This window comes from Cinclus cinclus, chromosome 2 (assembly GCF_963662255.1).
Source record: "Cinclus cinclus chromosome 2, bCinCin1.1, whole genome shotgun sequence".
Classification (NCBI taxonomy): Eukaryota; Metazoa; Chordata; class Aves; order Passeriformes; family Cinclidae; genus Cinclus; species Cinclus cinclus.
In genome coordinates this window covers 98,185,996-98,330,174 of record NC_085047.1, presented here as the reverse complement: position 1 = coordinate 98,330,174, position 144,179 = coordinate 98,185,996, and the positions used below count along the sequence as shown (strand labels likewise).

Genomic DNA, 144,179 nt, shown 5'->3' with positions numbered 1-144,179 from the left:
TGGTATTTAGTCAAGGTGAGCCAAGTGAGAGCACAAACTAACAGTTTAATTTCAAAAATGTTGACTTCAGAAGCATTTCTCCCATCCAGAATGTAATTATGGTCAAGACCTGTATTACACCCTGGAAGAATCTTAGTGGGTACCTTACATGTGGAAGTAAATGTTGCCTACTTTATACCACACATTTTTATCTTCATAAACCAGGATTGCAGTCATTAATATCTCTTGTCTTTTCCCACTCATTCCCATTATTTCATGTTTTCCCATATATTCTATTTCTGAAACTCCACATTTGAATTTTTGGTCAGATTTTCCTGAATGTGGGAAGCTTTTGGCATATTCAGTGCCTGTATCCACATTAACAAGTCATGCTGGACCAGTTAACAGCACATCAGGAGAATGAAATGATTGATGCAGAGAACCCAATACCCATATTATACACAAGTTTTACCCATACTGTACAGCCAGGGCCCAAAGACTTCATTAGCAGCAGAAGGTCATTATTAAGTGCTCATCTACAGCTCATCATCCATGCTATTATGTCTGAGAGGATGGGACTTCATGGACTCCAGCATTAGTCAGAGATGTGACTCCAAGCCTGATTAATGGAGGGGATTGGAAGGTTGCTTAAAAATGTTCCCATGACCTGGACTAAAGCACTACCGGGAAAATACACAGCGAGCACAGCTTCTGCTTTGCAAGGGCACAGATATCCTTGAATTAGTATTTGTACTGCTCATTTCCCTAATGCAGCTTTGCAAGCCAGGCTCATCCTTGAGTGATGGTGCTAACAATGCAGGTACAGCTAATGAGCAAGCCAGCTCAGGGGCTCTTAGGGCACAATGGTGTGATTGTTCCTCAAGTGGGGAGGTTAAGTTATACACCAGTGAATTTAGGTATTCCAAGCACCATAAAAATGATGAAGGACAGGCTTAGGAGGAGGAAGATGGGTTTGGGTCAGGCTGGGAGAGAGGAGTACTAATGCTAAACAGTGTTATAGTGCTAATCCTTTTAACTTCCTCTCTGGGCTTTGTCGTCAGACCCCTGTTGGGGCCTGATTATTCGGACTTTACTCTGTCTTCCCAGGCACCCCTTGTGAGGAGAGCTGTCTATTTCCATACTTAACAGGGAGCTAATCTGCAAAAGGCAGCTAGCGTTTCTTGGAGGTGGGAAACAAGTTTTTACTGTTAAAACATTGCAACTCAACCAAAGTTGCAGAATATCTGCTGACCAAGCATATGAATGTGTTTAGGATGTTATGCTGCTCAGAATTATGAGAGTATTCTATCTGCATTGCATTATTTCTTACCTCAGCTAACCATGGAAAGATCTCTTCTATAGAAAAGCTCAGGAATACATAAAGGCACTGTTGTTTCTTGGAGTTAGTGAAGCTATGAAACACATGAACTTTACCCCTTGTCTCAACAAAAGATTTGCCAGTTCTATGAATTTTAAATCCATGGGAAATTCTTGTTGCCCTCAGCTGCTGGGTTTTGATGGCTAAAACTCTTTGAAGTTATGCTTGAATGCTGCTTTCTTTATTGCCTCCAAAATGACATCTTATGTTTTTTTCTGCATTCATAACACTGAGAAAAAGATGAGTAAGTGTTCCCTGTTCAACCAACCATCATGTATCATCTGATCTGTTTGGCTGCTTGAATGTAGTGATTAAATGCCCATAATTCCAAGAAATACTAAAATGTGTTTAGCAGTTTGATGTTTTAAATCTAGGAATAAAAGGTAGATATTATGATCCATTAATGAATAGTACATATAAACTGGGGGTAGGGTGCAAGAAAGCTAGAAGTGTTTCCTGTGTAATGAGCCATGTATGGCAAAGACTCTAAGGAATGCCCAGCAGCAAGGGGCTACCTACAGCAATGTAATCATTTTATGTTCCATTAAGGCCTCATTATTTTAGAATTTATAAAAATTCATGCTGCAGTAAAATATGAATCCTATTGTACAGCTCTGGTAAGGAAGAAAATCAAACTTCAAAGAACTCAGCTATCACTTAGAAGAACTGCATCCATCCAATTCTGATTTTTAACTGATTATTTTGGAGATGAACAGGAGAGAACTTTTGATTCAGGAAGGATATGGTAGCATACTGAGCACTGGAAAAGTCATGGCATGCATGGGCACTTGCAAACGGAAGGTTTTGATTATGTGACCGTAGCTTCATTTCTGCTTACTCAAGATGATGGGCAGAAAGAACATCCTGTATTTTCAAGGTCACTAGAAACATATTTAATGGATCTGTATTTTAAACATTATGGAGAATTTACTTCTCAAAAAAATTGGACATAAACTGATTATATAAAAAACATATATTGTCATATGCCTTTTTTGAAAATAAAAGCTATAACAGTAAGAAAGGGAAAAAATTAATTTGCCTTCAGTTTTCCCATCTGTATTATAAACCAATATCATAGCCAAAACCATTCCAAAATACATTCTATCTACTGAGTCAGAAAAAAATCCTGAAGATCCCAATTTGAGAGCTCAGATAGGTCTCTGTATCTATATTTTGTTCTCTAAGGAAAACTGTGTCTTGTGTCAGAAAACTTATCTGCCACCACCTCCCTGGAAATCCAACCTTATTATAAGTTTAACTGTCATACATGGTCCTAAATTAAAATACATCAAGTAAAACCCACCAATAAGCCTTATGTCCAGATTTCTGTCTGTAGTGGTGTGTACAGCTTGACAGATACAGAAATAGCTTCAAAGAGGGTGATGAGAGAACAGTGTTGTCAGACACCAGATTGGCAAAAGTGCGATTTTGTTGATTATTGGAGCCATTCTGCCTAAGAGCATTCTGCTAAACTATTCACTAACCAGGTGTCCTGCAAGAGTTGGCCTGTTTCAGATGCTGTACCATCACAGAACTCCTTTCCACTCCCCAAGCATCTGAGAAAGGCAGTCAGTAAACCCAAGGGAGGGTTAATAACACTGACCATAAAAAGACACCACTTTCCCTTATATCTTAACTACGTATTTATACAAAGGCATTTTTCTGATATAGCTACTTGCTTCTGAAATATTTAAGTTTAAAGCAGGCCCTCATTCTTTAATATATGAAGCAGTAGAATAAAAATATATTTGAGAGAATGCTTTAAAAGATTGTGTTCAAAATGTTTTGTCCAAAGAACAAGCACCAGTCAATGTACTGGGGATCTGTACCAAACAAGAAACTGGTCCTGAGAACTAACTTCATCTACTACGATAGGCAGCTATTCATCTGCTTCATCTGCTATCTTCAAACTAGACAGAATACATCTTTTCAAGCCCTTGTGTACAGGTCTGACTCAAAGTAAAGAAAGATATTTATCAGAGACTCTTAAGTGGATGGTGAAGTATTATGCTCTGAATTCTTTATATTCTCCTCTCTCTGAATTATTTCAAACCTTGTTTTGCTCGACGTCTGAAATAGGATATCCATGTTCCTGATGCAATATGAACATATGTAGCATGGAGTTTTTCTTGTCTAAATTTTTAGGGGAGGGGTGCTACACAAATATAGCTGAAATATTTGCATCACTCAGTGATGGAGGGCTCAGGTTTCATATGTCTGATTTACACTATACAGACCATTAGTGGCGGCACAGACATGAATAATTCTGTTCATAAGACTGCCAGACACTTTCCCCTGTTACTTTTGTATAAGACCTGAATAATGTAATTTACCTTATTGATTTTTGGTAAGAGAAAATAATTCTGGGTGTTGTGGTCAGTCACTTATTTTGCAGTTTTTCACTGCAGTTCTCATTTCAAGGCTCTCTCACACAGCAATTGTTGGGGGGTTTTGTTGCTTTTTTCTCATATGCAAAGAATATGATTTTTTCACACAAGTGAAAGAGATAACATTTAAAGAAAGGCAGATAATGCCATACGGTTATTTGTGTTTCATAATTGTAAACCATTTTGATCATGTACAAATGGTCCAGACCACCTTCCACCTAGAGACTATTGTGAAGCCCAGTTTGACTTCATAATAAAGCACTCAAGAGGACAAGGACTGTGTTTTTCAGAATCACATTTCTGTGTCTTCATTTCCAGGAAATTCTCCAGGAAATGCTAATTCTTATTACTTCATCACTCAAGCACAAATTTAATACAAAGCCATAGATCTGAAAAATACATGGGGCTTTTTAAGTATTAGCCCTTCAATATTTCAAAATAATATACAACAATATAAGTGCTAGAAGGAATAGAGGTTTTTTTGCTGAAGATACTCTGCGCTGGGTGTGTGATAAAATTCCAGCATGACTGCACAGCAAAATGAAGTATTAACTTTCTTTGCTTCTTAAGGAGTTCAAAATGTCTTGCTCCTGTGGTATTTAATGTAAGTGATGCTAGATATTTAGTCTACAGCATTCTATTCACCTTTGAGAAGCCTAGATTATAATCTGATTTAGATGACAATTGAAGGAGCTCAGCGGTCTCAGTTTAGTTCCTTTTTTATTAAATCACCATCAGACACTTAACAGTGCTGATCGTGGCAATAAGATTCATTTTGAGGCACACTGGCACTACTGGAGTGGGAGAGGCATGGAGTATAAAGTTGGATATTTAAAAAAAGTAAAATCCAGCAAATTCCTTCCTTTTAAAAAGCACAAACATTTATGGAATTTTTGCAAATATGAACCCTACCTACTGCATAGGATACCTTAATTCTCAGAGATGATGGACTATTCTGTATTTAAAATGGCAAAGATATTGATACTGCTGGGGAAAAAAAAAAGTCTCAGTAGGAGGAACATCATTATGGTAACAGTGATTTGTACTGGCTTATTAAAGTTATCAGGGTAGTAGAATCTGGCCAGATGACTATATTGCTAGGTGTGGCCATCAAGTCAGAGTGATGCTAATAATGCTAAATTAAAAAGATGCTTTGATCAACATCTTCAATCATCTATTTACATCTGATCCCTTCCAAAGCTGTGATGGAGATGATAAGGTAATATGAAGATCTGCAACAATAAAATAAATAATTACTATCTGTTGATCTAGGAATAAGCAAAAATGTTGCCTTAAGTAATAAAGGCAAAAACATTGCCTTAAGTATTAAAGGCAAAAACAAAGGCTTTCTTTTTTAGAAGGAAGTTTCTCAATGTGCATTATTACATTCTGAACAGAACAGTCAGTTATAGGTTTTGTTTTTTTAAATGGCATGCCAGTTAATTCCATTTCTGTAATGATTTGTGGATCAAACACTACATATTGCACCCATCAGCACAGGTTTTTGCAAGATACAGGCTAGACATAACAGAATAAAAGGTTTAGCCTCTCTGAAGTGCTAGACTCTAATGTGTGTTAAAGCTACTACTCAAATGGACCATAGCTTAATCCCTGTGCTGCCAGTCAAGATAGTGATTAAAAAATCATCTATTCAGGCAATTGCTTCTGGGTTTTGATGTGCCAGGTTGTGGGCGTGGAGTTAAGGGGGTGGAGAAGAGGAGGGTTTGTGAATGTATGGCTGATGTTTGATGAGCTGAATTTCAAAAAGAAGGAGGGGAAAAGAGGAAAAAATTCAGCTTGCCCCAGGAGGGAGGAAGAAGAGAGAACAAAGCTTCCTTCAGTAAACTCAGCCAATGTTAAAATCATAATTTCTGAGTTACTCACAAGAGAGCTCCCCCTGTCACTACTCTAAAGAGCAAACAAGATTTTGAAATCAAAAGTCAGCCCTGGGGGAGGTGGGGGAGGAGAAGGGGAAGGAAGCTTGTAAACGAGACAGGATTTATCCTGAAATAATAACCTTAGCAGTAATAGCAGGGCTCCTGGTGAACACTTAGTGGACTTTTTAATCTGTCTCCTTAGATGCAGAGTGTCGTTTTTAAAGCAGGTTCTTTATGTCAAAGGAGATTAGCACTGGTGACAGAATAACATATTCTTGAATGTGAATATGGAGAAAAAAGTACTTTTCTCCATCTCCCCTGCTGGTAATTCTGATATATTTTGCTAATTCTGATATATATTGCTATATTATTTCCTTGTTTATTGTGTAGATTTGTTTGTATGTAATTACTCCCAAATTACTCTAAAAAATCAATGTGCAGAAAAAACATTTATTCTCTTGTTACCTAAAAAGAGAGTCACTTGAGGATACCATTAAATCTTCTTTCAACATTAAACATTTAAGTAACTGATGGCTTTGCTGCTGCCTTTTGAATCCATAGATGGCTGCTAAATTATTTCATCTCTCAGAGCTTCTTACACATCCCATCCAGAAAAATGTGAGGAAAATGTTTTGGTTTCTCATGTTTTACACAGAGTATCTCGTTGAATGCCTAGTACACTCAGCTCCCTGAGCAAAGAGGGTAATGCCAGTGTGTCCTTGGTGCCAGTGAAGTGCCAAGTGGAGCAGATCATCTTAAGTGGCATGTACAGGACAACTGGGGTATCTGGCCCAGCCAGCGTGTTTTTAGGAAAGGCAGATCCTGCTTGACCTACCTGATTTCCCTGTATGACAAGGTGACCTGCCTTGTGGATGAGGGAAAGGCTTTGGTGTTGTTTTCCTGGACTTCAGTAGAGCTTTGACAGTTTCCCACAGCATCCTCCTGGAGAGCCTGGCTGCCCATGGCATGGACAGGTGCAGTCTCCTTTGGGTGACAAAAGTGCCTGGATGACCAGCCCAGAGAGTGGTGGTGAATGGAGCTCATCCACCTGGGGGACAATCACCACTGACATTTCCTAGGGCTCAGTACTGGGGACAGTTTTGATACACGTATCAGTGACCTGGATGAAGGGATTGAGGCCACCATCAGACAGTTTGCAGATGAGACCTGGTTGGGCAAGGGTATTGAGGTGGAAAAGCAGGGTGCTGGAGGATGGAAAAGCTCTACAGAGAGATCAGACAGACTGGATTAGTGGGCTGAGACCAATGGTCTGAGGTTCAATAAGACAAAATGCTGGGTCCTGCACTTGAGTCACAACAGTCTTTAGCCATGCTTGGGGAGGTTTAGGTTGGACCTTAGGGAGAAAGTTTTCACAGAAAGGGTGATTGGGCATTGGAATAGGCTGCCCACGGAGGGGTGGAGTCACCTTTCCTGGAGGTGTTTAAGGAAAGACTCAGATCCCTAGTCTAGTGGACAAGGCAGTTTTGGGTTGTAGGTTAGACTCAATGATCTCAGAGGTGTTTTCCAACCTAATTGATTGTGTGATTCTGTGTCCTACATATCTAGGACTACAAAAGTTGCTTTTTACAGTCTTTCTCAGAATAATACTTCTGAATTTGGCTTTCCCCCTGGTTTAGGAATCATGTTATTTCATTGAATTATAGACACCCCAATATGAGTTGGAAGTTTGGCAGGCTCTGTTGCAACCACCTCATTTTCCATTTCTTGCTTATATCTTTTTTACAGGACCTCTGTCATGCTTCTTATCAGGGATTTATACTCATCTTTATTTTCTAGAGATGCACATAGTTTAGGAAAGAAAAGCGCTCCAGAAAATACTATAAAGGAGGTGTACGTATGTGACCCTTTCACATATACAATGTAAAAAAATAGAGGTAAAATTTTATGAGGCCTTTTTTTTAAGGCTTGGTTCTTATGAGCTGGAAACAAGAGCAACTTTAAGTGCTGTGTAATTTAAAATTGGGTAAAGAAAGATAGTGAAAACAGACTTAATTTCTTGTCCTGGCTTGTGGGGCTATTTTTATGTCACTGAGATGGAATTTCCCATCACCACTGCACTGGAAGTCTTCCAAGTGCATTTGCAAGATTAGCAGAAAGCGGAAATGTACATTGGAACAAGCTCTGTCCATTTCTGCTTGGCTTCAGTAGGTCTGACCTTTGTGAAAGTCTTGAAGAAATGCTGGATCATCCTTTCCCAGTGGTAATCCAGGAACCCTGAGCAGGGTTTAAAGGAGGTGATATAAACTGAACATGAGCTGTATGTTCACTGCCATTACACACTCCCATCTCTTCCAGAAGGGGTTGGTTTAGCTGCCTGATGGTCAGGAACCCAGAACATCCTGGCTGTACTGTTTTCCTCTGAGTTATTAGTGGAACAGGTAGTTACCAACAAAGACATATTAATGCTACCTATTTTGGAGAATTATCCCCTGAGGAAGATTTGACCCATCCCAGTCTGTAGTGCCCGTTTCACTCAATTTTCTAGATAGAACCTTAAACAGGTGGTTAAAATTTTATCTAGCATTTTAATGGCTAAAAATAAGCTTTTGTTCTGTCATGTCTAGAGGAACTTGTCTATATCGTCTTTGACATAGGTCACCTGCCTGCCCCATTTGGCCAGCCCCTTGTCGCATTTGCCATTGCTCAGTCTGGTTTCTTGACAATATAGTCATCCCATGCTAATCTGGCTCACCCTGTTCATGGCATTAGGCATGACTGAAGTTTTCTTTTCCTAACTGAAAGTGGAAAAAGAAGCTGCAAGAAATGTAATCATGGAGAGAATGGATCAAATGATGGATTTCTATTCCTGGTGTGATTCCATGGCAGATGATGATTCTGACACCATTTTGGGTGTGGATCTCTGTGCTGCTGAAGAACTTGGAAGAGGTAGAAAACAAGTGCAAAATTCAGTGCAGGAGAAGAGCCCTTAACACATCAGTCTCATGGGATACAACTGCCCCGCTCTAACTTCCAGTGGCAGCAAACTGTTTTTCTGGCATATTGTAGCTACTTCTTTTCTTCAGCATCTCAAGTAATACCATACCTTTTCATCATTTCTTGTTGCTGGAATGGAAGTGATGAGTGTTCATGTTCTGCTAGGGGAGTTTATTCATTTAGGAAAAATGCAGGCAGAAGATACTATTTGGTTGACCCAGCAGGAAACAAAGGCAGTTAGAAATGTGACATTTATGTCCTTACATCCACCTATAAGAGTATGTCGTTTTCAGGCTAATACAGTAATTCTCCTGTCAGGGAGAGTTAGCTGCCAGCCAAACTGGTTTCCCAGAAAATAATTCTCTGTAGGCTGACTGCTCTTTTATAAGTGCACTGTGTCCATTATTCAAGCTTTTGAGCAGGTTCTTTTTGCTTGTTATAGAAAAAACTGCATTATTCTCTCTTTGTTAAACAAATATCATATTGTTGAATTTATAACAGATTCATAGACATCAGTGCAAAATAATCCAAAGGTGGGTTGTTTTGCATGTTTTGTTTGTGTTTTTTTCCCCCAAGTCATGCTCAAATGTCAGATGTTGCTGAACATGTTTGGTGGCTTTGTGAAATCTGGAGGGGCACAAACTGCCCCCTGGAGCTGCTACCTAGAGCAGCCACTACTACATCGGACTAGTTCACAAAGACACATTTATTCTAGTTGGCCTTAATTAGATGAAGAAGGTAGGAAAGGAAAAGAGAAGAAAAGTTATTGCATTCCTGAGCTGATAATATATACAGGACAGAGAAGTGGAGAGGAAAATTGCAGAGCATAGTGGCCATCTCTACTGGCAACAGAAAACATCCAGTAACTTTGGTTTCAAGGGACTTGTGCTTTGTCAATTTGCTCTAAAGAGAGCTAGGTAGGATAAATTGAGATAGCTGTGGCAAACAAATGTTACCCAGAATGGAAAATTGAATTTGCAATACATATTAAGAGCATAGAATCAAGATCCTAACTCTTTGGGTCTTCACTATGCAAAACACTAATATCAATGGGTTTTTTGGAGGGAAGGTTTTTTGGGGGTTTTTGTTTGGAGTGGGTTGTGAAATTATTGCTCAGCAAGTCCAAACTTAAAATTGACAGTGGATCTCACTGCTGTGGCGTGTTATAAAGGGCTAAAGTATAAAAAGGCTTCCGAAGGAGTTACTAATGGAAGATGGGCACATGGATGGCTGTTCCACCACGTCAGAGTGGGTATTCCTGGGAGGGGATCAGTCAGTAGTAGGCTTGTTCCTCAGTTTTCTTTTACCTCACCTATCTTCTATGGGGCATAGCCTTTCCATGGCAACTGTGAAGAAAGCATTTTGTTAATCTAGTGTGACTGCTCCCTATGAAATTATGTATCTATTAAAAATCTCAGGTTCAAAGAGATTAAAATTAATGGCTGCAATTATATATTATTCTCAGCTGGTATTCTGTGATATGTTGCTAACAGTATGACCTTTAGCTTTTGAAACATATTGCCTGTGTGATGACCTGTTCATTAACAGAAACTTGAAGTATAACACCCCTACCAGTTAGAGGACTATATCATTCCTTTTATGCTGAAAAATGTCGTGCTTGAGACCTGGAAGTTTCTAAAAAATTCCTTCCTAAAGATATTGCTACTGCTTAATAGCCATCTGGTTTGGGTTTCTTTCTTGAGTGACTATGGAGGCTTTTGTTCTTTGGTTTACCTGTTAGACTGTTTTTATTTAAGCTTTTTCCTTTCTCTTGCTTGAGTACAAAACCAGTGTTTCTTGTCATGCTTTAAGTTGTAGTTAACATTGTATTTTATGATAGATTACAGTAGCAGGAGGTTCTTTTGAAGAAGAGAAAGAAATACTGTAGAGTTTCCTTTCTTGTCTGTTTGCCAGCATTACTTTTGGGGAAAGCTCCATGACATGGACTATAGTGGTACTGAGAACTGCAGGAGCTCTGGAGAGCCTACAGCTTGAGTGACAGACTCTTCTTTCAGGGTGATGGGAAAGAATACTTGCATGAGTCCTTAATCTGAAATTTGACAGCGAGTTGTGTTTATTTTTGTCTAGAAACAGGTGCATCTAGAAGACACTGAGAAGAAAATAAGGAGTAGAGTGTGACACAAGGGGAAAGTTGCCAGATAATTAGAGATTTAATAACAAATAGGAAAAATGATGGTTATGTTGTCCAGGACTTATTTAATTTCTTGCAGATCATGAATACTTAGAGGGAGAGTGATTGATAGGATTAATTAGAGATATTTGTTTAACAAGTGTTACTGGCTCTTGTGGCTCATTAATTAAAACTTGAACTTTGTAAGAATGGTCTTTGTAATCCATATTTGTTTATGAATTCAAGTCATTTTGGTTTTGAATGGAGGAGAAATCAGATGAACAGGTAAGTAGTGCAACAAAAATAATACATAATAGGTTACACTGATTTATGTTTCACTGGAGAATCAAAAAAACCTCTGGATCTACCCAAAGGTCAAGCACAATTGCCAACGCCTGCCTTTGCTGAGATGTTTTCTTTAGCAGTCTCTGGCAGTCTGTTTTTAAATTAATCTTATGTGACATTATAAGAATTAGTCTTTGAACTGACTGTAGACTAAGTATATAATTTTCATGGTTTAAACATTTTTTTTCCCGTTGAAATCGTTGAATATCCAGAATGTTTTTCTTTTACACACTTGTTCGTATATAGTTACGTCTCATCACTTGACAAACTGTTAGAAAAATAACAAAAGGGTATATATGTTTCTCTGCACATCAAGGGTATTTATTCTAAAGTTTTTGGAAATCTAAAAGGCAATTAATTCACTTAACAGGCCCTGTGCTGGTAAGTAAGGAGTTGAGTACTTTGATGCTTTGCTTTGTTTTTCACAAGTTAGTGTTCTTTATTAAAAGGCACAGCTTTCTTTTACTATTACTTTTCAAGGCTATTCATTCTAATTTGCTAATGATCCTAATTTCTTTTAAAATATCCTGGTACAGTTAATGTATGAATATTTCTGGAAGACAATATACAATACCCTCAGGACCAAAGATTACTTCGTTAGAATAAATTTGTTTGGTTCTAATCCTCTAAGTATTTGTCTATGTACTTAACTTAATTTAGCATTCCCAAGAAATCCTTGTATCTGATGCTATCTCTTAGTGTCTGCAGAGCAGCTGCCACTACTGTTTTCAGTGAGAAGATGCTCCCTTCAAAAGAAAGCTGTTGAACTATGGCTTTATCTGGAAACAGAACTGAAGTTCCAGCAAAACTGGGAGCTGAGTGTGACACAAAAATACACTTATGATTACTGAAACTGTAGATTCATACTACTGCTCATGAATACCACATAATTTTCCCATAATACTAAGGGCTATATATCAATGCTTAAAAAACCAAATTTAAATTTCTTATCTAATACAGTTCCTTGTGGCCATGGTATAAAAACATGAACAGATTCAGGCACTGGTTGTCAAGTTTAAGTGAAATCTTTATCCCAGTTTTCAGAATCGTATCACATGGAGGTAAATCATAATCAGATATCCTCTTTGTAAAGTATCTCCACCAAAGAGACTAATCTACCCGTCATGCTAAATCCCCCATAATTTTTAAAATATTAAACAGTGGAGGATTTAGATGCAGCCAAGAGCCTCAAAATTAAGACTGATCTCTAAACCTTCCAAAGTTTTGGAGCTGTCTAGATTTTTAGATCCCAGTATCCTCTCCACTGTTTAGGATTAATTGTCTTTTCAAATACTGTGGAAGACACTTAGACTTCAGAAGATGTGTTTAAAAACTCCAGGCTTCACATTTAGTGTCACCTCAAGCTTGTTTTAGCATCATACTGCTAAAAAGCACTTAACAACAAAGGAAAGGAAAACAATTTTCTTATCTTTTCAATACAAAACCTTTTCCCTGTGATGAGATTGAAATGGTAAACAATCCTTTTGGATATGCTGCAGGAGAAAACAAAAAGGATCAAGTTCCTGTGTTTTTGCCTGGGTTAGTTCCACACAGCCCCCACCCCCCATTTTTAAACTTGCACACCGATATTCTTCAAACCTTATTTTGATAGTCAGGTTCAACTGATATTTTCATACTCCTACTCTGATTATTCCCTCCATGTCCTTCAGGGGGGTCAGATTAAAATTCATTGCTGTGTTGTTAATCAAACAATTTAGAAAAGAGCAATTAATCTTCTTTCTGTCTCCAAAACCCAAAATGTGACACTGAGCAAAAGGCTTCATTGATCACATGGAATTGTTAAAAGCAAGTTCTGTGTAGCAGTGGGAGGTAGCTTTTCTTTTTCCCTTTCTCTCTCCCTCACCTACCCCCAAATTTACAAGAAGCTATTGCATATTCTAAACAAGGGGATTTTTTGTTTATTACTTTGAAGTATAAAAGATAGGCTTTTGTTCAAAATGAGGAAATATGATAATTGATAGAGAAATTTATAATCTATTGAAATATTAATCAAGTGCTATACATTTCTACTTCAGCAAGGGATAAAGTATTTCAGAATCACGTGCTGCTGTTGAAATTATAGTTTTGCCTTTCTCCAAAATGCCTTAGTGGTCGTTTATAGTATGGCTTATTGGGTCGAATGCAAATGATATTTAAATACAAATGAAACAGTAGGGGGGAAATGGCATACCTGCATAGAGTGACCATCAATGTCTTAAGAGTTCCATCAATGAGACCAGAGGAGGTTTATAGCTCAAAGAGCAATTAGTATTAAACAACTCTTTGAGGAAGAATTAGCACTTAACATTCATATGAAACAATTTAATACTAAGAAATTGCTCAAATTGTATCACATGAATCACTCTTAGTGACATGATATTTCTTAATTTTTCCAAAAAGCTGGACTGCTTTTTTTTTTCCTTTTATGTCCTTGCTGTTCAAAGAGAATTGCAAGGTGCAGATGCTGACAGTAGGGGAGAGGCATCTGTATTTTCTCCACTTCTTTTACTTGGGGTGAGCAGAGGATGTAGCTAGTCAGGTATGTACTGAAGATATTTGCCTTGAGCAGGAAAACCCTACGTCTCAGACATGCTGCTAAGAACAGCAATGAGGCTGCTCTCACTCTGGCCCTGTTCAGAAAAGTATGAGTTGCTAATGTCATTTGGATCAGCCCCTCTGTGCTGACTGACCATATGGCAAGAGAAGAAAGACTGGGGGAGATACTGTATTTAACCAATCCACTGTTGGTTTTCTTCATCATAGAATTCTATGATTAGATGTACAGAACTAGTAATTTATGTGATTGTGCTTGTCTGTGGAAAAGTTACAAACTTCAGATATTAATATATTTGTTCCATTTGTCAATATTACAGTTTCAATATGATCCATTATACTACACTATAGCACCTGCTTTCTGAAGACAGTGGACTGATTGTTTGGAATAAGTGCCCAGCAGCAGCACCTATCAATCTAAAAATATATGTTCCCTGTCCATGAAAATAAGATAAAAAACAGTGGCTGCACAGCAAATAGACACAGTTTGGAGACTCTGGCATTGGAAATGCATAATTTTAGAACTCACGCATGATGAAAGAATAATTTTACCGAGGGTCAATAGATGGATTTCATTAAGTCTGAGCCTTAAGCTATATTAAATTCAGATACAGTAACTTATCTCTCCAGCAATATATTAGCTCAGAGTCATAGACTGATTTTTTTTCACATCCTGTTTGATGCTTCCAGTTGATATCTAGTGAATCTTTTGTCATAGTTTAAGAAATTACTGTCACAAGCTACTCACTTCTTTTTGCTGCTGTAACTTACTGCAACCATACACACCTTAAGCAATCATTTTTTGTAGTTTGTACCATGCAAAGAAACACATGAGCTGTGGTTCAGCACTTAAATCCACTGATTCTGTGATCAAAGTGGTAAGTTTCAGCAGAAAGGAGCTATTGGTGGCTGAAATATGTTTTGTTTCCTTTGTAAAATTTACCAAAGCTCTTGGTGGGTATCATAAGAATGTAAATGCACAGCTGTGTTGGCTCTGAGCATCAGAGATGATATCTTAAGATGTGGTAATTTGATTATATTCAGTAACGTAACTCAGTCCTCCTGCTATATGAGAATCCAGCTTCATGTCTAAAGACACCTCCCTTGAGGTTTTAATGAATTTCAATAGGTATTGAAGAGGATGAAGGTTGCAAGACATCTATTTTATAGTTCACACTTGAGTTCAAAAGTGGAAGAAAGGAGATTGGTGTGGCAGAGGGTATTTGTTAGATGACTTTGGTATCTTAAGGTTCTTGAATGATAACTCAAACAAGCTGGCATCACAAGTGATACAAATACGTTATAAGGTCAGGGGTTTAAAGTCGTAATTACTCACTTGCATATATGTGTATGTGTATATGTGCATACACGTACATAAGTACTTGTGAAAAGTATTCTGATGCCTTTGCTGACAAAACATCACATAGAGATATTCTGCTCTAATTTTGAAATCTCCCTCAGTGTTGCCTGTTGTAGCACATGCAGTGTTACCCTCAAACTGAAGTAAAAGTCATTCAGGAATTAAGGCAGATGTATCAGCAAAATTAATATTACTGGAAGTGGTATCGCTTTTATGATTAAGAATAAGGTTTAAGTATTAAAAATGTTTGTTCATTGAAAATGCTTCAGATTGTGGCTTGTTGTCTGCAAGCAAAGGGCATGAAAAGACAGAGTAACTATAATGTGGACAAAGAGAGCAGCAGGACAGCATCTGATAATCATGGAATCAAGAATCATTTGGGCTGGTTGATCACAAATGCATCTGGATGAGTATAAGCCAGCATGGCTGGACAGAAAGTCCAAAGAAACTACATGATGCTGTTTAATGAAAGATCAAGGACAGGATATGTATTGAGGAATCTAAAATTTTTCTGTCTAGGACAGAAGACAGGGTTGTGGCTTCTACTGGGCTGCTTACAACTTGACTTTGCTGTAGGTTGTCCCTGGACATTTAATATCATGGAAAATTCTCATAATCCCTCTGCATGTCTGTCTTGCTTTCTGCACGCTCAGTTCGCCTGATAGAAGCTGCTATTCCAGATGTGACACTGCCAGTAAAAAGCTTTAAAATCCTTATGAAGAACTGTTCAATTGTATGAGATCTCTGGTCTATTGTTTTCAAGGAAATGAATAGGAAATTAAATAATCACAACAGTTGTTTATTACTCAAAAGAACAAAGTACAGGCTCTTCATGGAAGAAAAATCTAGGACAAGTGTGGGTTTGCAATCTTATGCTCAGATGTCTGAGGTATGTTTTGTTTCCCTTTGTTGTGTTACCATTGTATGAAGAGGGCATTGCAACATGAAGAACAGAGAACACAAGGAAGCAATTCTTTCCTGCTGTTTCCACTTTGTGTGACTTTTTAACACCTTTGTTGGAGACCAAATGTCTGGTGTGACTCAGTCAGGATTCCTCCCGGGCACTTTGGTAAAGCATTCGATGTTTCCTGTTGCAGTTTGCTGCTTACATACAAGTAAAGGTAAAATTTAAAAAAATTAAAATGAAGCAACTGCTATCATCTTGTATTTCACCTGGTGAATCTCAGACAGTAGGGTCTCTGTACTGTTTTTAGGAAGGAGAAGTCTTTCACACAGGCGCTGTACTCTCAAATTGTCCCCACTTTTGGCAAACTCCTGCTAGACTTTGCGCTGTTACGTTTTTGAACAGCATTTGGATAAAACAGTCAAAAATAAGTGATGATTTGCCTCAAGTAGTGCAGAGTTGTGCCATTCTAGAGAGCAGCAAATGTGAAACTGTTCCTTTTGAGCATGGCAGGTTTGGCCAGTCCAAGCCACCTTCCTGTTACAGGGCTGAGTGCTGCCAGCCCCCACTTTGGGCTATCTAGCCCAGAGCTGAGCTCTCCCTAACCCAAGCCATGAGTCAGTTTTGTCCCACCACAGCCCTTGGTGGCTCGCTGGGATGCTCTGCAGGAAGCTCCATTTCTTCCTGCCTTCATCCCATCAGGACTGGCCCTTGGGAGGGAGAGGAGGTGTTTTGCTGTGGGTGCAGCACGAAGGGCTGGCTTCAGGAGCACGGATCCTGGCGGAGGCGGTTAGGTGGAGCGGGTTTTCCTGCAATTGTAGGGGAGATTTTCCTGTTGTGTTTCAGCCATGACTGTCTTGCAGTTGCAGACGCAGTCAGTGCTGCCATAGGATTACTGGGACAGTGGTGGGGGCTCCTGCCTGTCCCAGCTGGGCTGCTGGTGGTTTCTGAAGGGTCAGCGAGCTCCCTGTCTCCGCAGCAATGTTTCCCACAGAAGATGTAGGGCGGGATCCAGCGGTGGGTATGTGGCTGGGTGGCTTTGTGGGAATGGAGCAGAGGCATTTGTGTATGTTTGCAATTGCAAGTCATTTAGGAAGTATTTTATAATGTGTTTAGCAGTTGTGGGGAGGAGCTGAGGTTTGCTCTGTTGCTGTGATGAATTATCTTTTTGGGAAAGTCTGGAAAAAATGGAACGTTTTTCATCTTGTGTTTTCAAACAAGGGCTTATTGTCTTGTTAGTTGTCATAAAACCAGTTACAGAGATAAAGGGGCATTAGCATCTGCATAGTGTTAACAACATCTGGTACATTATAATTCTGTTTTTAAAATAACAGATGAAGGCTGAGATACATGTTTATATTAGAAAAAATTAAAAACTATAATCATTCCCTGAAGCCAGTTTCATTCCTTGTGCAAAGTCTTTCAAATTCCATTTACTTGTTTGTAAATGATGAAATTATATAACCTAAAGCAGTGACATGCTTCAAGTATGATGGCTGAGAGGTGATGTTTTTGCAAAGGATGTGTGTTATGCTCAGACTGATGGTCTGGTCACTATGGTTATTTTGTATGCAAATTCTATATCCACAAAAGCCCACAAAATGCAACATACATTAAGGAGAATCCACAGCATGTACAGCTCATAGGTACAGAATCATCGTGTGATTTTTCCCAGTAAAATATTTCAGACAAAGCAGTCGTCTGAGGATAAGATAACATTCAGTGATGTTTGAAAGTAGGTATTTATGAAGCTGCTGGAAGGAAAAGCTGGAAGCTGTGCAGATACATACCAGTAACTCTTTCTCAAGTGCTACTCTAGTTATTACAGTAACACTGACCTTCTTGCCAGCTGACAGGAAATGTACAATTTTGTTCTCTTTTTTTTGAGATAAACTGTGAGGCTTTTTTCTGTCATTGATGAAGAGCATCTAAAGGGGTATAATTAAGCAATTTTCTTTTTCCATTATCTCTACTAAATGTTCCTTAGCTATTTTGTGAGTGATATTCAGAACCTTTTGAGAGGCCTATTGGTGGAAATGATACAATAATTCAGAAGCTGAACTGTCCAAATCCAGAAAAATCTGCACTCAGTGGTGTCAGCTGGAAAGAGGTTGCTCTGAGGTAATTTTCCTGAGTTTTCTGTCTCCTCTTGGATTTTTAATTAGAGAACAATAGAAATTAAGGATATTCTAAGATATTTATTGGAAGCAAATTTGGCTAAACAAGTGATAATTGAGCACAGAAGAATAAAAAATAATAGATGTTAGAATCTTTTTTTCTCTTTTCAAAGCTCAAGAACACTGGAAAGAGTTACTTTTTAGTTCATGTAGTCTTAGTTTCTTAGATTCTAAAGTTCCTTTCATACCTGGAATAACATAAACATATCTAGACAGCACTGATCACTTAATACTGAAGACAATCCCAAATAGTTTAAATCAGATGGCTTTAGAGATGGCCATTTCTTTCCATTGATTTCCAAGGAAAAATCTGAGAGACGCATTCAGATGAAAGCCTCCACTTGCATTTATAAACCTCTATGCAGCAAGAGAGGATGACTGCATTCTCAAATTGTTTCTCTTAGTGGTTTGCTACCAGGTACTTGCAGATTTATGTTCTGGTCTACTGAGCTGAAGAATGCTCCTAAAAATCATTCTGCTAATGGTGAACCAGCCTGGTACCCCAAGCTGTGGTGGCAGAAATGTTCCCATGGTGGACCCAGTGACACCAATAAGACAAAAAATATCCCCACTCCTCTCAGAGCAGGACTCAGGTTCTGGCCAGAGCCTGTGTGAAAATCCTCCTTCCTAATGGAGTGGTTCTCCTGCTGCTGATCATTATTATTATTATTATTATTATTATTCTTATTATTCTCAGGCCCAGGAAGCCTGAGCTCAGTGTTTCTTCCACCAGTGACAAGTTTCTATCAGGGGTCTAAAACAGATAACCTTCAGAGCACAGATATAATTTGTTCCTTATCTTCCATCTTCCCACAATTCACAGCTAATTTCCCCTTCTAATGACTTGATTAAAAATCTTTTTTTTTAAATACATCATTGATCTTAGGGAATTCAGTGTACTGAGAGTACAGCAGGCATAAACTAGAAGGAGCTCTTCAGTGTTAGACACTAGTATTAGGGTTGGGAGTTTTTGCAATGGCCAGAATCTCTTTATATTCTTTGTAAATCTGCAGAGTAGAACTCTGAGAAAATGTGTTCTTTCCTTTAAAAAAAATCTTCTATAGGCTTTTTTGAGGATAGCATATGGGGACCAGGGAACAGGACAGTGAGTGGTTTAACACTGTATTTTGTAATGTGGTTATAAATATATGGAGCTTTAGTTCATCAAGCATACATCTTGCAGGTAGTTAAAGTTCAGAGCCCTCTGTGTTGGGGTGAGGTCATACCTTCATACCTGTAAGAGTTCCTGGGACATTTATTGCTGTTATTTTAAATGTTCTTTCTGGTAAGAAACCAGACCCTACTATTCTTCTGCGGGAAATTAAAATGTCATTATCTAGGTGAAGACAATGATTGCAAACTTTAGTACCCATGATTCCCTTTATTTAGCTGCAGGGGAGGAATTCATAGAACAACTTGATTTTGAGCAATCATTTCTTTCTGCCACCCTAAGACCTCCTCTGCAGTAGCCGTAGCTTAACAGCTCCAGAGTTTCCAAGCTGCACCAACACATCTGAGTGTGACCCTTTGTGACTAGAAAGAATGTGTTGGAACACGTAGTGCCTGAGTATTTCTGTTGCTGTATCATCTGTGTTACAAATCAGGGTGTACTGTGTCACCTAAGGCATTCCACAAGCTGAGGAAATGTGGGAGATTTCCAGCTCTGCCCTGCAACCAAAGCTTTATGAAAACTGGTGGGTTTGGGTGGGTAAAGTTATTTTACCTTCCTTTCATTGTGGAGTGGCATCTATATCAAGGAAGCTCTTAGCTTGAAATGAGTGAGGAAAAAAAGGAATTGTGTGGTGCACAGCAATTTGTCCCCTTTGGTAAGTATTTGAGGTTGCTCCAGTTGCTGTTTTCCAAGCTGGCAGTATCAGACCAAGATAACTTGAACTTGATATTTGTTCCTACATAGCTATTATATAACCCATAATAAATACCATGTTCTCAAATGAAGAGTGCAAATTTAGTTGAGGAGGTTTTTTGGAACATACCCTCAATTATAAATGTAATTGGAGGTCAGTGCTGATTCTTATGTGCTAAAGATTAAGCAATTCATTGCTTTCCTTCCCCTGAAGAATTTTGAGGAAATATTAAATCTTGTATCTAAAGAATATAAAGATACAGGAATTGCAAAAACATGAAAAACAAAGACCAAAAAGCATTCCAAGTGTATAGTTGTATAGGTTTATGTGCATGTGTAATATTGTATCTAATATATTACTGTATATAATATTAAATCAGCAATTGATTGCTTTGGGATTTACAGAACTAGATTTTTTTTTTCCTAGTCTTAGTTTCTGAGCTTTAGTTATTGTTTTATCTCCCTTGAGAAGGAATGTGTGATGTTGTGCCAAAAACCTTAATTCTGTGAGATGCTCTTGTCTCATTGAATAATACAACAGGATTCATCTTTTCAAAAATATATTCTCCTACTAGCATGTGTTTCAACCAGAAAGGGATGTTGTCTAAGCTTTATAAAACTACAAACAGCATGTCAGGTGTGCGTTTGCTGTATTGATATAATTTAAATGTTGCAAACTACTATCTCAATGTTACAGAAGCACTGCATGGAACTTCTAGACAAGGCAGATGATCGTTCTTCTGTCAATGAAAATGTATGAATAGGATGAACTAGTAATTTTCTTTCATGCTGCTCATTTGTTTTTGCAGATCAGGAGCTGTTGAACAGACATTATCCATTGAATATTTATTAATTCTCACTGCTTTAATAAAAACCAGTGGGAAAACAAGTATTTGCTTGCTTCAGGGTGTGTGCAGCTTGCTTGCTTTACTGCTATAGAAGTTTCCATTAAACATTCCTAAAAAAAAATCTGATGTTGGATTATTAGTTCTTCTTGCACTACTCACACAAACTACTCTGTTTACATTAATACCTCCCTAGCTGTGCTGTTGGCAATTGTTAACATCATGAATACTCACAGGCTTCAGTATCTGTGCTGCTGAAGGTAAAATCTGCAATGGACTAGGGACCACCTGGGCTATGCAGGAATTCATTGGTTTGACTGCATCTGAAATGTTGATTGAATGCACTGTGGAACAATCATATTCACTTGTTGGAAAGAAAAGTTGTTCCCCAGACAATTTTGCATATATCCTAGAAAATGATAGAAAATGGCAAAAAACAATAATAGTATTTATTTTTTTTAATCACTGTTAACAGAAGAAATTGGAAAAAAAATTGTATCTAAAGAATATAAAGCTACAGTACATTATTATTATACATTACACAGTATATTATGACTTTAAAAACTACAGCTCTGTATTATGATGGTAACCTGCACAAGCATTCCATAGATTATTTAGGAATAATGCAATTCCCCTTGTACTATAAACCTAGGATACATACATGTATGGACACACTTGTGCATGCATAACTAATTCATTGCATTTCATACTTACATACTTATATTTTGTATTACATTTCTTTTCATATTTGTATAATGGCAGTTTAATACATTTCATTTTCTATCTGAAAACGTTGCCAAGTGTTTTCAACAAAAATACTTAATCTTCAGGCGTTCAATCTTCAAATTAGCTAGTGGCCTTGAATCCATCCTGCATATGAGTTTGAAGGAGCAGGATTGAAATGGCCTTACTATTTCAGTGGTCAGGCAGCTGTTCCACAGTAGTCTTAAGCCAGTAAATTATTAGAAAACAGGGCTAGGAAAAATGCTGTTCAAGCCTGCTTAGGTGTATTTTGGCTGTAATTCACCAAATCACTGCAAACTGTGATTTTTACCAGAGAGGATTCTCAAGGAATTCTGGAGCATGTCACAAGTTCAACTTTTTTGCCCCAAGCTACTTGTTAGCAAGATGCTTAAAATTATGAAATGGCCTATAGCTGCTTCCTCCTACAACGAGCCTGAATTGACTGCAATTGAATTGAAAGAGCTTTATTTGTGCCATGACCTCCACCTTTACAAAAGTAGAAAGTGAAATTTTGCAGGACATGATTTCTCACTGCTTTTCCACTCTTGATAGATTCTGTTCTCACCTGTCCTGAAGGTTGTGGGACCAGCTGGAATAGAAGAAGAGCAGGAGACACTGTGTGGCATGCTAAAACATTGCCTGCTAACTTTATTGTAGTAGCTAGGGATTTATTCAATGTGGGGAGAATTCTGTAGTGTTTTACTGACCAAAAGTTATCTCAATATACTAGAATTTTTGACACAATCATTTATAAGTGTAGTTTTCTACTTGTGCTGAGTTGACCCTAGCTGAATGCCAAGTGCTTACCAACGTTGCTCTGTTACTCCCCCCCTCAGCTGAGCAAAGGAGAATAAATGTAATGAAAGGCTGATGGGTCAAGGTAAGGACACAGAGATCACTCACCATTTACTGTCATAGGCAAAACAGACCCAACTTGGGAAAATTAATTTAACTTTTTACCAATCAAATCAAAATCAGGTAATGAGAAATAAAATACCTTCTCCTCCACCCCTTCTTCCCAGGCTTAATTTCACTTCTGATCTTTCTGCCTTGTTCTCCCTAGCAGCAGTGGGAGATGGGGAATGGGGGTTGCAGTCAGTACATCACACTTTTTTCTGCCATTCCTTCCTCCTCAGCTGGAGGACCCTTCACACCCATTTTTTGCTCTGGTGTAGGTTCCATCTCAGAGGAGACAGCAGTTTCTGCAAGAAGTTTTGCAACATGAATCTTTCCCATAGAGTGCAGTTCTTCAAAAATTCTCCAGTGTGGGTTCCTTCCACAATGTTGAGTCCTTCAGGAACAGGCTGTTCCAAAACAGGTCCCTCACAGGGTCACAAGTCTGCCAGGAATCTGCTCCAGCGTGGGCTTCCCACAGGGTCACGGACTCCCTTTGGCATTCACCTGTTCTGGTGTGAAGTCTTTAAAGGGATGCAGGTGGATCTCTGCTCCACCACAAACCTCTGAGGACTGCAGGAGTATAGCCTGCCTCATCATGGTCCTCACCATGGGTTTGTGGGGAAAAAATCATGTTGCCAGAGATTTATATCTTGAAATAATACAGAAGCGTTCTGTAACTTTATTAATTAACAAAGGGAGAGGCCAAAGGGAATTTCTCCATGGGGTCTCTCAAATTGTTGGAGGACACATCCTCCTTTTCATCCCAATTTTCCTGGCTACATTACCCTTTCCCCATTAGCTAAGGCACTAGAAGGGTACAGACTTCCCAATTCACATATTATATATTCCCCTTAGCATGCACACACCCCCTTTGTATAACATAGCTCTATTAAGTCTTTGTTCTTCTGGAAGGTCAGAAATTAAGATGACCTTGGCTGAGCAGCTTTCCTTGTTAATTAGTAACATTTTCTGAAACTCATGGTTTCTCTTATTACTTCCCTGCCTACGAGTCCCTGGGCCCTCCCTACACGCAGATTCCCACCATCTGTTTGTAAATACACATTCATCTTATTCCTTTCAGGTTGCAGGGAAACCTGGAGCACCTCCTCCCTCTCCTTATTCACTGTCCTTGTTGTCAGCAGAGCTGTTTCTCTCACATATTCTCACTCCCTTCTTCTCTGGCTGCAATTACTTCTCTGCAATAGCGTTTTTTCCCCTTCCTAAATCTGTTATCTCAGAAGTTATCCCATTGTTGCTACTGGGCTATGTCTTGGCAAATGAAGGTGTAATGCCACCTAAAATAGATTACATGTTTGCAAGCAGAGGTACAGAGATGATAATTCCACTAGTGTTAGTAGAATCTTGCAACTAACTAGATTGATATTGGGATTTTATTTAGTACATGTTTATAATATACTGCATAACTAATCAGGATGTGCCTGGGGAGATATCACAAATTCAAAGGTACTTAAGTATATTTTTTTTGTTAATATGTAAATAACATTTATTTTGACAATCTTTTTTTCTGATATCTGCTCTTAAAAGTACCTCCTATGGGTAGAAAAAATAATATTTGCAATTTCAATGACATTTTGGTAATATTATTTCCTGCCAGTTATTCCATATTTTTGCAAATAGGAAATTGTGTACTTGAAATTCCTTCATTCTTTTCTGTGTCTGGAGGCTATGTGACTTTCAAGTTTTGAGCTAGGTTGACTATGGAATACAACCATATGCATATATGAACAATGCATATTGTGTTTCTGCCTAATCTTCCAGTTTTCTGTAGCTATGGATTCTCTACCATTCTCAAGGAAGAAAGAAAACCCAAATTCAATATGAAACCTTAAGGCAAGGGTCAGTGAGTTTGAAAGATTTTGTAGCTGGATCGTCAGCACACTGATCTGCACTTTAGGCACCTACTTAAAAGTGAAAGCAGAATTGCAGTGGATTAGAGTAATCATTTGATTGTCCAGAAAATGCAGGCTGTCTTTGGTGAGTGGCTCTCAAAGGATTCATTATTGAGTCATAGATGTGGTGTGTTTTGACTTATTTATAACTGCAAAAGAAAACAGAAAAATGTAATTTTTTTTGGTTTCTATCAGTGTGCTCCACTTTGTTTACCTTGGAAGATAGATTCTTATTCCAAGACGTTTACAGTCTGAGATCAGATTTTGGCACCCTTGCTCATACTGAATAGCATTAGTTAGGGCTCAGCTGCTGCTCATTCAGGTCAGATAGATTAGTCATCAATTGAGATAGTGGTATTTGTGTACAGCCCTGATGGTGATTCAAACATCTTTCTATGAGGCAGTGATGCAAATGTTTAACTGCTGCTTCTAGCTGTTTATCTATACCTCTCTTTTATATGAGTACCATAAAAAAAACCTTTGCTTTAAAAAAGTGTTTTAAGAAACAAACATAATGAATGAAACTATTTGGGACATGGAGGAGCAGAAGTAACTTTTTATAGAAAGATTAACATAGAAGAAAGCCCCGTACTCTCAACGTGGTCCTAAGAAACAAGCCTTAAGGGCTGGCAGGTTTTCACAGGGCTGCCAATAGATGAGCAATGATTAGTTTGTTTTTTTAAACGTTGTCTCCTGCCAAACCCAAATCCCCTTCTCCCTTTTCCAGTGCAGCATAAGGATAAGGGGATGATGAGGTAGACAGTTGTGGTGTGGAAGGGATTCAAACAACATGAATGAGATTTTGATCTTCTGGGACTTCTGTGAGACAGAGAGTGAAGAGGAGGAAAGACAAACTGGTCTTCATTTACAGAAAAGGCTTTAATCTCTTCTGTGCTGTATGGCTATGGCTGAGAGGGGAGTTGTCTTCCTGCTTATATTAAATTTCCAGACATTTAATTTTGACCAGATGCTACATGCAATTATGGCGGCTGATGGAGCGCTAGAAATGAATTAGTCTTTGGCAAAGTGAACTTTATTTCAAAAAATATCAGCATCATGGAAGACACAGGAAAGCAAATTTTGTGATGGGGTCAGTGCATTTTTTAAATGCTCAGATTTCTTGGCAGAATAAAAGAATGTATTAGTGCAAAGAGGCAAAGTATCCTCATTTCTTGGCATACCTCTGGAACAGATGCCTTGCTGCTCTTCCCACACAGCAAAGAGGACTAAATATCAATGGTGAAGTCTGAACCTTGCCTCTGTTTGCTCAACTTTCCTTTTTGCTTTGGTTCGTGTTGGGGTTATAGGTAGCATTCCTGTCACTGCCACCATGCTCCCCACACTAATTGTCATGAATTACAGAAGATTCAAGCACGCTGGGTTCCCAAGGCTGCTAATGAGCCCTGAGCTTTCTCACCCTTAATGAATCAAGGTTTGTTTGTGGGGGATTCTTATCCTCCTGTCTTTTTCCCTGGCCAAGGGAGGAGTCAAGAGTTCACACAACTGAACAATGACTTTACAGTGTAAAGACGATGCAGCTGTGCCATCTGAAGCCGTCCTCAGTTATGAGCAACAAAGCTTAAATAGATTGTACTGTGAAGAGGTATAGTGCTGTGAGTGTGAAGCATAGCTCTTGCTTCTGCTTCACTGACCTGTCTGCTTGCTGCAGTGACGGGCCCTTGACAGGAGCTTAGGCAGGGAGAGTCGCGTAGGGCGACTCTTTCAAAACCATTCTCTGTAACACTGAGTGCAGGAAAAAAAGCAAAATGAAGTTTCAGTTGATCTCTGATGTGGGTGTACTGCTTCCTTCCCCAGAAAATCCCATGCCCTCCATTCAAAAAACATTGATTCTAGTCCAAATCCACTTTGGGGTTTCAATAAGGTCACTAAAACAAACTATTTTTTTATGTTTTAGCAGTCGAGAGTACTCGTACAAAAATGGATGTTTACATGAACTCCTCCTAGGCAGATGACACATTTCACTGTCTCATTACATTTTACTATCTTACTGTCTAGAGGCTTTTCTTGTATTAGAGGTTGGGATCATCACTAATTTGGGCTAAACTCTTTGGTATCTACCTTATCCATCTTCATTTAGGCATTTCAGTTACAACACTGTGTGCTCCCATGGTTATATTAATCTTAGTACAAACATGCATGTGACATATTTTGGCATATGTATACAGGTATGTATGCACAAAAATATAGGTGCACATAAATACAACTGCATGTGTTCTTGAAATACATAGAAGTATATAAGTATATGAGATATATATCATACATATATGTAGGATCTCACATGCTATAAACATTATTCCTTATGTTTATATCTATATATATATATATTTACACAAATAAACACAGACACATACTCTAAATGCCGTGCTATTGCTATAGTAGCAAGTGCAAATTTCAATCTGATAAAATAAGTCTTGCTAACGCTAATAGATATTTTAAGTTTATCAGTTATAATACTCTGGGCCAATCCTTGAACAATGCCAGACAAAGTTGAAGGATTCTTTTAAGTTTTACTAATAGATGAGTGAAGTCAAAAGCAGCCTCTGCAAAAGAAATCTAATTTTACTGTAATAGACTGTTTGAAGTTCATCATTTTGGGTTTTAATAATGCACAGAAACATCTGCTGTTTTCCTTAATTGTGTGAAAGAGAAAAAAATGAACATAGGAATTTTTTCATTCTGAAGTGAACAGAGAGGAGGAAAATAAAACAGTTTAAATACCTTGACGTGTGTATGTGCAGGTTCAAAACTTTTGATTGCTCTCTCGCCCAGCGTGGTGGGTTGATAGACCAGGGAGCAGTGGCGAAAGTTGACAACCCCCTGTGGCTGACCCCTCATGTTTTCTCTTGCCTAATCGAATTTTACATGTGTTTCCAGATAGCTGATCAGCTTCCCTGGATTTCGCTGACACCACAGGAAAGCTTTGCCTGAAGATGGAAACACTGGAGTCAGAACTGACCTGCCCTATCTGTCTGGAGCTGTTTGAAGACCCGCTGCTGCTGCCTTGCGCTCACAGCCTCTGCTTCAACTGCGCGCACCGCATCCTGGTCTCCCACTGCGCCACCAACGAGCCAGTGGAGTCTATCACCGCCTTCCAGTGCCCGACCTGCCGCTATGTCATCACCCTCAGCCAGCGCGGTCTAGACGGGCTCAAGCGCAACGTCACCCTGCAGAACATCATCGACAGGTTTCAGAAAGCCTCGGTCAGTGGGCCCAATTCCCCCAGCGAGACCCGCCGGGAGCGGGCGTTCGATAACAACAGCATGTCGTCCTGCGAGAAGGTGCTCTGCCAGTTCTGTGACCAGGACCCTGCCCAGGAGGCGGTGAAAACCTGCGTTACCTGCGAGGTGTCCTACTGCGAGGAATGCCTGAAAGCCACTCACCCCAATAAGAAGCCGTTCACCGGCCACCGTCTCATCGAGCCTATCCCGGACTCTCACATCAGGGGATTAATGTGCTTGGAGCATGAGGACGAGAAAGTTAACATGTACTGTGTGACTGATGACCAGTTAATCTGTGCCTTGTGTAAACTGGTCGGGCGACACCGTGACCATCAGGTGGCAGCTTTAAGTGACCGCTATGACAAGCTAAAGGTCAGTGTTACCTATCAGTTTTTTTAGCCAAGCAGTGTGTGGTTGGGAAGCAATATAACATTTGGTTGCATGCTAAACTCCTCATTCTGGCAGTGGTTGGGAAAGGCAGATGTGGGATATGAGATCATATGAGAGACGCAGATCTGTGTGCGCGCTTGCTCACTGTGTAAAAGGTGCCAGATTTTACTTAAGAAAAAAAATTCCTCACTTGTGTTGGGTTTCTCTAAAGGTATCATAAGGAATATGCAGCATAAAGTACTGTTTAGCTGAATTTTATCTACCTGCAGCTGGCAAGGTTTAGTGATGACTACACATACACAGATGCTGATTGAAATGTCATGCACTCTTTGCATACGCTTTGCTGTTGATTATTTTTCATTAGGTTGCTTTCCTTGTGAAAAGCCCTTCACATCACCAATGACAGGAGATGCATTTACCTGTCCTGGCTTCAGGGATGCCAGCTGCCCATCCAGCCAGGGAAGCCGAACGCAGGTTCTGCTCTTCCCGCACTGCCTCCCACCAGGCTCACAGGCAGTGCAATCCTAGAATTAAAGCCATAATTGTTTCTGATCTTATAGCATTCCATGTTTCAGCAAACTTCTGGCACATCTCCTACCAGGTAGCTCAAAGGCTCCTAAAGCCTGGCTCTCTGCAGGACACCCTGGACGAGGTGGCAGTGGGCAGCCAGGTCACAGGGTGCTCTGGAGGCTCTCCAGGCTGCCAGCAGAGGCAGAGCTCCTGCTGAGCATTGAGGCCAAGGCAGGTGACCTCACATCCACCTGGGTGTACATTTTTCTCATGCTGATTCCTCTGCTGCTGCAGAGCCAAGGAGGAATTAGGCACCCCACATTTTCCTCCACCCACTCCTTCCAGATGGTCTGCAAGTCTGTGTGCAGCTGTGGGGGCAGTTTTGAAACATGGACTGCAATCCAGAAATCACAAGCATGGAGACCAAAGTTTACCTGCAAGCCTTCCCACACAGAATTTTGAACATGGAAAAGAAACTGAATTATAGGTTTAACCAATTTAAATACTTTGAGATTAAAGTGTGGGGATGCGCTTGTGTCTATAATAACTCTGGTGCCTGCTGCTGAAATTTCCACACACATTCTGTGCGGTTTTGCATCTCTGTGCTATGCAAACATGCACATCATATTCTATGATTATATTAATTTAAGACACTTCTTTGCCTGGACCTGATAACTTTCTTTCAACTCATACAGATTTTTTTTTAATTTAGCAAAGACTTGTTATTTTTCCTTTTTTTTTGGTTTTTGTTTTGTTTTTCTGAACTAATTTGTTATTTTAATAGTTTTGTCATTGATAACATTAACATGAGCCATAAATTGAATAGATGCCTGGATTTACTGTGCTTTTTATTAATCCAGTGGGTTTACATCCTTAACAGGTGCTACTATTTAGTGGCATAACAATGTATTGATTGTCAACTTTATTCCAATATGAACATACTACTTAACATGAAAAATTTTTGACATTAAATATTGGATTAACATATTTTTGATGCTGTAAGAAAAAGTAGTAACTATTTCTTGGTGTTGATGTATATAGATAATGCAAGTTTTGAAAGACTTTAAAAGGCCTGTCTTCTCCCTTGTGATCTTTGACTCAACACTCTTGATAAGAAAATGAGTGATTTTTTTTTTTTCCGTGATCTGTGTCTTTTCTGTGCAGTGATGACTAAGCAAGCTCTGAAGGTCTCTAAAAGACAAATAACATTCACATTGGATTTCACCCAGTTTAACTAACCTAAAAGTAAGGCAACTAAAATTCTAAGCCTACTAAAGTTCTTGACACCAGCTACCTTGAAGACTAATTAAAGTACTAATTTAATGGTTAGTGTGGACTTGATCCAAATAACTCTTGTCTCAGATTGACAACTCCTAGCATTATTTATATTATTTGTATGTTTTTTTGAGATGTATAATTTCTTTGTACCCAAACTGTACAAAAGACCTTTACACACACAATTATTCCATGTGAAATGCTGTTCCTATCATCTTAGTCACAAAGCAGCCAGCAGTCATGTTGCTAATGCTAGTGATGACATCAGTCATGCCAATTATGCCACATATGACACATTTATGCTCTGGTCCAGGAACATTAGCCCAGGTGGTTTCCATGCAGATCCAGCATCTGTTCTCTGTTCACAAGAAGATAATCTGAAATCTTTCCTCATTACCACTGCCATCACAGCAATTAGGTCTGGTGTACAAATCAATCTTAGAAAATGAGATTTTCAGTTCTGTAGATTAACATTTATCCCTCAGAAGTAAAGGAACGATACCAGTTCCACCGACATTTGCTAGCTGATGGTCAAAAATTTCAAGTCCATTTTCACATTCATATCTCTTCCTCCTCCTTCCTTAAAGTTGATATGACCTCCTGAATCACTGGTGCTTCTATAAAATAATAATAGGTATGAGATTGCAGATGGTCTTTATTAACTTACAGGTTATATGAGCACACCACTGGCAAATTAAATGCTGACAGGGATTAGAAAATCTCCACAAGAGGAAATGGGTTGTTGCTTGCTATACTGCTGCTGCGGTTTTTTAGTATACATGGGGTATGATATATAGGCTACTCCAATCTTTTGAAAAAAATCTAAAAGAATGAGATACCCAATAGTATAGTGGATCAGTTAAAAAGATGTGGTTAACATCTTTCAAAAAGAAAAGCTAAACCACTTAATGTGATTCTTCTGATTTTTCTCTTTAAATCGACACACAATTGATGCTAACAGCAACCAGTGCTGTTCTGGGTGTTAAGCTATGCTAGTTACATACATTTTCTTGCAGTGGTATTGCTAATGGTTTAAACAATATCTCACTCCTCATCAAGCATAAGACAAAAGATGGAATTACAATCTAGCTCCTTTTGTAGCAAAAATTAAACTCCTTAATTAAGAGTTCTGTACACTTGTTCAGCAGAGACATCTACACTAAAGTGTGTTTAACAGTGAGTGTAACAACAACTGTGGACATCTCAAAATGAGAAAGTGCTTTCCTTTGGCCCCTATATCTCCATCCCTGAGAGGTGCTTCTATTTCTCAACTTGTACTGGGGCAGAGGGGATTGAGGGCATTTGTGTTTCTTCAGGGGCAATCCGTTCTTGCTTAACTGCCCAACCACGATACCACCTTCATGCTCACTGTTGGATTAGTGTTTATGGATGTGCTTTGGTTTTTGTTTTTCTTTTAAAGTTGATGATAGACAGATGCATATTGGTAATGGAAAAAGCAGTAAACCATGACCAGAACAGAGAATAGAAAATATACTGGTAATACACTTGATTTATGATGTGGTGATCAAAATTGTGATAAAAATAATTTTTAGCAGCAAAAACAATCAAGGTTGTAAATGTAGAAAGAATAAATGCCTATGCTTACTACACCATATTACTTCAAAGAAAATATTTATGGCTAATTACATATTGTCTTGTTGCAATAAAAAGAAAATTACAATATAAACATATTTTATTTTTTTCCAGAAAAAATAATAAAAATGCAATTGTTTGAGAGATATATTTAAACTCATGAACATGAGGAAAAACCCAGTAAATAAGATTTATTTTGAACAATAGAGAATATTTGAGGAGGAACAAACTTTTAAGGTGTGTATGAAAATATATCACTCATTTAATATTAACAAAGAGCCATGAAGAGGTATAACAAAAGAGAAAGAGAGGTGGTAAAATGTATTTTGAAATGGTGTAAAGTCAGCATAACACCATTGAATGTATTTTTTTTTTTTTACTTGTCTTCATATTTACTTAGAATTTAGCTTCTAACACATATCTTCTTGCCAAAAAATAGTTTGGGCACAATTTTTCTAATGCTTGGTCAAGAAAGATCTTTTGCTAAATCAGACTGTTGTACCTTAGCTTTCATTCAGCATATTTTTGTTCTAAATTTATTAAGGTTGAGTTCTTTTGGACATGTTTATGAAGCAGGGCAGCTCTCTGAATAGCACTCAGCAATTCCAGAAACAAAAGGAACTTCGTTTGTCTGCTTTCCAGCTAATTTTAGTGATTGAATCCATACACATCTATTTTTCCTACTCTGTTAATTCAAGATGCAAGGATTACTTTTTCTACTGTGTGTCAATTCAACTACTCACGAATATTAAAGGAACAGGAATTGCTTCCACATAGGGAGGAATGAATTCATCTTTTCCAAACTTTTGACCATATAAAGGTAGGAGACTTTGTCAAGTCCACACTTGCTACAAATAGAATCCAAAAATTAATCTGCTTCCCTACTAAACACACATTATCGATTAAAAACTTTGCATATTTAAGTAACTTTGAAATGATTCTGGAAAAATATGTGTTGAAGCTTCCCAACTATTTTTATATGGCATTTGTTTTAATGCCAGTTTGATAGTTAATTGATATATCGTGATATTATAACAATCCATAATTTAAAAAATATGTGTTCCTACAAACAGTGGTCTTGACAATCCAGGAACATTGTTTTCTGGACTTTCATATAAATGTAGTATGCACATATATGTTAATACATATATAATCTGTATGCATCCTGTACCTGTTTTTGCAGTGCTTATGTCAGTATATAAAACCAATACTAATATTGCATTATAGAATATGTTGGTATTTATGTCTACATAGAGTTGTCTAGCATAGAAATATGGGTAATTTTCAGCAATGTCTAACTTAAGGAATATCTAGAATCTTGAATTAGAAGGAACACACATATGCCTATGCTTTAAGTAAAGTTGCACAGTTTCATGTATAGGTGTAGTAAAAGTATAGTCAAAAGTTTAATTATAGATATATATATATATAAACTATATATCAATAATTTAATTGTTATCTATTTTTACAATTCTGTGCATAGATCATTTTTAGTGGCTGAATATTTTAATATCTAAGTTTATATTTTCTCTGCATACCCTTAACTTTGCTAACTTTCTATTTAATGCAAGCTATTTTAATGAAATCCAGCTGATATTGATGCCTTTTTGCTTGTTCTAAAATCACAACCAGACAGTTAAGTGATAAAAAGGGGGTATCTTTTTAAGGATCTGTAGATCCTTAGGTGCACAACTTGCTAGGTGGAAAGCACTGAAGATGCACACATGACGTAGAGTGCGTACAATTTTTATGTGTTTAGCAAATTAGCATAACTGACAAAAATCCCCAATTAGAGACATAAGCGATGAGGTAATTCTTCCCTGGTTCTACCCTTTTCTGAATTCCCCCCCACATCAGATAAGAACTAAACTTTGTTCATGGAAATGTGTCTCGGAGAGCTGGTTTCAACCTTGGCTTCCCAGAGAATCTAACCTTAGACCTCCAGAGCCTGGAGTAATTGGGGAATTTTTTTTGTCTTTCTGTCTAATAGTGTAGGTAACGTGCTAGCTATGAATACAATAATTTGCTACAGAGCTACAAAAATATATGTAAAGAATATAGAGAATATATAAAAGCAAAAAAGCAAAATTCAATTCAGCATGAATACACAAAGATATAGTATGTCAGTGTAATAATGATGTGTTATTAAACATTTAGATAAGTGGCATCTTCCTTTACGTTGCTCTTAACAGATTGAGAGTAGTGCCAGTTCTGCAAGTTTAACATATAGTTAGAACATCATATCCAACCTGTCAAAGTGTAGAGCTCATGGACTTTCATTATTATTGCATTAGATGCAGCTTGATATTATCATATTATTATTAGATTAGGTACTGCTTGATAGCTAGTTCAGTTTATAATTTTATGAAATTAAAATGATGAATGGTCACAGTGATTATTTTGGAATATTATTTGATATTACTGAATTATTTAATCCAGAAACAGATGCAAAAATATAACCAACTTGCTATGCTATCAGTATTTGCAAAGATCCAGACATACAAAGTTGTTGCAAGGAAGAGGATTGATGTGGTAATAAGCTCTTTTACTACAATGGTTTTCCATCTGTACTTATTTTATTACACCGAAATGTAATTATTAAGGCAGACTCTAGAAAATTCTCTCTTTAGTTCAGTGTTATCTGCACTGTCTGTTTCCTCCATTTGGTATTTCTTTTCAGACTTTAGAAGGATAACAGAAAGTATATATCCGGAATACCAAAATTACTCTTTCATAGGGGGAGAGTGGGTGGGTGTGTTTATTTTAGACACATTTTTAAGTTCTTCATGCGTATGACTGTGGATAATGAACTGATTTTACAATAGTTCTAAGTACTATGAGAATAGGGAGATTTATGTGCCCAAGATCCCTTAAATAATGTAAGCCATAGTTTTTTAAAGCTTAATTTCACAAATATAACAATTGGCAACTCTTTCACATACTACTTATTTCCTTCAATTTTAGTGGAAATGATGGTGTTGAAGGTCTAATCTGTCCAGGAAGAACAAAAGAATTTAAAAAAAGTTTGAATAGTGCAGCATTATCTTTGTTCTCATGACCCTGGTTTCCAGGGAAGACAGACTAGAAGTTAAATAAAATATACTGTCATACTTTTCCATGGTTCTGGTCCAAATTGTTCAGACAACAAACTTTAAGTCCATGTTCAAGCTCTAAACTAGTGTATTGTGACTCTTGCCTGACCCTTCATTGCTTGTGTGTTTTCAGATAGTACAATGCTTGAATGTTTTTGGTGTAATATAATCCACGACATCCTTGGAATGAGGATTTGTGTAGAAACAATAAATAATAAAGTAATAAATGTGGATGTTGAACAAGCAGATGAGTATAAAGACAAGCCAACAAACTCTTTTAGAACACTGGGCACAGGTTTAGGAAATGTAGACTGCCTACCAGAGTAACAAAGAAGGTGTTGGTAACAGGAAAAGTAACAAAGAGTTGTCTTCAAAAGCAGAATATTTATGGGTTCTAGCATAACAGTGCATTTGTTATAACTGATAAATAGAATAAGTCAGTAAATTTAGTGTTTTACCAGGGAATGATAAGATAGTTGGGGGTGTAAGGTTAAAACCATTCAACGTGGACAGTGTGCTAAAGGACACAGTCTTCAGTGGCACTGGAAGGTGTATGAAGGGTAAAAATGTGTATGTCTGTACCTAAGTATGTCTATTCTGAAATCATTTTAAAGCACAACCTCATTTGAATGAAATTGTTTTAAATAATATGGCAGCAAATACATTTTCAGACAAATATGAAGGTTGCTAATAGATTTTAAATGTGAAAAAAACCCACTGCAAAATCTAGATGTAAATGTCCCCCAAAGAAGCACTGCAGAACACTCTTTATTCAGATATTTTTTCCAAGATTTAATTTATTACATTAAATTGGTCCATAAAAGGCAACCCAAATTATTTTACCTCTGACCAGTAATGACACACAATTATAGGAGCATGAGACAGAGATGGAGAACTATCTTATGTTGAATAATTTTCTTTACCTCTTTTTTTAAATTATTTTTTTACTTTTTTCTGATCTTAAACCACACAATGATCCCATTACCCAGTATACTCCTTCCAATTTTGGGCTTTACAACTGTACATCAGTTATGCTTTCCTTTCACCCTCTTTCTTCAGTAAAATGTACACTTCCTACCAAAACAACAATACTTGTATATGTCATTAGCACTGGGAACCTTACATAGGCTTTATAACAAACAGAAATGGTGCCTAATATGTAGAGCCTGAATAGTCCATGGCAAAGAAAACTCCTGCAGAAAGTCATGAATTGGAAAGCCATGAACTGGAAAGCCATGTTGGATTGCTAAAGCATACTTTGGACTCAAAGCCTGATTTGGGTGATAAGATTGTGTGCTCCCTTTCTCTCCCATCTGTATTTACCCATCCCCAAAAGCAGTCATCCAGACTCCTATCTCTGTGGGCATCCCTTGACTGTCCAAGCAAGAAGTTTTCTTTTCCTCGGGGGACATTTTTGCCCTTGAGAACCAACTCCCACACCACGAACTTGAAGCAGGGGGATTCCTCTGCCCTTCACATCTTTCACATCCCATTTATAATGTTGCTCTCACAAATCTGTTTTCCAGTTGTCTCAAGAGAGTGACAATTGAAGTAGGAACAAAGAAAAAGTTAGTGTGACTATACTGAGTTATTCTCACATTTTCTGGAAACTTATATTTAAGTAATCCTTACCCTTTTACAGATTAAATGCTTAGTTGAAAATGCATTGTTTTCACCAGTAGAATGCATAGAATATCTTGGCTAGCTAATTAACAAGTAATATATCACTGACTTTCTTGATGATGAGCCTTGATAGTGCCAGCAGGATTGATTTTTATAATAGCCTTTTCTCTTTTTTTAATTTCTACAGTCTGGAGTGGAAGTATTACTTTTTTACATATTTCTCTGTTGTGTGGCATGTTGGTCCTATGCAACATCTCAGTTTACAAGAGTGGAAGGGGTGCATCTACAGGGTTATTTCAGTGTCTCAGACAAATGTGCTGGTAAGATTGGGCCTTTGGGTTCTGTACCTTACAGATCCCCTCCATTAAAGATGACTAATCCATTTTCAGCTGTTTCCGGTTGCCAAGATGTGATTCCTTTTAGTAGCTAGAACTAAACGTCAAAATTTAGAAAATTCTGTGCCCCCTACTAGCACCTGTGTTTGCACATGCACTGTAACTTCTCCATAAGAACTTCTGAGATTCTGACCACTGAAAATTGGAGAGGGTCAGAAAAAGACAAAAGCAAGGCGTCCATAGACAGGCATATGTTTATGTAGAAATGTTTTCCCTTCTTCATCTCAGTTATGACTATCGCATTTCCAGAATTTTTGGGCTATTTATATTTTCATATTTATTACATGAACAAAGCTCTGTCAGTTTGACTGAAACCAAGAGAGTATAGAGGTTTGGGTTTTTTCCACGCTCACAAACTTTGCATTTCTTGAGAAATGAAAACTTTCTGTCTAAATGTAGTCTTAATCTTATTTTTTTGGAACCTTGCAATTTTAGCTTCTTTACAGTATATTTGCCATATTAACATAAGGTAGCAGTATGATCCTGTAATTATATTTTACATCATGAGAGAGATCAAATTCAGCACAGATGAGAAAAGTAGCTAGAGTGCATGTGGCTAGCATTTTCCTTTGTTATTTATCTGTTCAATTAGTTGTGATATTCAGAATGGTCTTCTAAACTACCCCAGACCCCTTGTCCATAGCCTTTTAGTAACCCAAAGAAGAGTGGCTGCAGAAATTAAATGCTGAAAATTTGAAAGTCAAAGATAATTTGATGGAATAATATACTGTATAAAGTTTCAGATTTACATGAAAGTTGAGGGGGGTTTTAAGAAAATGGGGAAAGAAAATCTCAGTGGGTATTTGTGATTTTTAGACAGTTCCCCTATACTATCATCTCTGCCAACCACATCTGTCAAGTATAGGAATTAATTTACTTATTTTTACTATGGTAATTCCCAAAGGATCAATTAAAACAATAAGAAGTCCTATAATGTAAGGTCTTGTACAAGTACTTGTAATGTAATCCTAGCATCAAGGAATATTCATTCAGCTGTTCTTAGAACTAAGTACAGCAGCAACCATGACAGGTACATTGACATTTTATAAGGTCACAGTAATATTCAAGTGATCTGTTTGCATCATATAATGGCCAAGATTGAAAGAATGTTTGAAATTAATATTGGCTAGTTTCACTAGTCAGTGGAAGCACTACCATATGATTTCATATAATTATTTTGGCTTGAAATACAATAGCCTCACCTCCCCTTGTCCTTATGTTGAAAAGTCTGTATTCTTGTGCTCTTCATCTAAGAGGTACTACTGCAGTTTCTGGCTCTGCATGTCCTGCCTTATGTGCCAGTCTAATAAATTACTTCTGATGTTGAAACTGATGTTAATTACTGCCATAACAGTTCTCTCTATTGACTGAAATCTACGCACCCTAAATTTGAAAAAAAAAAAAAAATCCAAAATATGAGAAGATCTCTTATATCCTATGAGAAAAAGACTCTCTTCTATCTTATAAGTATTCCAGCTTTAATTTCTTGATGAAATTATGGTTGTGATATCAAATTTTTCTTTGAAGGTTTATTCCAAATAAAAGGAAAATAAAATCATTGTATCAATGAGAAGAGATCGTTAATGTAAAGTATGTATCAGCTCATTATAATAAATAGCAAAATGTATAGCCTTTTTGATGTAATTACTTCCTAATGCCATACTGCATTAATCATTTCTCCCATCATTGTTTACCATAGGCTCACCAGTTGTGGGTGATAAATCATTGCTAATACCAGAAGAGATGAAGAAGGGAGCATCAATCTGCTCTTAGGCTGAGGGAAGGGATGGGAGTGAGGGGCTGGGAGGTAGAGCTCTTTCATCCCAGGACTTATATCAGGATGGGATTGTTAATATATTTTTTGTTCAGGGGTATGCCTAAAGCACTAAGCACTACTCCTTTTTTTTTTAATATTGTTTACTGTCATTCTACCACTAATTCATGCACATTTTGAAATACTTACTTTGTAGGTATTAAACTTCTGTTTCTGCCTCAAGAGATAAACATTAAACTGTTTGACTACAAATTAACTGGTACATGTCTGAAGGCAGATAGCACTGAAAGATTTCTTAACACACTCAGAGTATCAGAGTTGGGCAAGACAATGGCTGATTTGAAGCAGATGAGGGAAAACAAGTGCTATCCTGGTCAAAATGATCCAGCTTTTCTCTTTTCTTTTGAGATACACACACACACACCAAAAGATAAGACTGGTCAAACCCTCCTGTTTACCCCATGCAGGTCATGGTGATTGAGATGGCATGTTGTCTATGAATAATAATGTCCATTCAAGTTTGTAATGTGTTTGAGATGTCAGAGAAATTTTCTGCATGTAGATCTGGTTGACAGATAAAATTAGCAAAAGTAAAATAGAAAACACATTATCTTTGATTAACAACCAGAGAAATAAAAACATCCTGTGAGGAATCAAAAGAGAAGAAGCTATGTTGCTGTGTTGGTTACACAGGTTAACATTCCCTTGGTAAGCACCCAGTGCTTAGCTCTCAGACCAACTGGAACTTCCATAGGTTCCCACACTTCAGTAGCCTTCCCCCCAAAACTCACCTCTGCATTTCTGGAGACTATTTTGAAATATGAGACTATAAACCCGATTTTTGTTATTTGTTGGGATACTGTCAAGCTTTGAAAGAGATTAAAGATGAGCAACTGTTCACAACATGTGTGTCTTGCAGTAGAAGCATTAGCAGACTCGTTAAGCTATAGCTAATGACAGCATATGCAAAATTTATTTCAAATTAAAACAGCAACATATGGAGATTATAACTCATTCAAACTGAATTTAAGCAATATCTATCCTAATAATAATTCACTAAAGAGAAGATATAATTCTGATCAGTACATGAATGAAGGTTCATCTGAATAGGTATTTAAAATATTTTATTTCTTGTCCAAAAGCTTGGAACATATGCGTGCAAGAAATTCCTTTAAATGAATAATTCCAATAACTATTAAAATACTGCAAGTAATACCTGAATGTAGTTAAAAACAAAAAAAACAACTTCAAAATTCTCAATCCAAAAATAAGTGTTTTCAATGCCTTTCCCAATCTGACAAATAGGACTATATTCTGTAAACTATAAAAGAGGAAAAATATATGTACAGATAAGTAAGTGATGCATGGAAGTGAATGCTTGGTAGTGAAAGCTCCTGTGTTTTTCCAGTAGTCGTGGATCTCCTGGTGAGGGTGTGATCATTGCTGCTTCCCCTGTTTAGATGGCTGCTGGGGCAGTGGGTCACTCCAGTGGGGCCCTACAAGTGCTGGGGCTCTCCCATTGCACAGGGGGCTCTTCAGCTTGGCAGGGATGAGCTGCATTTGCTTTGTGAGTGTTTGTTGTTGGAAGGCTGACACTGAGGATTACCAGTCATCTCATTTCAAAATAAAACTCATTTCAACTACATGGAAAAATCTGTCATGTGAGAGAGCTCCTGCATTGAGGCCCTTCTTCAGCCCAAGGGTCAATAAGGTGCCCACTTACCAAAAGGACCCATGAAATGCCTGCTGAGGTCATGCAAATTTTGGGTGAATTTATACGATTGTTCAGTCTTTTCTTGCTGTGCCCCTTAAGTATGGGCAAGTATTGTTCTTTCCCCTGCCTTTGATTACAACTTTCAACTTCAAAAATAAGTTGAAGCTTGCAGGGAAAAGGGCATTGTATTAGCCATACAAAAAATGTTTGCACCCTCTTTTGAGCATTTCTTATGATCACTCTTGAGGAAAAACTGACCTTTCCAATCAAGTCCACCAAATAGAGTGGAACTATGAAGCCTTTTTGTGGTTTTACACTTTTTTTTCCTCTGCTGAAATAGCTTTCTTTTCAGACTTGGTAGACACACACTTCTGAAATCTTTATACACTGAATTTTTTATGCAGGCAGAATACAATTCATTACTGCAGTTCTTTTGTGGTAAGAATACTATCAGAGGAACCTTTTTTACCCCATTAATTTACTTGATTACTTCCAGCTTTGTTCATATTTGTACTAGTTGAAAACCTTTGTATGAACATGCAGTGAATTACTCTGAGTAAAACTACCTCTTTAGGTTAACAATTTTCTGGTAATGTCTTTTGTTAGAAGAGGTTAGGTAAAGAGAATGATAAAATACTAAAGCATTTTTCTGAAAAAATGGAAAACAGTTAAAGTCTGAATTTTGAGTAGTTTTAAATGGGTTCTTGCTCTGCCTAAATCATTTAGCATACTCTCACTTGAAAGCAATGTAATTTTTTTGTGAAATAAGTCACTACTATACTTTAGGAAAAGTAAAAAAACAAAAAAAAACAGCAAATAAACACAATTAGGAGTTCTACTATTAAATATTATAATGCTTGATTTCAACAGTGAAGCCTTCAGATTTTAATGTGCACAATATCAAAACAATTTTAAATAAATTAGTATAGTTTTTGCATCTATTGTGCGTAGAGTTGAGTGTTTGCAGGATAGGGGTAGAAGTAAATTGTTGTGTTACAGGAAAATTATTGTCATAAGTTACAAATTCAGATGTGGGAGAGCTTATTTTGTAATGACACTGATTATCGTTTGCAATGAAACTGTCACTCCAAGGAGGAAAACAACAGAGGGTAAGGAGGGGAATGCTTGTTTGTTCATGTAGTTTGGTTTGGGGTTTTTTCTGACATGTTTTCAGCATGGTAGGAGCCCTGGCTCACCCTGAGGTTCAAGACTGGAATGCCTCATTGAATGACTCCTGCTTGAAGAGCAGACTGATTCTGCTGTCACGTGTTTTCCTTGGAGGAACTCATTTCCTTCCCGAGGAGGTCTCCAAGGTCAGGCAAATAAATATCTGATCTTGGAAGCTGCGTGTCTCAAGGCTGCTCTCTCTGAGTCATTATTTGTATAGAAAAATCCATAGGGAAAGTTTGTCATAAAACCCAGAGAAGCTAAGTACTTCCATAATGGGAGGCTGTTTTAAACTGGGAGTGGCAGGTACAAGAAAAGTGTTTTGAAGCTTTGGTGTTTTGTTTTGTAACACATTACACACATAATTTCAGTATTCTTGTTTACAAGTCAGAATTCATGTAATTCTTTTCTAGTGGTGTGAAGCAATATCACTTTGGTAGTGGGAGTAAAAGGTGTCCTGTTCAGTCTTAAAAATTTGGTTCTATTGCTATTTTTGCCTTATGTTTATAATAGGTATCAAATTCTGGTCTCAAGCAGACCACCAAAATCCCGCATTGCTTCAATAAATGTTACTGGATTGTAAAATTATTATTTATTGTTCATTTGATTGTTTATTACCTATCATTGGCAATTTGGGATTTTTGTTACTAATACTCTCAGCACTGAAGGTATATTATGGGATAACTGAACTAATTTGACAAGCCTGCTGCCACCAAAAATAGTTCTTTCTGATTATGTTGCTCTCCGTGTCTTTTCTGCATGCTGCTGTCATCCCACTGGAGCAGCTTCAGTAGTTGTGGACCCTTTGGTGAACTGATTCCCCGCATTTTCTGCTGGCCATCAGCAGCCCCAGCAGTGCAGAAACACCTGAGGTGTGAGCCCTGGGTCTGGTCCATTTTCTCCCTCTTCAGGCACCCAGCAGTCTCCATGGACTGCACAAGTGTACTCTAGGAAGACTGCTGCCCTAGATGCTGATAGTAGCTGCACAAATTAGGTGCCTTAAATACAATTTCCTAGCAGCTATAACAATTTAATATCTGGTTTCTGTGCATCCACTATCTCCCCCTTCCTGTAACAGTTCATCCCTACCTCCTCCCATGCCCTGCCTGTTCAATCCCACCCTAGCTATGCCAGCTCTCAAGAGCAATAAAAAATCAACTCTGTATAATAAGTAAATAATTTCCTGGATGTCTGGCAAGTTGAAATTATGCAATGATGAGTCCAATTTAGTCTGGTTCTGGCACAAAGTAAAGACAAGGATCTGACAGATTAGAACAGGAAGGAAAGTGATTGAATGAACCTTAAGTATTATCCTGAGGAAGGAGAAGCAATTCCAGCTACAGCCCTTAAGAGAGTATAACAAAAGAGGGTACAGCAACTCCTCTATGTCCAGCTTTGTTAGGGGTTGTGCTCTTTATCAGCATGGACTGGTTAAGGTGTACAAATGTGACAGAATTTTAAGAAAGCTGAAAACAGAAACTCTTTTTCCTTGTGTTTTTAAGTGGCCAAAAATTATTTTTGCCATTAAGATCACCAGAATCGATAAACAAATAAAAATAAACTAGATATACAAAAGTGGTACTATATCTACAGAAAGGCTCCTTTCAGTACATAAATTCCCTGCAGAAATTATGCCCCTCGCATGATGTTGGCATTCTGGCAAAAGCTTCTAGTATGGATCTGTGGCTTTTATTTAGAATAGTGGTAGGAGAACAAATTTGATCTTAGGAGGTTTTTACACCCTAAATGTGTATTTTTCCCTCTGATTAGGCTTCATGTCACCCCCTAACTTACTATAAATCCCCCAGAAAGTTTAAAAAAAATGTTAAATATTTCACAAAGCTGGTTTAAGTTTGAGCTTGGAAGTAGTTGTAGAAGTCATTTGGTTTTGATTTCCTTGAGAACCCATACTAGATTTCTGGTAGGGATATAATACTTTTCTGCAGAAAAGATTCATCAATGAAAAATAGGGGCAAGACTGGAGCTTTTTATTTATGTTTTTATTTTGATTTATACACATGACTGTAAATAGTCCTGTAATATTCTTTGAAATATAGTAGAATGGATCTGTCTAGTAAATCCCTTTTAACCACAAACCAGCAGGAGTTTAACAGCTGAGCTGCAACAGGTGTAGATATATCTGATTTTTAAAAACTTTTGTCAGAGCTTTCCCACTTTCTCACAGACTGCAGGATCAAATGGGCTTGGGAGTCATGCTCGCTAAAACAGGGCTATTCTAAACTAAATAAAGACCAAATTCCAAAACACACCAGAGCTAATTTTCCATTGTTTTCACCATAAACTATAATGAATCCTCATCAAATTAATGCAGCTGCTATGTTGCTGTATCCAAAATAATGTAATTAAATTGCTGCTTGGGGAATTTTAGAGTATAAATTTGGCAGAGACTCATTACTGGCAATTCAACAGCGAAGCGTTTATAATCTTATCCAAAGTGATGATCCTGTGTTCTGTCATTCTAAGACCAGAGAGAGGAGAAACAGACCCAGGATGACAAATGGCCAGATCAAAATCTGAAACAAGAAACTACAAGAATTTAAGGCTAATCCAAGCCATGCTGGAGAGACTGTTGGGATGGCAAGGGGAGGACAGGATGAGAAAACTTGAATATGTTACATGAGAAACATTCCCCACCACTCTCCACGATGACAAGGTCAACAGAGAAGGAGGGCTCACGACAGGGAGCCTGCAGGAGCCACAGCTTTGCCCCCGTCAGGGTCAGAAGAGTCACAGCCCCTGATCAGGCAAGGGGGACTCCAGGACTTCATGCCCAGAGCTGACTCGTCCTCCCTGCCTGCTCCCTTACAAAAACATTGAAACGTTGCCCCCCTTTTCTGTCAGGGCATGTTTGGATGCCTGGCTGTAGCTGCAGCAACCTCCTCCGTCTGGGGGAAAGCAGCAATGCTGGCTTCCTGCGTGATGAATTTCCCAGAGCTGTCAGGACCCAGGCTGGCACAAGGAGATTCAACATGCAACTCAAATGACTATAAAAACTGTGATGAGCACACCACTCTCTTTACTAAAGCTGTTCAAGAACAAACAAACTGCCATTAAAGTGCTGAGAGTTGTGATGAAGTGACCACTGCAACCATTTGTGTGATTATAAAACTAAAACCAGGGTCACCAAGTCTCATAAAAAAGCAGGCTGTGATTCTGATTTGTTTTAAAAGTGAGTGCAAATTAAATTCTAATTTCAGAAGAGATAAATTTGCATTTTGGCCACATCTGAGCCTTTAGAAGTTTAGGTTAATAAACCTTAGTATGCCTATTCTAATTAAACTTACATAAAATATTGCAGCTTAGAGCATACTTTAGTTTAACAGCAATGTTTGTGTACCTTTATATGCTAAGCAGATCTCCTGGGTTTGTGTTTCCAATATGAATATTCACTATTATGGCTTCATAATTGGACATCCATCAATATTTAACATCACATGTCCCTAAAGGATTTACCTAACACCTCAGCTCAGGGGCAGCTGGTCAGATGGAGCCAACAGAGTTCAGAGTCTTCACATTACCTTTTTTTTTCCTTTCTTTTTTTTTGGGTGTGGGGGGGTTCTTTTATTTTTTTCCTTTTTAATTCCTTAGTGCATAGCAGTTACCAGCAAATTTGCAGAAGCAACAAATAATCTGACCAAAGTAATTGGAAAAGGGGCCTGGGGGAAGGTACAAACAGAGAAATTTCAGTGTTTTGATGGAAACCAAAATAAATAATTTGCTAAAGATAGAAAGAAAATGTTGAGATTAAAGATCAACCCATTCAATAGTAAAGGTTCCAGAAAAACTTAACAACTTTGATGTGGAAAGAACATTAAAAATACTAAGAGGAAAGAGTTTAGAGTTAGGTGGGAATTCCTATTATATGTATATAGTTGGAGAAAAACTGTATTTTGAGACTTGAAAAAATGAGCCTGCTGTATCCTTCTGTTGCTCAGTATTGACCAATGAACATGCTTTTGTATGGAAATAGAAAATAGTTATTAAAGCTAACATCTGACCTCAGATGAGTGTTCCAGAAACATAAATCTACTCTAGCAGCAGGCTGGTGTCTCCTGAGTTCGAACTGCCATAAAAGGAAGTTAAAGAGAAATAGGCAGGGTGGGATTTGTAGATTTGTCATGGATTTCATGAGTGTAATTTGTTTATGTAGCTTTGCAAACCCAAAGTTGTATGAGAACTAGAGAAACAAACGTTCATGTCTTCTTAGAGGTTTGTCAAATGACATCGTGCTGGCAATCTTAGTGAGAGACTGAAATATTTTGTTGCCAATTTGTTTCAGCTCACAATAAGCTTTGTAGTCATCCTGGATTTCATGTGCAATACTTTCATACCTGGAGACAATTAAGTGCCTCTATCCTGTGCCATACCCCCAAAAATGTTGTAGAAGTTGCTTAACAACTTCACTGTGATTTTTTTCACATTACTTGTTGGTTACTTCAGCTTTGGCCTCTTTGGTCAGATTATTTGGCTGCTGTAAAGCTCTGTAAAGTCACCAAGAAAATGCTGGCAAAATCTCAAACTTAATGGAAGGATCAGACTGGCCTTATCCTGCAATTTAGTTAATAGAGTTGGGTAACATTTTTAGTGACTGCAAATTCATCACAAACGGAGTTTTGATCCTAAAGCTGTTTCCACTTTTTTAGTAGAATGTCAGAATTTGTTTGAGGTTAGGAAAAAGCAGCCTGGAGATAAACTCTAATCATTTTACCCCTCTTTTACCCACTAACTCAGGGATTATGGTATTTGGCTTTTAATCTCATTGTGATGGTCTTGGAAACAGCACCTCCCTCTACAAGAAGACAGTGTCACTGAGGAGAAAGCTGGAAGAAATTTGGAGCCAGCTCTTCTTTTTTCTGGCCCCATCTCTTGGGCCCAGCCAGCCAGAGGTGATGGGCTCAGGGGCTCCCAGGCAGCTGGCTGGGCTGCTCTGGCCCATGAAGTCCCCAGCAGCTCACAGCCTTGTCCCTCGTACCGCTGCTGACACAGCTTCAGCAGGACAGGAGGCAGCGCTGTCCATCCTGTCCCTCCTGGCCTGGCTGTGCACAGAGCCTGGATGTTCATTCTCTCCCAGAGAAACGGGAACCCCAGGTCAGGTTTGTTCTCTTCCCAGTCCAGAGCAGGGACCAAAGAAACAGCCACATTTTTTCCCCCAGTATTTCAGTTTCCCTGCTGACCCAGACAATCAATTGCAGCCACAGCCCTTATATAGTGCAGAATCAGGTAATATCCAGTACGACAATAAGAATGACTGGCCCATGTGGGTTTAGACACCTGCAGAAGCTGCTTTCTCTCTACTGCCTTATTCAGCTCTTTATAGTCCTTTACATTCTCCAAATGAATCTGGTTTTCTATGCAGGTTTATTTAAAACAGAGATGTAATGAGTTAAGAGAATAATTTTTTTTTTTCCTTTTTGGCACAGTAGTTCTACAAACTGGTCTTAGATGAAGTTCAACTAATTTATATAGTAACAATAGTGAGCTGATATTTCCTCTGATACTGAGATTTGGCAGAGAGGACCAGAAGGAAGTGTTTCAATCCAATATATAAGACAACAGTAAAAGGGAAAAAAGAGATTTCCTCTTTATTATGTGAGGAGAATAATATATTACAAATAATTTCCACCCATTAAAATGCTCTTTTGTTCTTGCAGCCTGGTTTGGGATTTGAAGTCAGTCCAGTTTTGATCACTGTAATATTGTTGCAACATTCCATCTTTGTTTCTTCATATCCATAGGTCGCTTTTGCTTGTGTTCCATCTGATCCCAGCTGTTGAAATTCAAAGATCAATAGCCAGGACACTTATTACTAAAAAACAATGGTCAAAGTTTGGCCTATTCCAGCCCAGCTGCTGTGGCTGGATTTTTGTGGTCCTCAAATCCAGTAATTTCTGGATAACTCTGTCTTTAATCAACTGACCAAGTGTAACTTAGTCACAAAACTGGTGGGCCAGCTTCCTGAAACAGAGCTATTTAAATATTTTTTTGTGTAATTTTGCAGATCCTAAGGTTAAATCTCAGGTTTAGAAGCTTCCCACAGAGTTTGCAGAAAATAACTTTGTGCTGTTCCATCAGCTTTTTTAGTGTTTGCTTGAATTATCACTCTGATCACTGGATTCTACATGTTGGCACTACAAATTAACAGTAACTGGAAAAAGAAGAAGGAAATATTTAATTGTTCTTGTTTTGCACACCACCAGCAACACAGCAATGTTACATAAGTTCACGTAAGGCAGGATTTCTTTCCAGAAGCACATGGCTGCTTTTGCCTGGTTTGTACTACAGGCATTGGGAAACTATCAGCAACTCATCCCTGTGAGCATTATTTCAGCCTCAGAACTCTGAAGGGCTTCTGTGGTTTATGAACCACACACTAATGAAGATCTGAATTGCTCCAAGGCTACACCCCTGGAAGCGTGCCATGAAGCCTGATGTGTGTCTGATTCGGACACCGCAGGGCAGCATGCAGTTAAACAGCAGAAGGGACCAGGAGAGATGCTGCCAAGTCCTGTGCAACACAATACCAGGTCCCTCAACATGGTAGAGGAGAGGGAGATTTTTGGATGCCAAGGTTTTCAGAACAATCAAGAAATGGCATTAAGCACTGTGATGCCTTGGGAAAGGGCTGATTTCCAACCACTGACTTTTGATAGCTTTAGAACATGCCAAATGCCAATAGAGTGCTTCTCTCCTCTGTGTTTTCGCATTCATTGTAGCTAAAATCAAGATGCCTAGAGGTCTGAACACCAGACCATAAAGTCCTGGGAATTAAAATTATCCAAATAATAAGCAATATGAAAAAAGTTGTGTTTCTGATTAGCTCAAATTTTTGGTTGATTTATCTTCATTTAAACTAACTGCTATCATAATAAACCTCTCTTTCTGAGAAGCAATGAGGTTTAATTTTTATAAGAGCTCCTGTCTAAAATGTTATTTTCTGATTTTTTTTTCTTTAACTAGAAATTTACAGTGGCAAAATTTCAATCACAGAATAAAGTTAGAATGGACAATTTGAAATTTTGTATTCAATAGTTATTGTGTGTGAGCCAGGGGTCCATTCCCAATGAGGGATCTTCTATTGTAAGTTAAAACTTCTCATGAGATGCTGATACTCTAGTAGATAGTGGGTGGCATTTATCAATTTCTGCATAACACCTTACTACTCTAAGTGGAATTTCTTCCTGATAAGCAAGCTACAGTACTAGTTTTTACTCAGCTTTTCATGTGAATTTAGCTTGTATACTAATAATTCACTTTTTCCATGTAAACTCTGCATCAGATCATAGGAATGTTTTCTCTTAGCCCTGTTCATTCTGCTCAAGTGGATTTCATGGATGAGAAGGGCTCAAGGAACCTGCTGTGGTTCCCTGATTCTGGCTAATTGAAGTTCATCAGTATTCAGGATTATGTTGTCTTTTTCACATTCTAAGCCCTGACAAGTTTTAATAAAAAGCTCCCATATACTCACATTTTCTGAATTGAGTCCTCTCCTGGATTGTGCAAATTTTTAAGGCCAGAATTTCCAGATGATAACTCAAATGGCTCACATGCTTTAATGTAGACACTAACTTTATTGTGTCTCTTATCACTAAGTGACCACACATAATGTCATTCCAGAAATCCAAATTCCTACTGAAATAGTGTTGCATGAATACGGCTGCTCTTCATCTGGAAACCTAAACATCTTTGGGATTTCCAGCAATCACTACCCAGGCATGTGCATGCTGCTCTTCACCGGAGCATGGGAATTCTGATGCTCTCAGGACATCCCAGTCTTCCTGAACCTGAACTGTATTATGTAATCAGTTTCTACTGTGTAATAAACCTTCAGAAAGTCTCTGGCAAGGGTCACACCATGCTCACATGGCCTTTGCAGCCCCAGAAATTCTATATATCTTCAATATTTCAGATTTATTGAAAATATAGCCAGTGTTCAGGACTATTACTTTAGGAAACTTTGCCTGGCAACAACTCTTCTATGTAACCCAAGCTCCGGAGCCCCTGGATTGTCCATGTTACAATAGACATAGGTGGAAACAAAATCACCAACAACTTTGTAACTGCAATGAGGTTTTTGCATAGTAAAGGTGGTCCATTTTACTTTTGCTGACTGACTTAACATTGTGCTTCACTGGAAAACCTGGCCCTGTTGAGAAAATAATTGTAGTGAATATTTAAAGCTTACATAAATGCTCTGCAAGCATATCGATGTGTGGTGCAAGGAATTCTGTCACTAGGATATTGTACATTTGACCTTTATTTCATTCTTTATTTCTCCATTTTATTTTTTTTATTTCTTTCGTAAACTAGTAACCTACCAAGCTATGGTGAAAATAGCTGAAAAATATATCCCGACTTCCTGCTATTGTTTCCAATTCATGCAATACTATGTCAGTAGGAATTTGAATTTCTGGCATGACTTATTATATCTGAGTCACTGAGTTATAAGAGACACAATATAGTTAGTGTCTACACTAAAGAACAAGGATGAACATCTCTTTAATATTTTTTTCCTTCTGAGACAGTATTCTTTCCTCCTGAGTTAAGATAAAGCTACTCAACTACTTTAAGATTTACAGTATGTAATTACATTTCCTTTGAGCATCCTGATGCAGTGTTTTGCTTTCAAATTTTGTGTGAAAAAACAATAATTGCTATGATTCAGAAATTCTTGGTTCTAATACAGATACTTAAAAATAAGCTGTATTAGGTTATAATAATAAGATGCTTCTGAGACAGATATATGGTGGGTCTATTAGTTATTCATTGACCTTTTATCTGGAAAACATCAGGTTTCATGGTCCTGCTGTTGATCTCTGAGCATTATAACTTGCTATTTGTCTGAAGTCAAGGGCTGTTTATTTTTATGGCATATAATAATATAATTTATTACTAAATAGTAAATAGTCTTGTTTTACTGTAATTTTAAAGTATTTCAGGACTTATATTTTGCTCAGTTAATTTGTAAAAGAATATAAAAGAGAGATAGAGAGGAAAGAATGAAGATTAGACTACAAAATATGTAAGAAAAGAAAAGATAGATAAAAGCTGTGCAAAGGCCCCGGTCTTGTTCATGGAAATTGTGCTGTTAACTTAAATGGGAGCAGGAACTTGCCCTTGAGCAGAATGCCCTTTTGCTTACAAGACATGGGACTGTCATTATGCAAAATAGTTTTGTGTATTTGCCATATTTTTTTCCATATCATTCAAGAGCTAAAGACCCCCAGGCTAGCATTAATGTCTAATAGAAGATTTGTAAACCTTTTATTTTCTGTGACAATCTGCAGTCTGTTGCAGCTCTCATTCTGCTGTCAAAAAGGGGTCTTAAACATGAAAGTTAAAGGAAGTTAGACATGAGCTGTTCATGTCTGAGAACTTGGCAGAGGATGAACAAAGTTCAGTGACTGATGTACAATAGGTGATTTCACAAAGCACCTTTGCAATCTGACAGCTTTTTTGCAAGAGACCTCAGGATTCAATGAGCCTATTGCTCATTGTTTAACACTACCACATGGAAACCTGCCTCTGTAGGTCAAATCCAAATTTAATTCACTGACACTGCCATGCTTTCTGAGCTGTTTTGGCCCAAAGAGTACAGTAGGAGACACCTATCTCAATTCAATACACATTTCAGTCTGCAAAGTGTCTCTAGGTGTACAATGTGTTTACATCTCTGAAATCTGCTAAAGAACTCAGGGACTATAGACATGACGTTTAATAAGAAACTTTCAAATTACTTTTGATAATCTTAAAAAAATATCCAAAATTGTCAAATTAAATCTTACTCTAAATACTGTGGGTTATGTTTAGGGAATCAGAATTAATACCGCTCTGGGTTTTTCTACTCTGGCTCTAACCTCATAAAGTAGCATCTGGTTTTTGTCACCAATTTTTACTGGAGATTGCAGTACCTGTACCCTAGGCTTTTGAGGCTGGTGACTGAGCTGCAGAAAATGGAATGAAAGCTGCACAATGTTGGGAACCCTGAGGAGCTAGGCAGCTGCTTCCAAGCACAGTCAGCAGGGCACCCCCAGCCCATGGCCAAACAGGCAGCAGCTCCCCTACCAGCACACACAGAGAGGGGGGCAGTAATGCAGAAGAATGGAAGTTTGAACAGGCAAGGACCTGCAGGAGGAAGAGACTTCACCTAGAGGCTGAGGTGCTGTCACAGAACCACTTCACCACTCTGGAGAATAAACACCTGTCAGGATTGTCTCTGGAACTGAGTAAGGCAGCTCCATCTGCTCCTGTGTGTAGCAACCTGTGCAGCTGAGGAAAGGGGTGATAGCAGTGGGTGACTCTTCTGCCAGGTACAGAGGGAGGCACCCATGTGCTCAAGAGAGAGGTGCTGCTTGCTGGGGTTTGTGTCACAGGTGTCACTGACAGCCTGTCAGCCCTCTTACAGCCCACTGACTAATACCTGCTGCTGCTGCTGTTTCACACTGGTACCAGCCAGGAGCAGCTGGGGTGGGTCCAGAGGGGATCACAAGAATGGTTAGAGCACCTCAGCAATGCAGGCAGGCTGAGAGAACTGGGGCTGTTCAGCCTGGAGAAGAGAAAGCTCTGGGTAGAGCAGCTTTGCAGTACCTAACAGGAGCCTACAGGAAAGCTGGAGAGCGACTTTTTACCAGGATGTGTAGTGATAGGGCAAAGGGAAATGGTGTTAAACTGAGAGTAGGTTTAGCTTAGATATTAGGAAAAAATTCTTTTGTGTGAGGCTGGTGAGACACTGGAAGTTGTTGCCCGCAGAAATTTTGGATGCTGCTTTGCTGGAAATGTTCTAAGCCAGGCTGGACAGGACTTTGAGCAACATGGTCTAGTGGAAGATGTCCCTGCCCATGACAGGGAGGATGGAAAAAGGTCCCTTCAAACCACTCTGATTTTGTAATCAGATCATTCTGTAATGTAGAAGATCTCTGCTTTGACACTCCTAAAGATGGATGTCTAGTTGAAGTATTTATTTGATGAGTTCATAATTAATTCACATATCATTTTATACTGCACTTGTACAGTGTGAAAACTATCAGGATTAAAGTTAATTCAAGACATCATGAAAAAAGTTATACCTTCAAAAAATGAATTTCTTTCATATATTTATTGGATATTTTGTGATATTCATCTATTTGTTGGCCTAGGCTAGGGATAATAGGAAGGGGTTTTTTTAGCACTTGGGTAATCTTACCCTTCAGTATGATTAGGTTCCACTAGGAGGGATAGCTGTGATGGGATCCCTACCTGGAAGAGATCACTGCAGTTCAATGCATGTTGCCTGCAAATAAAAGTTATCTTGCATTTTGTGGTACCATTTAGAATGGAATTTTAAAAGACTGAACATGTTATGTCAAAGCCTTTAAGAAGGAAGAGGCATGAATAGTGAAAAACATTATAGTTTATCAGCCCCATGTAATGGAAATATATGGTAAATAGTGATCAGTTTCTCTGTCCAGCTGTACTGCTTGCAGGAGTAAGGATCACTCACATGAGGATTTAGGGGATGAAGTCCAGGGCTGCCATTTTAAAGCATTAAACCAAATTCTTAAACAACTGTATTTTCCAGGAATGCCTCCAACCAGCACTTTTTACCACAGTACAAGAAACAACAAACTGAAAGCATGCTTTTCTCTTTGGCATATATTCCTCCTTATGACAAACCTACTTATGTATGTTAGTAAGAAAAAAACATATTAAGTAGTGGGGTGCATTAAGGACAAATTCACGTGAAAAATGAAAAGGGGAAGAGTCTATTTTTTCATTGTTTAAGTTTCTAGGTATCCTAAGTTTAAATTTTAAAAATCTATTGACCCTTAAAATAGTCTGAAACAGGACCCTTTTATGGTATTACAGGTAATACTTTAGTGTCTTGTAAGTCATCCTTGCAAAGTAGGAGTGTAGCATGTCTCAAATTTATAAACAACCCGAGAACCAGAGATGCAGCCTGTTGCTTCTAACTGTGACTATTTATTCCTGTAAACTGCCCTCAAAACTTGTAGCAGAGATCACAGAGATCATACAGGTTTTGTACTGCTTTGTGGGTTGTGCCTGAAAATTAACTCTTTCACTCATTGGGTTAGCATTACTCATGGAGAATTTTGGAGAATTAAAATTACTTTGAACATTATGACACAACAGCCATGATTTCTTGGCTTTTTTCTGAACTTCTAAAGCTAGATTCTCTATCTAAACTTTTGAATTAAGTTGCTAGCAGAACTTAGGCTGCATGAGAGAAGAGCTTTGGTGGAACTTGAAAGAAAACCACAGTGTGAAGCGAAAGCAACGTGACACTGCAGAACCACCACAAACGTTCTTTCATTGCTTTTATTGTGTTCTCTCCTTGAAGAACTTCAAAACCATATCTACTCCCATAGTTTTTGTGGCTGTACCCTTAGTTTAAAGCAAGAACAGAAAGCATTGTGTTTGTCTCATCTACAGTTGTTGCCAAATCTTGAGATGGCCCAGGGTTTTTTTCTTCTGTTAAGTACAAGTATTGTGCTCTTGTTCTAGCTAGTAAATAATGCTGCCTCAAGTAAATGGAAAAAAAGTCTGATTTACTGTCTAGGTTTCAGATTTGGATCACCTATTTTATTCCAAAGGCTTCAGTGTTTATTTCAAAGAGAGGAGCTAAACAAATGTTTTATTAATTATGTTAAATAGAAATTGCTTAGAAGTTTGACAAAGCATTATGCCTTACTAGAACAAAAAGAGCAACCTGAAACTTAACAAATGATGAGTGCTGCAGTGCAACTCCCAATAGGAAATCTCAGTATAGGGCACAGGCAGATCAGATTAGATCTATCTTTGATCAAGAGCCAAAAACATCAGGAGATAATGATAGTAATTTTGTATTCTTTTATTTTCATAGAGAACATGAGATAGGCATTGGAAACAGTTATTATTTATATTATATGAGGAATTAATTATTAATTACTTTATTTAAAACAAAGCTAAGACTGAGTGAAATAAAATTGGATACTATTCTGCCATTTTTACTCTTAATGTTCAATTAATTATCTTCTATTATTCCATTCTTCAGCCAAAAAAATAAAAAGCCAAAAAACCTGCCCAAAACCTTTACATTAAGTATAGTCTAATGCCTGGGCATAGATCCACTTTCATACTGCAATTCACTTCAGCAGTTTTCAGACCCAGTAACTCAATCATCTGCCACTTAAAGTCAGTATTAGGTCACAAAGATTCAATTTCTATTCCAGTGTAAACTTTCAAATAGAGACAACTTGTGGTTTTTTAGTTGATTTTTCCCCCTTAATTAATGCATTCCAATCTGTGCTGCAAAGAAAGAGTCCAAAGGTGAACCTTACCTATCTTTATAGAACTGTTATTACAGACATCTATAGATATCAAGATGATAGGATCCTGTATGGGATTGGAAGCAGGGGCAACTGGAAATTTGAACATGAACTTCCTATCGCTGGGGTTTTTTGTATGCTGGTGCTTACATTTTTTTCCTCCAGGTATGGTCCATTTTTAATAAAATGTATGCAGAAAGACAGAAATTTCTTAAGAGAAAGAGAAAAGGGGAACCAGATTAACCTTTGTATTCTTCAGTAATGATTAGGGAGACCTCCATGTTGGAAGTTCACAACTGTTTATGTAAGTGAACATATATATAAGGGGGGATTTTGTGAAAGACCATGATTGGAATTCCACGCTCCTGTTACAGGTGGACCGTTAATTGATGTTGAAGGAAACTTGTTCAAATCAGTAGCATGGGATGTCAAAGTTCAAGTATGTGCTCAATCTATAACTATTTATAAACATTGAAATCATAGGTGGAACATGGATCTCTCACACTAATATATATCATACATGATAAAAAATTGTTCTGCACTTCAGGAAAGAAAGCATAGCTCCTTGTACATGTAGCTATCTAAGAGAGTCATCATGGGGCTAATAGAAAATGTAAAACATAAAGCCTACATTTTGCTGATCTTTGAAGTTTCTGACCAGTGTATTCAGTTAATTCAGTTATCTTTCTACCATCATTCTTATAAAGCTCTACAGTCCTCATCCATTTTTTGCTAGAGTACATTCAGCCAACTGTGGTTTCTATCATATTTACTTGCCTCCCTGTGCTCTCACACTTTCTTTTGTTCTTTAAACCATGTGAGCTTCCTTCCTCAAAAATTACTACTGTTTCCTTACCCCCATCTTTCTGCTATTATTTAATACTTCCCCTCAGAGAATGTGCATCTGAGAAACTAATTTTTTAATTTTTTGACACTATGGCCTTTACTGGCATTTGGGAGGCTTGACATCTTTCTCTGAGAGTTGTGTCTCAGCATCCTATACACTCAGGCTGTACTTCTCAGCATGCTTGGCTCTAGCTTATTGCAGTTGAGATTAGTCAGGAACAAGGTCTGAAGGCAAAAGAACAGGGGAGAAACAAACACAGTTTGAAATAAAAATAAGGATTACTGCAATCTGCAGAAAAACAGGCATTCACATGGGTTGAACAATCTGCATTCATGGGACCACAAGAGGGCTTGAGTTTGAAAGGACTTAACTCTCTGACCCCACCGTAGGCAGGGATTCCTCCCAATTAGATCAGGTTGCTCAGGACCCTGTCCAACCTGGCCTTGAACACTTGCAATGATGGAGCATCCATAGAATGGGACATTCACAGAAGTTTTTTTATTTTGTCAAAATTTTTTTGACATGACACTGAAAAGTGTGTGTGTGTATGTGTGTGTGTGTGTGTGTGTGTGTATACAGACATGCACAGGTAGATATATTTTTATATACCTGTGTATGAATATGTATATGTTATCTAAAACAGTATTTTCAGACAGGCTGACATTTCTCATATCTCTAACCTTTTCTTTTCTCATACAGGTGCTCACATGTTCATGTTCTTGCTTGTCTATACACTGATCATTCCCCATATTGGCTCCTACTTTTGCCTCCTCATGAATTTGATTCTCAGCTCATTTTGTTCCTCATTGTCCAAGGTACTACTGTCAAAACTGTGTGGCCCAGGTATTGAGTCAGACACGTTACTTTGCCATCACTTTAGAATCTTTCTGTTTTGATGTTTCCTGAGTCTCATCTTCCCAGAGTTCCTTTGAAGAGTCTATACACTTTGCTGCTGTTTCTCCATTGATCTTGTCATTGTCTCAGTGCTGACATTTTCCAAATAATTATCCATTTTTCAATTTTAATCCTCTTACCTAGAACAATGCTCAATGTTTAAGGGCAAGGTCACTTCAGGCTCAAAGACAGCACATCCAAGGCAGTGAAGTCTGAATTTTTGCTTTTTCAGAATGTCATATGTCAAGGAATTTAAAAATAATTTAATAAAAGATGGCATCAGTTTTTTGATCTTTTAACACTAGGCTCTTTGCTTGAAATGTTTAGCTACTTTTGGGCAAGACTGCATTTTTGTCTTGTACTCATACACCATCTAGCAGAACAGACTTCTCATGTGGGACATCACACTGTAGCAGGAGAAAGAGGAAAGAATGCAATACGTCACTTGATTTTCATATCAATCCATTGATTTATCACAGGTATTTCAAAACTAATAACTAATTTCAGCTTTGGATCCAGCATATAACAATATAGTAAGTATTAAAAGCTTCAGGAAAAAATTCTAAATGTTAGTTTCATGATTTTTTGGCTTATAACCATTTGTAACAGTTCTCTAATAAGGAATTATGGTTTTAAAAGCATGCTGTATAATATTTATATGTAAAGTTTATAAATTAGTTTAATTTTAGCCAACTATCACTCATCAGTAATCAATTAGTCATCTGTGAGCTATAGATAATTATCACTATTTATGTTTTAGCCTAAATTCTCTAACATTTTAAAATGGCAGGATTTGAATAAGTGTCCCTGGAGGGAATATTTCAGTGCTCAGCTCTGCTTTTAATTACTATAAATTTCTTCTAATTTCACAGTTATTCACTAGTGACATTTTATTTACAGATAAATGTCTCATACACTGAAGAAGGAAAGAGGTATTAGCAGGCTCAAAATTTAGTGTTTAGTCCTTTCTTACATGTTGATAATTAGTATATTAATTGATTAGCTGTCTATTTATTTACTTTCTATGCTTATTTTTTGGATTTTTCACATTGTAGAGTGGTGTAGTTCAGATGGATTCCTGGTGATGAGTAACAGTCCTTACAATTATGAAGGAATTTAAGAGTGAGCACATGCTTATCCAGCTTGATGAATTCCAGCCTAAGTCCTCTGAATCATTTCCAAGAGGTGACAAAAAGGCTCCTTCCCACCTGCAATGTAGAAATGGGGCACTATCATCACAATTGGCAATCTCCCTACCAAGATCTGATGAATTCACTATGTGCTTGGCATTCTACTTTGAAAAGCTTTATCTGAAGAGCAGCTCTCTAGGATGGAACAGTTCTTGTGAACTTTCTTTAAAAGTGCTTAGAGGAAATGTGCTGGTCTGTAGATCTAAATGCATTGTTTTGATAATTTAGACCTTTGTCATTAACTTAGACTCATTTCCCAAATTTTGCAAATTTGGGAATATTGCCCACAAATATTGCAAATATGAGTGTGAAACTGTGCTAATACAAAAATGTGCTAGAAATGCAAAGCTGCATTCACTAATAATACTTGTCTGTAATCCTTTCCAGGCCATAAACTGTGCTTTCACTTATCCTGTTGCAGCTAGTGATACTGCAGTAGCATATTGCAATATTGCAATGTAGTATGCCTTGTAATAATGCATGGCATACAGTATCATATCTGTTTTGGTGTACTATGCAATCATTTATATTGGCACTCTGCAGTATTTTTGGGATACAACCAGTAGTTACTGTAGCACTTTCCAGCTGGCTTTAGTAACACACTCCTTTAGAGCAGCTGATGCTCAGGAATCTAGACAATAATTTATTATTTGCTTTTACTTCTGCTGTGGCCAGAGGTTAGCTCCTTTCCTGATGTCCATGTCCCAGCCCCACTCCAGGCTGGAGTCTCTAAGTGCATTACAAAACAAGAAGTACGGGCAGCAGGGCCAACAAAGCTACACACAGAGCAGCTTTTTCCTCAATTACCACTCTGAATAAATCCAGTTTCTTCTTATGCTTCATGGGTTCAGTTTTTCTTCCTTGCTATGCTTGAAAACCTCTGGATGTCCCCAATACACCTTCCTTTCCATAGGCTACCATCTGGGCAAGCAGCTGGGCAGGACAGGGGATGTGTCCAGGGTACATGGATGCTTCAGCCGGCCCTGAGTCAGCTCAGTTCACACCATGGTTTTCCTCCTCAACAGGATCAGTAACAGAGCTCTCACTCCCCCATTCTGCAAGGGATTTTAATCAAATTTGTAGGACTTCAGCATATCTAAGACTTCTGTCTCTGTTTCTTTAAAGACATTCAGTTTGCAACGATTGTAGCTGTGGAAGATAGCTCCATGGAGCTATTACAGGCAGTCAGGTCAAAGTTAGAGAGAAGGCTGAATTTGAATGAAACCCTGCTGGAAACAAGATTTTTCTTCACTATCCACAGTATATTATCTCCCTCTAGAATGCTAAAAAACCCTTCTTTTTCACTGCCTCCTCTTCCCACTTTCACCAGTATAACTCTGCACAGTTAGATGGAATCATTTTTATCCCAGGGAGCAGCTGTTTAAAATATTTCTGTAGTTTCTGAATTTTTCTGAATGACCCAGTACTTCAAGAGGCAGGTGTTCTGAGGATACTCACCCTTCTACACCTGTAGTTTGCTTATTCAGAAAAATAAGTGAAGTATAATACCATGCAAATAAAATACTTTTGAGTACCTGAAATTTCTTCTTTACTTCTTCCAATGGGCTTTTAATTTTTGTTTGGGTTTTTCTGTTGTTTAGTCCATGCCTTGGAAATGTGTCCTTCAGATCCAAGGCATCTGGAAAAACTAAACATTAACATTTCTAAGTAACAGTTGCTTAACTTTCATAGGGGCTGCAAGACTCAAGAGTCATAAGCCTAAAGACAATAGTGTAGGCTCTAGAAACTTCTGAGGAAATTTTCACTTAAAGAAATTTTGCCAGGAATTTCAGGTAATTTGAGACCTCATTAATAGAAAAGATGGTTCTGTTACACTACTGGCTTCATAATAGCTTGTTATCCACCTCCTCACTGGTGCTGGCTGTTACAATCATGCACCTTGGAGAAGGATTTGCTTTCAGTAAGATTAATATTTTGATATACTTGGCCATATGCCCCCACATGCTGTAGTGCTGATGAAAGGGTGAGAGCAAGAATGACCCTTTTAACAATGGCATGTTCTGAAATTATTTTAATAACTTTTGAAATTAAGTCACTAGCTGCCAAAAAAAAAAAAAGAAGAGAAAGTAAGGCAGATAAAGCTAAGAGTTTTTCTGTCTGAAGAAATGAGCTTAAGTAGAGTCCTTCCTCTACTCTGAAAAACAGTGTGGATTTTCATCTTGAGGGAGTCTTTTCTGGGATTTCAGAACCAGTCTTTGAGTCACATATCACACAATCACTGTGCTATCAAATTCCACTCTTTAAAATTGCATCTACCGTAAATAAAAGATGCAAGGATGCAAAAAACTCTATCTGTATCAATTAGTTTCTTTCTCACCAAGGAACTAACCCCACCCTGGAGTCCAGAACTTGCTGAGAATTCAGAAGCTGTGGCAGTATCACTCTGTAGTGCCATGGCAGGCCAGGTAAGGAAACTTGTGTTCAAAATTCAGTTTCCTGAACAAAAGTATATACTCATCCCATAATGAATACATTCCCAGCTGTCATGTAGAGTAAGTAGTATCAGTAGATGAGAGCATTTGTTTTGTAATCTGAAGTGGAGCAAACCTTTTGACCACATACATAACTTTAAAACAGAAGGGAAGAAAGACATTCATAGCAGAAATTGTTATGTCGGTTCAACATAACTAAATAGAATGTAATTAAATTAACAGATTTAATGAGTAAGTAACATTAATTTGCATCTGGAGTTGACTGGCTGTTTTGCACATTGAATACTGTGTGACCAAAGAGATATGATCATACACCTTGGCATGACATTTCCTGAAAACTGTCAACATTTGCACAGTTGCTCTATTGCCTTCCTTTTTTTTTTTTTTTCAATCATCACATGTAGTAGCAGGTGCTGATTTCTCATTTTTTGTTAGTAAATTTATTTTAATATCACAACATCAGTGAAAATAGTTTTCTATGTAAGTGTATTCTGAAGTGCTAAAGGGTCTCAGTGAGTCAGGATTACCTGGTAGTGAATTCACGAGATGCTGCCCTTGGCATGAAGAACGCCTGGTGATTTCTGACCCTTCAGCACCTCTCTCTTCCTGCTCTGTCACAGCTCATCAACTCCTCAGTTTTTCTGCTATGAGTGTCTGTGGAGATGTTGCAAACTAGATCTCTTATACATGCTTAAAGGATAATTCTTATTCCCTACTTTGTTCCAGGGGTTTAACCCACACCTGGCTTACAGTGTAGCTGCACAGAGTGGTGCCAAGAAGATTAGAGCAGTGGGGAGGGCAAACCCATATTTCTTAAAGTGGCCTTGTCATCATAGCCAGAAAGTGACAGTAGAAACTACAGGACTCCTCATATTCAGCATTGTTTGTATTACTTGTATATAACCAGTCTCATTCAATGGGGAGAATTAGCATGTAAAGGCTGCCAGGATACATGTAGTGCCTGTTCACACCCAATGAAAACCAGCAAGTCCCAGTCCACGAAGGGTGGCTGTGGAAGGTTTCTGGGTACTGCCCTGAGGTCAGTTTTGCATTGTCTCATGAAAGAAAGTTCAGCCAATATTTCTTTTATTTTTCTTTAATAGATGGAAAAGCTGAAATACTCATAGATATGAAATGGCAAAGGCCATAGAATAAACATCACTCCTAGATATAAAAGTAAAGAAATAACTTACATGAAAAATTTGCTCTGTAGGGTTTTTTTGCACCAGACTGTTCAAAATAATGCAGCTCTCATAATTATTTCTTCATTTTTTCTTTTCTGGATGTTACCAATGAGGAATGTTTCTTCCTTAAGAATAAGAAAGATTAAGAAAGTAATATAGTAAACCTGTTGCTTTTAAATGCATGCTCACTATGCCATGTGCATTATGCCCTTTTCAGAATCTCTTAAAGAAGTGGGAAATCTAGTTATGCTTAAGTATTTTTTTCACAAGAAAATTGGGATTTGCTGGGATTTCTCTCTGTGGGTTAAGTCGGGCATATGCGTTTTGTTTTCAAAACCAGGTTTTTTTCCAGATAATAACTTATTCCTTGAACAAACAGCAATATCTATCAGGGTAAGAGAAATGGCTAGCACTGAATAAAAGTATTGGAGGACAATATTTCACCTTTTGCATATGACAAGTGTTAAACACGAAAATATCTCTAAAGCCAGCTGGCAGAGTCAGGCTGGTACGGTGCTAAATTTTGGATTGAGTGTGAGAATAATGTTGATAACATGCTGATGACTTGTTGTTGCCAAGTAGTGTTTAGTCTAAAACAAGGACTTTTTTTACTCTTTCTCCAGTCTCTTTTTTTTTTTTTTATGATTTTCTATCATATACACTAATTAGTAGACCCATACTGTATATCCTCAAAAGAATTCCAGCTAAGTGGGCTTGTTTAGCCTTGTGAAAAGAAGGTTCAGGGCAGACCTTAACATCATATTTCTCTATTTAAAAGGTGACTACAAAGAGGATAGAGGCTTGTTTTTACAAGCAGTCCAATGGAAAAATGAGGGCTAATGGGTACAAGTTACTACTGGGGAGATTCTGATTAGGCATGAATGGAAAATTTTTCACAATCAGCAAATGGAATAATCTCCTCAGGGAAGTGGTGTTGGACTCCCCAGTGTTGTACAGTTTTAAGATTCTTCAGATCAGAGTGCTGGACAATCTTGTCTAGACTGTGCTTTTGCCAGGAAAGTTGGGACCACATGATCCTTGAGCTCCTGTCCAACATGGCTGGTGGAACTCAGACAGCTGGGGTTAAACCATAAAAGTGAGAAAACATATTTTTTTGAATGATTACATTATGGGAAATGAAGCCACTTTAACTTTTTCTTTGATTGGTTATGTCAGAAAAGAAAAGAAAAAAAAAACTACAAAAGAGATCAAAGTCTTGATCTTTACACTGAGGTATCCTTAGCAAATGAAAACCCAAAAAACCACATTAACATTGCAGTCTTTTGTTAATTAAAAGCTGGATCGGGAGAACAAATGCTTTATTTCAGTTTCCTTTACAAACAATGAAGGAGTGAAATCCTACCTAAATCAAATCAATGGCGAAACTCAGAAGTCACAAGTTGGTAATTTAGAAGAGTAAAGGATCCTTTGATGTTTACCTTTTTAAGTGCCTACAAAAGAGCAGCATTTCCAAAGACAGCCATTGTACCATTTCTGTTTTTCACTTCTCACATTTTGCATGTAAGAAGTATTCCCAAGGTCTCAAAAAGTATTTGTGAGAAACAATAAAACCAGACTCTTTAGTTAGAGACCAGTTGTCTCTGTTGGTCTCATGTATGTGATTCTGTTGTAATATATGGTTACACATCTGCTGGCAGAAGGAAATGTTTTACTATATGGGAAAATATATCTGATATCATAGGGATCATCTGAGATTTATTAGAAAGTTATCTGGTGCAAACTTTTTTTCCCTGTAAAATAAACCCACATAAAGTCCTGCTAAATTATTTACCTAGAGACCTTTTCCTCTCATGGAGTCTAATTTCTAACTCCCATCTTCCTTCCTTAGACTTGCTCTTCCTCTTTCCTGACACAAAGTCTCGGTGTTCTTGTCTGCTCAGATCCTTTTCCAGTCATACATGCTCAGCATCCATGTCCCGAGATTAGTATTTTCCTGCTTCTATATCTGTATTTATTCTGAACCTTTTCCTTTGGTTCCCAGACTGCTCGGACCTCCATGGATGCTCAACTATATTCGGTAAGCCCCTGCCATCCCACAGACCACTGTCCTGCTCAGGACTCTGCCCTCTCTGGTCTCTTGCCCTAGTGGTTCTACCCTGCAAGGCTTTATTTTCCCATCTGTTTACCCAACACAGTAATTACCATTTGTATATTCTCATCTCACTATGCTGACTTTTCCTTGGTCCTTCTTCTGCTGTTTCTTGTACCCATCACTTTATCTTTCCACCATCTCCACCCCTTCTTTGTTCCTGGAGTTATCATTTCCGGTATCTATGTTGTTATTTTACTCTCTCATTTGAGGATCTCATCTGGTTGTACTTCCAGAGAGGCTTCCAGCTCACCCATCTGCCAGTTTTAGCACCCTTTTCCATAGAGACTCTTTGCTTGCTCTGCTTTTCCTGTTATCCATCCCCATTTCTTCCCAGCACCCCCTTCCAATTTAGCCTCACCAGGAGCATTTTTATCCATTGCTAGTCTACCTAATTCCATGTATTTGTCATACTCCTTCCTCTGTTTCTAACTTGTGGTGGTTGTCTCATTTCAATTTTCAGTTGAGTTTCTCTGCATTAACAAGTGTGTTCTCAAGGAAGGGGAACTTGGGGAACAGGAGAAACAGTCTGCTTTTAGATCTGGAATATGACCCTGCCTTAGGTCATCAGGTGGGCGAAACTATTACATGGATATTGTAGGAGAGTTTGAGTAGCCCTGCCCTGTATCATGATAATACACATCCCATCTGGTCAGCTGAGAGTGTGTAGCTGAGATCTTGTTTGAATTTTGAAGGACTGGCAGCTAAAGGCAAAAAGGCAAACACCGGGCACAAAAACATTTCCTGCCAAATTTAAGTTCAGATTTCAAAGCACTGAAGCAGCAGAGTACAACTTTTTATCATTGATGGCAGCATATTTTCTGTAACTTGTTCGGTGAAATTAGCTGGTGGTTTTATCCGACATTTCTGTAAAAACGAAAATTAAATAAATTCAGGCTGAGGAAATACTGAAACTGGAAAATTTATTCTTATATAACTGAAGTTTGACATTGCAGTGTGTGAAATAAATATCTAATATTGGGAAACGTCAAGTATGCATAAGCATAGATGAAACTACAATCCCTACTGATATGACTAACAGCTTTAAATAGTCTGAAATATGTTCTAAATAGTTGAGGATAAGTTATGATTGAGCTACAACTCTCAAAATTATGTGTTTCTTAACATTCAACTAATGGCTGGATTTAGCCCTTTGTGTATAGCAAAACTACTTTTAAAAGCTTGCTGCAGACAGACATGATAAATTCTGTTTTCTAAGGCCACATATGACCACAGTAATTGCAGAATCTGACCTCATGCAAGAGTGACTGCAACATATTGCATACTAATTCTTTTATTTCACCTATAACTCACAGGTAGTGTATCTGAATCCAGCTATTCATATGCATGGCTGTTTCCTGGGCTGGATTCAAGAGAAGACGTCAGACCTAATGAATGAAATGACAGTACTGTATCTTAATGGGAACACACCACTAGCAAAACATTCCAATTAACAGGGGATGTACTGAGCTGAAATAAATGGTTTCAAGTGATGATCAGCCTGGTGTGAAATTATAAACTCCATTGTTATTTTCAAAATTACTAATTACTCTGATGCATAATAACACACCATTTTTTAAAATCTGGGGGTCTAAACTGAAAATGTGTTTAGCCTTATGCAAGACCTCAAGGGAAAAAAATGAAGAGTGTGCAATTTTTAGCTTGTATTTTTATTTAATTGTGGTATTTTTCAGTAAAAAGTATGATGTAGTATTTCTTTCCCCTTTCTCCAGTCTTTTATTAAAATTGTGTTTCTACAGGATGTCCTAATTAGGAGACCCATACAGTTTACCCTCAAAGGATTTAAGGATTTCACTTCAGTTGTGTACCATATTTTACTGTAAAAAAAAAAAATATATAAAGCACAATGTAGTGGGGGAGAGAAAACCAGGGCAGCCAGGCTATTCAGGGAAAACTGAGAAGTAGGCATAAGTTTTGTACAAGCATTGTAATTCATGTAGGTGGTTCTTTTTTGCAGTTTTCTAACACTGTATAGTACTAAATTATGTTAATTTCTTTTGTACTTCTTTGTAAAGCAATCCACACATATTTTAAGGCTTTATCTTCCCTTTACCCTACAGCTTTCATATCAAGAAAGTAGATGTTAAAAGCAGTTAAAAACAAGTCTAAATCTGTTCTCTCCATTAAAGGGTTTTTAATTTAAAGCTCTTTGAAACTTTCATCCCCATTAACTCAGCCCAGGAGCAGTGAACCACGACTGTCTGATGCCATGTGCTGGGGGACTAAGTCCTGAAAAAAGAGTGGCAATTCTTCCACCCCTGGTTAAACACCTCAACCAATGCTGAATGATGGAAAATAAATCAGATTTCTCTATTTAGTAGAGTACATGAAATAGGTAAGGCTGAAGATGCCTTGCAATCCCTGCTTTGGTTTTTGATCTTTCACAAGGACACTGAAAACTGAAAACATCCCTTAATAAATTATAGTCTTGCTCTTATTCAATGATTCCAAGTGAAGCAGAAAAAGTGTGATGTTTTTGCAACTGTACACTACCCAAAAATAATTTTATTAGCTTTAGCTTGATATCATGCAGAAGATAAAAACTCAAATAATAGATTAAATCAAGATAATAGAAAAATCTATGTCTCCATATTATTCACTCATGGTTTACAACATACTTTGAATAGTGCAGTTAAATGTACAAAACATTGCCACTTATACTATGTCATATATTATAAATTTAACTTCTAAAAATATATTTCATTAAGTTCTTTATATAAAAATTATTTATGGCTCAACTAATTATCTATTGATCCTCAGAATTTCAATAATATTTATGATTTATAAAAATAAGTGTCTTAATTACAGAATTAGAGAATAATTTAGTTTGAAAGAGACCTCTGGGAGTTATCTAGTCAGCAACTCCTGTCACAATGAAGGCAGGCTGCCTAGTGACTATTTTGACTGTCTCCAAGGATAGAATCTTGCAGCTCCTTTGTGCAACCTCTGCATCATTTAAACATCTTCAGAGCACAACAGCCACCTTTGCTGTGAGAGCACGTGGTCAGCTCCTGGTCCTCAGGATCCATGGGGCCTTTTCTGCAGTAGTCAGGGTTAACAGCCGTTTTTACAAAATACAGAGTTTGCTTGAAAAAATCACCAAGTTGTAAAATTCACTGCTTTTACTGTGATTCCCTTTTCTTTCATTTCCCTTTTCATTCTTTCATTCATATTTGATTTTTGTGCCAGTTGTTTGACCCTGAGTCTCAAAAGCATTTTTGATGTACAAATTCCGTTTGTACCTAAGACATTTCTGAGGTTACCTTTAGGGAACTCTGCAAGATGAAACAAAGCAGACTTCTATTTACTTTGAAAAACACCCAGCAGCTAGTGTCAGACAGTAAAGACATACCACGGCACATATTTAATAATGAGAATGGACAACCTTAAAGGTCTGGACAAACACATCAAGAACTATTGGAATCTGTTTTTTTCAGACACTCAGTTTAAAAGTTACATTCAGCAGCAAGGCAGGTTTTTTGTTGATTTTTTTTTGTTTGGATTTATTTGTTTGTTTGTTTGTTTTTTGTTTTGTAGTATGTTCCTAAGGGGCTTGCTTTAGAAGTCTGAATTGAGAATGTTCATCCAGTAACTTTTTATTTTGATCACATGTCAATGGACTGTGGCAAGGGCAACATATTTCTGTTACGTCAAACCTTGGAATCTTTGCTTTTTCTGTCTTCAGTAATGATGTGTAGATTGTTTGAGAAAAAGCTGATACCACTCTAACAAACAAGTACTAGTCATTGTCTGGAGTGCTCAGATTACTTGCCTGAACAAAAATTTTATGAGGATTTAGCATCCATAATGGGAGGGGCCTTCTTTACTGGCTTCTGCTGACTCTCATTCAAAGCCCATGGACTCAGTAGGAAAACTAGCATAGCCTTTAGTGCATATTTGATTAAAAGCATTTGATCTTAGGGAAATGGAATAATCTATAAAATAAGGATCAGGATGTTTTTCTCTTGTAAAAGTAATTGAAATTCATATAGTGAAAGAACAAAGTAGGCATTATTACTCTTTTATCTGTATTAAGAAATTTTGTTTTATCAGGGTTTTCTTTTAATTAGTTAAATGAGTAATTTAGAGCATTTTATGGCCTCATATATTTCGCATGTGATTTGGTTCTTTTTTGTTGAAGTAACGTAGTTACTATGGAAACAAAGACTTTGGAAGATTTGCGTCACTGTTAACTTGAGGAGCTAATACATTATTATAAAAACAAAGAAAACAGAGATATTGAATTATGAAGTAAAATTAATTTATTATTAATTACAAAAATCATGGGTAAAAGCTAGTTTTATATATTCAGTAGGAACCACTCTGCCAGAAACAAATGAAAAAATGAAAGTTAATGGAACTGTCATTGCAATACTCAGTAATATTATCTAGAACATGTAATTTCCAAAATGTATGTCCCATCTCCTGCATAAACAGTTGCAACAAAGTGAAAGACTTACCAAAACCAAATTGTTTTTCCTATCAGAGTGTAACAGCAATTTCGAGAGTAGAGCCTTTCTTGACATAGTTACACAGGCAATAAAGGGCATGGTTCTTCTGGCCCTTCCTCAGCTATTTGCACAATTATTTCTTGGCCATCTCACAGATTTACATGTTTATGCACAGGGTGAACCAGCTCACGTGCAGAACTAAGGAGTCAAAGGCCCTCTTTCAGGGAGAGCCTGACATCCTGAGGGTTTGCAAGTCTTGCCAGGCTTTGTTTCCAAGTATCTGGAAATACAGGAAAGTGTGGACCTGACCAGTAGGAATTAGAGAGATGTCAGTTCTCCTCTCCTGTACATAACTCATTTTGGACTGTTAATGGCACTTTAGTGTTCAAAATCAGGGAACAGTTGCATAATTGAAATAGTTCCAGGCTGTTTGCTCAGACTGGGATAATCACCTCAAAATACAACCATGAAGCTCAGCAAGCTAGAATGAGAGGCCAAGCTGACCTGTAGATTGATTTCACTAGAATGTTTGCTAAAACACACCCATATGTATGCACATGCCCATGCACATGCTCACAGAGCCATATTTAAGAATGAATCAGTTATAGATAGAGCTCTTTTACTAACAAGAGTGGTTAATAAATCATCAGTTGTAGAGCACCACACTTTGGAAGGGACCTCCCAGGCTGATCTGTTTCAACCTTTCATGTAAAAGGGAATCTAGATGACTATGTAGACTATCTGTCCAAGTGCATCTTTAAGACCTCCAGTGATGAGGACTCTCCCTTGTCCCTGGGGAGGCTATTTTAGTAAATTATTGTTCCCCTTGTAAAACATGTCTTTTTCACATTGAGTTGAAATATCTAACAGTGCAACTTGTACCTGTTGCTCCTTATCTTCTCTACTTGGCTGCTTGTGAAGAGACAGTCTGTTTGTAGGTGCCCTGTAAGTATAGGTATATTCTTATGAGGCCCTTTGAGCCTTCACTTGCGCAGCAAGAAGAGATCTTACTTCAGTCAATGAAAAAGGGAGTAAGGTAAAAAGTTGTTGTACATGGAATCAGGCTCAACACTCAATCAGTACCATGTGACCTCAAAATGCCATCGATGACCATGAGCAGAAACACCAGAGAATACTCTGTTCTCTGTCTACACCCCTTGCACATTGCATTACTCATTCTTTTCATGTTACAGAGCATGTATGAGCACCTGTATAGATGCATTTTTTTTGTGTGTGTATGTTTTGTATGGCTAAAGAGAACGTATGTCTCACAAAGTCTATAGGCTCATCTCTCAGAAACAATGGATGTAGAGAACACAGATGTGAAATAGTGCACTGGAGTGCATTATTCAAGTTCATATCTTTTCTCCAAATAAAACTTTGTCTGAGATCAAAATCAAACTGAATTTATTGAAGGCCTCAAGTTGAGAGTTCCAGGTGCTTTGCAGTTTTTCTATCTTCCCAAAGTGCCATGAAAAGCATACTTATATAACCAGCATTGACTCACATTTTCAGCACAAAAACTTTGGTAGCCTAGATAGTAGGCAAAACTTCAAAGGCTGTCATAAATCAAATGAATAATTTGTCTGGAGGAAGTCTGTATAAATTGGTCACATTATGTAAATATGTCAAATGAAATGTTAAGATCTTCCTCTCTTTTTCTCTAGAAATAATTGGATTTGCACTTCTTTCTAAATTGCTAGTCTTTTCAGCAAAATGTAAGATTATTTATTTTTCATTACCTGAATGCCCGTCATATTATAGTTACAATTTTTACAGAAAAATAAGCAGAGCTGAATGGGAGGGTTCAGACAAGCTGTTTCTACATTTTACTTCTGTTATCTCACCTGATTTTAAGAAGAACAGCAGGCCATGTAAGCCTAGCTCAGTTTTGCATCCTTGTTTAGACATGCTGGAATGGATAAGATGAAATGTTCTAAGATTCTTTGTAAAGTCATAAAATCACAGAATATGTTGAGTTGGAAGGGACTCAACATGATCATTGAGTCTAACTCTGGCTCTACAGAGGATACCCCAACAATCCCACCATGTATGTGCCTGAGAGCATTGTTCAAATAATTATTGATCACTTTCTAACTTGGTGCTGTGACCACTTCCCTGGGGAGCCTGTTTGATGGCCAGCCATGCTTTGGTTGAAAAATTTTTTACTGATATCCAGACTAAACCTCTCCTGACCCAGCTTTGTGCTGCTTCCTTGAGTGCTATCACTGGTCATGAGAGTGAAGAGATTGGTACCTGCCCCTCTGCTTCCCCCTCGTGAGGATGTTGATGATCACAATGAGGTCTCCCTTCAGGCTCCTCTTCTCCAGGATGGACAGTCCAAGTGACCTCAGCTGCTCCTCATTTGGCCTCCCCTCAAAGCTCTTGACCATCCTCATGGTCCTCCTTTGGACAGCCTCCAATAACTTGATGTCTTTTTTGATTTTGTGGCACCCAGAACGGCCCCCAGCACTGGAGGTGAGGCTGCCCCAGCTCAGAGCAGAGCAGGACAATCCCCTCCCTTGCCCAGCTGGCCATGCTGTCCCTGATATCCCCAGGACAGGGTTGGCTCTCCAGGCTGCCAGGGCTCTGCTGGCTCATGTTCAACTTGCCATTGACCAAGACCCTCAGGTCCCTTTTCATTACTCTGCTCTTCAACCTCTCATTCCTCAGTCTATACACACAACCTGGGTTGCTCTGTCCTAGGTGCAGAATCTGGAATTTGCTTCATTACTCACACCTCTAGAGAGCCATCATTTTTTGCATTTGGAATTTTGGAGGAAGAAAGGAAAACAGCCCTTTAAAATTAGAATGATTTAGCTGAATTTTTGAGGATGTTAAAGAAACATTGGGCTATGCCTGTCACTTGCTCCTCTTGTAAAAAAGAGACTGTGGATTCAGATGGTTTATTCTCTATTACTCATAAGTACTTTGTTCATAATTGAGCATTTATTGAAATCTAGTATATATATACACTTATAAATTGCTTTCATTTTCTGAGGATGAAATGTTTTCTGTTCTGATGACTAAATTTACTAGTGCAAATTTGTGCTTAATATTAAGGCCATAAACAAAGAATCTCATCTTTATTGAATTTGTAAAATTTTCAAAGTCTTTTCCTGTTAGAAGATACAGAGCTGCTATTGATTGTTCCAGTTCTCTTAGAGAATACACGGGCCTTTTCTTTGTTTCTTGCCTTGCAGGTGAAAGTCTGAAATGTCAAGAAAACAAAGTTCTAACTCAGAAGAGTGCAAAATAATGCTTTAGAAATTGAAACAGACCTGTGTTTGTGAGTTTGAAATCTTACAGGTGCACATATCTGGTCTTTTTACTTACACTTTTTTCCCTAAAAACATTCTTTGATTTCATATATGACCTATCACCTTGCAAACCACAGCAGAAGATTTATTTTTAATGTATTTTTAAATGTCTTGTGGGACCAGAGTTCTGTGGTGATATCATAAACATTCTGACACAATCCACCAAATCTTAACTCACTGAAGTTTTATTCCAGTTTTACTTTTCAAATTGCGTGTGTTCATAAATAAAAAATAGAAAATAATGTTTGGTATATAGTCATGGGATCTCAATTATCGATGAAGTAGAGCTGGCTTGAGTTATGTCTTATGGTCAGGCATGCTGCAAGTGATTATAGGAGCACAGTAAAAATAAACTGAAAGAGTACTTGCAAACATACCTTCTTGAGCTAAAAAATACTACTTTGAAGTATCCTCATGCAATTGTTCATAGTAGTATGAACAACTCATTAGTTGATATAAATTGATTAAATCACATTAGTAAAGTGAAACACATCTGTGATCATCTGCAAAGCTGGGGTAAGTGAACATGCAAGTCTGCTCTGGCTTCCATATGGAATGTTTGCTTCTGGTTGGTTTGATTTTTTAATCGTTGCATATACATTATTGAGGACCGTAATGCATCCCTGCATTATTGCCCTCTCAAATGATAGTTGGATTAACACCGAATTGATTATTTAATTTCTTTGTGGAAGTGCACTCCATTAGGGAGTGAAAAATAGTATCTTAGCCCGGGAAGGAGTAATTTCTTTGGCTGTTCTGCTATCTGTAGCATGCATCCCTCAATCCCTGAGCATTTTCTTGAGAATCCACATTACTTTCAGACCTTCCTCCCAGGAATTCTTGGCACCATACACTGCCAGCAAAGCAACAGCCAGAAAATGAGTTCAACTCAGGTTCATACAGTCTAGCAGGAGGTGAGGGGCATATTCTAGCAGCAGCTGGACAAGGACATGTAGCAACACGACCAGAAAAAATGAAGCGAAATTATGAGCATGTTTTGGAAGTAGGAGCAGTGAGGGAGATCAGGGTGTCTGGGAATGGAGTTGGATGCACCAATGAGGTAAGGGAAGGAAAACATTTAATATTGTACATTAAATGAAGGACGATGATACTTCTGCCTGCTGAGTATCTTCTTGGTATGCTTTTCTTTCATTTACCAGTTGCAAAATGCAAGGGAAAAGTGCTCTTAGACAACGCCAGTGTGAGTCCTGGGTGTGCCAGACCTTCTAGCCATGCTAGGAGATGGACTCACAACTCCATTCTCTGGATGGACAATTAATATCCTCAGGAGGGCAGTCAGTAAATGTCCTTCAATGTGCTGTTTGCTATACCAAGAAACAAATGCAGAAGGCTGCAGCTGCCTCAGAAGTCATCTTTATTACAGGCCTGAAGAAAGAGCTGTATTAACTTGTGACAGCTCCACCACTGTTACCTAATGCAGACCAAATCACCACCTTGACTTCTCCATTTCTTAGCTATCTAGCTGCCCTTTCTAACCTGCCAGCTTTGCATAATACTGAATTGTTTTTAGACATACCTGCTTAGATAAGATGGAATTTTTCAACCGCAAAATTCAGTAATATGTATTGACTGATTAAACTCAGATTTTTTCCACAATAAAACCTCTTAAATAAATACAGCTTTCAAAAATGTTTAGGCAGATATGTGTAGAAACCAGGACTTCAATAACATTGAATAAATTTTGGTCCTTTAGATAATAATTTTGTTTTGCTTTCATATAGATGCCTGTCATTTGTTATGTGGAAAACTGGAAAAATTTCAGGTTTTGGAATGAATACTTCCCAGATCTTGTTTGAGCAGGATTACATTATGCTTCTCATGGGCAGGAGTTCATGTTGATGGTTTTAAATACATTCCATGTCCTGGGAGGTGGGAAGTACTGTTAGCTAGGGTGCTGCAGGACAGCTGTGCAATAGTTCAAGTTGTCCTTAACCCCCTTCATTGCACTGGATTAGTCCATGGGGAAAAGAATGAGTTTATAAGCCCTCTAGCTCACCACAATAAGTCTTTAATGACATGCATTAAATTCAGAGTGTCTGGTATTTGTTGTGCTCGTTTAACACTTCAGCTTCCAGTTTGACTCCTGCATTGAGGCAAGAAAAAAAAAAAAGGTCAAATAAATTGTGGTCTCAAATATATTTTCACACTTTTGCAAACCTTTGTTAAATCACCTATCAGTCCAAACTCTACTTTAGTTTTTAATGTGGTCAGATGCTAAATCTATTCCAAAAGAGAAGAAGCAGTGAAGGAAGACTGAAGAGCAACTCCCTAGACAGATTAATGAAGTTAAATAAAAGGACAGAACTGCACTTACAAATGGCAAGAACCCCTGGTATATTTGAGGGCATGGCTGTGCAGAGACGCAAGAGTGTAATTGGAGTATTCTCCCTAGAATACTGTTTTCTCAGTCAATAAAGATTTTATGTGGTCAAGAATTTGAAGTGCTTGGATTTCCTTTAGCTTTCACAATGTCCCATGTTAAACAGAGATTAATAAAAAATTGTGACGTTCCTATGAAATATGGAAATATTCAACACTCAACTGAGTTAACATCACTGGAGTCATAATAGCTTCCCATGCAGATATTTTCATTGCACTTTTAATAAAAATAGTCCTGGACAATTAATTAACAGTGCAGTATCTCATGGGTCTTTCCATGTGATATGCTATAATCACGTGAGGTAAAAATCCTAGCCCCCAGGAGTCTATCAACATCATAGCTGTTATTTCTTTACACACAGGAATGTGAAGTGCAGTTGTCAGGCTCTGCACATTTGAGACTTGAGGTCAATCATTCCTATTAAAATGTTACCATTCCTTGGCTGGAGAAATAGAGTTGATCATATGAATACTACAGAAGAGTAGTCATCTGTTTCAGGACAAGCACATAGAATAAAAAATTAGTTTAAGTTTTTCCATGTGCACCTGGCATGTCCATTTAAATAAAGAACACCAAAGGAAGCATTAAGCTCACATATACCCCAAACCTGGCTCAAATCCACGCTTGATATTCTGGCAGTTATTCTGGATTTGACTGGCAACTTTTTTAATAGGTTAGACACAAGTCCTGGAGGCAACAGAACTAATTCATGGGGTATGTCACTATGACGAGGTGGAAATATAACTGGAGCACATACAGAATAATGCCTTTGAATCAGGAGGAAAACATTCAGTGAAGATGTGTTTGCATGGACTGCGTTAGTGACAGGGAGTATATTTATGATCTCTAGCCAGCCTGCAAGTTCTAAAGATTGATCTGCCATGTCAACACCACTCTGGTTTCACTGCTGGCTTGAGTAAGTTAGAATGTGATCATACTTCTGCTTTGTAATGTTTTATTCCTCATCTGCAGCAGTGTGACTGTGTGGCTTTAAGTGGTACACTTTTACTAACCCAGTCTGGAAATGTATAAACTGTTTCACTTTGACTGTAAAGTAGTGATGGGAGTGGGACAGTAGCTCTCAGGAAACCTATGCTATTACTAAACTTAATTTCCAACGTTGGAAACAACTTAACAACTTAACAACTTAATTTGCAACGTTGTTTCCTTTAAACCAGGAGATAGCCTCAAAGTACACTTTACTCTGGTCAGCTCTATGCCAGGAGCAAGGGAAATGCAAACTGAAGTCAGTGCTTGCTGCTGAAAGTCTTTGGTCATGGTGGCTTTGATATAAATGGTGATCAGGATTATTGTTACATATACTATCCCATAGTGTGTGTCTTAGCACATGCAGCAGTTTCAGTGGACCAGTTCTCAAAGTTTTCCAGTAAGCAGTGAGTGGAAAATTCAGATGACTGCATATATTTACCAGTGAGAGAAAACATAATATTTTTTATAGGAAATATACAGTTGCTTTACTTCAAAAAGAATTGAAAATCACATTGTACCCAATAGAAATCTGTTTTCTTTTTTGGCTTTTTAAACAGATACTTTTTATGGAAAATGTCTCAGAGAAGAGGATTTTGGGGATGCTTTCTTTTTGTCTGCTATGACATAAGGCAGGAGCACACAACTCAGCATTTCTCTTCTTCTAGAAGCTTACATTAATTTATTTTGACAGCATTTCAAACCCATATAGTAGCCTAGCATTATCTGTTTGTGCTACCTTCTTATTTTAGACAAGCAATGCTTTGCGTGAGACTGCTAATTTGGCAAAGGGCATGGGTTCACATTTGGTTTTTATAGACTGATAGATTTAAAGGCTAGAAGAAACCATTATGATCATCTAGTCTGACCTTCCACTTCAATCAGGGCACAAACCTCACGCAATCGTTGCTGCAACATGATCATTACTTCAGCAGCAACATGATCATAAGCTAGACAGCAGCTTAAAAAAATATGATCAGTGCTGAATTGCCTTCCTTTACTTTTTAGCATTAATTTTTCCAACTTAGACTCCTGTCCCTGGATCATATCATTTTATAGGCATGTAGAGTCAAAATGAAACATCATCCTTAACTGTCCTTTTCAATTACATGCCTGTGGTTTCATCTTCTTGGATTTATACCAAAATTATAGAAATATTTATGTTGTATAATTGACAGATCATGCTAAATGGACAGCAAGCATTCTTTTCACTTTATACTGGGTGTTGTAAAAACAATTTCAAACCATGCATGCAATGTCAAGATCTTGGGCTGGATCTACATTGGTAAGTCAGGAAGCATTCAGCCTTGCTTTTGCTTTTTGAGAGCACTTTGCTCTACTGAGTTAACATATGTGAAGCCTGTCCACGGAGCAAATGCAGAGCAACTATTGTGAATCTTTAAAAAAAAAAACAACAAAGTTTCTAAGATCAGTTTTTAATAACAATGAAAATTAGCAATCGACAAAAAAAGATAAGAAAAAGAAGGTGTAAATGTTTAAGAAATTACGATTTTCCTTGAACATTACCAAAAATACAATTGTAATTGGATTTGCTCAGCAGAACAGCAGGAGAAGATTAGGTGGGAAGGAAGATATTTGGAATCAGGTTACTCTGCTACTCATTTTCACGTGTAGTCATCATAATCTGAGTGCTCACTTTCTTCAGACTTCAAACCTGGCTAAAATTCACTCTCCCAGGAGTTCTGGTCTACAACAACTACATTAATTTTCCAAGTTGGCTGGACCTCCAAATCTGGCACTGCTGCCTTACACAACTGGGGAAGTTCCTGGTACAGATGAGAAATGAGGTTGCAACACTTTGGAAAGTCTCTGAGCAAACATCTGTTTCTGAAATGTAAATGTTCAGGCCTTTTCTGTGTCCCCCTGTATGGAGTAAAGAAAGAGGGCAGAGCTCAGACATTGCAACTTCATTATCATGTGGTAGCTAAAGTCGCTCAATGGTCTGCCTGAGAAAAATAATAGGGGAAAGTACTAGAAGAAGATACTGCCAAGAGAAAATCTGGGTAAGCATACTGCAGGAATTGATCAAGTTCTATGAGCTTTAAAACTTTCAAACCAGGACACTTTTATGAGCTGCCATTCAGTATTGCCCTAGTGAAACTGGAAAGATTGACATTAATTTCAGACAGCAGCCACCAGGTTCTTGTCTGGTAAAGCATTAATAGAAATTGATGTTCTTCAACAAAAATTTAACAAAATTCTGATTATTCTTATCTTAAAAAAAGAAACAATCTCTTGCATACCAAACTGAATGGAAACAAAATTCCAGGCTTCCCATATTGAAAATTACACAGTTCAAGGAGATAAAGCATGGGAATGGATGAACTCAATTTTTTCTGAGGCAACTCACTTGTTTCATAGTTTTCTTCTGTTTTCACGGTCAGGAAATGCAGAAGGTATCAAGAGACCTGTCTGAAGCCATAATAATACATGTGGGTTTATATTTATAGTCACTAGATAGGAAACTTAATTCTAAGGTTTTGTTCTTCATCCAATATATATGTACAGGAATATAGATTATTATATCCAGATTTGGAAATATCCTGAATATAATAATCTATATATAATCTATGGGTCAATACAATGCTGTTTCAGAGAAAAATGCTGATTCTTCAAGTATTAATGGCCTTAGCTGAAGAGAAATAACTTTCAGTAATCTAAAATCACTGCAGTGTTCCACAACTGTTTTGAATACATTTTTCTTCATAGCATATATAGGCACCAACTGCTAATATTTTTTATGTATTTTTATGCTAGTATTTTATTCTTATTTTTATGCTAGCATTCTATTTTTATGCTAGTATTTTAAATTAGTTAACCTCAATGAAGAATACACAATTTTAATTGAAACATTTTAGTGTAAAATATTAAAACACATAAAAAATTAATATATAAGATTAAGAAGCTTTATAAATAAAATTTCAAGAGTATTTGCACATTTGAATGCAGGAACTGTGTACTGAAGACAAAAGTTATCTGATATTGTAACTATGCATGATATTTTGACTTTGCATGTGAGTCTCAGCCCTACAAAGGGACATTTGACAGCATAATCAACATGTCTTTGCAATTAAGATCATGCACAGTATGACTTATGGAAATGTAGGATCCTGCACAAGCAGTTCAGTAAAAATGCTCATTCTTGTTTCTCTTTGTTTTATTGGGTTATAAAATAAATTTAGTGTAGAGGGTATTTTTACAGCCAGAGCTTGTAATACACAATATGCATGGCTCTGCTAGGAAGAAAATGCCAAAATTATGTACTTCAAGCACCCATCATGCTTCTTGGAAGGGTCATATACATAAAGCCATCAAAATGTTGTGCTTTCCTTAGTGGAACAGAACTGACAGCCTCTCCAGTGCTTACAGCATCAACCCTGGTACATGCCAAAGTGTGTGTCATTCAGCAAGTAAATACTGCCTTCTTCGTTTGTTCATAGCAGCATGCAAAAAATGGGAAGGGAACTGCAGAGCTGCAGATGGGGAGGGCAAACAACAAGGTGTTTTAAACAGCATGAAATAGGCAGGGAATTACAACCCCAGAAAACACACACACACACACAGACACTCTAAATGTGTATATGGAGGTGTGTACTGGGGGAGGATTATACAAGTCAGGTAAATTAATGGTAGCTGCGGGGACTGAAATGATAGAATAGATACACCGGAGGGAAAGTAGTAATGTAAAGAAAAGGAGGTCATTAATAAAAGATGAGGAGGGTTGAAATTAATGAATGTTGCGCAGAGTCACTTGCAGCCCTTCTGAGGAGAAAAGCACAGGACCCAATTCTGGTATTCTTGTTCAGTAACTCCAGGGAGTGGGTCAGAGCTGTCACAGACCTGCTCCTCATGTGCTTGGGTTTCCCTCCTGCAGATACAGGAAGGAGAAGGGAGGCTGAAACATTTGTTGCTAGATTTCAATCTTCCATGCAATTGCAGGGAGCCAAGATGCAGCCTCAGATCTGTGAGCTGGAAACTCCACCACAGTTACAGATATTTATGGCAGCCATAATCAGTTGATAAACACAGAAACATGCCACAAGTTCTCTCTTAAGAGCAGTTAGTGAAGGCAGAGTTTTAAATAAGTATTTCATTCTTACCCATAGAATGGATATTTTTCTTTAGAATTATTTATTGAAAAATATAACTCTGCTGAATTAGGGAATAAAATCAAATAGATCAAACCCACCCAGCACTTCAAATCCTAAGAAGAAAGTGCTGGCCAGTTCCGAGACCTTAGTTACCAGCAGGCTTTTAAACTCAGATGTTAGACTTAAAGCAGGAAATGAAGAGTCAAAAATGTTCTCAATTAAAATAAATATTTCTTTTAGGGAAATGTTCTTGCCTCTTCTGGTCTTCTCCTTACTCATTTTTTCCCTCCTGAATAAAACTGATTGCTTAATCTAATTATTATTGGGTCCTTAGAAAACCTATTTTCCAGAATTCACTTTTAATTGAACTATTTTGCTCTCTTGTCTTGTATAGACAAAACACTGAATCTAATCAAACATGTAATGGAGCATATCAATATGAAAGTCTTATGTTCATACCTGTGTAATTAAATTTTTCAAAAATTCACCTAAGTATTAAATTCTTTGATTTTTTTTCTTCTATTTTAACAGCAAAATTTGGAGAGTAACCTCACCAACCTTATTAAGAGGAACACTGAACTGGAAACTCTTCTGGCAAAACTCATTCAGACCTGCCAACATGTAGAAGTGAGTACTGACCTCCATGAGAAATGCTTATAAATTTAATTACATTCATTTCTAGCATCCAGGAGCAAACAGTTAAACAAATAAACAAAACCCCAACAAAACAAATGAAACCAAAACACCAGGTGAAGAAATTAATAATGGTAAACTGCTTTAAGCTTTTTCACTGATAAGTGTTATTCTCAGCGCAGAAAATATCCTTTACATTCCTTTTTGTCCTGTTTTAATTATGGTGTGTTGGTATGGCCTCCACCTCTAGTATACTTGGACACATCACTTACTACCTGTACCATTTGTCTTTCTGGGTCCTTTGTAAGATACAGAAACATTTACAGGTGGAAATGAAGGCAAAACAATAGGAATACCCAGATTCCCAACCTCACTTAAGCTTCTGTTTACCACTGGTTTTGGTTTCTTTTTTTTTTAATCAGAATTAACTATCTCAATACATACTTGTACTCAGATGTCATACATGAAATACATTTATCTTCCAAAGAAGACAAGTTCTTACAGGACTTTTAGTTGTTTCATTTACACATTCCACTCTGAATATCAAAAAAATCTTTAGCAGGGTGGGATCTGAACCTATACTTTCCCCTCCCCCACCAAGTCCTAAAAAAAAAAAACAAAAAGAAAAAAAGGTGAGAAAAAGTTCACCCAAAAAAGGCAAAACAAATAACCCCCCCCAAAAAACCCCAAAAACAAAACAAAAAAAAAAAGAAAAAACCAAACAAGCCCAAACCAACCAACCAACCAAAGCTAAACAACTCCCTATTCTTCCAAAGAGATCATCCTATCTATGTTTGTGTCTGCTCCACTTCTCTAAAGCCTCACCAACTTCACAAAGCTCAATAAAACCATAAAAGTCTATCCACAGCATGAGACATTAGGTGAATGGTTTAATTTCTTTATATAGGCACCAGTAACAGCAGGCAGAACAGCTGAAATGACATTAGTAGGTATTGAGAGACAGAGATAAGGCACAACTTCTTCCTGTGCATCCAAAGCTCAGAGCAAACTCCATGAAGCAGATGGAGTCAGGACAACATAAAGCCTCTTCTTCCTTGGTGGCCTATGTCCAAGATGTGCTAGATCTGAAAAATTTAAAATTGCTCCCCTGTCTACTCTGCAGTTCTGCAATAGATTACCAGCTCTAAGTTTAGTATCACAAAGAACCCAAGTTGTTCAACTGTAACAGATGCACTGCTGTCCCGGGAGTCCTGCTTTAGAAAATTTCTCTGTAGATATAAAGCAAGCACAACATAGTTGTTAATGAATTCCTACCATGTTTTATTCATCAAATTAGTCTAATTTGCATTTAAATTAGCTAAATATTGAGAAATGAGCTTCAGTGAAAACCTTGGACTTCAGCCATGCTGGAAACTGGGCAAGTGGGGATGGGGAAGTAAACTTTAAAGTTATCTCTGTTTCTCAGAGCCCTGTGAAAACTTCAGATAGGATGTGCGTATCTCCAGCACTGGAGAAACTGTAGCTTACTCGGATTTTTGGAAAGTCAGTACACTGTTGTTTTTCTTCTCACTTGTTCAGGAGAGAAATTCAACCCAAGTCAGGAACCTGAATTAAAAATTAAATTAAACCATATATTGGCTAAAACATTAACTATGCAAAGGTAAAATTAGAAAATACTAGAAAAAGATTCCAATGACTGTACCAGTTTTGACATATGAACTCCCTGAAATGTTGAAACTGAACAGGAAGTTAGTTTTACAGCAAATGCTTTCTTTTTTATTTTTAGATATATTACAGATAATAATGTAAAGTACATTGTACATCATTTGTATACATATAAAAACATAGGTATTAAATTCAAAGACTTTTGTTACCTATTTTGATATTCCTTACCTAATTTCAATTAATTTTGATTTAGATTTTGGGGGCTTTAAAACCAGTTTTTAAAAAGAGGAAATAAGCTTTCAGTTTCACATATCGTTTGAACTTCAAAAAACAAGGAAGGAAAGGAAATTAATATTCTTCTTATTATTATTACTATTATTATTTACTTGTATTACATTTACCAATACTTTCCTCTGAGATATATTAACTTTTAAAAGTCATGCTCACTAACATTTATTTGCAGCTATAAACAGTGACATTTTTTAAGCCTTTATCATGTCATAAACCAAAAAATTCAATGTTACATGAAAAATTAAAAAGGCATGTCTTTTTTTGGTTTGATACAGAGCAGAAGCTGATGTTTCCAAAAATGAACAACAAACAGGCTCTGTGTGTTTTGAATAAATGAATCCTTGCCAGCCAAACAAAGCCACTGTTTCTCATCAGCCAAGTGAGCTGTCAATGGCTTTCCAGGAACCAGCTTTATGGCAGATTAGGGATCCACCCATGCATCCTGCCCAACTGCACTTTCATCCATAGCACAGGTCAAATCCCAACCTCTCTAAGTTTTAAAACTAATATTTATTCCTTTCTGAAACAGTTCCTTTTTTTTTTTCCTCCCACGAACACACAAGGACTGAGCAGTGATGTTGATAATCTGGAAGCTGAAGGCCTTCCAGCCACTAGAGAGGGTATCTGGTTTGGCCTCTCATCACAGCAATGGAGACATAAATCTTGCCTATTTTTAGATGGAGTTTATCAATTTATGACAGGATTTATCCTGATGGAGAACCTGAACTTGGGAGACTCAAGAAGTTTGCTTCCAGTCTTGCATTCCTGTGGGTGGGTCTGGTCATAACGGCAGGAAAACCTCTGTGAATTAATCAAGCCAAACCTGTATTCTTTATGGCTTTAAGTGAGATATAATATTAAGGATTTTATAATAAAAATAATTTTAGCATCTATATGTCTGCTTTCATGCTTAACACGGATTAGTTTATGGCAACTATTTTTAAAATTTGATTTTCTCAAAGGGAACCATACCCTGAAATGTGATTGCATGAGACTGTAACACTCTTTTCTGTCCCAGATCTTTCTGTATCTTTAGGACCATGCTGACACACTTGTTCTACTCATCTTTCAGACACATCTCTAACATGTTTTTTGTTTTACACTAATTTTTCTGTCTTTCCACTCTCCCATCCTCTGTAATCCTGTCTGTCATTACTTGGTTTTGCAGAATCCCCGAAGGCTGTTAATCAGGAAAGTTTGGTTTTCCTTCCTTGCAGCCCTTGGCAAGTGTACAACCTCACACTTTGTCCTGGCTGCTTTCTGCAGGGCCCCCCCTCACCCAGGGCTGGCCCTGCTGAGGAAGTTCTGCTCCTCACTGTGCAGGGAAGGCAGCGTTGGCTGCATGAAATGATAAACTCATTCATGGGGTGAAATAGAACTTTCTCCACAAACTGAGAGAATGGAATAGAAACAGCTACTACTTGGGTATGTATTTCTTTGTAGACCCAGTTCACAACATTCACACTTCTGATAGTGTGTGTAGGAAGCATTTTTAAGAGCATTAATAACTGTCTTGGGTAATTTTATCTTTAAATGTTCTGCAGGGGCCTTGTACAAGTCTTCCCAAAACAGTGCTGCAAAATTGGAATTGACCAATATATAGTTCAGGATATGGCACTACAGGTAAATCCCTGGGTGACAGCACTCCACACCAGCCCACCTCCAGGGTTCCCTCCATCCTGCTGTGTGCCTGTGGCACACCTGCCCTGCCTGTGAGCCCTGCAGCACTGCTCCCCTCCCCTGCACACCTGCACATGCACACTGATGGGGGCTGCATCCCGCTCTGCTGGCTGTGCCTTTTCTAGCTGTAGGCAGCTTGAGATTTAACCTATTCTTGGCTGAATCAGGGGAGGATAGAACGCTGCCAGTGGTTAGGTTCTGCCCTTGGTTTTAGTGTTACAGGTTTCTCTGATTTTGTCTGTGTCAAGACAAAGCGCTGTGTCATAATTTCCACTCTATGACTGTGTGTGGTTTCTGTAAAAGTCTTTAGACCATGGTATCCGTTGACATAAGGCACAAATTTGAGCATGAGCCTCTTATGCCAGTTACTTTGTTTCTTAGCAATTAGAGTTTTGTTTTCTGATTTTTTTCTCATCTCTTCTAGGAAATGCATGATTAAATGTCTATTATATAGTCAATACCATGAAGCTTCTCATCTGTTAGACAGAAACATAATCTGAACTCAGCTGGAGGAGAAATTGGAGCAATTATCTCAGGGGGAGGAGAAAGGAAATAGGTTTTGCTTGCAGACAGCTTTATAGCATCTGTATCTCAGTCTTTCTGTTTGTTTTGTTTTGTTTTGAATTCACCAGACGTCATAGGAAGCAGATTCTGGACAATACTGTAAAATAATTTTTGGTTGTATAAAGAGGAGTCATTTTCCTCAAGTTGTGTAACCCCCAAACTGCTGCATCCTTTGCTCTTTGTGTGTAACAGAAATGCTAGTTTCTAGCTCACTTCTAAAGATCTGCTGCAGGCAAAATCTCAGTGTATAGTTCCCAGTCAAAAACTGGGTTTGTGTGTGTCAAATGGTGTTTTTATAGTCATGTTACAAAATCACCTGAATAAAAAGTAGGATACTGAAAGAACCTTTATTTCACTGGCACAGATACTCAATACTCACACTTATCAGATACACTTTAAATCAGTGTAAAGCAGTAGTGCAAAACCAATGAAGAGAAGATGGCAGCACCCAAAAAAATCCTGCTGTTGCTATTTTTACGTATGGCTCATAAAAAGGAAATGAGCCAAACAAGAAAATTTTTAATAATTTTTAATAATGGAATTTTGAATTTCTAGTAAGACTTCAATGACATGTTAGGTCCTTCAAAGTTTGCAAAATGTCTTCATCAATTTTTGTACAGCATTTCTCTTACTTGAGAGACAGCAAAATCAAAACTCGGCTGTCAATTCAATCCTCAAAGGACACTTTAAAAATAAAGAGGCTTTGTCTGTCACAATAAGAAACAGTGAGTACTCTGTTTTCACAAATTTTCACGGTACTCACTCCTTGAGATTTGAGATTATTTTTTGTCATAACTCAAGTAAACTGAGAGGTTCTCAACAGGAAAATTTAGTTGAAAAGCCTGTATGTAAATCCTGGTGTCTGAATTGCAGCAAATGGCCTTCAGAATTATACAAAGTCTTTGGAATAAGGAATCTACTTTGCTGGAGATTGTCTTTTCTAGGAAAAGAGCAATGAGTTAGATAAGTGTTTACCATCACTGTGGAATATGCATGATAACTCTGCAGCTAACTTAGAAAGGAACTCCACAGAACTTTGCTTTTTCCTCTGGCCCACTATCTTCCATTTTTGTGAAGATGCTTGTTCAGCAACTACATTTATTTGATATATTTAAGTGCTAAAAGTAAAGGGTATTTTTTTGATTTCTGAAAGAGACAGAAAAATATGAGTTGAAGGAAATCAGGAGTTTTCACTCTCAGTAAGATGCTAATAGCAAACCTGATGGCATGCATAAATCATAAGGTGGAGTTTACAGCATTTTTTTTTTCTAAGACACTGTCTAATGAGAGAAGGTACAAGAGACACTCCCTCTATTAACATTATTTTGGTTAAATATGTGTCATGATCTATTTTGATTTCTAATTACTTTCATTCTACTTTTAATTCCACTGTCATAAAAGTGGATTTCATTCAATGGAAATATCAGGTAAGCTTTAATCAGAGTCTTAAATTTATGCAGCATCTGAAAAGAGAAACTTCAGAAACAAAAACTGACAAAACATGTTGCATGGCATATGGTGATACACCATATTTTGTATTCAAGGATGTCCTAAGTTGCATGCCTAGTAAGCTGTAGCCTAGTAGTCAAATACTATTTCCCTAAAGAACTATTAAATAGTTTTCAAACATTACTAATTAAATTTATAATTGGTCCTATACAAATATGGAACTGCAGCATTTATGCATACAATTTATGCACAGATTAAGTGTGTGCTGGAATATGTAATTGCACCTACAATAGTTTTGTACCTTCTGCAAATTAGAGTTGTAGTTATGGTAAGAGGTCACACAAGTTGTATATAAACTAATAGCAGAGTTTGCCACTGCTGCTAAAGTGGCCAGTTCTGATTTGCTCCACCTCTCCCTTTCTCTTATATCCAGATGTTCAGATTTTTGATAGACTGATATTCTTGCAAGACTTAGACTAGTAAATGGAGCTTAGTTCACTGTTAACCACTGGTTAATTAGTGCAGCAGGTAATATTTTGTGCCTGCTATCAGGGGCTGCAACTTGTCAGTCAAAATGTTGTCAGTTTATGGAACGTTCTATCTCTGAGTCATTTATCATTATGGGAACAAAATGCTCTTGAACTCCTCCTTTTTCTGCCTAACATAAACAGCTAAAGAGCAACTAGAGCAGCAGGGAGACCAAAGGCACTGGTCCTCTTTTGAGCATGTTAAACACCAGGATAAAGACCCTGGATCCTGGATGACAGTTTAAAGTATTGAACTATTATTTACAAGTGCACTGGTTTCAACATCATGAAAGGATGTGCAGTCCTTTGAACTTCAGTGATTATTTGATAGTTTTTGTTTTTCTACCCTGAGTGAAACACATGAAGTGGAATATTTTGGTCAATATGGAACAAAGGCTTAATGTCAGCAGGAAAAACAAAGTAAAAACAATAAATAATAAATATCGTTCAATTCAAAAGTATTTTTGTTATTTAGGTTTAAAGAGAGGTCTAACATAAAGTGTGAAAAAAAGAGAGTGAAAATAACGAGATGACTATTTCCCCCATGAAATTCTGGGGTTTTTTTGTTTTTTGGGTTTTTTTTTGTTTTAGGATGAGATTGTAAATGTCACTAGAGGACTTCTAGGTGTCTTGCTGGCTAGTTTCTCAACCATGTGTTTCAAAGCACAGTGGGACAAAAAACTTTAAAACAATATTTTATTAAGTAAAATGAGTACTTCATTCTTCTAAGGAAGGTTTACTTTTAGTCAAGATTGGGGCAGATAGTCTTATCTGCCAGACTCAAAGTGGTTTATCTATCCCAGCCTAATTGATCCCTCATTCACAAAATTCCTACGTAGCCAGAGTAAGATGGCATATTTTTGCACTGACCTTTGTTTAACCTGCTCTGAGATTGCCTCTAAACACAGGTCTCCTGGTTAGAGATAGATGTGGAATGCAAACAAAAACAAAGCCTCTGGCACACTTGAAATGGAAGATGACCATTTTCTATTTCTTTCTTTTATTTTTCACCATTTAAAAGTAAAAATACTGTAAAATATCCATTCAGATGGCAAGCTGATTAATATCACATATTTCCAAAGGCACAGTTTGTCATCACAGATAAAATCAGATTTGCGCTTAGACTAGGCAAAAACCTGAAAAAGTTATTTTCCAAGAGTTTTGCTTTTGCTCTGTAGAAGACTAAACTGAACAATCCGTAATAGCAAACAGGGATATGAAATAAAGGAAGTTTGAATCCATGACTGTCATAGTCCTAAAAGGAAAAGGAAGAAATTTTTTCACAAATATGCGTTAATGATTATCCTTTGTATTTCCATTAAATGAACAAATTACATATGGATGATGTTAAAATAATAATTCAATCTATTCTGGATCTATGAAGAAATCTCGTACTTTATAACATGGAGTAAAATAAACAGGCCTCTCTCTTTAGAGGAGTATAATCCTTTAATTCCTCTAGGGACACTAATCCAAGAAAATGTGTTCCACATATACATGACAATGAAGAAAGTTTTCCCAGAGCAAATAGGTATCAGCCATTATAGGCTGAAAAAGTTAGGGTTTTTTTTAATCTCAGTTCCTAGGTTTGGTGTAAGAAGAAATTCAGTCTCAAATCTGAAGGGAAGTATGTGGCAATGATGTAACGGCTTTTGAGTGGAATAATTAAATTTACTTTTCTTATATTTTTGTCTTCTTTTGAGTATACAGTAATTGTTGTGAGTACATAATCATTCTATAGGCATAGTATATAGTCATTCTATAACTATCAACTCAAACACATAAAGAGAAATTCAAACCTCTTCTTTACCTGTACAGCAACATCTGCAAAGAATTTATTTTTTTAAGGAATTGAAACAATTTTTAAATCATGAAGCTGAAACTCAGATTCATACCTCAATTTCCAAAGATCAGACTCTTCCTACAACCTCCTTTCTTCCACTTTGCATAACCAACAGATGATTAGTAAATAAAAATTTCTCTGGTTTTCGTGAATTTATCACAGAGAGCATAGCCTTAAAAAAGCAGACTTCCTCTAATTTAAGATGCTTTACTTTGCTTGTCATTTAGAGATTGTTTGCCAAAAAGACACATGAAGATTTCCACTTGTGGAGAGAATTGCCTCACCTATAAGGAATCTCAGAGGAAGAGTTTTGCTATTGCAAGGAACATTCTTCTGAGACACTACAAAAAATCCTTTGCTTCATTATATTAGTTGAGGAAGTTGTCATGGGTATGAATCCAGCCCTCTGATCCTGTTTGCCTTTGAATTAACCATAGAAACTCCACTGTAACCTCAAATCTCCAGCCATTCTGTAGTTTTGTGATTTCCCAAACATCTGCTGGGGACTTTGAAACCACCACAATCATTTTCTTATGAGCTAAGCTGCAATTTAACTCAAATCTCTGAAGATGAAAGGCTAGGAACCCTCTGCAGAGAGTAGAACACTTTCCAAATCAGTTCTCAGCTTGTGGAGCTGGGAACAGCTGGCCTGCTCTCCCCTTTGGGCTGGGAGGGCTTGTTGTTTCCAGCTCCCTGACAGACATCTGAGAAACCCTCATTTTTCTTTTTTTTTTTTTTTTTTTTTTATTAACTACACCTACTTCCTGAGGCAAAGGGCAACAGTCCCTATCTGTATGACTGGAAAACTGGACGGAAACCTGGAATTTGTAAGGTTGTTGGGTTTTTTCAGTAAACTATTTGAAGTCTGTGTTATAGAAACGGGAATAAATTCCCCACAAAAGCAGGAGAACAAGAATCTGTCCGTATTCTTCTTTGTAGATGTCATAGCTCTTGCTAAATCATAAGACCTCTTAGTCAGTTTTAAAATTGGCATGGAAAAGAAGTTTATAAAAACTATACCAATGAAACAGAAAGCTTTAAGTTCAAAGTATTTCTGAACATGGATGTTTAAGGAGCCAGTTGATGCCCAAATTAAGTGTATTAATGTTAGTGAATTTTTTCATAGAAGGATGTCCCCAAGTCTAGCATAAACTTTCAGACAACAGATTAAGAAATTTCTCAGATTACAGAATCAACCTTCATTGTAATCTCTCTCTGTGATTTGGAGACTTTCACAAAGTGTGTGACACATTCACCAGACTTTATGAGGCAGTTCTCAGTCTCTTTTAACAAACTCCTTGGAAAGATGGCTTGTTTTTTAATGTGGAAAAAATGTAGAATGTAAAACCTCAAATATTTTCACCAGACAGAGCTCACATTCCTTAGCCAGCCCAGCTGGAAGTTATTGTCAAGGTTGTTGTTTGTCAAAGGACTCAAGCAGAAGGAAAAGTGTTATTCTGGTATTTTTGTAGCACCTGTATAGTGGAGCCCTGATCCATGCCTGTGGCTCTTTGGTCTGACATATGACTCCTCAGGAACATACAAATAAATAATATTTAATGGTAATCTCACAAATAGTCCCTTTAGGGCCACAGCTAATGTAGTGCACTTAAAATTAGGCATGTGCTCAATTATAAAGTTATTATTGAACCAGAGGCTTTGGGGGCTGAAAATATGATTAAGGAATATTTCAGCTTGAGAAAAACCCCCAGATTAAATGTTGATTTTTTTTTCATACAAAGCTCAGATGTATCATATAATTTTAGAATATTATTTTCATTTTAAATAAGCTTGTCCAAGCTATAAAATTGGAAATGTCTTCAAGTGGAGTTTATAAAAGAGTGCACTTTTCAGATTTCAAAGAGAAAGAGAAGTCTGAAGTGAGTGCATTAAGAAATCCAGAGACTTTTTCCAAGCATTTTGTTTTTCTTAGTCTAGAGCTTTTTAGGTTAAGATCCAATTAATACATTATTATTCAAATCAACCACAGTATTAAATGAAACAATGTTGACTTAACCTTCCTGTAACTTTATGTTTCATGACAGTTATCCCAAAAATTAATTAGGTCTTCTTGACAAAGTGAATTGGTGATGTAAGTGGTGCTAGAAGTAACACTTCGAGTGGAAGCTACTCAAAAATCCTGTGAAGTGTTACCATAATTAAGTGCCAGAAGTGTAACTGTAATTAAGTGCTGAAGTTGGCTGTGGCATGAGCTGACCTTGGTATTGACACAGGAGCTGTGCCCACATGCTGTGGATGTCATCCCTGCCCAGGCTGAGCCTGTGTAGGATTCCCTGCTCTTCGGTGGAATTTCAACCCAGCAGTGAAGCTGAAATCAGGGCTGGGAAACTGGTGCACGGTACACCTTGTAGAAAGCAGAGCTGCAGATTTTCATGCCAAAGATGCATGATGCAGCTGAGGTGGTGGGACAACACGGACAGAGGGAACAGGGGGGACAGTGCAGATTGACTGACTTTTCTAGGTTACCTGAGTTATCAGTGGAGAGACAATGGCTAGAGACACTGCTAGAAGCTTTGGGTGGGCTTTCTCGTGCTGTCTCTCCTCATGGATCGTGGTGAGAAGCCAGTCAGAGCAAACAGAAAGTGTAAGGAGAACCATGGGCACCTAAAACAGCATCATAGGAATACCTTCTACAACTTCAGCAGCACTTGCAGCTGCGTCTGACCCCTTCCAGAAGCAAATGTGCAAAAAAACTTTACTTTTATGAAGGTTTCAGAGAGATAATCCAAAACCTTGATGAAAGCAGGTCTTTATGAACAAGTCCTCTCTTTGCCTGGAGGAAATACTCTGTATTTCATATGAGAAGGTTATTTGTAAAATTGGTTCTGCTCCAAATTTTGATACATAAGCATTTGCTTAAGCTTAATGAGCTCCATTATGTCCTTACAGGTAAATGCATGTTTAAACACATTGTTGGAAGGAAAGAAAAGAATACTGATGCATAATCACAGGGCTCATCAGACTGAAAAACTGCCAAGGGGTGCAATATAGCTACTTGTCACCTGAAAGTATTCCCTCTTGTTCACCACTGACTCTTACTACCCCAGTGGAAAAGGTGACGTGGCTGTGGAGGTAATTAGCCAGGGCTGAAAGCTGCTTTACCTTCTTGACCTCTTAGCAAAGTGCAAATGAAACATAGCTCTGAAATAAATCCTTTCTCTTTTTTAATTTTTTTTTATTCTAGACCTGATTAGAACTTTTTACTGTGTTTTCTGACTCTTTAAACATACGTGTAAGATAAGCATGAAACTGATGGAGGGATGTACTTCTTTCTGGTTGTATAGAATGTTGCCTTTGCACTGAAAAAGTTAGTCTCCTTCAGAAACAGAACATATTCATCTGAGAACCCAAACTTTTCTGTTATAAGTTTTCTTCTTTGTTTTGTTTTAACAGAAGCCAACATTTTCTGCAAAAATCTAATATTTGTGAGGGATTTTGCACTAAAAAAATAATTTCTTCATATATTTATATTCTATAAAACTACATGAGCACACTGTTTTCTATCTGATTCATTGCTGAGGCACAGCAGGAATAATTAAGACTGCCAACACACTTCTTGGTATTGTCACTTGGAACTTTAAAACTGGAATCTTTCAAGAACCAATATGTGGATATATATGGTATCAGTAGTTCACTGTCCTTTTCAGTAAAAGGACTTGGGATTATTACAAGCAGCTGGAAGGAGATAGGTTCAAATAATCCCCCTAAAAGGAGGCAGTTGTTCACTTCACTGTGAGTTAAGATGTGGTGCTCATTTCTGTGGATTGATGCCAATTCCTAAGGTTTCCAGGATTTTAAGGAAAGACTAAATAAATCCATATAATTTAATTCTTCTGAATATTAGTAATTATGTATAAATTGTGTCTGGTTCAAGAAGATTGAGCTACAAGTGGTTGGAGGATGAGAAAGCGTTCAAGGAAGTCATCATCCATGTAGAGACTTCTTTCCTCCTAGCATTCTTTACTATCAGATGGCAGTGGCAGCAGTGAGAGGGGACACTGCACCAGATGGATTCTCTGATCCAGTACTCGTGCCCTCAGCACGCTGGTGTTCACTGCAGTGCTTTATAGGGCTGCAAACCGAGATGTGTGAAGCACCTCCCAAACAGACCTCTCTTCTCACTGGTGGGTGTTAGAGCTGACACCACTCAGTACTCACCAAACCAGACTTTTCTCACCTGAGTTAGACTATCTATTTGCAAGTCCTGCCTCCTGCAAACAAGACATTGAGACGCAATTCAGTACTTCGCAAAATCCAAAAGAGGGGACTGAAAATGACACAGATTATACACAGAAAGGAGGGGGGGGAAATGCCAAACCAAATATTTTAGAAATTGCAATATTTAAATTAGAAGATGGAAAAGGAAAATGTCAAAAAAAAAAAAAGGTTTTGCTAATCATAAGGTTTTGCTTCATAGGTAAATGCATCCCGCCAAGAAACCAAGCTGATGGAAGAATGTGACCAACTCATTGAAATAATCCAGCAAAGACGGCAAATAATTGGAACCAAAATCAAAGAAGGAAAGGTAAAAGCTTTTCTTCTTTAGATCACAAGTAGGTCAACACTGTTTCCTTTTGACTGCAGCTTTTTTAACTGCAGATATTATTGGTAGAAATTTGTAAAAGTCCTTATGTAGTCCTTGGCTACTGACTTAGACTTTCATGCAAAGAGGAATGAAATCCTTGAGGATTAGTATGCCAGACTTCAACTGTTTATTTGGTATTTTTCTTACTACAGGTGATTATGGATTTTAAGGGTAAAACCAGAAATGGTGTAATGATCAGTAAATGACAAATTATGTCCACTTAATGTTTCCTTCACTCTGTTATGTGCCTGACAGTCCCCCGAAGTGTTAACTTTCATAAAATGCTCAGCATATAGAATCATGTCTCGCAATTATCTTTTTTTTCTAGGTACTTTAACTTTTTATTCAAATACTATCACATAAAAAATTTGTTCAAGTCATTGTCATTCATGAGAATATGAGGTCTTAACACATTTACAAAAAAAGGTATTCAAAAGTGTGCAAGAAATTTAATTACGTGTGCATTTCTAATTCCCAAAGTTCCATGATTATTAATAGCAAACACATTGAGAGGAAAAATCTCCAGTACTCAAGTTTCAACATATTTTGCTAGCTAACTGTTAACTCAGAAATGCATTAGAGTTGAATTAATGTTTTTATTTTCTAGGTACAAGTTGTCTACTGTTTAACTGCTAAACTAAGTCAGATATTCATTCTTCTTGTGTGGGAAAAGCTCAGGAAAGAAGTAAAGTCATGAGCAGGTTAAATGGTTCATGTGGCTGTCAAGATATTCCAATTAACTTGAAATGAAAAGCCTGTAGCCAAGGGCTAACTTAAACGCATTTGAAAACAGAGGTACACTGTATGAAAAAACCTGAATTTCCTCATGCTGCTAACAAAATATAATTCCCTTCAAATTTCCCTTAGAATTCCCTTCATTTTTGTTTCAACTCTTTTTGTCTATGCAGAGAGACCAGGTGTGCTACAAATTAAGTAGAAAACTAACCAATCATTTGGATTTGTGCAATATACACATCACATTGCTTTAAAAAACTCCGTTGCTTGCAAAAATGTATTCTAATTTCCATTAGCACGGAAGATTTGTAGTACAATTGACTCCAAATTTAATTGAATAGAGCTGTTGTCAGAATCTGTCCCCATTCTTTGTTCTATTTTGTTGAGCTGAATGTTATATCAGTGGAGTTCCAGTCAGGGTCTGGAATGCTTTCACTCAAATGTGGTATATGTTGAAATATTTCAAGGTCTCAAGAGACCCATGTGAAAAGCCACAGGAAGCTCTGCCCAATGTATCTTGCTTTAAGAGGGCCTATGGCTAAGAGTGTTTCTGGAGGGTTGAGCATGACAAATTTCTCTGTAGGGCTGTAGGTGTGGCTACAGAGCTAGAAACACATTCTAATTTCTAGCTGTGCCTGCAAGGCTGCAGGTTCAGTTATGCAAGTCTGAACACCCTGAGCAGCTCCATACTTAATCTCACCTGTCACCCAAACCCTACAAAATCCCACAGAACATGTAACAGGAAATAAGCAAATATCAACTAGGTAAAATAATCCTAGGGAAGATGTCATTCCTACCATTGCAGAAGTGGGTGGGGACTGAGTGAGATGAGACTTTTCCTTTTACAATTTATCATCTTCCTCTTCTTGAAGATATAAGAAAGAATTAATCAAGTGAAAAATGTAGTTCATATATAGACATCACAAATCATAACATGGCTTCTACTACAAAAAACTCAGAAGTTAACATTTATTTCTGTTCGCTTCTTGTTAATTAATTACTAAATAGAGAGATGAACGTAACAGTGCAGTGAACCTGTCCCTGGTCAGGCTGGTGTAGACTAAATTGTAATCTCTGCAAATGCACAGCTACAGGAAACATTGTGGCATTAGTTCATCCTAGAAGCTGATCAAATCATTAGCATTACCAAAATCTGTGCGTTCCCAGCATTTTCTTCTCTTTGCTGTTTCTGTCTTTAAAGAGACATAAATACTATGTGACACAAATAATTTGGCCAGTATAATTTTTAGAAAGTTTTCCAAAAATATTTATTTTCCTACTTGTTTTTATTGTCAGATAGCTGCACTAAGATACCCTCATCACTGCTTAGGATGCAAATATATCTGAAAGTCAAATCAGAAACTTCATAGCTTGTGCCCTAATTCCTGGGACTAGGAATGTTGTCTTCATTATGAATGTGGACATTTCTGCCAACCTGCTCGGTTGTTAGTTTCCTCATTTTGCATGTAATGGGTCTTAATGTGCCTTTCTAAACTCCAGAATTATTTAATTTCCTTCCTATTTCTTACTCCTGTTCAAACTATGATCTTGATGTGATAATAAAGGGAAGGACTCCCAGACCTCAGCCAACATTGTCTTTAAATGGAGGACTGTGCCCTTCCCTAACCTTTCAGCTAATGATTACAGTCACATCTACTGTGTTTATCTCCAGCACATATGTTTGCAGTAATAATAATCAGCTCTCCAGCACTACTGTGCTTTTGTCCAGTTAAAAATATCCAACAAGAAAACACCCTGTTTTTCTTAAAGCACATAATGGGATCAGGCAAGTATTATTTAACAGAACTGAACAGTATTTTTCTGTTAACTTTTATTTTCAGTTTTTTTCTTTTTATGAAACTCACCTAAGTAATAGGAAAAAGCAGTAAATCTATACATAGCCTTTAACACAGATCTCAACATTTCAGGGAAATGGTTATCTAAATAGACCTTAGTTATCATGTAAGCAGAAATTGCCAGGAAATGACGTTCCTTCTGCTGGAAAAAAAGGCCAGCTGTGCTTGTTTTGGCTCTCCCCTGTTGTTTTCCATGTGGAAAATATTCATGAAGAAAGACTATGCCTGTCCCTTATTAAAAATGTTACATGGATGGAGTTCACCACAAAGCTAATCACCAAAGCCATTCATCTTAACTCCTCCTTTGCCCAGCTTTGCCTCTGAATTGTAAACCCAATCATGATTTGTGACCTTAGAGACATGACTGCTTTCTTGTGTTTCCTCTCAAGGTGGTGAGGTTGAGAAAACTGGCTCAGCAGATTGCAAACTGCAAACAGTGCATTGAGCGCTCAACATCCCTCATCTCTCAGGCTGAGCAATCACTGAAGGAGAATGATCACGCTCGCTTCCTGCAAACAGCTAAAAATATCACTGAAAGGTAAAGGAGACATTCCTCTCAATAAAAAGAAGAACCTCACTTTAAGGCAGCTGGGTTGTCATAGTTGCTGTATTGTCTTGTCACATCAAAGACGTGGTCAAAGGCAGGGGGTAGTTGACATATTCCCCCAAAATGCTACTTTGTGCTATACCAGCGTGGGAAGAACCTTACTGTAATGCTAAATCAAAAGATCCTTTTGAGAAGAGGAGCAGTCAAAAAAGGATGCAAATTAAGAGTTACGACAACAGCACGCACAAGTGAAAGAGTTAGAATGGTTGCCAAGCAGATGTCTGATGTTAAACACACTTTAAAAAAGGGTTTATGGCTGAAATTCCCACTTCATAAGAAATTCTGAGATTGTGAAAGAAATCAGGCAGTAAGTACATTCCTTAGAAGAAACTGGGAATTATCTTAATGGTTCATATTCTTCACAAAATAGCAAGTGAATGCTTCACAAAATACAAGATGATGAAATCCGTAACTTTGTGAACCTACACCGTGTATCTTGAAGAGATGGAAATTTGACCGTGCAGGGGGTTTGGAAGTTACAGCAGTTGTTGTGTTGGGTCCCGGGGTGCAGGGAATTTCTTCTCCTTTCAGGATCCTGGCTCCTCTTCAACATGCCAGATATATCAAGGATACCAAGGACAAGGACCATGCTATCAGAAAATTTGGTCTGCTTTTCAGTACAATGCTGTGAATGCTGAAACATACCCATTGAGTTTCAGCAGGATTTTCTGATGAAGAAATATTCTGCTGGAATATCAGTTTTTTAGCAATCAGAAAAGAAATTTAAAATTTAAGAGTTTTCAGAAAGGAGAATATGGACAACAAAGAAAGACATCAAAAGTATGCTCTTTTTAAATTTTTAAACTAGCTATTTTTTGGATAGTTTTTTTATTATTATTTCCCTGTTCACATTATATATTCATATTTTCCAGCCAATTTCCCCCAAATCCAAAAGATGAAATCCCATGCCTCTCTTACATATATTTTCTAAGTCTTTCAATTGCTCTGGTGTGCTGCATCAGTCTACAGCAAAGCTAATTATCAATTTATAAATAAAACAGCAACACTGGGTTTCCCATTACAGATTCAGATAATTGAAAATCAGTTGGAAAAGGCAAAGCCAGAAAAGGCAGTGGGTTATATGTTGTTTCTCAGACCGTGGTTTATATTCTGCCACCAAGCAACATTGGGTATCCCAGTAGTAAAACTATGAGTAAAACCAAGAGCTGAAGGTGGGGGGGGTCTGTCCTTTTTTTCAGTATTCAGCAGAACCAGTAGTAAGCAAGAACTTATGGAGATACAGGGGTTTCTAACTGACTGCCACAGAATATTCAGAGAAGCTCCACTTTGAACTTGTAAGCATGAACAGTTGCACCATAAATACAATCACAGGAGAGACACTGGGAGAGCAGAAATGAGAAAAGCTGACATATGTGCCCAAGCAAACTTAATTCCTGGCTATCACACGTTGCTGTCTGTAATGAGATGGGTGTGAACACCCTGAAAAGCAGAGAATCATTCCAAACAGTGAATAAAACCAAGGATTAAAAAAAAAAAAACCACCAAGTGCTTGCAGACAAATTGCAAATGGAAAAAGAGGCTAAATAGAATTAATAAATTATTATTCAGCAGTAACTGTCTTAGTTCTCATGTGGTGAGAAGCGTTTTGTTTGCTTTTAGACCGCTCATGTAGCAGTCTCACCAGGGCTCTGAGCTCCAGCAGCTAAAGCATTCTCCTGAAATCACTCCCACTGCATTTCTTCATCCACACATTTCAAAGTAATTGCAGTAAAATATTTTCTATTGTAAGCACAACAGGTAACTGCACAAGCAAATTCATTACATACACTCTGATGATTAAGTTGTGCATTATTTAGAGTGGGTGAAACGCACTTATCCTAGAAAAATCCTTTCCTATCAAGTACATGTCAGTGTTTGCAGTGTCAACAGTAGGCAGAATTACAGGACAAAATTCAGTCCTCTTAACCTAAGATGGAGACATAGTGTCTGAAATTTTGAATTTTTGGCCTCACCAAAAACTGACTGTAATGCATGTAAATATAGAGCAACTTTTGCATAACCCCAAAAACAGTCCAAAAAGGCCTGGTGATATTCTACAAAAAAAAAAAAAAACAAAAAAAAACAAAAAAAAAAAAAAAAAAAACAAACCTGTCCTAGAATCTGCTTTAAACTAAGTTCTACATCCACAGCTGAGCTGCAAGCGAAAAAATGCTGAAAACTGTATATCAAGAATATTGACCAGGAAACCTTCTCAGCTCAGCTTTTGAAATTTATGATGAAGACAATGAGATGTACAGCTCTGGTTTTGGTTTTTCTTATTGTATTTTCTTAAAATATTGCACAAAAAATATATTAAAAAGTAGCCCTTAGTATTTGTCCTGGGATCATTTCAGTCCAGTCTACAGAAAAAGATAATTTGGGAAAATTTCAAATTGAAACAATCATATATTTTGATCAGACACGTCATGAATGACAGATAACAGACATAGGTTGCATGCATAGTTGTTTGTTTACCTCCAGAATGGAAACATTTGCCCAATTTCTGTTGCATAGCATAAGGTTTAGTGATCCCTCCTTAAACCAGTCAAACTTTCTACAAACACAACCAGTATCTAGCTCTTCAGAAATATGTATTTTGAGAAACCAGACTGAAGAATCTGAAAAATGCTTCCTGATGGCATTTTTCTTGTGAAAGTTCATCTCTTTATATTAGTACATGTGGACAGAGAAAATGTCAGTGTAGCTCCTGAAACAAGGTAGGTGAGGAAACTTTTCAGTTTTGGAGGAAATATAAGTATGCACACATGCTTTGCAGGGAAAACCCTTCTAAAATAAACCATGCTGACATCTATTTGTTTTATCTCCCTCCTGTGCCCTTTGAAGTTAACAGCAGCATGCTGTGGTGAACAGCTGAGGAGGTGGGGGGACTGCACCAAACCATTGGGACAGCAGTGCCAAGGCATGCCTGGAGGAAGAGAATGCTTGGGAAAACAAGGGTTGGGAGACATGCAGCATCTGTCAGGATTGCTTAAAACATAGCTAATTATAGTGCCCCTTCATCTTTGTTTCAATGGGTGATTAAAAAGAAGAATTCAAGGGACATTGTTGCTTGACCAATATTTTGTTAAAATCTTGTCTGACACTTCATGATAGGCCTAAGCTCAATAAAAAAAAAAAAAAATTATTAGAGATTTTGCTGTCAAAAGTAAAAGTGGCAGGAGAAGTTCCTAACTCACACCATATAAATAAAATACATATATAAGCTTTTACCAAGCTTTTTGAGAAGCTATAACAACCATGTTGATCAGGTCCACCTTGATATGAAATTCATTGTGTCTTGAGTGCTAAATGACATTTTTCTTTTCATTACAGGGTTTCCATGGCAACTGCATCCTCACAGGTCCTAATTCCTGAAATTAACCTCAATGATACTTTTGATACTTTCGCACTTGATTTTACCAGGGAGAAGAAATTGTTGGAATGCCTTGATTACCTTACAGGTACTCTTTTTTTTTTTTTTTTTAATTGAGGTTCTACTCTTATATATTCCTCATAAAATAGTAGTGATAGGATTTTCTTCAGTTCTTCCTGTGGTTGTAACTTTGGCTGATTGCCAGATGCTCACCAAGCCACTCTCACTCCATCTCCTCAGTAAGGGGAGAGAATAAAATGAAAAGCTCATGGGTTGAGATAAGGACAAGGAGATCACTCAAGAATTACTGCTAAAGGCAAAACAGATTCAACTTGGGGAAGATTAATGTAATTTATTGCAAATTAGTTGTAAAAGTAGGGCACTGAAAAATAAAAATAAATCTACAGAAAAGACTTTCCCCCACTCCAACCTTCTTGGGCTCAACTTCACTCCCAGTTCTTCTACCTGATCCCCACAAAGTGGTTCGTGGAGGTGAGGAATGGAGGTTGTGGTCAGTTCATCACACATCATCTCTGCCACTCCTTCTTCCTGGCGCCCTTCCCCTACTCTGGCATGGGCTTTCTCCCACAGAATGCAGCTCTTCGTGAACCTCTCCACCATGGGCCTTTCTAACAGGGTGCCATTCTCCAACAGCTGCTGCAGAGTGGGTCCTTTCTGCCAGATGAATCCTTCAGGAGTGGACTGCTCCAGTGTGAGTCCCCCATGGGCCACAGTTCCTGTGAGAATCCTTTCTGCTCTGTGGTCCTCTCTCTGCAGGCTGCAGCTTCCTCCAGGGCATATCAACCTGCTCCAGTGTGGGTCCTCCACAGCTGCAGGTGGATATCTGCTTCACTGTGGTCTTTTGTGGGCTGCAGGGAAGCAGCCTGGGTCACCATAGTCTTCACTGCAGGCTGCAGGGGAATTTCTGCTCCAGCACCTGGGGCATATCCTCCCCCTTCTTCTTCACCAATCTCGACATCTGCAGGGCTGTTTGTATCACATTTTCTCTCTCTTCTCTCCCCCCACTGCTGCACAGCCTTTCTTACCCTTTCTTTAAAATGCTGTCACAGAGGCACTATCAGCACCAGTGATGGGCTCAGCTCTGAACAGTGGCAGGTGTATCTTAGAACTGTCTGTGTCTGATACTGTGTCAGTCAGCTCCCAGCCTTCTCTGGCAGAGATAACCCTTGCAGCCCAGCCACTTCCAAAACCTTGCTACATAAACCAAATACACTCTCCCTCTTAATCCTGAACATATATCCATATATATATATATATATATCCATATATATATCCAACAGCCCCAGAATGCCCCAGGAAGCATTAGATGCTTCAAACAACGGGGTTCCATTTCCTACATCCTCTCCTTGCATTCTTCACCAGCAGAATGTGAGGAAGTAGGATTGAGAAATGGTTAAAAGTCACTGCAGAAGAGGGAAGTGAAAGAACAGCTGGAGCTCAGCCTGGAGCAGTCAGAAGAGGGAGAGCAGGGACTAAACCCTATTTTCCAGGAGATGGATGCTCCAGGTGTTACCCTCTCCCTTGGGGCTGCCTCCTTGCTGCAGCAGATTGCTGCTTGGCAGAGTTCCCACGAGCAACCAGAAACTGTTCAATCAACATCACAGGCTCAGCAATGAAAGATGTTTTCTCATGTTGGTGACACTGTGTATTTCCCCCATCACAGAACTGGAGGATCTGGCTGTGTCTGGAACTAGAGAGCATGGGGTGTGCTCTGAGCAGGCTGTGGGGTGGGTTCTCCACACAGCAGAGCCCCACCTCATCTAACTGAGATCTTTGGCCTGAGGAATCCCACAGGATTAGACCCTTACTGAAAGTCTGAGTAATGTGCAGTCTCAGAGTGTACAATGACTCACAAAGAGAAACAAATTACTGTAATTTAGAGTGTTTTGATTTCAATGCCAGAATTAGAACAATTCATTCCAGCTCAATTGAAAACAGGAGATGTGGTAGGTTTTTATTTTGCAGGGTCTTTAAGCATCTGCTGTTAGCAGCAAGAATTTGCCATGAAAGGCCCAAAACACTAATAGAAGAGCATTGGAAAACGCTTCCTGGGTCCATTCACTTGTCACAGTTTTCAGGGGGACTTATGTTAGTTCAGGAGAATGTGAGGGTGCAGTCTCCTCATTGCCAAGCACTATCTTTTCCAAGAAGAGGACTGGCTTCTGGCTTTTCTTCTGAGGAAAAGCTGAGAAAGCTAGGGATATTAGCTTGCAGAAAAGAGGGCTCCAAGGAGACCTCATTGTGGTCTTTCAACACTTAAAACATTTCAGTAGATTCTGTTGAGAAAGAACAAGGGATAATGGATCTAAACCAAATGATGGTAAATTCAGACTACATATAAGGAGAAAATTTTTAAAATAGAGGTGATGAGACATTGGAACAGGTTTCCAGAGAGGTTGTGTAGGTCCCATCCCTGGAAATATTCAAGGTCAAGTTGTACAAAATGCTGAGCATTGTCTGGAGATTGGGCCAGATGACCTTTAAGGATTCCTCCCAACCCAAAGTATTCTCTGATTCTGTGATTCTGTGATTCTATAAATAGTGAATCGATTAACACTGGGAAGAACAAGAGTGGGTGCTTGCACAGGGCAGCAGCACTCTTGCATGATGGATCTGTGGGGTTCTTGCCATATATAAAAAAGAAATTAAATCTGCAAAGAAATTTCTTTATCACTGTGTGTCAGTTTAATACAATCAGTGTCTAACACATATTCAAGTAAATAAAACACAACAATAATGTGATAAGAGTAATTTCAGCCTCTTATACAGTACCAGTGAAATGCTATAATGTCTGCTTCTCTCCAAATCTGCAGGAATTTTGCCATCATGTTGAGCCTTCACCCCAAATTTATAAAAATCCAAGGAAATTAAGAGAAGGATTAAAACAAAAAAACAGATTCATTCACCCTAATATAGCAATCTGCATCTAAAATATTCAGTCTCATCTTCCTTTACGTCAAAGAAGAGAAATAACCATCTAATTTTGAGGCACATATATCAAGGCAGTTGACTGCATTCTGGAGTTTCCTATTTCTCCCAGTTGTCTCTAAACAGAGGATAGGTATATTTATTTAAATGCAGATAGCTGTGGTTTAGCTCTGTGAAGCTATATGAGGTGAATTCTGTCTAGCACTCTGTTTCTGCATGCCTCAGATCTTCTCCCCTTTGTACATCATATGTCAATATTATCAACCTAATTGCTGTACACTTCAAAAGGCAAAGGTTATATTTGTATCAAAATGAAGTTGCTACAAGGATATTTTCTGTGATCCATTATGATGACTGTGTCATTTACATAGCTCCTTCTCTGCCTTTACCCAACTTATCCACAGTCTTAAAAAATTTTTCACAATGCAATCAAGAAAAGTTGCACATATAAAATGCATTAGATGTTTTTTCCCTAACAAACCATTTTTATCCTTGCCCTTGATGCCCAGTGAAAAAACAGTTCCAACTGGCTTTTCTTCATATTAATAAATAGCATATGGCTGCAGTGGCAAAATGTAAAGCACATGTCCAAATTATCCAAACATAAAAGGAAATCTATGCATACAGTTAAAATACATTTATGTTAGTATATGTATATAGGTATACATGAGATACAGTTATATATATGTGTATATATATACACACACACACACATATATATATATAATCCCAAGAGTAAAATGCATCTGACTATTCTCTACTGTAGTCCAGAAACTCCAGAGAAGGATTTATATTACTCCTTTCAGTTTGGTGCATGGAATTTTCATAGATCATAAACTGAACACTATGTGACAGAGTGAATTAGGCTTTGCTTTTATCACATTTCACAGTTAAGTAAAACAAAGACCATTTATACATCCTAATCATAGATCTATGCTGTGAATTAAGTGAAATATACCTTATGACTATCATCTGTACTGCTTCTGAACAAAATGTCAAAACCTAAATTCCAGCTTCATTATCTCTGCTGTAAGTTGCTTTTGAAACAATTGACATTGGCTGTCTCCTGGAGACTTTTTTCTCCTTTGGTTCTTCCCAGTATAATATTTGTCAGATCTTCTTCATCCTCCATCTCCCAAACCCTATTTTTCTTTCTTCCTAGGCTGTTTCTTTGCTCAAGAAGTAAATTCAACTAGTTTGTGCTTATCATTTATGTAGATAACTGTCCAAAGCTTCTGCTATCCAAATAAAATCTCTGATATCTTTCTGAAAGTTGCCAGCCACACATTGAGATATCAAGCTCAGGATATTAAAAGAATACTTCAGTCTTCATCTGACTGTTCTATTCTCTGTATATATACCCTTGATGTCTTTTGAAAGTTGCTGAAGATCTTCATCTGGAAACCATCTTTTTCTAAACATATATCTATCTAGATCGAGGCAACACATATGACTTGCAAGCTTTCTGCACAGTATTACTGTCATAAGGACTTTTTTGTCCATTGTGAATCAAAAATGCTTGGTTTGTGTCTTAATACTTTGAAATCAATTGTAGGAACATCCATTCTTTGACCTTGCAATTTGCCCTACTTCAGAAATTCCATCTGAAACAACTGTAAGTTTTCTTTATCCATCACTTCACCTATGACTGCACAAAGAAATCTGTGTTGCTTAGCATATGCCAGCAATTTTTTCACACAGAAACTACTTCATTCTGGAAACTCTTCACAACCTGTCTTACCGCTTAACTCTTTCAGCACTGAAAGATCAAAGACCAATTCCAGACAACACTCAGTCTCATGGTTTGGGTATAATCTCTTCTCATTCTGTTGGTTTTGAGTAGTCCTGGTCTGCCCAAAGACTAGGTCAAGATGGTTTGTATGTATGACCAAGCCCTTGGTAGCAACTACACATGACAAGTTAATAATACATAAAATTGGTGTCTACATATGATGTAACTGTGCCTTTCAAATTCCTCCATGCTGATACAGCCCAGTGTCATGATACAAGATGGAATCAGTAATAAATATCTAAAAGAGGTTCAGAGCAGGTTCTGCAACTCCCTCATGGTCATAACAGCAAGATGGATAGTTCTAGCACTATTAATTCATGCTTAGGTCTTCTCTTAGGTCTTGATACTCAGTATCAAAATCCATAAGGAATCTTTACAATGTCAATCACTGCATGACAGCAGGGAGGGAGAAACTGGGCAAACAAAATGAAATTGAGGTGGGTTTAGTCAATCTCTGTGACCTTGTGCAGAGAGGATTTAGATAGAATCTCACTAGGCACCCAGAAGACACTGCATTAATGCTGGAATTCACCAGGGAGAGGTGGCAGTGTCCCTAAACTGTCCCTCAGGTGTGTAGATCTTGTGAGCCATTTGTTCTGCTTCAGAGCAAAAGCCATGCAGACAACATGGAAAGGAAGGTGCATTAAACTAAATGGGTTTAAAGGGAATAGTTATGAGATCAATTACTCCTGAAAGCAAATTTAAGAAACTACATTTCTAATATTAGTGCCTTTCAGGCATTTTAGGTGTGGTTACTGATTTTTTTAAGTGTGTTCACTCAGTTTTGAGTCAGAATTAAGTAAAACAGCATTCAGCAACTAATTTTTTTTTGTCTTGCGAGAGAGTGTTGATTCACAAAAGCTTGTGAATAAAAGTCTGAGTTTCTGAAACACTTACCACTCCCAGATATTTGCTCTGATCCTCTATGGAGAAGTAGATTATCTTCCACTGCTGTGCTGGAAGCCTGCTGGGCTTCCCCTCTGGAGCAGTGGTGAAGTACACTCAAGTCAGGATGGGGAAGTTCCTGGTGTAGCCTTGAGATCACTGGAGTCTTTGAGGAGGTTTCCCTGTGGCACAGAGCTCTGTAACAGCACTGGTGAATTCAATAACCAAATCACACACTACCAAATGCAATACTGAAGCTAACTGGTTGAGGTCAACCTCTTTAACTGCATTACAAATTTATACTCTCTCAAGGAGTATGTGCTGTAGAATGATGAATTTGTCAGTTGGGCTGTTTCATTATTGTAACATAACAAAGGATCTGAATGTAGAATTGCCTGCCTTTCTGTAGGAGAAGCAGGTGTATTCTGAGTGGTTTATGGAATGGATGTTGCCAAAGAGCTGAATTCATGCAGTATAGTCTCAAGTGAGTGTGGGTTAATCACAAGAGCCAGGGAAAACAGGTCTTTCTTAGGTCAAGTCTCTTTCAGGCATTCTCATTGCATGAAGGCCTGTAGATTTTGAGCTATAAGGCCATGTGTGCACACAAAGAGTAAACAGGATGCCATTTTCAATGAAGTTGAAGATACTTAGGTGTTATTGAAATGCAGTTTACAGTTAATTAAACCTTCAGTAACTTTTGTTTTCCTGAAATTAATATTTATTTTCTCTGTTGATGTAAGTACATTTCCTAAGAAAAATATTTTGCTGTTAGGTGCAGGAGATGACAGAAGAAAAGTAGTTGAACATCATCAGACAAATGAAAATGGATCCACTTGTATATTTGTTATTAACACTTGTTCCAATTTTTTTTCTTTGAAGGACATACAAAATATTGAAATGAAGCCCCAGCTAGGAATAAAAAATAATTTAAACCTCCAGTAATTGTTCTACAGGATACATTTTTGGAACATAGCTGATATTACCATTAGTCTTTTCAGAAAACTATGGACCCTTTTTTTTCCCCCATATTTTGATTATATTCTTCTCACAGATAGCTGTTCCTATTTGAGTTTATTTGCATTTCTTTTCTTTAATACCCTTCTGTCCCAAGGGTTTCTCTGACAAGTTTAAAAAAAAAACATTGGTAGGCTTCTGTAATTCAATATTTAGAGCATCACAAATCATGATCATATCATGAAACATATTTGAACTTTTCCTTAAGCCCCTTGGTTAAAAGAGGCTGCTTGGGAACCAGTCTGCACTTTAATCCTTGGGAACATAGATCAGTAAGCCAGAGACATGATCTATAAAAATTCTTGATGGAAAAAAATAGATGTTTCATAAAAATAAGGTCTTGCAAATATAAAGGTGGAATTCCTGCAAAGGGACTTTTGATTGAGTCTATTATTTGTGTCTATCAGAGGTTAAAGAGCTGAAAGAAAAGAAAAAAAATCAAAACAAAACCACAAACATTCACAGTTGCCTTCCTTTTCCTCTAATACAGACATAGTTTGCTTGTTTTAGCTTGACTGCCCTCCTTCTTCACTCTGTGACAGCTGAGAGAAACACTATTAAGGCACAAGGATTTGTGATTTTTCTTTTCATAATGTGGGTTGTAGGGAAGATGATTTGGAATGAAGCTCCTACTAGACAAGCATGCAGGAAGATCCCTCAGTCTTTCAAAGAGAGACTAATTTCTTTGTTATTTAGGTGTTTGGCTTTTTAAAGATTTCAATCAAAAAATTTAGACCCCAGTAATTTGATTCAAGTTTCACTTCTTTAAATAGGTCTTTAAAACAAACTTGTGTTGATATGGAAAAAGATTGTATATCTTGCTAAACAAAGATCTTGCCTGTTGATTAGAAAAAAAGAGAGGCAGAGGCCTCCTGGGTGACTATTTGTTTGTAATGTTTATACAGTCATTGTGTTATGATAAGAACTCTTTTTTAAAGGTGAAAAATTTGAATTTTATAACCAGCAGAAATTATATGTATCTATATTACAAAGGATAGCTAGGAGATTAATAAAAATGGAGAGAGGATAAAATTGAGCATGAAAATATGAGTATTGGGAATTATACATATATATATATATATATATTATAAAATAATATATTTTAAATGCCTGTTGTTGATGAATGACAGATCATAGTGTGGCCTAGAGGGGGGCCAGGAAGGATGCACCACCACAATACCACTTTTACAGCAATCTCTGGTAAGATAGGCTGAGAAAACACTGCTTTAAAGTCAACAGTGAAGAATTTTGACCCTCCCTCTTGATATGCATCAATGAAATTTTGACAAGTTTGGTGAAATTATCAGAACAATCTTAGAAAAAGTAACTTATTGTATCCATCTAATGTGACCACCGATACATCACTTGTTCTATGGCATCTGAAACTAAAGCTTTAATATAAAATACTTTAATACAAAACATTTTCAAAATCCAGAGTTCCTAGGTGGTTATGTTGTTATTAAGAATTCCTTCCTAATACTTAATTGATAATCAAAGTTAGTAATGGAATTAGTGAAAAGTCATTGAAAGTCTGTTGGATGATGTCTCTACAATTTTGTACATCAAATACATCCCCTAATCTTGGGGGAGAGGGGAAATGCTTCACTGATTGTGCCTCCTGTGTTGTATCTGACAGCTCCCAACCCACCCACGATTCGAGAAGAGCTCTGTACAGCCTCTTATGACACCATTACTGTGCACTGGACATCAGATGATGAGTTCAGTGTGGTCTCTTACGAGCTGCAGTATACCATCTTCACTGGACAAGCCAATGTTGTTAGTGAGTATAAACCTTCTCTTTTCTTGTTGTTCCCTTATGGTTTCTATGTAAACCAAGTGTCTTTAAAGATAAATATACTCCCATGTCAAGAACAAAAAGAAAAACTATTTTCTAGAAAAATTTAAAAACAAAATTTTCAATCCAAACTAATAATGATTTTAAAAAGGGCTTGAAATTCAGAATTGCTTCAGTTAGAGTTTCTTGTGTCTTCTTCATAGAGTGTCATGTATTGGGAACTTTCAAAGACTAAACACATCACAAGCATTGTCTATATTAACAGGACTTGTCTCTTGCATCCCCAAGTCCCTTTTTGCAGATTTAGCAAGTTCAAAGAACTCAGTTCCATTCTCTGCACTAGTCAGGCAATGTGCACATGGAAGCCTGTGTTGAACTGGTCATTAGTTAGAACTGCAGCTCCATTGTCATTTATATACACTTGACATCTGGACCTTTGTCTGAAATACAGATTAAGTCCTTCTCTCTGATTTTTATAGTCTTCAAGGCTACAAAGCATAGGTCTCAGTGAACTACAGGCTAAGTTAGAAAACATCAGTGAAACAATTTATATGGTAATTTGATTTTACTTAAAATGTGATTAACAAACATTGTGTATTTTGTATTATAACACGTTTTAATGATCACACTCTATGTTTTGAATCTGTGACTTTAATGGCCGGATTTACTTAATTGGATTTTGTATCGTTTTATTGTTAAATAACTACTCCTCACAGGAAATAAAAACAATATATTGTCAAATCTTTGGTTTCTGGATTCAGTGATCTGCAATCATTGTGCTCATTGACTATGAGTTTGGAATAGTCATTCAACTTCCTCTTTGTTCCTGTATATTTAATGGCTGACCCATACTTGTTTAATTAAACAAGGATTCTGACCTGAGCCAAATCAATCAAAATGTGGAGTTTGTTCAAGTCAATATTTAGATATGGAGCTCATCACCACAGAGTTGGTGTGGTTTTGAGTTCAAGAAATACCTGGACAGAGCAAGGTGAGAAACGATCAGTGTGTGCTTCCCCTGTTCCTTGAAACCTTTCTCCTCCCTCATCTTTCCCCATCAACAAATATCCTGGTCACACCCTGAGCTAGAGAGGCTTCAGTGGTGAGACAGGACAGAAATGTTTTTCTTCTTGCAAAATTTTTTGTAAGAAAAAAATTCGTTGAGATACTTTGATGAAAGGTAGTGCTGTGGGCACGTTTACATGCTTTATGTCGGTGGAAAAATGGTATGGTCTATGCCAGGTTTGAGTACTGAGCCAAACTCTCCCAATGACTCCTCTGTTACTGTGTGCACCTTATCTTCTCCATCACTGAGCAGGAGTTTATTTTTCTAAGTCATCTGAAAGGACATCTGAGGATTCATGTGCTGGCATCTTAATACTTACTTAGGTAGCATACTGTGAATGTATTATAGTATTCAGGACTGACTGAAAGAAGAAGACAGATTATTGAAAATTTGATGAATGTTTTGTCAAAACCTCCATTTAGTATTTCCCTTAGGAGTCTGATTTTGAAGAGCATACTGCAAAATTTAAGGCTGTTGGAAAAACCACATAAACTTCAACACATGCATCTACATCTGACCAAGCTGGATAATAAAAAATCTAGTAGCAATTTTGCAAAAATTGAAGCAAGGTAGATAAGGAAGTAAAACCTTCCCTGATTAATCACTACCAAGCAGAGAGGACTTAATGATAAGCCAATGTATTGCTTGTTTTCTAGTCCATTTTTATCTATGGCTTTTTGTTGTGCAAGTCAATTATTTGGACTAAGTATGATCATTGCAGCAGCAAAAGGTGTGCCATTTCCACAGCCATGGGATGTGGGAATTTACTTCTTGCTTAATAGTGAATAAATAACAAGGTATTTATATTTTAGGCTGTACTGTATGTTTCCCATGTGGAGATGAAAACTTTGATCTGCAAAACATGTATCAATAAGTCTGCTTTCAGGGATGCAATATAACTTTCAAGCACAAAGTGCTCAGTATGCAGTCTGAAATTCCATGTTATCATTTTTCAAAATTATGTAATTAAAGCTTTGAAGAGAAAACAAATTAACACTATAAGAAACTGTTTGCAAAATGCTCTGAAGGCCTTAAATGAAACTAGAAAGAATTAAAAGAAAGAATTGAAAGAATGCCTTTTTTTCCCCTTTTTTCTTTTTTTGTGGGTTTTTTGGTTTTGTTTGTGTGGGTTTTTGGTTTTGGGTTTTTTTTAAACAGAGCTAGTTCTTATGCAAATTTCCTGGTTTAATTGAAAGCCATTATGTTAACCCAAATTCAATATATGCATGTATATGTGAAAGGCCTTTCTAAATCTTGTAAAGTTTTTTTTAAATCTCATTATTTTATATAGACTTGAACACCTCCAGTGGTGACCTTCCTGCCAACATGCTACAAATCTGCCTGAGTTTCTAAAATGTGAGACTCTCCAAGGTCATTCCAAATTACATTTATATTGGAGATTTGCCCACTAACATCATAGAATTATAGGATCACTTAGGCTGGAAACAACCTCTAGGATCATTGAGTCCATCCATTAACTTAACACTTCCAAGTCCACCACTATAATATGGCCCTAAATGTCACATCTACATGACTTTTGAATGCGTCCAGGAATGGTGACACCACCACTTCCCTGAATGGCCTGTTCCAATGCTGGACCAGCCTTTCCATGAAGAAATTTTTCCTAATATAAAATCTAGACCTCCCCTGGTACAACTTGAGACCGTTTCTTCTTGCTCTGTCAATCCTGTCCTCATTTTACTCAGAATACTGCTTGGATGTTTATTCACTTTGTTGCATTATATTCTTGATCCTGCAGAAGGATTTAACATCACACCTGTTACAAATGGCTTTCCAAGGCTGTTCTTAGACTATCACAGTGTACCTTGGAAGTGCTGCTGAGCACTGAGAGCTACTCTCACTGTAAGTGGCATTAACAGGTGCTGCACTGCAGTCTTCATGTTTTGATGAACTGAAGATAGGTTTGTGTTTTCCTTTTTAAATCCTGTTTTAGACTTTGGGCTAGCAAAAATTTCTTCCCGTTTATGGCATATACATGCTCATAACCATATTTTTATTTTACTGTCACATCCCAAAAATTTCCATTGGTACTGTGTGATGCATACAGCAGATAATGTAAACAGAGTCATAGATTGACTTCAGTTCCGTGCTTTTTTAGCTATGAATTAGTCACCAGGGAGTAGCTCTGGTAGTGCATTAAACCAACAAGCTTTTTCCCTTGAGACAATAGCAATCACTTTGCATATATACCCACCTACCGTGCTAATGGAGGCTGTTACTTTGGAATCTGTTCCTTAAACCACATATCCAGCCTGAATGCACTTTCCACTCACAGTACATTTCCCCTACCAGAGGCATATATCATCTGGAGATTGGTAAGAATTCAGTAACAAAAACAAGCAATACTATGTTTTTTTAGTATATTTTCTACCCAACATAATCAACTATATTCTTTTTTATTAACTGAAAAATTGGAAAGTTAACATTTGATGGCCAAAGTCCAAATAGAGTATTTCATTTGAATCCTATTTCATTCAGGAAAGATTATTTCCAAATGTGGCCAAACTTCTTTACTATTAAATGCTTGGCAGACCTGCTCTGTGCATAAGAGCAATATTGAACTTTAGATTAAGTAGGCTTTTACTAAAGCATTTGTTCTCAGAGTAATTCCATTTGTACATTTGCATTTCTGAGAGGCGGCTAATCACCTGCAATCTGAATATGGTAAAAGCTTTTAAAATTACTTTGTCACTAGCTACCTAACATGCATTATAATTTCATTATCCCATTTCAATAGATTTTCAAGTATTCATTGAGTATGCCCTTTCTTATCATCATGGATTTGTTATAGTGTGTTTCAGGATAGTTTAAATTTTTCTCTAGCACTGATGCAAGATTCTTCAGGGAAAATACATCTCTCCCTTCTTGACAAAAAGCAGTAAATTATTCTCTCTCACCTGGCGAAAGAAATCAGGGTAAATGAGTTATACAGTCTAATTTCTAAAAAATCACTCTGTCAAGCAAACAGTGCACTAGTCTCAGAACCTTTTCACTGTTACAGGACTTTCAGAAGACCTAAGACAATTAGGAGCCCAAGCTTCCAGGAAAAACAGTGAATTTATGATTCACCAAATAATTTTTTAATATTCTTGATTTTGCTTCTTTCTGGAAGTTTTATTTTAATATAAAGAATTTCTTTACAGTCTTCAGATTTCTACTAGAGATTTTAGTGAGAATTTTTAATGGCACAAAAGCAAATTTGGGATAAAACCAGGAAAACTTCTGCATCTTTAAAAGTATAAAAAGGGTGTATTTCTTTTTAAAAAATCAATTTATTTTGCAGAAATCCTGCATTTTTTTTTCAGATGGGAATGAAGAGTGGGGGTGGAGAGCTATCTATTACTTTCACCTACCTTATTTGCTCTCCCAATTTGAATTGGTAATAATTTATTTAAATGAAACATTTTACAATAATTAAAATACTCAAGAGATTAAATAACCTTCCAATGACTTCTGTGCTCCTTTTCCAGTTTTCAAGAAAATAGTGCATTAAAATCCATCAGTGTAAATTTTAGGAGGATTTTCACCTTGGGATTTTTCCCAACTGTTTTTTAAAGCACATCAACAACTGACACTGGGGAAATAGCTTTGCAAATTATTACCTCCAGACTCTGAGAAACTTGTTTTGAATACTCACACATCCTGTACGGACATCACTGTGCTCACTGCGCCATTCCAGGATGTAATTTAAATTCTCTACATTTTTGTATGCTGCAGTTTTAAAATACATTGTTTTACCATCTGCATAACCCTGTAAAAAGCCCTGGGATTTTGAAACAAGAAACCTGAATGCAGCCTGGATTAGGAGTGGGTACAATAGGAGACCCTTGGCTCCTGCTGTTGCGCCAGTGAGGAAATGTGTACTTTTCCACTTCACCTGCTGCTACCGGCAGGGAACTGAGAGGGCAAACACTTCCCCTGGAAGCCAGTGTGATCAGGCTGCTTGTTCATTTCCCTGAACTTCTTTAATCATATTCTTTTGTATTCAGAGAAGAAAGGCTGTCCCAACAGGGCATAACTGGAGACAAATTCCTTTGATGCAGTTGCAAATTATTCTTTCATACGTAAAATCTTAACTTGGCTGCCACTAATAACTATTCTCCCTTTTGAAGGAGTTTGGACTTGTAGTTTGGCATCATCAATACTTCATTCCTAGGATTTTTGAATCAAAGTACAATTTAAAGCCTGTTATCAAAGAGCTTACAGTCAGAAAACACAAGAACATATCATTGAGTCCCTTGGTGCATAGTCAAGAGCTGAGCTTGTTAAGACAACAAGGTTTGTTGAGCAAAGTAACCAAGTCAGTCACTGCACATCCAACATTTATTGCACATCAGTAGTCTGGGATGCCTAAGAGTGGAGGGACAAAGAAAAGAAACCTAAGATGTATTCTGTAACCAAAGAGGATAAAGCTTTCCTCTAGAACCCGAGTCAGGTCGATCAGGAGGTTTCTGACTCTCTCCATTGACTGTGCAGAGAGCTTAAGATAGGGTAGGTAAGGCCTTTAGTGATTATTGGGTATGTATAAATCCACATACCCAGGAGGTGGGGATGAACTCGAGAGGTGACTCATAGCAGTGCAGCAGTACCTTCACTGTCCTTTATACACTTACTTGGTTTTATACTTGTTAAGGAGCAATCAGCCTCTGGAGGGTATCATAAAAAGTGCAATGCAAGCCTTAAAAATGTGCCCATTAGAGAGCTGTAGTGAGTAATACAAAACTAGTTTCTAGATGAGTTAGTAAAACTCTGGGCATTTCTGTGTCTGCATAATGGTCAGTTTATAGAAGGCTTATATATACCACAGAACTTTGCTTTCAAAGTGTGGTTGTGGTTGGAGATGACATTTCTAGGTCCACTGTCTGTATCCATCCTGCTTATTGTCATATGTTGTTTGGTATACCAACACAGGCATCTTAGTTAAAGATTCCTTGATCATACTGAATTCCTTTTAAATCCAGTGCTTAATTTTGTTTTATTTTAATGTATTTTAATTTATTTTTCAATAGCAGCTATGGATCCAGTAAGGGATGATCTCAATGCAAAATCAATGTGGTAGTTCAGGCACAGAAGTGTGTGTTTAATATCTGTGGCAAATTGGGAAAAGATGAGATTTCGTCTCATAGTAGGAAAGTGAAATATTTTATGTCAGGAAGCTGCTTCCTTTATTTTCTTTCTTCCTCATAGGAAACCCATTCACACACAGCCTAAAAATATAAATATAATCTGGTGTGTATGGCCCAGTGAGAGAAGACATGGATGGATGTTGTTTTAAGCAGCTCACTACAAGTTCTGGGCCCAGTTGGGGTTACCAGTATTTTATCTACAGATGGGTGACTTCATCTCACGGCATTTTAGATGCCTGAAATTAGAGAGCTCACCTATGGTGATCACCTAGGCTTCCTCTGTGGACAAGAAAAGAGAGGTATTTGTGGTTGGTAGGATGTTCACACCTGGGAAAGTGAAAGAAAGTACTTACTGATTTCTGCCTTTCCTCAGAGTCGTCCAGAAGAATAAGTTAGGCATTGTAGCTCTTCATTAGGTGGTAAGATAGTAGGAATCCATCTGAAACCGTGCCACAGTCAGCAGGATGAATCTCTGCTCTGCCTGCCTTTCAAAAATGCTTTGTAATGCATTTTGAATTTTGAGACACAAACTTCATAATACTCAGACTGAAATTTAGAATTTAAATTCTGTTTCTACTTATATTTTGTTATGAAAAGCACATATCGTATTAGTAAGGAATCTCACAGTATGCCTATGACATGTCTATGAATCTACAAACCTGTACAGATCTGTTTCTTTCAGGTTTTGTAACCAGTAGCCTTTAAATTTGATCTTACCCAAAGTTTTCATATTGTCTGATATGCAGAGCTGAATTACTACTGAGCTCTAAAATATTCTCTTAATGAGTGGTTTCCTGGTGGAACCTTAGTTAAAAGCTGAAAGCTTTTTTTGTTCTTGTAAATAACAACAGTTTTCAGAATGTGTTCTATGACAAATAAAGACAGAGGCCAAGAAGTCTGTAAGGTTTCTAATCCAGTCAAGCCTTTCTCTGTTAAGTTTTCCAGCCCTACATACATATGCACCTATGCATACATTTCCATTTGCATCCATCTATTTCTGGCTGTATAACTACATAAAATGTTGGGAATAGATATACTCTTCATAAATGTTATTTTTCTTCTTTATGCAAACATCTACAATAAGAAGCTGGGGAATCCATTATCCCAGGAGCTGTTCCAAACATACAGTGATGGAACTGTATATATGGGTGATTGACTGCCATTGCATTTATAGCACAGTAGGAAAAACTTATATAGATTTAAAAGCTAATTTTAATAGGGTGTTTTCCTGTTTTGTTTATGATATTGATATTCCCTTATTTTACTTACTACCATGCATTATACTTTTGTGGTAGGCATCAAATGTAAATCAAATATAAACCCAAAAGATTTATAAATGGAACATTTTCCAGCTCTTTCCCAGCTGGCATCTCAGCATGAGGACATAAATCAAAAAGTTGTATCCATTAAATTTACTGACTTAGATTACATTCTGGCAAAGTCTGAAGTGCAAGAGCCAAAGGTTTCCCTGAAGCCCATGCTCTACCCTGCTTGGCCTCCCATGATTTGCTTCAGGTTCTGAAGAATGCATACCTGGGGACTGTCAGCAAAGGTGCCTGCCCAGCCCTCCTGGCTTTACTGCTTACGTTCATTTTCTGAGGTTTAAACTGAGTTCATTAATCCAAACAGTAGATTGATGGGATCTCCATAATCCTCCAGTTCTTAAGCAATAAAGAATGCCTTGTGCTGGGATATGAAAACTCTCAGACTGCTAGTGTCTCTGCTGAGCCATTTCTTAAATGCCCACTTTTTATGGTTCACTTCACATAGCAAGAATTTAAAACGTACCTTGGCTAAGGGTTGACAAAATGAATTAGTGGCTTTAAGCAGTGGTTCAGTAAATGCTACAACACTTTAAAAGGTACAGAAGCAAAGTTCATATTGGCAGTTGTGTGCCCGGGAATGCTCTAAATGTCCCTCTGTTACAAAGTGTTTTGTGTGTTATGACGGATGTGCTCTGTTCAAAATTGCAGGTTTATGCAACTCAGCCGACAGCTGGATGATTGTTCCTAATATCAAACAAAACCACTACACAGTGCATGGGTTACAGAGTGGCACGAAGTACATCTTCATCGTCAAGGCCATTAATCAGGCTGGCAGCCGCAGCAGCGAGCCTGGCAAGCTCAAGACAAACAGTGAGTAACACGAGATCAGGATGCACAAAGTCTTCTCCTTTCTGGCCTTCCCTTTAGGTCTGATCTATGAATGATACAAGAGGACAGAGAATTTCAACTCTTTTAAAGTTCTTTCCAAAATGAGAGACACTTATTTAGCATAATTAGAGATTACCTGAGTCTTCTGTAGTGCAGAAAATATGTTGGGTTTTTTTCTGAGAGATGCATCTGTAATCTGGCCACTGAAAATATCATGTAGGAGCAAAGCCATCATATGTGAAATGGTTGAAAATACTCTTTTGTGGTTTTGTTTTAATATCCTTTCTATTCTTTTTCCTCTACAAAGCAAAAGCTTTTCCTATGTTTGCAGTAAAACATTTTATTTTTGTGTAGTGTTCATAAGATAATTGCTAGTCTAATTTTATCCTCCAAAATTATCTCTTTTTTAGGACATTGGAAAACTTCTTAGCTTCAACTCCCTCATTTTTTATGGAGTTCAGCAAGGTGATAGACTAGTCAGAGATCCCACTTCAAAAAAACAATGGTTACTCAAATTAGTAGCAGATGTAGAATAGCACTTTTAAGACTAGTTTTCAGATGTTTTTTCCCCTTGTCCCAGCTAATCCCTCAGTCATGTAGTCATCATGGGCAGCTCTGAGGGCTGGAAAGGAAACACTGGGATTTGTGTATCTTCTGAAACCTGCTTGTTGTAGGGGAGGGTGCTTGAAAAGGGGTGATAGTGAGTGGTGCAAGAAGGAGTCTGAAGAGAATCACATGTACACTTTTCTGATTTCCTCCTGTTTGCTATTAACCTGTGTGATGTGACCAGACATAATTTAGTACAGAGAGACATCCTTCAGGTACTGCTCCAGCACACAAAGGCTGCTAAGCAGTTGGAAAGGCAGGCAAGAGGTTATGCTACTGCTGTCAGGCAATAAGAAATAGTCCCCAAGTACTTTCCAATGGGTTTATTCTGTATTTGATCAAAATATATAGCTAGATGCATATTGCAAAATACATAACCCTGGACAGTCTATATCTTATTTTTAAGTGCATGTGCCAGTGCCTCACACAGGCTTCATGAGAGGTCTAATTTTAATTTTCTGTGCATGCCATCAAATCTTCTGATTGCATGATTTTCCTCTTGATATGAGACAGTAAGAAGGGGAAAGTGCTTTCTTTGCTGGACCACTTTTGGAGTTGTACTTTTCTAGTCATCTCTTGGTGGAGGAAAACGATCATTCTGCTTTCTGACACAATGAGCAAGCCTGTCAGAATTGTGGTGGGCTTTATATATCTGCAAGGTTTAGTTTACCAAAAAGCTTCCTGTTATTGTCTACAGACCTTGTGCTTCAGCCGAAGATACTTGCCAAGAGCAACAGCCTGAGTAATGTTATTGCACCATATTATTTGGACCAAGTTACAGTTCACTTCCTTCCTTTTAATGCACAGTATCCAGCAGCACATGGGCATCCTTCCAAAGCAATCCTGAATTGTTGACTGTGCTTGTTACAAATAAAGCTGTCAGTGAACAAAGAGATAAGTCTAGTGCTTCTTATTTTCAAACTCATTTTTTTGGATTTGAAATCATACTTTTTGTAGGAATGATGAAGATGTTATTATGGAGCTTTATCCCTAGAGAATTAATGGAAAACGAGTTATTCTAAATCTAATGTGCTGTGAAAAAAAGCAACCCTCAGACCTTTATTAGCATGTATATTGGTTTCAATTACATACAAGAATTAGAGTATTCTGGTTACCTCTAGGTCAGGGATAATGGACATGATGATTATGCAGGGCTCTTTTCAGGGATTATCGACACGGGGAAGTTAGTGTACAATGAAGCTGACAGTAAACTGACAATGCAATGAAAACTAGCTATTGCAGGGAGCACGATAGGTTAGTCTATCTCAGGAATGCTTGAGAGGAGGAAATTAATATGGTTATGTAATCTTGTGGGCTTCTTAGGGGCTTGCTAATCCACCCTTCTTTTAAAAATCAAAGCCAAACAATTCTGTCATCTTTGTCTCCGCATCGCTAGGTCAGCCATTTAAACTGGACCCCAAATCTGCTCATAGAAAATTGAAAGTGTCTCATGATAACTTGACAGTGGAACGGGATGAAACATCATCTAAGAAGAGTCACACACCAGAGCGATTCACGAGCCAAGGGAGCTATGGAGTAGCTGGCAACGTGTTCATCGACAGCGGGCGGCATTACTGGGAAGTGGTTATCAGTGGGAGTACATGGTATGTATACAAAAATACATGTGAAAAGAATCACTAGCCCCCACCACAAAGGTGCTGGCACAATTTCTCTGATAGAGACTGGTAGCAGAGACATCAGGAACAGAATAAGAGCAGGCCAAGCATGTGTTTTCAAATAGTTTGTCAGACGAGTTTCCCAATCTCCAGCACCTTTGGACTCCAGAAATAAATCTGTCAGATTATGCACCTTTGTATTTAGCAGCCTTCACAGGACTTTTACTCCACAGCTGGGGTTAGTTGTTTTTTTGAACCCACATACAGTATATTTAAAGATTTTTTTTAATTGGAGGGATCAAAAACTTTATCTTGTTTACACAGAGATAACTTTGTAAATGTGATCGCTTCTCTTCTAAATGTAAAACATTTTCTGTCCTTCATTGGGAAAAAAATAAATAAAATGGAGGACAACTTAATGATCCAGTTTAACAGGGCAGAGGTCAGATTTGCTTTTCAGAAGGGGACATGAAGCAGCAGAGCTGTAGGTCTGTGCCCCAGGGAATGAAGCAAGGGGCAGGAAACAGAAGACTGCTTTCCTTACACTTCTGAATGATCCTCTGTGTCATAGAGGGGTGTATTTCAGAGGGTCTTTAGTTAGTGGGAGAGATGTTATCCTTTGGTATTCAAAGACATCATGATGAAAGTTAATGTACTGGAAAAATCAGTAGGGTCTTCAGGTATTTCCCACTGTCTCAAAGAACTAAAATGCTGTTTGTCTGTGCCAGTTGTAAGAAATGGGGAAAAAACTTTATGGCACATTAATCTCTGTTGGTTGAAAGTCCAACAAATACTGCAGTGTCTCTAGAATATGAGGAACTTTTGCATTTCTGTTAGATATGACAAATCAGGTATTTTTCCTCAGTATCCATTAATGAGAACATTTTCACCATCCTTCTGCCCTGCACATCTTGCCATAAATCATGGTTTGCAGAGCAAATGTCTTCACCTACAGTTGCTTAACTTGGCCTGAAACCCAGTCCCAAAAATGTTCATTTGAATCTGAAAACCACACCAACATCTGGCAAAACATGTCTGAAAATGGCAAAATGGGGGTGGGGATTGAGGTGGGGGTGTGATGTTTAATGTGTCCTTTGATGTTTACTCTTGCATTCCTTCTTCAGGGCCATGTATTAAAGGAGCAAAATAGATCAGATTAGCTGACAGATAGCAATGTATTTTAAAATCAATGAATTCCTCTGTATTCATCTGTTGGAAATGGAAATTTGAGGTCCAGTGATTTAAACTCTGGGTTGCTGAGTATTCAACAATCTTCCTTTTCATTACCAGAGGCAAGCCCTCAAAAATTTGCCATAGCTGCCAAACTAGAAATAATACTATGAGTTTCCCTGACCTCTCAGACCCAAAAGAGAGTCAGGGACAACCATTAATTAAGCCTGTGTGCAGATGTTGTGGTCAAACATCATTTAATTAGAGCTTAACTCAACAGGAGTAAGAGGTGGGGGCATTCCAGCTAGTCCTCTGGGCTAACATTTGACTTCAACTGAGAGACAAAATGGCAGGAAGCATTTGTTTGCTTGAGAGGTTCTTTTCTTTTGCAGGTATGCTATTGGTATTTCCTACAAGTCAGCACCAAAGCACGAGTGGATTGGAAAGAATTCTGCCTCCTGGGTGCTTTGCCGCTGCAACAACACATGGGTGGTGCGGCACAACAGCAAAGAAATCCCCATCGAGCCCGCGCCTCACCTGCGGCGGGTCGGGATTTTGCTGGACTATGACAATGGTTCCCTTGCCTTTTATGATGCTTTGAACTCCCTACACCTTTACACTTTTGACATTACGTTTGGCCAGCCAGTGTGCCCCACGTTCACGGTGTGGAATAAATGTTTGACCATTATAACTGGCTTGCCTATCCCTGACCACCTAGACTCCTCCGAGCAACTCGCGTGACTGCTGAAAGCCAAAAGGTAGGACGGCACATCTTCCCAGGGACACATCCTCCCAGGGACACATCCTCCCAGGGACACATCTTCCCAGGGCAGCCAGGCTGTGCCACCAGGAGCTTACCAGGAGCTGGCGGATCCATGTGGAATCCCAGACAATGCTGCCGAATTTTGGCAAAACTGACAAGGAGAGAAAATATCTTTCTGTGTATTTTATACTGAAGGACAGGAAGTGGCTTTAAGAATATCTTAGAATTTTTTTTTCAGTTGGTTTTGTTTGGTTGGTTTTGTATTTCATCTCTTACAGGAAGATTTATAAATTATTTATAAAAGCAGAAAAAAAAAAGAAAGAGAAAAGAGAAAACCTAGTATGGATGCCTGGGAAATGACTTCTTGTTGTGTTGGTTTTGGATTTATTTTTTTTTTGCACATTAGGGGTCCTGTTAATTAAAGTTTCATCAGCCTTTTGAATAATTTTATTTTACAGTGGATAATAGCAGGAAATTGGAAAGATGAAAACTGCACAATGGACAAGTCAGTATACTGCAGGTTTTACTTGTACCAGCATTAGTGGTCTCATTACCAGCTTTGTTGAGTGTGAGATCTCCCAGTTTCTACGTTGCTCATGGAGTGTGCAGACCAAAAGAACAAAAATAATCAAGCAAGGAAGTGGAGTTCGCCAACACAGCAAAAGAATAAAGTTTAATTTACTTCTGTTCACAGGGCAGTGCTCTCTCAGTTCATAAAAAACATGTGGAATATCTCCTAGAAATGTGAGTGGATAAATCATCTGGTGATTTACTTTATTGATGGCAATATTCCTATCTACCAGTGCTTCGCTTTTGTCTTTGGGAAACATTACAGAATCACTGATGATGTTGAAGACCAACAGCATCTCTGAGATTCAGCAATACTGGAGGAGATCAGCCAATCCAAGGTCTGACTGTAGACTAATTTGCTAAAGCACAGTGTCATTTAAGGATTGATTGTAAAAGAAGATGTCACAGTTCTAAGGGTAGACATGTGAATGCTTATTGCTGATTTTACAGGGTTCAGCATAGCAAACCCGGCCAACAACTCGGAAGTGAGGCATGCGCCACTTTACCATTGGTTTTAAATTAAATACAAAGGTTTCATTGTCATACACTGTGTAGTGTCTATCACAAAGCAAGGAAATCTGTTTTACATGTGCTGTATGGGGGAGCATTGCAGCTGGAGTTTGCTCATAGTTAGTATTGTCCCAGGTTGTTTGGGAAAGCACAGTTCACTTTGTGAATGAAAAGTAAAGAGTAAGCTCTTGGCAGCAGTAGAAATCTGAACAGAGACCCTATGTTCATCCTGGTAGAAGAGCTTCAGTGAAGGCAATAGGGGTTGTATGTACTTTATCTCAGATCTGAATCAGGTGCATTTTTCTTCTCTTTCCCTTTCAGATAGAAGCTTTTTGTAATTATTGCAATGTTTATGTATAAATGATCATTTTGGGAGATGCTTGTGGCATGTGGCAGTTTTAAAATAATGGTTTCCTTGCAGTGCTCTGTTGTTACTATGCAAGTGGTGAAAATCTGCCTGTGTAGAGAGAAGATAAATTGAATACCAGCTTTAAAGATTTGCTCGGTAATTTATTACCATGCTTTAGGTGTCTTTTGAAAAAGACGCCTTAATGCACTTTGTTCACTAATGGGTCCAAAATAAAATGGTCCCAAGCTCAGCTTCAGATTTTTAAAATACTGATTCCCCAGGTACAAAGCTCTACTACAGTTTGCCTTATGATTGTATAAAAAATGTATGAACAAATGAGGAGAATATGTACGTACCCATGTGTTTGCTGTTTTTTAATAGAAAATAAATGCCTTTCCTTATTTCTTTGATTTCCTTTTACATGCCCCGCTAACTGCTTAATTAAATGGAGAAAAATCCAGCAGTACATTGCTGATAACAGGGTTTTCATCTGAGCAACATCCCATAGTTCACAGGTAGGAGCCACTGATCTTTCCCAAGTAGACATAAAAAGGCAAAGTGCGTACATATAGAAAACCACAGTGTTTATCATTGTGTCATTAATAATCAAGAGACATATACTCGCAAAAATGAAAAAGTGAATCAGTCCCCAAGCATCATATTTTATAGTTGAGTAAAATGTTACTGGTACAATCTGATATACAATGCCCAGATGATCTGGCCTGGGATGTTTGGGAGTTAGCTGAGATGGTATGAAAATTTTGAATATGAGTTGACAGAAGATGTCTGAAGCAAAGCAGTGATAAAAGGATGCATGAAGAAAGGACTTTTATTCTAGAGTTATTGCCAAGTTTCTGCCTAAAAGGAAAGAGTGAATGACCAAAGTACGTGTAGCAAGGCTGTATATCTTCTCTTTTGCAAGAAATATTAGATCTAGAAGCTGATTTCAGTAGTGGATAAACTGAAAACACTGCTCAGTGTTTGGTTAAACAATGTTGGCAGAGAATGAGCTGGATGGAAATAATACCATGAATTTGGAGAGGTCCCAGATGATTTCACATATTTTCATTGTAAAGATAGAGCATGAGTCTAAAGACAGATTGTGGCTTTGGCCAATGAAAAAAGGATAATCTGTTATCTACAGGCTTTGCTGTATCATCTTTATTTTAACACGGAATGCTTCATTTGGAGCTAAGCCACATTTCTCCAATGTGCTATTAACTCAGTCAGTACTCTTTGTGCATATATGTTTGTGTATATATGTGTACATATGTATGGGTATACACGCACCAGCATATGCACAAATATAGTGTGTAATTTGTGTATACACGCCCATATGTATATACACATACAAAGTGACAACAATTAGTCAGCTGTTCCTTTTTTGCTTGTTTCTTGGACAATTTTGTATTCTGTATGACAATGAAGAAACAAGTTTGCTATGGACAGTATTCTTCTGGACATTTTTTAACAAAAAAAAAATCTGTTTATTTTACAATACTTGATCCAATGCCTGATTAATAAATAAAAACTTCCATTTGAAAATGTAGCATCTGTTGTCTGTGGCATTTTGCATGATCCATAGCAATTAATTGAAATCTGGGAGAACAAGTAATCCTTGTCTACAAAATAAAACATGGTGCTTTAATGTAGCATGCAGTCTTAGATGAAGATTCCCCCCCCCCCTTTTTTTTTTAAAGTTTTGTAACTAGGAATGAGGTAACATTGTATAATGCTGTGTTTAACAAAAGCAGATTTTTGAAGAATGATCTGCTGAGATGCAAACAATGAAAGTGGTAGATAAAGCCTGTGTTGGTATAATGATTGTTTAAAAAGTGTACCGAAAACCTAATTTGGGGTTCAGCAGAATTAGAGAAAAAAATAACACAATCTCTTTAGAAGATAGTAGCAGCTCAGAGTAGTGTTGAGCTTGAGGAAATGGAAGGGTGGGGGACTATTTTTCTCTGAGACCAGATAAGATTTTCCATGTGTTTGACTTCTATGTGTTAATGCACACCTAATAGAGAAAAAAAAACATAATTCTGTCTCCAGTCTACTGTATTTTCCTATTGTTGGCTTTCAGAGAGCAATAAAGTTGCTGCTTTTTCTGCCATTAGTTATTTTTTTTATCTGTTTGGTGTATCCCATTTTTCAATTGCTCAACAAAGAGACTCTCAGTGAGCAGAAGGTCCCAGAGGTAGGAAGCATAAAAGTCTCTCAGCTCTGGGTACACTGTGAAAAGCAGGAAATCTGCAAGTACAGGTGAAAAACACATTCTTCATTATTTTAGCAATAGTAGGTCACTAAACATGAGTGTGCATCATCTGTTTTAGTCCTGTGTCTTAATTGCAAACACTATATTCTTTACATGTTAGAAAACACAACAGGAGACTATTGAGAGCACAAATTAAAATGTCAGTTCATTAACCAGTTCATTTTGAGATGGCCAGCATTTATTGCACCATAAAGGACTGTGGGAGATTCCATTAAAATATTATTTAATAACACAGTAAAAGTTTATTTTTTAAGTATTCTCATAAAACAAATGTCTTGTAGCTAGCAGATTCTGCTTTTAGTTGCAGCAGCACAATTTTCAGATAAGCCCATGCACCAAAACAAAGTGAGGATTGCTAGTGGCTCTCATCTGTGTCACCAAAACTGAGGGTATTCATTTTAGTTGGAAGCACTGTTTTAGTTTGTGGTTTAGGAGTGCAGAAGTGCTGGACCTGCTCAGGGAGTGCACACCAGCACCTCAGTAACTGGCCAGGGCACACCTGGCCTGAAGGCCTCCAGTGGGGCAGCTCTGGGAAGCTGCTGATAAATAAAAATGTGCACAAGTTGCTTATGGAGTTTAAATGTTGCATCATTTCTGATGTATTTTCACATACTGATCTTTGTAATAGGGGTAGAGTGTCTTGAGATACAGGGATGTAAAATGCAGTATTGTTCTGTCTTACTGAGTTCGTTGCCCATATAGAAATGAGCACAATGTTTTTGTCTTCTCCACATTGAGGAAAGTCCTACTCACTTCCAAGTGCTGATGTTGAGCTATTTCTATTTAATGTGCTTTTCTGAAATGCAAGAAACCCTGTATACATTTTAACTTTTGATTTAGTACTTGATTTTTATGTAAAAAATTAAGAGACTAAAGAGTGCAGGTGCAAGTGTTTTCTTCTGAGGTAGGCTTTTACATTAACTCCACTCTTTGAGTGGAATATTCTGTTTCTTTTTTTAATTGGTTTTCTGATTCAAGTGCAGACTCAGTTAATGACGCTGTAAATACTGCAATCATTCATCATGTTACTAATTTTGGCAAGCCGTTCCATATTGTGCCTCTGGCAGGTCACTGAACACCTCAGCTGCAATCATAACCTTTACAACCTCAGCTCCAACGTGAGGACTGATGCTTAAGATGTTGGCCAACTGTGTAACTTTCCCAGACGGATTCATCCTGCTTTGAGTAAGGAACTCCAGCACAAATCATTATCCCAGTTAAAGGTGAGGGACTCATATATTGCACAAGGGTGATGTGGGAAAGATAGGGGCTAGAAAACCATCACTGTTGAGGCAGGTCTGGTTCAGAAGTGTAACAATGTATTAGGAAGTTATGAAGTCTTCTGCTGCAGCGTGAGCAACAGTGGCATTATTACTGCTGCCTGAGGAATGGAGTACCAAAAAAGGGAGTTCTGGAGCAGTGCTGAGGGAGATCACTCAGAGGGACAGGCAGCTGAAAACCTGCCCCCACAGCCTGCCTTGGCACCACGATGCAGCTCTGCAAAGCAAGCCTGCACCTATTCATCCTTTTGTTCCAGCTCAGCCTCAACCCACATTCCCAAATGACAGGAAAAATAATATTGCAATTACATATTTGAAATCTTAACCTGAATAAAAGCAGCGGGGCAGGGATAAGAGCCCCAGGCCTTGATCCTCCTTTATTCACCTAGATTTTTGCATCTGCTGACTTCAAAGGAGATAGTCCTGATTTACACAGAGGTAGGCACAAGCCCATGAATCTTCACTTTCCAAAGAGTCAAACCCAAGTGAAGCAAGAGCCCCTTTGAGAACAGCTCAGACTTCCCATTAAATCATGTCTTTGGAGAAAGTACTTTAGCTGCTAGCAAAAGTGCAGCTTCTCATGAGCTGTTTCCCAAGGCCAGCACAGGTGTGTTTTAAAATATCTGGTTCTTTTAAAATGTATGGCTCAATAACATTCTTCTTGGGTGAATTGTTCAGGCTATGTTTTTGCTGTTTCCTCCAAGTGTGGGAACAATTCTCTTAGCAGGTGCTGTGTTACTTTTATAAAAAATCTTAGAGTGGCAGATACACATGTTATATAATGCTCTAGCATAGGACTATTGTTCTTGGACTTCCATTTTAAAATGTATAATAGCTATAAAGTTTAGAAGTCTGCTTCCTTTGACTGTCCTAATTTATATAGTTATTTGAATTCATAGAGATGTTTCCTCTTAAGGAATAGCACCTCATTTCTTGTTAATACACATGGAGATAGTAATTAGGAGTATTCCTGAAAATTATGAATCCTTACAATAGTTTATAATCAAGTCTCTGAAAGGCAGCAAATGGAGGCTTTGTGTTTTGTATGGTCACTGAACAGGAAAATACCAGCTGTAGCTGTTCAGATCACTGAAACTTAGCAAATAATAGCAAACTGCCACATGAGAGGATGGGAAAAGTTTTCATTAGCAATTTTTTACTTCAACCTCATTTTATTTTACTTGGAAAACAAACAATCCCACTTGAAAATGTTTCTTTGTTATTCTTCTGTTCCTTCACCTTTCTGTTTTCAGTCTCATTTTTAGTTTTTAGGTGTTAAAGTTGCAAGAAGCGTGTGCTTCAAAAAGTTGTCTTTATTTTTTTCCTTTCTTAAAAACTGACATTTTTAGGATGTCCAGAAGAAATGAAATGAGAAGTCAAAATACTAATGCAATATGGAAGCGTGAATATTAAGAATATTTTTGTAGTATAATTTAAAGAAGGAATGCAGATAAACCTGTCACTCTTCTACAATTACTGAATTATTTGGTTTCATTATTCTGGGCTTAATAGCATTGCTCTCTAATTAAAACAGCACTAGGAGACCTGATTAAGGAGCACAAGCAGAGAGATAGTGGATTATTTTAGGATAACCCTGAAACCAGCTCCTTTTAATAGCAGTAATATATATATTCAACATCATTAATGTGAGTTTGGGGGTTTGGGGGTTCTTTTTTTTTTAATTATTAGGAATATTGTGTGTCCTCACTAACAGTAGTTCACAGCCTAGATGTGTGTCTCTTGGGAAGCATAGATTCTCTTCCTTTATGGAATAGCAAAAAAGTCCTCCCTGTGGCATGTTTGATGGTGGTGCCAACATAGTGAGAACATCTCCCACCAGCAGAGGATTATTTGGTCTATATTTCTGACGTCTTGTTTATGCAAGTAGTAGTTATGGCCAGAGGATGAAATAGATTCATCCAGATTTGTAGGTGCAGGAAGATGGGGAAAACCTCTTTGTTGCATTAGTAATTACAACCAGTGGCACACACAACCCAGAATTAGAAATTAGCAAAAGGAGATTTGTTGTTTGTTTGTTTTGGGTTTTTTTTTACAATCAGTAACATATCCTTTTAATTTTTTCCAGTGTGGCCTCTGTCTAAATTTGCCCATCAGTTTACATCCATGTGCTCCTTGAGCATTTATTAAAGTTGGAACTTAAAATGTTGGGGCTGTTTTACCTTTTAGGTTTTAGTAGAAAAAATATCTTCTTTAAAACAAACATTGCTGATATAATGTCAGCAGGTTACATCAGAGAGTGGAGGTGAGGAGCAATGTAGGACCCAGCACAGGTGCAAATTGAGTTCAAAACAGAGTAATACTGTTTTTCTTCTAATAGTGTGGACATAGAATTACTACATTGCATATATTTAGACAAACAGGGTTTATTATTAAGAAAGTGCCCTGAGTTATGCTGTAAATTCTAAAAGATGCAAAAATTGAGGAAATTAGGGTAAACCTTTGAATCACATACACAAAAAGAGAAGAAAAAAGTTATTCATTCACTATCAAAAATTCATATTTTCCTGCTTCCTTTCATGGGAGGGATGAAACAGGAATGATTTGTCTTTCCATTTTTATGAAGTCACTGCTCCATATTAGTGTTACTTGGAAACCTCTCAGGATGAAGAAATTTCATAGGAACAAGTACAGCGTTGTCAATAATCTTGAAGTCTGCATAAGCCATTAGCCAGTTTTAAGGCTGAATTACCATCAAGTTATGAATGCCTTCATGTGTATTTAACTGTGCCAGTAGAAACATGTAGCATTAAAAAAAAAAAAAAAAAAGCGATCAATCAACTACAAAGCTGCTACTTGGTATAGGAAAAGGAAAATATTTTTATGGACCTGTACTCCTGCTACTTCTCATGCACAGAGAAGCCTTAAGTCCTGACAACCTTTTATCTATTTTTGGAATTCAAAACCCTGCAAATCATGCTGAGGGTCTGGTTGATGTATGTGGATACAACTCACCCCAGTGTCCCCACTGTCCCAGTTATTCTGGCTTCCCCACAAGTAGAAGGAGAAGCAAGCCAGCTACCAAAGGTCTTCATCTCTAATTCCTCCCTGACATTTCTCATGGCAGGAGCAGTAAAGGCCACATCTTGTGTGGCAGCAGAATTATGCCATGAAGTTTTAAGCAGGCCTGTCTGGGCCTGATAGAACCTGATAGAACACCACAGAAAGCGAGGCTGAATTGTCTTAAGTAACAAGGTCCAGACATTTCTTAAGTAGCTTCTCCAGCTTCTGCCATAGTCAGGAAAGGAAAGGGAAATGTACTTCAGGACAGGCTGTGAGCATGGCACATTTTCTAAAGGCATGTCCAAAAGGATCAAAGGTAAAAGTTTAACTGTCATTCACCCTCATAGGAAGGTCTTAATAAGAAGGATGGATACATTTTTCCAGGTTTCCATGGAAACATGGAAAGTTGTCTCCTTACTTGTGAGGTTTGACAGTGCTTGTGGGTGGGCAGCCCCTCATTTCATTTGAAGAGTGAAAAATCATTTCCCCACAATTTTTCTTCCCATTCTACTAAAAGTTTGACAATGGCGAAGAATAAATTGTCTAATTCTGTTGCGTGAAAGCTCATACCACTGATCTTCATTGTCAAAGCGAAGAAAATGCAAAAAAGAACAAAGAAAAAAACAAAAAACAAGACCAAAATGCAACAAAACCTCTGTGTGAAAAACCTTCATTTGTTGCAACTGACATAGCTGACATTTTTAATCTGCTACTATTAAAACAGTAGCAGATTAATAGTACTGTTATGATAGTAGCGAAAGCAAAGTGGAGGATTTATCATTACTGGGACTCTGATAATGAAGGAGAGAAATAGAAGTTGAAGGCAGAAAGGATATCCCTGGGAAATACACCTAGGAAGGTAAAACCAGAAATTGCTGCCACAGTGCAACGAATCTGGTAGAAGCGCATCTGGAAGACTGCAAAATTCTGGTCTAAAAGAAAGATTTTATTCAATAACACAGGATCAGATAAAATTCCTTTTTCCTGAGGGAAAGCCAGAGAAAAGCCTAGGTAATAAGGGGAGGTGTTAATGTGGCTCTCTAGCCATTACTGTCTGAATGGAGGTAACCAAGTGTTTGTGCTTGTAAATAAATGATTAGGGATAGCGCCTGGAAAGGAGAGTAACAGTTCTGGATAAAAATCAAAATTGGTACAAGAATAAATTTAATCAGCTCTTTTATGAACACTTAGGTCTATGGAAATCAATAAGTAAGAAATCAAATGGCCAGAGGAATAAAGAAACCTTGATGTTTCGAGATGAAGTTTTGCGTGTGAAATTAATCACACTTCAGTCTAAATAAGCAAATATTAGTCAACAAGGCAAAAGCATATTTTCTAGACATCTAACATAAGGAATGGGAAATAAATAGTGCCTGCAAATGTTCATTCCACATATTCTAGCCACCTAACTCAGAACAGGGAGAATCTCACTCCATCCCTGAACTTTCACCTCTGGTCATATGAGGAGTCACAGACACCTAGAATGTACTTGGTATCTGTCTTTTAGATAGCTAAAGTGAAATCAAGTGATTAGCACTCTGTATATTTACCAAATAGTATATTGACATTCTTATGGTGGTGATTAAAGAGTAAACCCATCTATTTGGATATAATACAGGAATTTATAGACAGCTGCTGTCTTGGAATCCCTTACTATGCTGAAGTACAAAGGCAATTTTCACTGGCTTCAGTGAAGCCTAGATTTTGCCTCTTAAACATGAATAAAGTGGAATATTGTAGGTCAAAGTCATATTAAAATCATGTTAAATGTAGACATCTCTTGACAAGGAGTGTTCTAGCCACTGAGCCCGTGTTTTTTTAAAAGAAGTAATTTATAATAATGCTTCAGTGAAATGGCCATTCAGGCAGCGTCAATGAATAAAATCACTTTTATCTGGCCACAAAACAAACTGGCTTGAGATTATATGTGTTCATATGCATTCTCTTGCGCTGATCCTGTGTGCACAAGTGGCTTAGATTCTAAATTGATTTGCTTATCCAATGCTACAAAATGCTACATGGTAATAGCTTTTCTTGGGCCAAATTATTTTGTTGTGTTAAGGAATCAAGAGCTCCTCAGCAAAACTGTCTTCTAACAGAAAAGTAGCCAACAGTTACAAGTTAAAAGAAATGCATAAGAGATAGCTGAGAAATGCTGGGTCTTTAACATATAAGTCAGATGCTGAGGTCAAAAGTACTTGATTTTTTATTTTATTTATTTACATCTTCCACAAAGGATATAGGGCTGGTTCTCTGAAGGATAACTTTAGATATTCATGGTAGATTTTTCTGGATTGTTACCTTCCAAATAATCTTAATGAGAAGAGAAAAATACTGTGGAGATGGATGTAAATATCCCTTTTCCCAAGGTTTTAACTTAGACTCACCTCTCTATATTGTATAGGCCACTTTCAGAGGTTTCATTTTATCTATATCTGAAGAGCATGATTGTTTTTATCTAATGATGCTGTGGTGAGGTATGCTTCATTCCTCAGGTTAATAGAGTGCACAGTTGAAAAAATCCTTCACATGCAAAGTATTGTTAACTGCTTGTTCATAAAAGGGAAGGAAATTACTCAGGCTGGAGAAATTTTGAAGTTAAGATTGCTGATGCTCTTCAAGCTGATAGAAAAAGAATTCTCAAATAAAAGGTGGGAGGTTTCTGCAGGAAGTACTTTCTGTTTAGGATTAAGGATCCAGGAAGGTCAAAGAAGGAAAATTGTCAGAAAATCACTCAAACTAGGGAAATATTTTGTAAAAGGTGTGGCAGAGAACAAGTTAGTGGGGTTAAAGTGGTGAAAAATGTCTGAGGTAGCCTGGTGTGTTTTGGAGGGACCAGTCTGAGGACTTCTGTTTACAAGGAATATGGGAATAGCTTGTGAAACTGCACTGGTCCATCCTGTTTAGGGGTCTTGGAGTTGGAAGCAGCATCAGAAAATAATGGAACTGAAATACAAGTCAAGAGAGAAGGAACTGGGAACAGGAAATGGCACAACATGGAGAACTTCTGTAAAAGTAGTCTTACTGTTGGATTTGTAACATTGATGAGTATTGGAGACAACTTTTAAACTTTAACTTATTTTCACAGGTTATGGCAACATGATTTATTACTTTTGTTAATTTTAATTATTTGAACAAAAATGTTCCTTCATTTCTGGTGCCTAAATCTCTATATGCGAACAATCTTGATTCATGTGCAAGGAAGGGCTTATATCCTTAGGTATTTCCCAAGCCATAGAAGCATGGAATTAATCCTACCTCCTCATAAAATCTGGGCCCTTCCAACAGCACAGTAAGGAATGTGGAGACTCATTTTTCTTTGTTGAAACTGCCAAGGTTCTTTAGGTAAATGATGCAACTTGGTAGGTACTGAGGCCTCTTGGTTTGGGAGCTTGGTGGGTTGATATGGCAAAAGCAGGGATGATTTGTCTTTTACATGGAAGCAGGCACTGACTAAGTGATTAAAACTTATGGCAGATGGTTTTGTGCTGAATTTCTGGAATGGAATGTGTCTGAAGGGTGGTGAAGATGTTTGATGCTGGAGAATGAGGAAGTTTTGCCAAGGCATTGGTGAGGTGTCACTGACAAAGAAGTTAGTGAAATGTAACCACAGTCACTGTAATTCAAAATGAATTTGACAAAATCTTTGTAAAGTTATTGTGCTCTAAATGGTGTTAAAATATGGAATTTATGTAAATGTAAATGAACTGATGTTTAGTTATGGGAACAAGATACTGCAGATATATTGTGGGATATATATCATGAATGTGTAATCTAGACTATTTGGGTTGTAAAAGATGGTGCTTTGACCATCTGTCAGTGATTTGCTTTTACCAAGCTAAGGAAATTGTGGATATGAAAAGAAATAACAATTTATTAGCAAGTTTTGCATTGTATGAATGTGTCTTGATTTTTGTAATAAAGAATGTTAACTCTACCTCTTAATTTCTGCTAAAGTAAAGCTGTGAGTTTCAGTGTCAATTTAATTTTGGGCAGGATGGATCTTAACAAAACCAGGGATGGTAATTAAACTTAATCTCAGTTTAAGATAGTGGTCAACAGAAAAAAAACTGAATTATAGCCCTGCCAAGGAATTCCCATTGAAGGGAGATCACAGGGCATTTCCAGCTGGAGACAGAACAGTAGCCTTGAGGAAAACAGTGCAGGCTACAGTGAGGGAAAACAACAGACCACTGATGGGTGGAATTCCCTGACTTTTTATAATCAAGGATAGCCTTCCTGGCAAAGGGAAGGGCTACCAGCCTCACATTTTCACATTAGATCAAGGTGACTCCTTGAAACAAGGCCACTCACTCCTCAAGCAAACTTTCTCCTCCATGTAGTTCCATGGGAACTGAAACTGTTCTGGAGCAAAATGGTTTTGTGGTATAGAACTATGGAAGTCAGGGGTAATAACAGCAAAGCTGAATTTGGAAAAGTGTAAGGTAAGGAGAGAACAAAGAGGGATTTTACTGGAATTAATGTGCTGTGGGAAAGATGAGTAAAATGAAGTTCAGAGGATTTTTTTCTCTCTTACTGAATCAACATAGTTTGGGGATTATCTCTGAGTCATAAATTCCAATTAGCAGTATAAAAAAATAACCTTTAACTGAAAGACAGCTTTCCATCACATTCCCAAAGCCTTGCCTCAAGAGATACAGATCCAAACTTGCTCAGAATTACTCAAGTTCACTCTAGAATAATCACACCTATTTATTCACCTTTTAGTACTGAAAAAAAAAAAAAAAAAAAAAAGAAAATAAAAATATAAAGTGCAAGAGCCAACAGTGATACAAGATTTATAAACTGTACACTTCTCTCCTGGCAGAGGCATGACACAGTACGTAGTTAATCATTACTTGAATTAGCATGCTTTATGATCAGTTTAGTCAAGGCAAACTCTCAGCCTACAGTTATTGCAGTCCTGTTCTGATGTCCCATCATCTCTCCCAAGAGAGCTAGGCTAGGCCCCAAGTGCTGGGAATGCTGCATGCAGCATCCTTGCTCTGGTCAGGGCAGGTGTTGAACCTGCAGCACCCAGATATGGCAGTCCAGCAATGTCTTCCTTGCTGTGCTTCAAGACTGATACCACACCCACAACTTTTTTTGCTCTGTTGTAGGTTTAAAATCCCTAGCCTTTTTTCAGTGTTTTCCCATAAGTCATATTTTTTTGAGATTTCTCGTTGTTTGTATTGCTTCCCTGTGGATTCTTTTCAATTCATCCCACATTGCTTTTACTGCAACAGCAGTGTCCAAAAGTGAATACAAAATTCAGTGCAAGACTTTATCAGCTCTTTGGAGCAAAAGGATAAAAACAACCATTCAGGTCTTCAAACCCAAATATAGTGCTTGCATTTCTCATGACACCATGCAAAGTTGAATAACATACCCCTCACAGCCATTGCAACCCCTGTGGACTCGGGAGAGCTACCTCCACTCTGTCTTCACCTTGTCAGGAACATGTGTGGATTTAATCCCACCTCATCAGGATCATGTTTGTTTTCAGTCCTGTGCTGCAGTGAATTTTCAGTCTAGCTCTGCATCAGCCACAAATATAATAAACATATCGTCTGTTCCATATTATGTAGTGTCTGGGAACTAATGGAATAATGTAAAGCCTGAGACAGAGTTTCTCTTTCTCTGACAAACACCCATCAGTGCTGCTGTTGAGACAATGTATTTAATGACAGCTACTCTCTGAGCAGAGTTTTCCCAGCAGCTCCTACAGCTGCTCCTGGCAGTTCCAGTCTGGTAACATTGCCCTTGTTTGTTTGTAAGATTGCAGCAGGTCACAGTGCCAGAAGCCTCTGAGAACTAACTATGTGACAAATACTGCCTTTTGTCTCTTCCTGGTCCTGGTTTCCCTGCTGTAGAAGGAAATACAATTTGTCAGATATATTTGTTCTTGACAAATGCTTATTAACTTATACTCATTTTGTAGCAATTTTCTAGGTGCTTGCCAATTTATTTTACATGAAAATGCACACAAAGGGCTGACAATGATGAGTGTTAGTCTAAAAAAAAAATATGTGATTCATTTTCCAATAACTGCTAAATGCTTTCCAGCTTTATGTTCAATATAAACCACAACAAAATCACCCCAAAATTTCAGAGAGATGAAAGGGGAAGCAGATATTCTATGAGATGTTCAGTTCAAAACTAAGACAGCTAAATACCCACGTGTAAGTGACTAGTGCCTAAGCATTGACATCTATTGCCATTTGGGAAACCCCAGAGTTTAGGAGGTGGCTGCAGGGATTGGCTGATGCGCCACAGAATCTATAGGAGACATGGTTTCTCCAGAGCAGCAGGCAAGATATTCCAGACATGGAAAATGGCCCATAGTTAACAACTGGGTCATTCCTTGGTTGACCTAAATTAATTGACCTTAATTTTGTCATTTTAATCTCTAGTGGAATCTCTGCTCAGTCAGTTTTACACTACAGCTGAACTTTGGTCCCCTGATTTTTGGTAGGCCCTCTTGGGCATATCATCTTGAAGCTCAGGTTAGAAGAAAAAAAAAAAAAGGAAAGAAAAAAGCCTTTTTTTTTTTTCCTTTTGTGTATTCCTGTCCTTTTAGAATAGTTATTTTACTTATAGGAGGAGGGAGAAGGAAACTGTTTTCACTTTGCTATATACTCCTTGGAGAAGACTTATCAGTATCTCTATTTAACTGCCTTTGCTCCAGTAATTACAGTGAGTCAGAAACTATTCCCACCACTGCTACATGCATTTGAATTACTGGTGCTTTCTCAAGTTTTTAAAAGGGAGCAAAGAAAAGGGATTCTCATACTGTTCTGAGTAGTTTAGAAAAGGTCTTTAGTGTATACAATAAATCACTAGCTTAATCTAGGAAGAAAAAAGAACAGGTGAAAATAATATCATACCATTGGGAATTAGGATAGCACTGCCATGCAAATGGAGAATCTTAGAATCAGAAAAGAATATGCATAAGGAAAAACAATGAGAAAGCTGAAGTTACTTTTACTTACACAGAAGAAGCTAACAGGCAGCTTTTATTATAATACGTTGAGAAGTATAAAGCAGAAGGCACAGATTCCTCTGTCTCTGTCATGTAGTTTATTGATTTAAGTCCAGCTCTCTCTGCTCACAGCCTGGAGAGCCCTGAGGGAAGGCTCCTCTGCAGCAGCTCCTTTTCTCTGCAGCAGCAGCAGCACCCAGGCTCCTGCTCTGGCAGCTCCCACAGTCTGGGGCTCGTGTCCCACATGCCATACACGTGTGGGATGAGCACCAGTGACACCAGCATGTTGCCCTCAGCATTAGTAGGGAGCATCTGCATGGCAAGGACCCCTAACTCGCACCACTATGTTCTCTTTCACCTATGTCCACTTTGGCAAAAGCCCAGTTTTTAAGATGGCCCTATCCAAGTCAGTTGTGGTCTGCAATCTGTAGAGCTGTGTTAACATCAGACTTTCCCGACCTGATGTACAAGGTTAGGAGGCAAAGTGGAAGCAGCGAGTTGCATTTGCTTTTTTGCACTGTAACTCCCATGCTAGCAGAGCCATACACTTTCCAGCTGAAGCAGGCTTACAGAAGACATTCCCAAAGTGTGGGTCTTCTCTGTCCATATGTTCATCCGTACTTCAACCAATTAACATCTCATCCATCAATGTAAGTCAAACACAAGCTAAGTCTTCATAAAACAGATTTCAAAAAAAACCACATTTTTTTAAGTGTGTATCCTGGCAACAAGATTTCACGGTCTGGTTTGGAGATTTCTTCTTTTTTGTGCTTGAAAAAAAAGAGGAAATGCTAAAGAAAAAATGCATTGAAAATGTTCACAAATTATTCAAAGTTTGTTTGAGGATAACTTAATGCTAGAAACTAGAAAGGTATGTGATTGCCATGATTCCTGATCAATAAACTGGTAGAACATTGCAATCATTCTTAAATGTGTTCTAGTTATTATGAATCTCACAATTTTCATTGTGAAGCTGTTTAAATTAAAGAAGGTTTTTGGGTTTTTTTCCAGTGTCTCTGGGCCAGTTGGAGGTGGTTTTAAAGGTTTCACTAGGAGAGTCTTTATACTGAAATTGTTCCAGTGATTAATGTAACAGAATAATGGTTTTGGAAAATAAGTCTTACCTTAATTCCACTTTTAATTAATCTCGTTTCAGGCGCATGTGAAAACACAAAATTCAAGATTTAAGCAAATTAAAAATTGGGTTTTTTTGGAGAGACAGGTATACCTGAAAAAAAATGGAAGTGGAAAATTATTTAGAAGAATAATGGTTTTATAATTTGGCATTATACATATGATTGCTTGGGAAAAGAGAAGAAGCTTGGGGAGGAGAATTATCTTTTTCCCTTCCTGTTTAAATCACCAGATAATTCAATAAGCAGAGGAGCACCTTGCTCTGCTTGTCATATTCTCAGGTTTAATCTCATCTATAAAAGGCTAGTCCATTGTTCAGACTGAAAACCTCTACTGTGGAAGGGAAATATAATAACCTTTGCTGCATAGACACCAGGTGTTTTTCCCTAACAAGCACTGTTGATAGAGGGATGTTTAATCTTTGATGGCAATATCTAAGACGTATTGAATTGCAATAAAACCACTTTCCAGACACAGTATCTTCCAGGATTATAAAATCTATGGACAAACCATATGATTCTGTGTAATGCCATTAAATGCTTCCTTGTCGTGCCAAGAAAATTCAGGTATTGTTGCCATTTTGAACTCTTGCATGGGAAAAATCTGCAATGTTTGATAGCTTCATTAAGTGGCAAGATTCTGTTTCTGCATATCAGGTCAGCAGTAAATTCTTACCTTATTACTGTTATAAAACTCAGTAGTAGAAACCTGAAGCTGTGTTATATGACTCTCCCCTAGGAAGGGTCAGGATTCACTTCTTTTGCTGCTGCACAAAGATGGTAGGAAGCACCAGATTCACAGAAGAAAATTAGGAAGGGTTGTGATCCAAACTCGGTACTACACAATTGCAATTTAATGTACTACTATTGAAGAATGAATTTCATTATCAAGATCAAACTGGATTCTCACTGGAAGTAGAACTTGGGAGGTTATTCAGAATTGTTAAAATATTCTGAGAATTGTAAATGAGCTAAAAATGAAAAGGAAGAGTGGAAGGAAGAAGAGGCTGGAGGCTGAAGGTGGAGTGATATGCATCCATTCTTGATCAGGCATCTGACTGGTTCATCATTTTAAAAGTCCTGTCTCAATCTAGGATAATTTCTAATCCTAATCCTGCAAGATAAGTCATGGCCTTAAATGTCTGTGGTTCAGTTTTATGCTCTGGAAAAAAGCAGGAAAATCATCATCCTTTTCCACATGAAACCCCTGAGTAAGGGAATACAAGAAAAAAAAGGCTCACGTCCCTTAGGGCCTTTCTTTGCCTTGGCTACCTTTGCATTTCTGTAAAACCCAGCTCATTGTCACCCCTGAAAAGTAAAATCCAGGTTTCAAACCAAACATATCTGCAAACTGGAATCCATGAGAAATTTGGGATAAAGGGTTAATGTGGTTCCAGTAACTTAGCACTAGGCAGAAATCTGCCTCCATGTTCCATAGCTTGAAACACACATAATTTCCACCTCTAGGCAATAGTAAAGTATGTTAAAGAATTCATGGGACAGGATTGAGCCTGTTGTAGCCAGGGAATTTTTTAAATGAACTGGGATTAATCTTACCTTCCAATTAAATGCTAATAATATAGCCTAAACTAGCACTTGGCTTCCTGCTATAGCCAAGGAAAAAGGACAGACACCTCTAAAAAGTGATTATTCCAACTGCTACTGAATAACCAGGGTGGAATGAATCACTTTTCATAAATGTCTATAAAGCTCTATAGAATACAGGAGTCTGGTTGATTAGCTAAACTCACAACTTTATTTTGAATCATCTTAAACTAGATGAGATTAATTTCATTCCTGGTGATCAAAATAAGGCATTTTACATACTGACATAAATTGTCCTGACAAATGCCAAATGCATCTTCTTCTATCCAGCCTCATACATAGAAGAGTCTAGTATTTAGCTAATTACTGTTTTTTTTCCAGGTAACATTATTGAAGTTTGTCATGGATAATCTGATTGAGCGACTTTTCCTACATCTCTAGATTTAACTCTCTAGATTTTTCTAAATCTCTCTGGAAGAAAAGTAATCTTAAGATGATGCTGGCTATGTGAAATCACTACCAGCCTCCTGTGGGCCTGATATAATTTAACACCCCACTGCAATCCCAAATTATATCTTTATATTTTGAAAATATGTAAAAGAAGAGCATTTAGGCTAGAAAGATTTCTGTGTGTCATGAATCGCTGGCTTTTTTAAGGAATTGAAATTGAAACCACTCTAATGCCAATTACTCCAGGCATGATGACACTGTAACTCATGCTCTGCTGTTCTGGAGCTGCGGAAAGCCAAACAATAGGAACTTTAGGATGCCGTGGTTCTCAATAATATCATAGTTCCTTGAGGACCAAGTCATCCCAGTTACTAAGTATGATGGGAGATGTCACATGCTTTGTATTCCTTTCCTCTCATCAGTTTTCCCAGACTGGAGATAAGGAAATGGGTCATGTGGCTTTTCTAACTTCCTAATTCTTTTTTAAATGAGGCCTGTTTTCAGGGGTCCTGACAACAAGATTCTTAGAAGGAGACATTGCTGATTTCCATTAGCAGCAGACAGTAGTTTTTCCACGGGAATTCACCAGTCAGGGAGAGCACAGATCTGCTTTGTAGAAGGCAGCTCACATAATCCTCGGGGCTTCTAGAGTTTCGTTTTGTTTAATAGAATTTCATTATGCTGGGGTAGTGAGGTGGTTAATATCTACCAGACCAACTGAAAGTTTTCTACCCCTGTGAGTTCCTGTCACATTTAGTTTACTTCTTCTGCAAAATAAGATGAGAGTTCTTCACAGGTTGGTCTTAGGTTTAATTCAAGGACACTCAATCTTTGAATGCCTTCTGTAACTGGCCTTTACAGGTTGTTGGTCATGCTATACTTAAAGAGAAAGTAGATAGCTCATAGATACAGTCAGATAAAGAGATAGATTAGATAGATAGATAGATAGATAGATAGATATAGATAGATAGATAGATAGATAGATAGATAGATAGATAGACAGACAGATAGACAGACACAATCTGAGGGGGAAAAAACAGCTTTTACACAGATTTGCCATGAATAGAGTTCCCTACAATTTCGTCATTTCTACATGGTGTTTCCCTAGTCATCACACTGCCAAAAATCAGAAGGGAAAAAGTATTTAGCTATCATACTAACAGCCAGCCATAGAGTGTGCATAGAAAGGCATTGGTGTTCCCAGCAAAAGCTGTGTTCACCTTCAGGAAAGATAGCAGACCCAAGGAACTGAGATCTCCCCATTTTGTGGTGAGTTACATAGCAAGGCAATACCAACACTGGCAAGACTTCTGAGTCCCTGCTTGGAGTCATGCAATGAGTGTTGGAGGCTAAAGAGCTGCAGAAGGGCTGAAGAATTGGACTGGGAAAGTTTTTCCTGGGACCACACAAAGAGTCCTGCTGGGGCCAGGCACTGCTGTGAGAGAGAAAAGTCCTTCTGGCAGGATAACCGAGCCTGTTCATGTGGCCAGCTTGGAACAGGAGCATTAACCCTGCAACAGGGCTGTTCTCCACCCAGCTTCCTTGGAAATGCTGCAGAAATTGGCATAAAACACAAAAATAAATCCAGCCTCAGCATGAAAGACCAAAGTCTGGATCCATTGTTTTTATATTTGCATCTAAAAACTTACTAAAACCAAATTAGGCTGGTACTTTGTTGGGTTATCAGAACAAATGACAGGACAGATAAAGAACATACCAGGATTTTGCCAGATGCAAAATGGTTTTCTTTGCGTGATTTCAGGAGACAACTGGACTTCTAGATAACTTTAGCTGATAGTCATTTATCTTTATTCCTCTATCACCTGTAATTACAAAAGAATTAACTGTCAGCATAAGGAATTAAAACTACACTTTTAACTCCAATGCTTTGTTAAGATTTCCTTGACCTTTTGCACCTTTTTGTCATTTTGAAAGGATATTTTCAGCAAGTTGAAGATCTTCATTGAAATGACTGTAAAACAATCCTGAATTCTTCCACTGAGATAAGCTACAGGGCACAAGGAAGTAAAAAATCTGCCTTGTGCTCAGGACCAAGAGGCATTTCTCTCTACAGCATATCAAAAGTAAATCCAGCTGCTGTCAGCAATGGCTGCCCTTCTTTGTTACCCCGTGGTTCTTCACAGCTTTGATTGCATTTTCTAATAACTATGTTGTAAATCTGCCATAATTTTCACCTCTATTTTTGAGTTACTTTTCATCTAAGAATGTGCCTAAGAATATATCTTCAACCTTTTTTCACCACCAGATGAAAGGCAGATGGGAATAATTCTTTTTGTTAGTTCCTACTCCACTCACATATCTTCCTCCTTAAAACATGTTGCTGCAGGCACTTCTGTTCTCCACAGACATGTTTTCTTCATCCTTCTTTTGTATCTTTGTTCTGTAATCCCATAGGACTTCCTTTTCAAGGAAGTTTTTAAGTACTCCATTTTTTTTTCTCCAAACACTTTTATAGTACATTTTTTATTGTGGTGCTCCTTATGCTGGAGCTCCCCAATTACAGCCACTGCCTCGACATCATACAGAGACTGTGGACACACACCCAGGCAGACAGCAGCTTTCAATCTGTTTCTGAATGATCCATTCCACCGCAGGAAGAGAAGGGTCACTGTTTCAAAATCATGGTCAAAAATCTATAGATGTTGCATCAGAACATCAGGATAAAAATCAGAAGTTCAGCTAGTTCCTAGCTTTAACACAGGTTGAGACAATGGGAAAAAGAGAAGAAAGAAATAAAAGGTACTTGTAACACAGAAGAACCGAATAAAATGAGCTGAGCACAGGCTGTAACTGAAACACTATATAAGAGATGAAATTACAAATAAATAGCAAATGGGATGCAAAGAGGAAAGAAAGCCATAGTCTCTGCTTCTCTATCCTAGGTGCTGCAGTAAGAGCTCAGGGCTGCAAATACCTTTGTTTCTCAGAAAGCCCTTATGTATGCAAACGCTGGAAAACAGATGCTTTGACTGTTCCTGCATTCCTTCTGGTAATTGATAAAGACTGTAGTAACACATTGCCTGGTGAACTCAGCTGAAATATTAAAAGCCCTCAGCTGCAGACAAGCTGACCCAAAACAGAATACTTTCTTAGCTGGTGGAAAAATCCCTTTCTAGTGAGATTGGATTGCTTGGTATCTTTTAAAAATTGCATGAGATATTTTTCTTTTTTTTTTTTTTTCCTAACCTCTGTATGGGGTATTGACTGGAATCTCTCACTGAAAATGTTTAATATGCAAAAATGCACCTTTTAATAACACTCAGCTTTAACAAAAAAAAAAAAGAAAAATACTGCTGAACAAGAGATTATTGCCAGTTTCTTTTGTTAAATGACCCTTCATTATTTTAGCAAATATTTTTATTCTTCATTGGACAGTGACAGCAAAAAAGGCTTTATCTCCATTTTCTTAGACAATGTACAAGGTCAAGATAAGAAACAAGCTAATAAATGTGTAAAGAAATGCTTATGTGTTTGCATTATTTGTGAGCATATCAGTATTTCTTGTTATCAGCAATTTATGCATGGGTGCTTCCATATGTGCAGAAAAACAACACATACATCAGCGTACACAGGTATGATAAGTGCAAAATTAATGCCATGAGTAATTTCTTGCAGGTATTTTTTCAATTACCACATTTCTAAAAAATAGCATCATTTGACTTAAGGAAGTATATCAGAGCAGGGGTGTTTGAAACGGAGCTTTGGGAATCATCTTATCCAACCATTCTGCTCAGAGCAGAGTCTTCCAGGCCATGCCCAGTCACATTTTGAATGTTTCCACAGCATCTCTGGACAATCTGTGCCAGTGTCAGATGACATCCAGAGGAAGAAAGTATTTTCTTATCTTTATGCAGAATTTCCTGTGTTCTAGTTTGTGCCCACTACCTCTTGTCTTGTCACTGGTCATCACTGTTGGGGGTTGGCTCTCTCCCTTTTTCCCTCTGTGGAATTTTCCCCATTGTCATGCTAAGATACCTGTTGACTGGGCCCTGGTGACAAGGGGAGGGGACGGGAGGGAAGAATCAAGCCCCGCGAGATTCAAACAGCCAGAAGAGGAAGCGGAAGGCTGGGCCTCGGCCCATTTCCCCCGCGGAGTTCGGACGAGAAGGACGATCGCCGCCTGTGTCCCATCCCTGCCATCCCAGCGTCGGGAAACCACTATCGGACCCTGCCCGGCTGTCTTCTTGCTGTGAACTACCACCATCCAGCACTCTACTGAGCATTGGGACCCACACCGTGAGCGGAGAGCTCTCTCTCCATCTCTCTCTCCCCTGGGACAGCGCTGCCATCACCCCCAGCCCTCCTGCAGCTCTGCGGGACCCGCCCGCCCCCAGCACCGGGAACTGCAGCTCAGGGAAAAGGTACCTGCAGCCAAAAAACACTGGGACTGAGTTACTGTTCTGCTTGTGGGTAATTTCATAACTGTTGTTGTTCTTGTTTGTCGTGTTAGATACACTAGTAAAGAACTGTTATTCCTACCCCCATATCTTTGCCTGAGAGCTCTCTTAATTCCAGAATTATAATAATCGCAAGATTCACGTTTTTTTTTCAGTCCAAAGGGAAGCTTCTGCTTTCCTTAGCAAACACCTGTCTTTCAAACCAGGACAATCACCAAGCAGAGTCTGGCTCCTACTTCTTTACTCCCCCACCTGGTATGTAAATACAAGGACTAGATTCCCCAAGCTTCCCCGTCTCCAAGCTGAATAGAATCATAGAATCCTAGTATTTCTTTTGGTTGGAAAAGACCTTTAAGATCATTAAGTCCAGTTCTCAACAACTCCTCATATGGAAGATGCAATCTTAGTCACATTTGTTGCCCTGTGTTAGACTCACTCCAGAATCTCCATGTGTCCCTTATACTGAACTGGCCCAGAACTGGACTTGACATTCCAGAGGTGTCTCACCAGGGCTGAATATAGATGAATGATCATCTTCCATGACCTGGTGGTGACACTTTGCCTAAAGCTGCCCAGGATGCTGTTTAGCTTCTTTGCCACACTCACCATGGTCAGCTTGGTGTTCACCAGATCACCCAAGTCTTCTTCCAAGCTGCTTCCCAGCCTCTTTGTGTCCAAGTGCCTGATGTTATTCCTCCCAGGATTTTGTACTACTCTTTGTGGTGACTACTTGCCCATTTAACCAGCCTGCAAAGGATTCCCGAGTGGCAGCACACCAATCTAGGATGTTAGTCACTTGTCCCAATTTTGTGGCATGCACCTGCAAACTTGCTTTGAGTGCACTCCCTCCCAACATCCAAGCCACTACTGAGGGTACCAAGCAAGCACTTGGACTAAGTGTGGCTGATCCTGTGATGCACAAAACCCTGTGACCAGCCTTCAGCTGAACTTGGTGTTGCTGGTCACAACCATCTGACTGTTCAGCCACTTTTTAATTATTTATATAGTTCATATATTTTTGCTGTCCTCTTGGCATGCTTTTATCTACACGCATATATTTGAGCTGGAATTCTAGAGCCCCAGTTTGTTGATTACAATGTCTATTTTACAATGTCTATCTTATGTGTATCCTCCTCTATCTTTTGCTTACAAAATCCAGTCCACTATTTCCCCTCTTTTTCACCATCCCTAAGGCCACGCAGCCTGCTGACCTTCTCCCAGCTCCTTTCCCTGTTGACTTAGAGCCTTCCCCCATGCACATGAGCTGCATGTAAGGACTTCCTCTACTCTGTCCCAAGGGAGACATAGGGCACCCTTTAGTGCTCTGGACCTCCATCCTCCTGGGGAAGCTTGGTCTTGGTCATGGTCTTTGCTGTGCCAGGAGAGTTGATCCCCTGTGTACTGGGACCATGCCTTGTGCCATGTCACCACCACTGCCAAGCACATGTACTTGGGCTCCTGTGCTCCTCTCCTGCATTCTTCTCCACCATCTGCTGCACCAAGTGCCATGTGTTTTGGATGCCTCTGCTAGCTGCACATGTCCTTCACAGCTAGTACAGTCTCCATTCTGGTCATCTGTCAGACCCATCTCTCTAAAAACATTGACATTTTTGTCATGCCACCACATATTTTATGCATGCTTACAGAGAAATGGACTCAAACTAATCTGTTTGAAACACTGCTCAAAGTCTTGGTCTTGCTCTTTTGCCTATACATAATGTATGAAGAGCAGGTTAATGATGTATTTATATTCAAGATACTTTTGCATATAAATAAGTGATCAAACAAATGACAGCTCAGGCATGCACATGCACACATGTGTGCCGTGCACATGAGGAAACACTCAATGAGGCATTCAACTTGTGACCCACAATGATGTGGCAGGTGTTACCACAGTGCCTGAAAGCCCAGAGCCAAATTAACGGTGCTCATTTAGAGGCTGAAGGGACCTAGACCCTGTATGGGGACACTTTAGGCTTTCAGACAGGGGTTTGCAACTGCCAGCACTGTGGTACCAAAGACAGACCTGTCTGGCAGAGCGGCAGTGTCTGTATTTGCCTAAGGAGCTACTTCTGTGATAGGTGTCCTCGGAAAATGCCATTTAGTGCCTGAAATAATTTCCTTCCTTTGCACACCTAGATTAGTGGCTTTGTGGCTTCTACAGCAAACTGAAGGCTCTGGAATTACAAGTGTTGCGTGTTTAAGCAGCTTGGCACATCTAATGAGAGCATCCCCATCCACTGGTTCCTGGAGAAGGGGACCCCTCATCACCTTTTCTGTAGAAACTGGGCTGATAATGCAGTCAGGAAAGCCAAACTGAGGGGTTTGCTTGTAGCTTGTTTCTTATTATGTACTATAATGGTGTACAAATGGTCTAATGCTGAGACAGTAGGTGTTGCCAATCTAGTCACCACTGGAATATTCCTGAGTACATTCTAGGAATTTTAGGTTACATTAGGACTCTGTGAACTTTCTTATTCCTATTATCTAAGAGCTTTTTCTGAAAGACTCCTTATTGATTTACAAATAT

At 38.0% G+C, this 144,179-nt stretch overlaps 1 protein-coding gene across 2 annotated transcripts; it reads left to right on the top strand.

The window, feature by feature from the left end:
* Positions 1 to 27,257: 27,257 nt before the first annotated feature.
* Positions 27,258 to 119,094, top strand: MID1 (midline 1). 2 transcript variants are annotated; one of them, XM_062515110.1, is made up of 10 exons: positions 27,258 to 27,917; positions 59,674 to 59,757; positions 78,902 to 78,997; positions 91,422 to 91,529; positions 94,570 to 94,718; positions 98,121 to 98,248; positions 106,437 to 106,580; positions 114,782 to 114,943; positions 116,964 to 117,171; positions 118,746 to 119,094. In XM_062515110.1, exons 1-10 carry the CDS (start codon positions 27,258 to 27,260, stop codon positions 119,092 to 119,094), a joined length of 2,088 nt encoding a protein of 695 aa, XP_062371094.1. The 2 variants fall into 2 exon arrangements, with proteins under 2 accessions (XP_062371094.1, XP_062371095.1); XM_062515111.1 differs by lacking the exon at positions 59,674 to 59,757.
* Positions 119,095 to 144,179: the final 25,085 nt, after the last annotated feature.

What these genes read in the sequence shown, in the direction of transcription:
- MID1 (XM_062515110.1), top strand. Translation starts at nt 27,258, where the DNA reads ATGGAAACACTGGAGTCAGAACTGACCTGCCCTATCTGTCTGGAGCTG. An exon ending in TGGACAAGCCAATGTTGTTA is followed by an intron (nt 106,581 to 114,781) that starts GTGAGTATAAAC and finishes TCAAAATTGCAG; the next exon opens with GTTTATGCAACTCAGCCGAC. An exon ending in GTTATCAGTGGGAGTACATG is followed by an intron (nt 117,172 to 118,745) that starts GTATGTATACAA and finishes TTTCTTTTGCAG; the next exon opens with GTATGCTATTGGTATTTCCT.